The following is a 144179-nucleotide window of genomic DNA, read 5'->3' as shown; positions in this document are numbered from 1 at the left end:
TGTAGTCTTCAAAATGGGGTCACTTTTGGGGGGTTTCCACCGTTTTGCTCCCTCCAGGGCGTGGCAAACGCGACATGGCACTGAAAACCAATTCAGCAAAATCTGCGCTTCAAAATCCAAATGGCGCTCCTTCCCTTCTGAGCTCTGCCGTGGGTCCAAACAGTAGTTTAGTACCACATATGGGGTATTGCTGTAATCGGGAGAAGTAGCTTTACAAGTTTTGGGGTGCTTTTTATTCTTTATTCCTTGCAAATATTATTTTTTTTATATTTTTTCAGAAAAAAAGTAGATTTTCACTTTCACAGGCAAACTCCAATAAATATAGCAAAAAGACCTGTGGGGTCAAAATGCTAACTATACCCCTAGAAAAATTCCTTGAGGTGTGCAGTTTCCAAAACCGTGTCACTTTTGGGGGATTTCCACTGTTTTGGCACTACAAGACCTCTTCAAACCTGACATTGTGCCTAAAATATAATCTAAAGCAAGGAGGCCACAAAATCCTCTAGGTGCTCCTTTGCTTATGAGGCTTGAGAATAAACTGGTCAAAATCCTTTTTGCTACCTCTACAAAACTCTGCATATATATGCGAGGAAAAAATTAACATTTTATGATTGTTCGTAAGTTTTAAATATCTTGGTCTCTACATAAGTAGAGATATGAATGAATAATACTCCATAAACTGTGTACCCCTATTGGAGGATATAAAGCAAAACATTTTGGTACGGAAGAAACTTTAGTGGCGGATAGATTAGCTGTTATTAAGATGGTTCTTCTGCCAAAAATCTTGTTTATTATTTCTAATGCACCGATATGGATAAAAAAGAATTATTTTGAAACTATAAACTCCATATTCACAAATCTCATCTGGAAAGATAAGAAGCCCCATATCGCACTTAAAGAGGCTCTGTCACCACATTATAAGTGCCCTATCTCCTACATAAGGAGATGGGCGCTATAATGTAGGTGACAGTAATGCTTTTTATTTAATAAAACTATCTGTTTTCACCACTTTATTAGCGATTTTAGATTTATGCTAATGAGTGTCTTAATGCCCAAGTGGGCGTGTTTTTACTTTCAACCAAGTGGGCGTTGCACAGAGGAGTGTATGACACTGACCAATCAGCGTCATGCACTCCTCTCCATTAATTTAGGCAGCGCATAGGGATTGTTTTAGATCGCTATGTGCTGTCTTATACTAACACATTAACAATACTGAAGTGTTTAGACAGTGAATAGACATTCCGCGGCATGTCTATTCACAATCTCTGCACTTCGTTACTCTGTCTGTAGTAGTTACAGCAGAGGACGCGTAATCTCGTTGTAACCTGTCATTTACCGGGTAATCTCGCGAGATTACGCTTCCTCTGCTGTAACTACCACAGACAGAGTAACTAAGTGCAGAGATTGTGAATAGACATTTTTTTTTTATATCAAGTGAGACTTCAACTATTAGTCAATGAATTTAATTGTTGTTTATTCTTCCTCTGTTTGTATTTACCTGTCCAGTATATGGTGGTAAGAAGAAGTCATGTTACTGCAGTATTATTTATATTTAACAGTGTGCATTATGTACTTATCATGAGACAAATTGTTTGGGGATAGGGTTAAAGCACGACATATGCATATGGGAGAAAAATTGTGCATAATATTCCCCCACGACATGATTCTCCCGGACATCGACCCGCCTTTACCCATAAACCATAGCCCCAAAGTGCTCCTGGTGTTCTCAACGTCTATCAATGCCCCTGGGTGGATATATATATATATATATATATATATCATTAAAATATTTATTCATATTGTGCTTGAGCTGATCAAATACTATAATTATTCCACTGACGTTTTTAGTGCCTGCCAAATGTGTCAGACCACTAACACGGAAACTACAGTAAGCTGCCCAGATTGCATGCACCATTGTTAAGAGGGTGTTATATTAATAAAAGATATTTTATACTATATTATTATAATTTTTGTAGTAATAACGAGTATAGCAAATTGCTGATGTATCATTCACAGTGCTTAGAAAAGTAGTAGCTACAGCCATTAGAATGGAAACCTGCACAATGATCATGTAACTCCTAGTTCAGGACAATGAAAGATTAACTAAACATTCAACAAACTTTCGACATGTCAGAAGTTTGGATTGGTGGGGGTCTGAGCACTGAGACCCCCACCAATCGCTAAAACGAAGCAACAGAACTGCTCGTGTGAGCGCTGAGACTCTTTGTTTCTGTTAGCCTTTTTCTGGAAAGCCGATATAGCAGAGTACGGCCTCGTAGACTTTCTTTTAAGTCTGTACACAGAAACTGAGCGGCTGAGCGCTCACGCGAGCACTTCTGCTGCTTCGTTTTGGCGATTTGTCAGAAGTTTGTTGAACGTTCAGTTACCCTTTAAAGTATTTTGAGATGTTGTGCACATTCATCACTTGTTTTATAAGTTAAATAATTACATTTCTTTAGGCCATTCTACCACCATATAATCCAATCATCAATGTTCTTAATGCTAAGACTATTATGCCCTCTTGGCAACAGTTTCTGCAATTCGCAATATGACTTGAGACACTTAGGGCACATTCACACTTGGCAGAATTGCTGTTGAATTCCGCTGTGGACAGTCCGCAGTGGAATTCTGCAGCAGCCGTTTTTTACATTTGTTTCTATACATTTTTAGGAAAGTTAGTTCAGACATTGCAGAAATAACTGTGCGGAAATCAGGCTGCGGTACAGAATTTTCCCTCTGCAGCATGCTAATTACATTGCGGAGAAGAAGTGGAATTTCACTGCAGATTTCAGCCTTTGCATTGCAAAAACTGAAATCTGTAGCAAGTCCGCTGTGATTTCTGCAAAGTCTGAATTACCTGTCAGATATGCAAATGTTAGTGCCGATTCGTTGCTTAATTGCCCCAACTCTGCACCAACATTTGCAGCGGAAAAATTCCTACATACTAGCCATGTAATGCAATTATGTCATTAGCCAATCATGTGCCAGCAAGTAAATTCATAAAAGCATGCAGACATGGTCTAGATCAGGGGTCTCAAGCACACGGCCCGCATGCGGCCCCTGGGGCTGTCATCTGCGGCCCGCGGGACACAGAGCCGCTAGTATCGGCTCTGCTCCCAGACTCTGGAATTCCCTGACAACGCTGTCCACATATGAGCAGCGATGTCTGGGGCTTCTAGTATCAGCTCTGCTCCGGGACTCTGTGAAATTCCCTGACATCACTGTCCATACATCGACAATGATGTCAGGGGCTTCCCCAGAGCAGGAGTCCAAGTGATGTCAGGACCACAGCTGGAGTCCCAGGAAGAGCCGACTAGCGCTCTGCCAGGTACTCCAGCTCTGGGGAAGACCCTGACACACTGTCCATATATGGACAGTGATGTCAGGAGCAGAGCTGGAATCCCAGGCAGAGTGCTAGAAGCGGCTCTGCTCCGGGACTCCAGCTCTGGGCAAGCCCCTGACATCACTGTGGCAGCATATGTGGAGGGCACTGTGGCAGCATCTACGGAGGGCACTGTGGCAGCATCTATGGAGGGCACTGTGGCAGCATCTACAGAGGGCACTGTGGCAGCATCTACAGAGGGCACCGTGGCAGCATCTACAGAGGGAACTGTGGCAGCATCTACAGAGGACACTGTGGCAGCATCTACAGAGGGCACTGTGGCAGTATGTACAGAGGACACTGTGGCAATATCTAGGGGTGTGTTGCATTATCTACAGAGGGCACTGTGGCATTATCTAGGGGTGTGTTGCATTATCTACAGAGGGCACTGTGGCATTATCTACAGAGGGCACTGTGGCATTATCTACAGAGGGCACTGTGGCAGCATCTACAGAGGACTCTGTGGCAGCATCTACAGAAGACTCTGTGGCAGCATCTACAGAAGACTCTGTGGCAGCATCTACAGAAGACTTTGCGGCAGCATCTACAGAGGGCACTGCGGCAGCATCCACAGAGAGCACTGCGGCAGCATCTACAGAGGGCACTGTGGCAGCATCTACAGAAGGCACTGTGGCAGCATCTACAGAGGGCACTGTGGCAGCATCTACAGAGGGAACTGTGGCAGCATCTACAGAGGACACTGTGGCAGCATCTACAGAGGGCACTGTGGCAGCATCTAGAGGACACTGTGGCAGCATCTACAGAGGACACTGTGGCAGCATCTACAGAGGACACTGTGGCAGCATCTACAGAGGGCACTGTGGCAGTATGTACAGAGGACACTGTGGCAATATCTAGGGGTGTGTTGCATTATCTACAGAGGGCACTGTGGCATTATCTAGGGGTGTGTTGCATTATCTACAGAGGGCACTGTGACATTATCTACAGAGGGCACTGTGGCATTATCTACAGAGGGCACTGTGGCAGCATCTACAGAGGACTCTGTGGCAGCATCTACAGAAGACTCTGTGGCAGCATCTACAGAAGACTCTGCGGCAGCATCTACAGAGGGCACTGCGGCAGCATCCACAGAGAGCACTGCGGCAGCATCCACAGAGGGCACAGTGGCAGCATCCACAGAAGGCACTGCGGCAGCATCCACAGAGGGCATTGTGGCAGCATCTACAGAGGACACTGTGGCAATATCCACAGAGGGCACTGCGGCAGCGTCCAAAGAGGGCACTGCGGCAGCATCCACAGAGGGCACGATGGCAGCATCTACAGAGGGCACTGTGGCAGCATCTACAGAGGGCACTGTGGCAGCATCTACAGAGGGCACTGTGGCAGCATCTACAGAGGGCACTGTGGCACGATCTAAAAAGGGGCTGCCCAATCTTGACATGTGTGTCTGTCAAACGCTGCCAACTGAGCCGCCGGACTGCATTTAGCGACACTTAAACTGGAAAACTGGATTGTTGAAATAAGCACGTGGAGAAATATCTTAAATTTTAAACCTAGCGGTATTATTATAGTAATGTAGTACTAATTTTATAGTAATATAGTATTATTATTATTATTATAGTAATATAGTGTTATAGTAGTTCAAATAAGTAATTTATTAACAATAATTTTGTATTGTATCAAATTTGAAAGTAATGCGGCCCGTCAACTTCTCATTTTTTCTATATGCGGCCCACTTACCCTGCCAAGTTTGAGACCACTGGTCTAGATGGTCAAGACCAAAACACCAGAACAGAGAAAAATATAACTTCCATCATGGAATAATTGAATGGGTGCCAGATAAGGTGGTTTGAATGTGTCAGAAACTGCTGATCTTATGGGAGTTTAATGCTATGTAAAGTTTATATAAGAGAATAGTGTGCAAAGCAAAAACTGTCTATTAAGTAGTGTAGAACAGTAAGTAAAGTAAATTATGTGGATAAAAGTAATAAAGGTCGCATAAAAATGGTCAGTCCGCCCTTTAATGACAAGCCTATTTTAAACCAACCTATTTTTTACGTTTTTCCATCGTCGCATTCCAAGAGCTATAACTTTTTTATTTTTCCATCGACATAGATGTATAAGGTCTTATTTTTTGTGGGACAAGTTGTATTTTTTATTAGCACCATTTTGGGGTACATATAATAGAAAAAAACCAGAAATTTCTCCACACTTTTTTGTGTCCTAAATCTACGCCGTTTACCATGTGGCATGAATAAAACAATAATTTTATTCAGCGGGTTGTTACGATTGCAATGATACCAAATTTGTATAGATTTTTTATGTTTTATAACTTTTACACAGTAAAAACACTTTTTTTTTTTCAAAATTATTTGTTTTTGTGTCTCCATATTTGAAGAGCCATAACTTTTTTTATTTTTCCGCCGATGCAGTTGTTTGAGGGCTTTTTTTTTTCTGCGGGAAGACTTGTAGTTTTTATTTGTACCATTTTGGAGTAGATGCGACTTTTTGATCACTTTTTATCACTTTTTTTTAAGGCAGGATTCACAGAAAATAATTTTTGGATTGTTTTTTATTTAATTTTTTACGGCGTCCACCATGCGGGTTAAATAATGTAATAGCTTTATAGTCGGGGTCGTTACGGACGTGGCGATACCAAATATGTGTAACTTTTTTACTTTATGTAGTTTTTTTTAATAGTAAAGCAGTCTGTAAGGGGAAAAGTGGGTTTTTCATTTATTTTTTCACTTCTATTTTAATTTAATATATATGAGTATGTGCCAGATATATTGTGCAATTTCTGTTTTTTTGTCATTTCAAGACCATATGGTGTTTATACCAAAGGGCTAGAACTATTGTACTATTGTTTTAACATAAGGATGTGTGTGCGAAGCAGATGTAAACACAAAATAGTCAAATTACCAATAAACCTCTTGTAAGGTATATTTGTATACAACATATGGAATTCTGTCCACAAAGAAAGTTGCCGCACTTTTAATCACGTCTCAGGTCAGCTCATAACAAATGTAACGCTCGCACGTGATGCATTTATAATTATTTGCAGATTTCCTGTGTGACATTTTAACATATGGAGAGCTATTATGCTGGGTTGATTTATATAAAACAATTTTACAAGACCAGAAGAAATGAGTTCTGAGTTTTTCTAGAATGCTTGGATTATATACAGTGAGTTTCTATTTCATAGGTTTTTGCACTGTAAAAACCTGCCTTGATTTGTTTATTATAGGAATAGTACCTGGATGTGTATTTAACAGAGAACAGGAAATCATAATTACAATTCTTTGTAAAATGTATCCGATTCGTTTTTTCCCACAAAATGTATATAGTATATGTAATTTTAATATAAACTTTTATTATATATATATATATATATATATATATATATATATATATATATATATATATATATATATATATATATAAAACATGTGCATCAGTTTATAGTCAGAATGCATACAGTGTTGGACCCATTGTTTCACAAACAAAGTGATAAAAACAGTGTAGTATATCTAATAAATCGAATATCCAAATACAAACACATTCATAAGGCCTGATTCAGACGAACGTGGCATTTTTGCGCACGCAAAACACGCAGCGTTTTGCCTGCTCAAAAGCCACTTACCTGCTCCGTGAGGCAGCATCATATGATGCGCGGCTGCGTGCTTTTCGCGCAGCCGCCATCATTATGACACGCCATTTGGATGTTTGTAAACAGAAAAGCACGTGGTGCTTTTCTGTTTACATTCATCCTTTTGACAGCTGTTGCGCGAAACAGGCAGTTCGCACGGAAGCACTTCCGTGCGACCTGCGTGGTTTTCACGCACCCATTGACTTCAATGGGTGCGTGATGTGCGAAATACGCCGAGATATTGAACCTGTCGCGCTTTTTACGCAGCGGACAAACGCTGCGCAAAAAGCATGCACTGTCTGTACTGCCCCATAGACTTCTATTGGTCCATGCGAGCCACGTGAAAACCACGCGGCCTGCACCGACGCAATTCACGTTCGTGTGAATCCGCCCTAAGGAGGAGGAGTAGAGAGCCACTCACCAATCCCAGAACTGCGGACTCATATTACACTTGAATCATCTGTATATAATGCTTCGGCGTCTTCAACAACCAACAGCGCATGCGTTACTCTACATCACGCTAAGCAAAAGCCATAGGCCAATCAAAGGGCAGCGTCCCCCGTAACCATGATTACTATATAGAGGGCCAATCAGGAGAAGTTGTCGTGGTGTCTAGACTACAAGTCCGCTAATTGTAACAACGCCTGCACATTGAGCGTTACGTCGTAATGGCAGTCAACATAGACCTTGTGCCCAATGCACACCACTGTACGGATAACTTAAAATCATCAAGTTGGATAATGCAATGAAAATCTATATGTGTGACACCCATGGCCGCGGACTGTCGGGATTACTCACCACCCCGACGGCCGCAGCCATGGATCAGTGAGTGCTGGCCCACATCTCCTCCTCAGGAGACGCCAGCGCTCACTTCCGCTTCCCTCTACTGTGTCCCGTAGGTTGCGCGCGCACGCTCGTGCCCGGCCTTAAAGGGCCAGTGCACGCACCTGTAAAGTATGTCAAATTAGTCCATGATCACCCTGGACTATAAGGGCCCTGCCCCTTCCTTTATTGCCTGAGCATTGTTGTGTTTACCCGTGTTAGTCTTTGCAAATGGTCCCTTAGTGTTTTCCAGTTCCCAGTGTTCCCGTACCTGCTACCTGTACCTTGTTCCTGTGCCATAGAGAGTTGGAGTCGTGTTGTGCCGTATACTACATCTGCTGCCAAGGTCCCATCTGAGCCTAACCATTGCTACTGTCTGAATTACCACAGGTACCCTTATTCGAACTATAGACATATAGAACTATTGATTCCATCAAAATGACGGAACCCTTGCACAACGGAGACAAACGGAAACCATTGGCACTAGACCCGTCACCATTAAAATTAATGGTGATGAAAACGGAAACCTACGGAACGTCGGAACGGAGCCCTAGCGCAGATGTGAATGAAGCCTTAGTTTCTCCTGTATCTGACTGACTATTGTGCAAGGAAATTTCCAATAAATATGCAAACCTTACATACCAAAATCAATGTATACTTTTATGCATAAGATCTTAATGTCAGATGTACCTGTTTTCAAATGAACGTAATAAAAAATATGACACAACTACTGTGACGTCCAACACATCATATAATCATTGCATAACATTTCGTAGAGGCGATATTATAATTGTAAATTTATATGCGGTAGATTTGTTCCAGAAATTCCTGAACCATTCATCCAAAAGTGGGCTTGTAGAAATCCAGGCATATGCTGCCAAAAAAACAACCCCATTAAGGCTGAGTTCACACGAGCATGTTACGTATTTCGTATTACGTATTTCGGCCGTAAGTCCAGGACCTCGCTGTGAGACAACTGTCCCGTATTGTAATCATGTTTTCAGTATGGGACAGTAGTTCCACGGAGAGGCAGGGACTCCTAGCGTTGTACATAACTATGATGCTAGGAGCCCGACTCCCTGCAGTGTGTTCGGTACGGGACTTGCGGCCGAAATACGTTCCGTCCATTACGGACGTAACATGCTCGCGTGAACCCAGCTTTAGATGCATGGAACTGATTTTCAATTGCAGAACTTTCTGCAATAAATCTGCACATATCCTAAGGGCAAGTTCAGACATTTTTCCGCTGCAAATGTTGGTGCAGATTTAGGGCAATTACGGAACGAATCTGCACCAACATTTGCATATTTGACAGGTAATTCAGATGTTGCAGAAATCACAGCGGACTTGTCACAGATTTCAGTTTTTTCATTGCAAAGGCTGAAATACGCAGTGAAATTCCGCTTCTTCTCCGCAACGTCATGAGCATGCTGCGTAGGGAAAATTCTGCACCGCAGCCTGATTTCCGCAGTTATTTTCTGCAACGTCTGAACTAACTTTCCTAAAAATGCATAGAAACAAATGTAAAAAAACGGCTGCTGCAGAATTCCACTGCGGACTGTCCGCAGCGGAATTCAACAGCAATTCCGCCACGTGTGAATGTGCCAAAAGGGCATGTTCAGACGTGGCGGAATTCTGCAGACACTGTCCGCGGATTTGGCTAAAATGTTAAGTAAAATGCTGCGGATTTGTCGTTGGGTATTCAGGCGCAGATCACACCCTGCTCTCTTTCAAACATTCCATCCCAGTCTGGGTATAGACCTTGACACACATAGGTCCAGCCAGAATGATGAAATATCCTGTTCCTGAAAGCACGCAACGCAACACACATTACATCTGCGGATTTCATTGCGTAATTTTGAAACTCTATTTAAGTCAATGGAGAAATTCCGAAACAAGTACGCATCAAGTCCGCAACAGACAGTGTATGATAATTCCGCACCGCAGCCTATGTTCCGCAGCAGAGTTTTCCGCAACGTCTGCACGAAGATAACTAAAAAGGTGTGGAAACCATTGGACAAACGGTCTGCTGCCGATTTCCACTGCGGACTGTCCGCAACGGAATTCCACAGCAATTCGCCACGTCTGAACGTGCCCTAACACTCCTCAAAAAAGCAACAACTCTGAGCATATGCTTTACTGGGCTCAATGCAGGTTTAGACATATTTAGTTGACAAACTACAGATATACAGATATGAATCAAATGTAAGGCAGACACAGGGTTTTGTTGCCACTTTGCAATTAGTCAAAATAATTCTTCAATCTATCTAGCAGCATTACTCCACCAATACATCTAAAGTGACTTGTCATTTTCAAGGAGATGATGTGGTAAACAAGGGCTCTTTGCGTCACACAGAAGATTAAAGGGACTGATGTACAGGAAGAAGATACCTTTGTAATGCAGCGGCAGCTTATCACCACTTTTTCCCCTTTAAAAATGTAATTTATCCTTTGTTATTGTCAACCAAAAAGTCTGACTACTAAGAGAGGGAAAAGAAAGGAGTTAAAACACAGAACAATGGACAGAATAGCTTCATAATGTACTTACTAATAATTGTACTGCTTGTTTCAGGCACCTCCTCCCATACAATGGGAATGGCAGGGAAACAAGTTGTATTCCTGATAATGACCTTGACAATCTCCTTGAAATGGGACAAATATTAAATATACAGTGTAGCCCTTGGCTTAGGCTCTGCTACCAACTACATTTGTTTTCTAACATAATGATAAATTATTATTCTGTCCAATAAACATTACATTTCTATGTTTCGTTCAGTCTGGTTTTTTTTGGTTCAGTTTCCATAAAACTTGGCAAAACATTATTTTTGTGTCTTGATAGTATAAACCCTTGTTATATGTACCATCACAGTAATTGTAATGAGAGGTTCCACCTTTACAGTACACTAAAAGTTAAACTTACTGGAGGTAATGTATGTAACATAAAATACAGATTCTGTATAGGACTTTTATTTCGTCCTCGTGTTTTACCACATATGTTTCTAGTTTATGAGGTATTGCAGAAAGTAAACAGAAAGCTGATTCACTCCAGTCTTCAATCACTAAATGAAGATACACATTTCATGAATAATTCAACAATATTGTACCCAACTTGTAAACATGCTATGCATAGTGCTCAAGAAATATAGTCAAGATTGAAAAAGTTCTGCTGTCTCCAAAGTCAAATAGATTGCGAGGTGAAAAACTTCTTCAGGGCATCCACATTAAAAACAATGGGCATACATAAATTTCAACAGTCCATCATGGTGAGAGACGAGCTCTAGGATTTAGCTAGTAGAAAAGAATCTCTAATGAATCCTCTCTATCATCCTAGCATGCTCTGATTCTGAATGTGTATCGAACGGAGTTGTCTAAGGCTCTGTTCACACTGTATCCTCATGCTTTCCTTTCTTAAAGGAGTATTTCCTTCACAGACATTCATATCACTTATCGATATGCCATAAATGTCTGAGAAATGCAGGTCCCACCTCTGAGACCCACACATATGTTGAGAACGGGGTTCCCCGACCTCCGTTCTGCCTGGTGAGCTTCCAGTCAAAAAGTCAGTCCATCGCGTCCAGTCAAAAAATCAATGCAAAGGAGACTCTCTCCATTCTGTTCTATGAGAGTTAGAGCAAGAGAACTCAGCTGTTTCCATATCTTCCATAGGAGTGAATGGAGAGACTCATTATGTGCTGCCAGCTCCCCATTTATTTTCCCCCTGGATATGACGGACAGTGGCTACCTGACTTATAATGGGGTCTGTCAGGTTTCCATCAGGGCTCAACTTTTTTGAGAGCAAGAATAGTGTTACAGACCATGTTATTCTTGCCGTGACAAACACTGGAAACAAAGTTTCCAATGTGAGTAGAGCCCTAGTCACATCAATGAAACAGTCATTGAAATGTACGGTATGTGAAGGTAAATATTTAAATATCAAAAATAATACTATGGTAACACATTGGGATATAAATAGATAAACGAAACAATTTGCCAAGATTAATTTTTGTAGCAGATTTTGCCATTAGCACAATTTAGTAAATTGAAAATAACTTTCTATCCACAACCGGCAAATTGAAGAGAATAAAACTACCAGTGTGGAAAAAAGAACCACAGGGAATTTCATAGCATCCCAGCCACATAATAGATGGCATAGCCCGATACAGCGGACAAGCAGCGGATATTCAATTATTCACTCAACTCTTTTATATAGAAATTAGATATCGTCCAAGAAATTCCATTGAAGTCCTTAAAGGCCAAATCTTGTATGACAAATATGCATAACATTTGTAAAAAGCTTTTGTCAGCTGCAATTTGCGTTGTTGGTAAACAGTAGAATGACATTCACTACACTACAACACGGCAGCACTGAGAGCTCGGATCCAATTCCAACTGGGCAACATCTGCTTGAAGTTTGTAAGTTGTTCTTGTATTTGCATTCATTTTCCTCTCAAATTGGGAAGATTTACTGGCACTTGACTCCCTGTAAAATTAAAGTATGTATGTTGGAACCGAGTCTTGCTAGAGACAGGGACTAATGAGATGGAATGCAATATGTGTACAGCTCTGCTGAATATGTCAGCGCTATAGAAGCCATGAGAAATAAATACATTATTGCTGTATAATAAATCCTCTGTACACTGGTGACAAGTGTTGCTCCAAGGCGAAGCTACACAGGAAAATTCCTTAAAAAAAAAAAGGAACTGTTCTGCCCATATTACCATTTGTTCTGTCATGTCTTTGAATTGCTCAGCTTAGGGTTCACTGTACAGAGACGTAATAGTCCTTCCACAGAGGTGCCGGAGCCCTCTGCTATACCTCTGTATTACTCCAGTTTCACATGTAAGCATTGCTTCTAGGGGTCCCCCCTCTATGTGCCAGAACGGAAAATGGAAGATTAGACAAGGCTTCCCCCCAGGGATGACAGCTATAGTAAACCGACTCCAAAAAGAGGTTGACATTGGGAGACAACCCCTTTAATAATTATTATATATTATTTCGTAAAAAACACTTCTATTCAGGCCTCATGTACATGTCAGAGCCATGAGCAGGGAGCCTGTATGGAGATAAACAAAACCCCTGTAGCTCTTTACTATGGAGCTATAGGCACTCCATGTGCAGATATTTGGGGCCTATGTTTGGTGGCGTATAACAATTCTAGGGAATAATAGCTCTGCAATATGGTTTTGAAAGGAGTATGCCATGTCAATCTGATTCATAAGGAATACAACAGGAATCAAAATCTGTATGCCTCAGTATAAAAATGGAGTCATGAAAAGGTACCGTAGAACCCCTCAGACTTCTAGGTGCTGTATTATGGCTCCGTACAATGGCTCATTACTTCCACTTCTTTACTTTTTTTTGTCAAATACAGCAATGGGAGAATGCCAAATTGTCTTCAGTAGAGCCACAAATTACATGTTATTTTCTTTTCAAAGCCAAAAATATTTTTTCTCTGATTATATTTTAGTCTGCAAATATTATAATAGAGTCTAAAACTCATATTTCCATTGACCCTCTTTGTGTCTTGTATTTTGTATGAAGATAATTAGTAAATTGCATGCAGACGTTCCCGTGCTTAGAAAATGCAATATCAATATTTATTCATCCAAAGCTAGCCTGCGGCTATGAGAGGCCCAGTGCAGGCATTTGAAAATAGTCCACACACCTTTCTTGAGAAAAAGGTTTACCAAGAAAGTACCTGGTAAGCTTAAGATGTGTCCCGGGAAAACACCTGCTGCATAGGCTGTAGTGCACTAACCGCCAACTGCTGCACCCATATATTAGTTTTTAAAATTAATATATTGCTGCCAGTCCATCCTTGGTTGTTAATTGAAGAAAGTTTGTCTTATTATTTTGTCTTTGAAATATATTTCTATTTACTTTAATTTTCCATATACTGTATATTAAAGCGACCCTTCGGTCTAAGGGCAACATTATAAATATGATGGTGTATATGGAGTACTAATACCTGGTGCCCTCCTGTTGTGCCCCTCTGCCGTTTATCCACCATTTTAGGGTTCCCTCTGTGTTGTCTCAAAATGGCCACAGCGCTTCTCAGAGTCTAAGACACTCACCCGAGCAGCTCTGGACAATCTGAGAACAGTGGGAGTGTCTCACATTTATAGTCTAAGAAGCGTTGCAGCCATTTTGGGACAGCACAATCGAGACCCTAAAATAGTGGATCCACGGTAGTGGGACACAACTGGAGGGCACCAGTTATTATTACTCCATATACACCATCATATTTAAAATGTTGTCCCGGGACCGGAGGGTCGTTTTACGTCATAATGTGGAGGTTATAGTAAATAAATAACATTACATCATTCAAATTTTCTTGGGGTTGGGGTTCCTCAGGGATCAGTACTAGGTTCTCTCAAATTTTCTCCATACACATCCTTTATTGGACAAACTATGATCAGATTTGGCTTCCAGTACCATCTCTAAACTCATGATAGCCAATTATATACCCCTAAGCTTTGCCAACAATCTAAGATTAACATTTTCCATTATTTAAATCTCCTACTCTTATCTCATGGATGTTTCTTGTAATGCACTATACCTCTGGAATGTGACAGATCTATCACATTCCATAATTTGACTCCTCTTCTTTTAAACACCCCTCTACGAGAGCTGTAGCTAGACTTTTCCTTACATGCCGTGGTAGCCGCCCTAGCTACACTCCTGTTTCATGCAGCTTTATGTGTACTACCCTATTTTGTACAAAAGATGGCTGGAACAAAGTACAAATCAAGTATTTTTACATCTTGTGTCACCCCTTTTTCCTTGTAGATTGTAAGTTCTTGTGAGCAGGGCCCTCACTCCTCTTGTTTGAATTGTTAAATAATTTGTTATTCTGTTATGTCAGATTTTCTTTTTTCATGTACCCTCTGAATTGTAAAGTGCTGTGAAATATTTTGCCGCTATATTAATAAAGATTGTTATTATTATGTGGGGTTTAAAGGCAATAACGGAATACATTTTTTTGCGCATTCCACTTAAAAAAATAATATTATTATATACCGAAAAATTATACACCCAAAACGCAAAAAGAAGACCTCTCACAGCGAGGGCAGTGAAAAAATAAAAAAATAATGGCTTTTGGAATGCTGGGAGGCAAAAACACAAAAATATGCTGCATCCTGAAGACCATTATTAACGGTTAAAGGGGTATTCCCAGCTTATAAAGTGATTGCTTATCACTAAAATGTCATCACTATTTGATCGGTGGGGGTCCAAACCCTGGGACCTCCACTGATCCTGAAATCCTGATTTAGCGCTGCGACCCCTTCACTGTTTTTCCCTGCACAGTGGCACCTCGTACACCTCCTGTGCATGTAACTGCAATATGGCCGCTGTGCAGGGCAAACTTAAAAGTTGACGCAGCACTGGGCCAACGCTGCTGCCCCTTTGTTGTTAGGATTGGTGTGGGTCCAACAGGTCGGACTCCCACCGATCATAAAGTGATGGCATATCCAAGCAATATGCCATAATTTTATAAGATGGAATAACTTTAAAGTGTTTTTCTGTTAAAGAGTATAAACTAAGTGTAAATTAATCCACTGGGATTTTAGGTTGCTATAGAAAAGAGGGAATCATTTTTAAAGTCATTGTATATTCATTTTTACCATGGCCTATATATGCTTTGCAGTTAGTTAATAAAATGAGAGTTGAGAATTTCATCTGTGTGTTTATCGGATCCCATCTGGAAGGAGTTAGATTGCTGCTTAATATTTCAGATATAGACTATCTTATTTTAAACTTGGATTAATGTCCAAATTCTTCAAATTCTTGAAGTATCGGAGGAATTGAGATATCAGGTTGTACAGCACTTAGTTTGTTAGCAAATCTAAAATATTACAATTACTATATAAAACTATTAAATATGCTCATAATAATACCAACAATACTATTATATGTTCTCCCTGTGTTATATAGTCTCCAGGTTTTCTGGTTATCTCCCGCACTCCAAACACTTACCCATAGGTTAATTGGTTTCTGAGTGTGTCTGAGATGGGGAAATAAGATTGTAAGCACTATTGGGGAGAGAGGCTACATGATTACATTAATATATTGGCATTATACAGTATATAAGCAACAGGAAATAATTAACATATGAATGGTAAAGTTACACCAGGAAGATACTTTGAGGAACAAGGAATGTATTGTAAGGAATTGGTAAAACATAAACACCTTATATAAGGCCCCATGAACACGACCGTGCCCGTAAAACAATTCATCATTACTTTTCGATGTACAATAAGTAAAACAGTACCATACTTTCAGATTTAACACTGAAGGAATCTTCTTTGACGTATTTCACCGCCCTCAGATCAGTGTACGCCGCTACATTTCAGGGGTAACACCCCGCCAATAAGAGGATTCTCATTCAATACCATTCTATTTCAAAATGCTAGATTTTAAAGTTATAGTATCATCTCATATTCTAGAACAGGGGTCTCAAGCAGGAGGCCCGCGGGCCGCATGCGGCCCCTGGGGCTGTCATCTGCGGCCCGCGGGACACAGAGCCGCTAGTATCGGCTCTGCTCCGAGACTCTGGAATTCCCTGACATCGCTGTCCACATATGAACAGCGATGTCTGGGGCTTCCCCAGAGCCGGAGTCCCGAGCAGAGCGCTGGTGTCGGCTCTGCTCCGGGACTCTGTGGAATTCCCTGACATCGCTGTCCACATATGAACAGCGATGTCTGGGGCTTGCCCAGAGCGGAGCAGAGCGCTGGTGTCGGCTCTGCTCCTGGACTCTGTGGAATTCCCTGACATCGCTGTCCACATATGAACAGCGATGTCTGGGGCTTCCCCAGAGCCGGAGTCCCGAGCAGAGCGCTGGTGTCGGCTCTGCTCCCGGACTCTGTGGAATTCCCTGACATCGCTGCCCATATATGGACAGTGTGTCAGGGTTTTGCCCAGAGCGGAGCAGAGCGCTGGTGTCGGCTCTGCTCCTGGACTCTGTGGAATTCCCTGACATCGCTGTCCACATATGAACAGCGATGTCTGGGGCTTCCCCAGAGCCAGAGTCCCGAGCAGAGCGCTGGTGTCGGCTCTGCTCCGGGACTCTGTGGATGTAATGGCAGGAAGGAGGTGAAGGGAAAGTGAGCCCTAATCTACCCACCGCCCTGTCCCTGCCTACTTGCAACGACCCGCCCTAGGCGACGAGGTACAACTGGGCGGCGGTCCCTACGCTGTCTAAGTCCACAGGAAAACAAACAGGGAACATGCAAGGGAAGGGGCAGTAGCCACGGAACGCCACGAGGAAACGGAGCGGCGAACGGACAGTCAGAACCAGGACGAAGTGAGTACACCCAAGCGGGCAAGGAGACAGAAGCAAGCCAGGGGCAAAGCAAAGCAGGTCAAGCAGAACTGCAGCAAGGCAGAAGCACGGCAGAAGCAGGCTGGAGCAAGCAGCAGTGGGGCCAGGAATCCAAAAGAATTACAAGCACTGAGGGAGAGAACAGGGCAGGTAATAAAGGACAGGGGGCGGAGCTAACTCCGACAGACCAGGCCGCGATAGGCTCTCCCACTCCTGAGCCTGCCACCCTGGTTGGTGGGAGATGGTGTCAGTCGAACAGGTCTGGCCTCAGGTGTGGATTGATTAATCCCAGGAGTATACCTAGATTAAGTACCTGGCAGATCCCTAACAGTACTCCCCCTTTTATGAGGGGCCACCGGACCCTTACTAAGGGGACCCGGTTTAGTGGGGAAGAGAAGGTGGAACTTCCTGATCAATACCCCAGCGTGAACATCACGGGCAGGTACCCAAGTCCTCTCCTCCGGCCCGTATCCTCTCCAATGGACCAGGTACTGGAGGGAGCCCTGGACCATCCTACTGTCCATAATCTTGGCCACCTCGAATTCCACCCCCTCAGGGGTGAGAACGGGAACAGGAGGTATCCTCGAGGGGGACCAGGACGGGGAGCAGCGTTTAAGGAGGGAGGCATGGAAGACGTCATGTATGCGAAATGATGGGGGGAGCTCCAGACGGAAGGATACAGGGTTGAGGACTTCAATGATCTTATAAGGTCCAATAAATCGGGGAGCAAACTTCCTGGACGGGACCTTAAGGCGCAAGTTCCTGGACGACAACCAGACCAAATCCCCGACGACAAACCGGGGGTTAGCAGAACGTCTACTATCCGCCTGAATCTTTTGTGCGCTCTGGGACGCCTCTAGGTTCTTCTGAACCTGGGCCCAGACAGTGCACAGTTCCCGATGAACATCCTCTACCTCAGGATTATTGGAACAACCAGGGGAGACGGAGGAGAATCTTGGGTTAAACCCGAAATTACAGAAAAACGGGGAGACCCCTGACGAGTTACTGACCCGGTTATTCAAGGAAAATTCAGCAAGGGGAAGGAATGAGACCCAATCGAATTGACAGTCAGAGATGAAACACCTTAAATATTGTTCCAGGGATTGGTTGGTCCTTTCCGTTTGGCCATTAGTTTCGGGATGGAAGGAGGAGGAGAAGGACAGATCAATCTCCAACTTTTTACAAAAAGCTCTCCAAAATAAGGAAACAAATTGTACCCCTCTGTCAGAAACGATATTGACTGGGGCCCCATGGAGACGCAGGATGTGTTTCACAAACAAAGAAGCTAACGTCTTGGCGTTAGGTAGCTTCTTAAGGGGCACAAAGTGGCACATCTTGCTGAAGCGGTCGACTACCACCCACACCACCGACTTGCCCTGAGATGGAGGCAAATCGGTGATAAAATCCATGGAGATATGGGTCCAAGGTCTCTGGGGAATGGGCAAGGAACGTAGTAGGCCCGCAGGTCGGGACCTAGGGGTTTTGGACCTAGCGCAAACCTCACAAGCGGCGACGTAAGCCCTAACGTCTTTAGGCAACCCAGGCCACCAATAGTTTCTGGTAATGAGGTGTTTGGTGCCCAAGATGCCAGGATGACCAGATAGAGCGGAGTCATGGTTTTCCCTGAGTACCCTCAGCCGGTATTGCAGGGGAACAAACAGTTTGTCCCCAGGGACGTTCCCGGGAGCTGCACCCTGATCAGCCGCGATATCAGAAGCTAAATCAGAATCCGTGGCAGAGACGATTATACCAGGGGGTAAAATACAAACAGGATCCTTCTCAGAAGGAGGATTGGCCATGAAACTACGTGACAGAGCATCAGCCTTAATATTCTTGGACCCAGCCCTATAGGTAACCAAGAAATTAAATCTGGTAAAGAATAGTGCCCACCGAGCTTGTCTAGGATTAAGCCTCCGGGCCGATTCTAGGAAAACCAGATTCTTGTGATCCGTAAGGACCGTTACCTGGTGTCTGGCCCCCTCCAGGAAGTGCCGACACTCCTCAAAAGCCCATTTAATGGCTAGAAGTTTGCGGTTGCCAATATCATAGTTACTCTCCGTGGGCGAAAACTTCCTAGAGAAGTAAGCACAGGGGCGGAGATGGGTGAGGGAGCTGGTACCCTGGGACAAGACGGCCCCCACTCCCACCTCGGAAGCGTCAACCTCCACAATAAATGGCTCCTCTTGGTTGGGCTGAATCAGCACGGGGGCCGAGATAAAGCACTTCTTGAGGGTCTCAAAGGCCTGGACGGCCTCAGGGGGCCAATGGAGGACATCAGCACCCTTGCGGGTAAGGTCCGTAAGAGGCTTAGCGACGACCGAGAAGTTGGCAATAAATCTCCTGTAATAGTTGGCGAACCCTAAAAAACACTGTAACGCCTTAAGGGAGGCAGGTTGGACCCATTCCGCCACAGCCTGAACCTTGGCAGGGTCCATGCGGAATTCATGAGGAGTGAGGATTTGCCCTAAAAATGGTATCTCCTGTACCCCAAAGACACATTTTTCAGTCTTAGCAAACAGATTATTCTCCCGAAGGACCTGGAGCACCTTCCTGACATGCTCCACGTGGGAGGACCAGTCCTTGGAAAACACCAGTATGTCATCAAGGTACACAACAAGAAAATTACCCAGGTACTCTCTCAGGATTTCATTAATAAAATTCTGGAAGACAGCAGGGGCATTACACAACCCAAAGGGCATGACCAGGTATTCGAAATGACCCTCGGGTGTGTTGAACGCAGTTTTCCACTCATCCCCCTCTTTGATGCGGATAAGGTTATATGCCCCCCGTAGATCGAACTTAGAAAACCATTGGGCTCCCAGAACCTGATTAAAAAGATCCGGAATCAAAGGAAGTGGGTACTGGTTCCTTACGGTGACCTTATTCAGGTTACGATAATCAATGCACGGCCTAAGACCACCATCCTTCTTCCCCACGAAGAAGAAGCCAGCACCTACAGGAGAAGTCGAGGGGCGAATGAAACCCTTGGCCAGGCATTCTTGGATATACACCCTCATGGCTTCACGTTCAGGACATGAAAGATTAAATATCCTACCCTTAGGAAGCTTGGCACCAGGCACCAAATCGATAGCGCAATCGTAATCTCTATGGGGGGGGCAACACCTCGGAGGCCTCCTTAGAAAACACATCGGCGAAGTCCTGAACAAACTCAGGAAGCGTGTTTACCTCCTCCCGGGGAGAAATAGAGTTAACAGAAAGACATGACATAAGACATTCATTACCCCATTTGGTGAGATCCCCAGTATTCCAATCAAACGTGGGATTATGCAACTGCAACCAGGGAAGGCCTAAAACCAGATCAGACGATAATCCCTGCATCACCAGTACAGAGCACTGCTCCAAATGCATGGAGCCAACCAGGAGTTCAAAAACAGGAGTATGCTGAGTAAAATAACCATTAGCAAGGGGAGTAGAGTCGATTCCTACTACAGGGATAGGATAAGGTAAATCAATACAAGGCATCTTTAGAGACATAGCAAATTCCACAGACATGATATTAGCAGATGACCCTGAATCCACGAAAGCACTGCCCGTGGCAGCCCGGCCAGCAAACGAGACCTGAAAGGGAAGCAAAATTTTATTGCGTTTCACATTAACGGGAAATACCTGTGCGCCCAAGTGACCTCCCCGATGATCACTTAGGCGCGGAAGTTTTCCGGCTTCTTATTCTTGCGCCTGGGACAGGTGTTCAGTAGATGCTTGTCGTCCCCACAGTAGAAGCAGAGACCATTCATTCTGCGAAACTCCCTACGTTGTCGAGGGGACATGGAGGCCCCGAGTTGCATAGGTACCTCCGAGTCCTCCGTGGAGGGGCGAGGAGACGGGACCTCGGGGGGGATCGCAGAAAAGTCAGAGGGGAGCACACTGAAGCGTTCTAGCTGACGTTCCCTGAGACGTCGGTCAAGTCGTACTGCTAGGGCCATAACCTGGTCAAGGGAGTCAGACGAGGGGTAGCTAACCAGCAGATCCTTCAGGGCGTCAGATAATCCTAACCTAAACTGGCACCTTAGGGCCGGATCGTTCCACTGAGAAGCTACGCACCACTTCCTAAAATCAGAACAGTATTCCTCAACCGGTCTCCTACCCTGACGTAAGGTCACCAGCTGACTCTCGGCTAAAGCAGTCCTGTCAGTCTCGTCGTAAATGAGTCCGAGGGCAGAGAAAAAACGATCAACAGAGGAAAGTTCAGGGGCGTCAGGAGCCAAGGAGAAGGCCCACTCTTGGGGCCCTTCCTGGAGTCGGGATATGATGATACCCACCCGCTGGTTCTCGGAACCTGAGGAGTGGGGCTTTAGGCGGAAATACAGTCTGCAACTCTCCCGGAAGGAGAGAAACGTCTTACGGTCCCCTGAGAACCGGTCAGGTAACTTGAGGTCGGGTTCTAGAGGTGAGGTGAGGGGTACTACTAAAGCAGCGTCACCCTGATTGACCCTTTGGGCCAGGGCCTGGATCTGTAGGGAGAGGCCCTGCATCTGCTGGGTCAGGGTCTCAAGGGGGTCCATGATAGCGTCAGCGTAGGAGAAATGGTAGACTAGGTAAGGGCTTGTAATTATGTAATGGCAGGAAGGAGGTGAAGGGAAAGTGAGCCCTAATCTACCCACCGCCCTGTCCCTGCCTACTTGCAACGACCCGCCCTAGGCGACGAGGTACAACTGGGCGGCGGTCCCTACGCTGTCTAAGTCCACAGGAAAACAAACAGGGAACATGCAAGGGAAGGGGCAGTAGCCACGGAACGCCACGAGGAAACGGAGCGGCGAACGGACAGTCAGGACCAGGACGAAGTGAGTACACCCAAGCGGGCAAGGAGACAGAAGCAAGCCAGGGGCAAAGCAAAGCAGGTCAAGCAGAACTGCAGCAAGGCAGAAGCACGGCAGAAGCAGGCTGGAGCAAGCAGCAGTGGGGCCAGGAATCCAAAAGAATTACAAGCACTGAGGGAGAGAACAGGGCAGGTAATAAAGGACAGGGGGCGGAGCTAACTCCGACAGACCAGGCCGCGATAGGCTCTCCCACTCCTGAGCCTGCCACCCTGGTTGGTGGGAGATGGTGTCAGTCGAACAGGTCTGGCCTCAGGTGTGGATTGATTAATCCCAGGAGTATACCTAGATGAAGTACCTGGCAGATCCCTAACAGTGGAATTCCCTGACATCGCTGTCCACATATGAACAGCGATGTCTGGGGCTTCCCCAGAGCCGGAGTCCCGGGCAGAATGCTAGTACAGGCTCTGCTCTGGGACTCTGTGGAATTCCCTGACATCGCTGCCCATATGTGGACAGTGTGTCAGGGTCTTCCCCATAGCGGAGTCCCGAGCAGAGCGCTAGTATAGGCTCTGCTCTGGGACGCTGCGGAATTTGCTGACATATCTGGCCATATATCGACAGTGTGTCAGGGTCTTCCCCAGAGCGGAGTCCCGGGCAGAGCGCTAGTATCGGCTCTGCTCCGGGACTCTGTGGAATTCCCTGACATCGCTGCCCATATATGGACAGTGTGTCAGGGTCTTCCCCAGAGCAGAGTCCCGGGCAGAGCGCTATTATCGGCTCTGCTCCGGGACTCTGGGGAAGCCTCTGACATCGCTGTCCATACATCGACAATGATGTCAGGGGCTTCCCCAGAGCAGGAGTCCCAGTGATGTCAGCAGCACAGCTGCAGTCCCAGGAAGAGCCTACTAGCGCTCTGCCTGGGACTCCAGCTCTGGGCAAGCCCCTGACATCACTGGGGCAGCCTCTACAGAGGGCACTGGGGCAGTCTCTACAGAGGGCACTGGGGCAGCCTCTACAAAGGGCACTGGGGCAGCCTCTACAGAGGGCACTGGGGCAGCCTCATCTACAGAGGGCACTGTGGCCTTATCTACAGAGGGCACTGTGGCCTTATCTACAGAGGGCACTGTGGCCTTATCTACAGAGGGCACTGTGGCCTTATCTACAGAGGGCACTGTGGCCTTATCTACAGAGGGCACTGTGGCCTTATCTACAGAGGGCACTGTGGCCTTATCTACAGAGGGCACTGTGGCCTTATCTAGGGGTGTGTTGCATTATCCACAGAGGGCACTGCGGCAGCATCCACAGAGGGCACTGCGGCAGCATCCACAGAGGGCACTGCGGCATCATCCACAGAGGGCACTGCGGCAGCGTCCACAGAGGGCACTGCGGCAGCATCCACAGAGGGCACTGCGGCACTATCTAAAAAGGGGCTGCCCAATCTTGACATGTGTGCTAACTGAGCCGCTGGACTGCATTTAGCGACACTTAAACTGGAAAGCTGGATTGTTGAAATAAGCACTTGGAGAAATATCTCAAATTTTAAACCTAGCGGTATTATTATAGTAATGTAGTATTATAGTAGTTCAAATAACTAATTGATTAACAATCATTTTGTATTGTATCAAATTTGAAAGTAATGCGGCCCGTCAACTTCCAATTTTTTCTATATGCGGCCCACTTACCCGGCCGAGTTTGAGACCCCTGTTCTAGAACATACCTAACAAGCATAAATATCTGTATAGAGAATATATAGTTTCACAGTATAATATTATTTCAATTCTCAAGATTTCAGATATTAAACATTATTTCTATAGTTAGCCATTATCTAACACCTAACTTTAGTTAAATACCTCAAATAATTTTCATTTAATTAACCTATTACTTTGTTCTTAGGTCCTTAACAGGGGAAATAGTTAATAACATTAAAATGGCATTGCTCATTTAATCCATACAGATTTAGGGCTTAATAACACAAACGGGTGTCAAATCGGTCACGAAGTATCAGACCATGTAAAGTGACAGAGCAGGGTCGCCAAGTGCTGATACACATAGTACATAAAAGTTGCCAGCTCTGCTGACTCAATAACTGTAGAGTTCTAAACCTCCTCTGGCATTAAAGGAAGTAGTGCGCATGCTCGGACACTGCTCCATTCATTTCTATGGGGCTGCCGAAAATAGCACTCAGCAGCCCCATAGAAATAAATGGAACGGTGGCCGAGCATGAGCACTACGGCTCCATTCCTATGGGGCTCCCAGGAAGCCCGTTCTCGTGATCAGTACAGGACCCCCACTGATCAGAAATTTATCACCTAACCTGTGGATAGGTAATAAATGTTGATTATGAGAAAACCCCTTGAACATAGCACAAAAACTGTGTGCTGGGAGCTTCATGCCATGGGTTTCCATGGCAAAGCAGCTGCATGCAAGCCTTACATCACCAAGCACAATGCCAAGCGTCGGATGGAGTGGTGCAAAGACCACCGCCACTGGAGCAGTGGAAACGTGTTCTGTGGAGTGAAGAATCATGCTTCTCTATCTGACAGTCTGATGGAAGAGTATAGGTTTGGTGTATGCCAGGAAAATGTTATCTGCCCGACTGCATTGTGCAAACTGTAAAGTTTGGTGGAAGAGGGATAATTCTATAGGGTTGTTTTCAGGGGTTGGCTTCGGCCCCTTAGTTCCAGTAAAGGAAAGTCTTAATGCTTCAGCATACCAAGATATTGTGGATAATTGTATGCTTTTATCTTTGTGGGAACAGTTTGGGGAAGGCTCTTTTCTGTTCGAGCATTACTGTGCCCCAATGTACAAAGCACGGTCCATAAAGACATGGTTGGGTGAGTTTGGTGTGGAGGAACTTGACTGACCCACACAGAGCCCTGACCTCAACCCCTTCGAACACTTTTGGGATGAACTAGAATGGAGATTGCGAGCCATGCTCTCTCATCCAACATCAGTGTGTGACCACAAATGCTCTTCTAGAGGAATGAGCAAAAATTCCCACAGACACACATCGAAATCTTGCAGAAAGCCTTCACAGAAGAGTGGAAGTTGTTTTAGCTGCAAAGAGGGGACCAACTCTATATTAATGCCTATGGATTTAGAATGGGATGCCATAAAACAGGGGTCTCAAACTCTGGCAGGTAAGTGGGCCGCATAAAGAAAAAATGTGAAGTGGTCGGGCCGCATTACTTTCAAATTTGATACAATACAAAATTATTTTTAATCAATTAGTTATTTGAACTACTATAACACTATATTACTATAATAATAACAACACTACATTACTATAATAATACCGCTAGGTTTCAAATTTGAGATATTTCTCCACGTGCATATTTCAACTATCCAGTTTTCCAGTTTAAGTGTCGCTAAATGCAGTCCGGCGGCTCAGTTAGCAGAGTTTGGCAGACTGTCAAGATTGGGCAGCCCCTTTTTAGATAGTGCCACAGTGCCCTTTGTAGGTGCTGCCGCAGTGCCCTCTGTGGATGCTGCCACAGTGCCCTCTGTGGATGCTGCCACAGTGCCCTCTGTAGGTGCTGCCACAGTGCCCTCTGTAGATGCTGCTGCAGAGTCCTCTGTAGATGCTGCCACAGTGCCCTCTGTAGATGCTGCCACAGTGCCCTCTGTAGATGCTGCCACAGAGTCCTCTGTAGATGCTGCCACAGTGCCCTCTGTAGATAATGCCACAGTGCCCTCTGTAGATAATGCAACACACCCCTAGATAATGCCACAGTGCCCTCTGTAGATAATGCCACAGTGCCCTCTGTAGATAATGCAACACACCCCTAGATAATGCCACAGTGTCCTCTGTAGATAATGCCACAGTGTCCACTGTAGATAATGCAACACACCCCTAGATAATGCCACAGTGCCCTCTGTAGATAATGCAACACACCCCTAGATAATGCCACAGTGTCCTTTGTACATGCTGCCACAGTGCCGTCTGTAGATGCTGCCACAGTGCCCTCCGTGGATGCTGCCACAGTGCCCTCTGTAGATGCTGCCACAGTGCCCTCCGCAGATGCTGCCACAGTGCCCTCCGCAGATGCTGTCACAGTGCCCTACGCGGATGCTGTCACAGTGCCCTTCGCGAATGCTGCCACAGTGCCCTCCGCGGATGCTGCCACAGTACCCTCCGCGGATGCTGCCACCGTGCCCTCCGCGGATGCTGCCACCTTGCCCTCCGCGGATGCTGCCACAGTGCCCTCCGCAGATGCTGCCACAGTGCCCTCCATAGATGCTGCCACAGTGCCCTCCGTAGATGCTGCCACAGTGCCCTCCGTAGATGCTGCCACAGTGCCCTCTGTAGATGCTGCCACAGTGCCCTCTGTAGATGCTGCCACAGTGCCTTGTGTAGATGCTGCCACAGTGCCCTCCGTAGATGCTGCCACAGTGCCCTCGGCAGATGCTGCCACAGTGCCCTCGGCAGATGCTGCCACAGTGCCCTCGGCAGATGCTGCCACAGTGCCCTCAGCAGATGCTGCCCCAGAGATGTCAGGAGCTTGCCCAGAGCTGGAGTCCTGGAGCAGAGCCGCTTCTAGCACTCTGCCTGGGATTCCAGCTCTGCTCCTTACATCACTGTCCATATATGGACAGAGATGTCAGGGGCAACCCCAGAGCTGGAGTCCCGGGCAGAGCGCTAGTAGGCACTTCCTGGGACTCCAGCTGTGCTCCTGACATTACTGGAACTCCTGCTCTGGGGAAGCCCCTGACATCATTGTCGATGTGTGGACAGCGATGTCAGAGGCTTCCCCAGAGTCCCAGAGCAGAGCCTATACTAGCACTCTGCCCGGGACTCCGGCTCTGGGGAAGCCCCAGACATTGTGTGTCCAAACATGGACACCGATGTCAGGGAATTCCACAGAGTCCCGGAGCAGAGCCGATACTGGCGCTCTGCCCTTGACTCCTCTCTGGGGAAGACCCTGACACACTGTCCATATATGGACAGCGATGTCAGGGAATTCGACAGAGTCCCAGAGTAGAGTCTTTGCTAGCGCTCTGCACGGGACTCCGGCTCTGGGGAAGCCACAGACATCGCTGTTCATATGTGGACAGCGATGTCAGGGAATTCCAGAGTCTCAGAGCAGAGCCGATACTAGTGGCTCTGTGTCCCGCAGGCTGCAGATGACAGCCCCAGGGGCCGCATGCGGCCCGCGGGCCGCGTGCTTGAGACCCCTGCCATAAAAGCTCCTGTAGGTGTAAAGTGTAGGTGTCCCAATACTCCTGTCCAGATAGTGTATATGAAGACTGTTCTAACAAAATATGTCTGTGTTGCCTATAGCAACCAATTAGATCACTTCTTTCACTTTCAACCCTGCTCTCAAAATATAAATCTGGAATATTATTGGTTGCTATGGGCAATGGGCAACTATGGGCAATACCGGGATGTTTTCTTAGAACAGATTTTATGCATAAAAGTCATTCCATAAGAAATTCCACCAAAACGACAACATTGTACTTTCACAGTTGCGATATAACTACCCAATAACAATATCACCTCTGTAATCCCTGTTTGGTAATTATTTCTATATATTTTCCAGAAAATGTAACATTTGTTTGTGATTTCTGATTTTTGGCAGAGATTAACTTTTTAGTGTTCTGTGGAAAGGCCAGTTTTTTTTCAGGAAAGGCATGGTATGTTTTATTATAATAGCATTTATTTTTAAAAACTGTCTGACAGGCGTACATTTCACATACTTAACACCTACAATCAACTCATAGATTAAAGGATTGAGGCTCATGTATTCCCTCACCTTTATCAGTCTAGTGCAGTGAGATGTGTCATTTATTTATCTGATAGCGAGAGTCATAATGGTAATTTTGGCTTCCATTCAAGTCTTGACGTTGCTAGCAATAACTACAAATAAAGCCATAGTGACAGATTAGCAAAGGCATTTTTTTTATTTATTTTTTTAAAGCATAAAACATTACCCTGTTATATGACATATAGTAGAGCAAACTTCCAAGACAGATCATATAACCGAAACATTTGCTTTTTTAAATTCGTCCCTGTAGTCCAAAGATTGGGGAACCCCGAAGACAAAAGATATTTGCTCGTTTTTGATTCCAAGTACAAGATTATGTTATTTAATAGAAAGACGGCAGACTGATGTTTCTGGTTAGTGCAGCCACATTTGTTTAAACTATGATGCTCTCAAGATGTTGGTAAACTGTTAACTTTGAGATATAAAATAGTAATGTGTGATATAATTCATACATAAATGAGTATTTACATACCTGAATAAGTAAAAAGTAGCATTCATTTTTACTTTTAATTTCCAATAAAACTATTTTAAAGCAGAGCAATGCAAAAAAGGAAAAACCGCAGCTCCTATGTTTCAAGTATATTAAGTAATATTGTTAAGCCTTTTGACCACTATTGTCCCACTGGTAAAGGACATCTAAGGGTGAGTTCAGACAGAGTTTTTTGCAGGAGGAAAATCTGCCTCAAAATTCAGTTTGGAATATTGAGACAGATTTTCCTTTTCCCGCGGCCATTGAGCGCCACGGGCATAAAATGCCACGAAATACGCTTTCTCTGCCTCCCATTGATGTCAATGGGAGGTCAGAGGCGTAAACGCCCGAAGTTAGGGCATGTCCCGCTCGCGTGAAAAAACCGCCTCCATTTTCGGCCGTTTTTGGCGCGTTTTGCGGCGCGGTTTCCGCGTCAAAAAACTCATCAAAAAACTCAGTGTGAACTCCCCCTAAACGTTTTGAGCATACACTACACTGTGTTTTTGTCCAGCTTTAAAATAGGTTCATACGTCCCTTAAATAAGTATTTAGGGAGCACCTTGCCTTTGATCAAACACCCATGACATCCAATTTTGCTCAGTCCCTGAACTAAAGGGTCTTTTCTGGCTTAGACAATTCCAATCCATATGAACTATCAGTGTATATGGATGTAATAGATGACAGATCCCCTGCTCAGCACTACCTTGTATTAGCCAGAGTGGAGAGCCACTACAAAGATCTTCTCTCCCTTTGGAGGACCTTGCTCGTTCATACGTGTAAGGCCTCACCCGCAGTTTACCCTGCAAAAATGATTCAAAACAGGAGTGATAAATATCTGTTATTATTTAGGGCACAATACATGCACAAACACATGATGGCCTACAATCTAGCTATATGGTCGAGGTTACATAAAACTCATCTTTGTAAAGGAAAATATTTCTAAGATTTCACGGTAAGTCATATTAGCTTGTAAACATGTTTAATTGTCTTATGTAAAATTAATAAGGTTACAATATTGATCCCACCATCTAGCTAATGTGTGTTAAGTGTGTGCCTGGACTGCCCCTTCTCCTGACTTCTTTTACCTAATGTTATTCATCTTTAATGGCTGTCATAATCTGAAGACATTCCCTTTTCAACAATATTGTGTATTTGCTTCCAAATGTTCCCTATTATTTCTTATTTGTAACACTGAATGGTTACTTACCTTTAAACAAAATGTAATAATAGACAAACCTGATTATTTACATAACAAAGTTGTTGGATAATTACTGAAAACGTATCAAGCACGCATTTCACCCATGTGAAACACCAGCCACATACAGATACAGGTGTTTCCCTACAATAGTGTTTTATGACATGTCAGTCTCAACAGGACAAGTCATAAAACATTGGTCGATGGGCCTCTGACAGCTGGAACCCCTTTCTGATGAGAATAGACAGCTTTTCTTATCACCCATTGGTGAAGAGTAGCTAGACCATGGACTGCCACTCTCAATAGAAATGATTTACAGTTACAAAAACTGCTGAATACTATCACTCCATAATATGCAATATTTTCAATGGCTTGGGATCATTAAGAAATAATAGTATTTTTTTTTTTTGTGCTTTGCAAATGTTAGGCCTCTTGCACATCACTTTCAGGAGTCCCATTCTACCGTATGTCTTGTATATCAAAACTAGGATTGGACCTTGGCACAAAAGAGAGGGAATATTGCCTAAGCAAAAGAGAGGGAATATTGCCTAAGCAAAAGAGAGGGAATATTGCCTAAGCAAAAGAAAGGGAATATTTCCGAATATCGACTTCTTTTGATACAAGGAAATATTTTCAGTGATAAAAAAAATTATATTGATTAAAGCAAAAAAAAAAATGTACGAGTGATCGGATCTCCAGAACAAGATGTGAAAGGGACCTCATATGTATACTGATGTTACTCCTGAAAGCAGGTTCTTGTTATTTAACTATTTTTTTTAAATATAAGGAAAAGTTTAATGTGAAAAATATGTAATTAAAGGGAATACATAAAGGAGGCAAATACTTCCCCACAGCAAAAATAATAGTAATATGAGATATATATCAATAGTATGTGAGTGTAATAATTAGATATGATATTTCACTGTTTCTTTATAGTTGAACAGGCAAAATAGAAAAAAAGGGGGGAGAGGAAAAAAGGAAGAGAGGAGAAAATAAATAACAACCTTTTTTTTTATAGGCTACTAAGACATGAGAATGAGCATCAAAGCTTCTTGCAACCTTAATAGGTGTGTGAAGAGGAGGGGGCAAATAAGGGAGCACCAAAACACAGATGAGAAGCACTATTCGTGCAAACTTGAAGAAGCAATCATAACATCTGAGAATGTTGTAATCCTTTAAAGAAGTTTAAAACTTTTTATTATTAAGAATGACACATTTGCTCAGATGTTTTAAGTACACAAGCTCTTTAAATATCACTCATTACATTGGCAATGCACACATTACTAGACATTACACCTGCACGTTTATGGGTACACCAAACTCTCTGTCAGGGTCGCAAAACCCTGACCTTTTATGTTTGTCTGTCATTTCCTCTATATATATTACCGTGTGATATATATATTTTTTTCTTGTAAACATGGCATGCTCAATATCACATAGACAGTTAAAATTTTACAAAATAAAAATATGACTTACACTTCAATAACAGCAATACATTTTGTAACAGGCCATATATGATCTCTGCAAGAACAGGTGGATCCTACATGGACTGTTAGGCTATGTTCACACAGGGTATTTTGCAGAGTTTTTTGATGCGGAAACCGCGTCGCAAAACTCGACAAAAACGGCCCGAAAAAGAAGCGACATTCCCTATCTTCGGGCGCTTCCGTCTCTGACCTCCCATTGACTTCAATGGGAGGTAGAGAAAGCGTATTTCGCGCTGTTTTATGCCCGCGGCGCTTAATGGCCGCGGGCGAAAAACGGCGCGAAAGACTCCGCGAAAATCGGCGTGCAGGGAGAGGAATATCTGCCTCAAACTTCCAAACTGAATTTTGAGGCAGATATTCCTCCTGCAAAATACCCCATGTGAACATAGCCTTACAAAACATATTGCTGTTACAGAAGTGTAAGTCCTATTTAAAAAATACTAGCACTTTCAAAAATACAGCATGATAAAGGCCCTAGTGTCCAAAATATTGCTGCTTTTTCATGTATTTGTTTCATTTTCTTTGATTTTGATGGTCTAATACAGTATGGTGTCGCAAAACACTTTGAGGCCTCAAATAGCTTTATCTGTAGATCATTTGGTGTAAAGTACAAGGGGGTTGTCCTACTGTGCCTGAGTAGAATGGACCTTTATGAAATCCATAATGCATCCATACACCACCGTATGAAGACTTCTTGTGGGTGATTGGTACAAATGAGCGGGGTCGTATGCCTCCCCTGTATCAGAAGACAAAAAAAAAAAATGTGTTTATTTTGCATTATTTCTGAGTACAGCCTTTTTATTGTAAGTACAGAACGTTCTACATTTTTATTAATTCCCATGCCAGATTTTAACAGTCAGTAAATCTTTGTTTCATGCAGCAAACCTAACAGCGATTGGGTCGGCATGGATTTCTTCACTGCGGCCTATAAACTGTTCCTTTCATGTCAGGAAATGGTCACTTTTTATGGAAGCTGCCCTGAACAGTTAGTCGTTCAGTGAGTGCGTCGTTTTATTTAATGTACACATCTGGATTGAGGTTCTCACTGTACCTGTCTTATACTTAAACAAACACAGTAATTCATGAAACTTAAGATCAAACATATTTGTCTCAGCCTGGTCCTGCCCTTTATCCTACTCCTCTGGCCATCAGTTGTTTAGAACTAATCCTGTTCCCTATATGGGAGAAGGGAGAGGCTGTCAGGACTTGGGAGTATGAACAAAGTGCCGGAGAAAGATAGCTGGAGTGAGGAAATGGTTAAGAAGCTCAGTCCTTCCTATGCCCCCAAGGCGGAGTCTTTTTGATGTATGTGCTTGAGGTTGGCAGTAGATCAGCTTGCTGTGTGTGTTATGTTTCTCTGTTCTGCCTCTTTTGTCTTCAGCAGGAGGTGGAGATTATCCATCCCAGCCAACCATGATCGGTGACAGGATAGCACAGATGAAGTTGTGATCTCAGAGACTCAGACTGAAAGTTCAGTGCTTGGAAGTGCTGTAGGGAAGTTTGGCTGCTGCAGTCACCAAGCATATACTTCATGATCTGGGATCTGTGAACAGGAAACATCTCAGACCTCCATCAACCGCTACACCTGGTAATGACGATTTATTATATTTCTTACTGGATATATCGTATGCGTTTTATACTATCTGTACACCTCCTCCGTTCCGTGCGGTTGAGGTTAATATTGAGCAATAGAATAGTTTTACCTTCTTTGCTCCTTTTGAATATTATGTTGTCTGGAGTTTAATCTGCGGAAGTCATTATTATCAGATGATTAATCTTTTATTTTTGGTTAAGTAAAAAAGAAGACTAATCTCATAATTGCTGTAATTAAGTCGTCATTGGAAAAATATATGTGGTTTTGGATAATGTACGTATGTTCTGAGTATGTGAATTTAATAGGGATGGGATGCAAAATTGTACATTCATTAAGCTCCAACTGTAAACCCTGTACACTCTTTGTTTCTGTATCTTTTGCAAGTTCCGTAAAATAATTCTTATGAATGAGCCTGGAGTCATCATCACACAAGTTGATGTTCACACATGCCTGTAGGGAATATCACCACTATCATATAAAGAAAAGAGAACCAAGAACTTCATGCTTCTATTTTGCTGTTATTATAGGGGTATTTATTATTTAAAGAAAATAGTTTTCCCAGAAATGATTTTTTTCTTATGTTTATATTGAAAAGATCACGTGAAAGATTTTGCATCATTTGCAATTTTCATATTGAAATCAATGAGAAAATAGGTAACCATAGCATTTTATACACATTTCCATTCTCTGACAGAAAACATTTGACCGCTTTCCTAACATTAAAATGATGGGGGGGGACGGGACCAGAACAACATTCCCTGTAGGGTCTGGTTATCTTGGGAATAGCTTTGTGCAGTTTGCATTAATGTATTGGATGTGAGCAATGCCCTGCTCCTTTCTTTTACCTTTCCCATTGAATCATACAAAGCCATTAAAAGTGGTATATTACATTGTTTGTAGTTAACTGGCCTCGTTGGGGTTGAGAAGCATCAGGATAATTGCTGTAGCATCATTTTGATGTTTTATAACCTTGTTTAACTCCTGCCTGAGGGTTCTGGTACTGGCATCCCACTACTTACAATAGTACAAGTATTCCCTTGTTCTTTTAGATTGTTGGCTCCCGTGAACAGTGGTTTCACCTCCAATACATGTGTTCGAAATGTAACCTGCTGTGTTGTTGTCCATCGGTGCGAAATGCAAATACAGCAGATCTTAGTCTGTCATATATAGCACTGATAAATGTATCATTTGCCACAATTCTTGATGATATCACAATCTGTTCTTTTACATAGGACTGCAGGTAAACCCATTACGTTATGTTAACTCCGCTTAATCACTGTGAACTTACAGTGCAGCTCCAAAGAGTTAAATGACAGATCCAGATCTGTATATTGGTATAGTAGGACAGCACATTCTAACTATAGTATAAACATTACATATATCATGTAAAGTATCGGCATGTTTGGTATACTCTACATAAGCTTTACAAGCATAACTTAAATTATTTACCTAGGATCATTATTTTAAAGCTATTCATTGCTTGACCAACTTGTAGTATAGTGCATGGTATATATTGTTTGTCCTATAGTGTGGTGTGAACTGTAATGTAGTGGATTATGTTACACGTATATACAAAGAGTACTACATAGTAACAGATATAGCATCAGTACAGATCCCGCTATAATAGTAGCACATAGTAACACATTAGGAGCTTTGTAAATAGTGTTTTGTGTGAATAATACATTTCATGGTAGTATAATGTGTAAGGGAAGAGTGTGCGAGTACCTGACTGTACCACATTCCATTTGTGTTCCAGACCTACTCATCCCATGGGGAGCTGCTTTCTCATACTACTTTGCTCTGGAGTGCTTTATATAAATAGCCATGTGAATACGGTTTACCCGAAATGAACGTGTTTCCCAGAGTCACTATCCAAATATTTAGTTTGTGCTTTACAATGCAGTCTTCAGGAGAGGCCAAAGGAGAGCAATAAAATAGCCTTAACGTGTTTTTTGTGAGATTCTGGATGCTAGATCACCCTTGGGTTTTCCTCTTGAGGGCTTTGGTTTAACTGTGACACGTATATAGCACAACACAGGCTGTATGTAGAAATGTGTGATTTACAAGGGGATTCTATAAGGAATATAAATATTTACATCCATTTTAAATAGCATTGCATATAAACAGAAGTATGTTGTAACAGAAATATTAACAAATAACTAGTGCTAGCAATATGGTTCCCATCAATTTGTAACAAACACGTAGACACCCATGCAACAAGTTTAAGGAAATTAAATTGTTAAGGTTTTCTTAGCTATTATGTATTATAAATGAGTATATAGTGATGATATATTCCAGTTTGGTACACAGGACACATTTACTCACATCGGCCACTGTCTACAGTGAAGCTCAAAATCTAATTTTCCTATTTCAGATAATTCATAGCATTAAAAAATCAACTGGGGTAGTGTGAGTGCTGTTAAGTTTGCAACATGCTGATTTTAGCTCAACAGGGGGTCTGGAGAATGAATCAATGTGTCTAGTAAAGTAATAGAAATCAACAATGAATAAATGAGGATATTATAAAGACTAGAATTTCAATACCAGGCTAGCCTATAAACTGTTATGTACATAGCGGAGCTATATATTCACTGCATGGACGCTCATGGACGTTCATAGGATTCATACACCATTGTCCTCAAGATTGTGACTTGGGAACAGAATTGAAATGGGATGTATATTATACAATTTCAACATACACTGGTTTCAGCAATTCCTTTGAATATATTGGGTTATGTACCTAAACCAATACATTTTACTTACCCCCACGGTTATAGAGTTTCAGAAGCCAAATTAGTCAAAATAAGAACGACGATACAGTGTTGTCAATGCATTAGAGCTGATCACTTCACTAATTTGTGTAATATACAGCAAATATTGCGGTGATTCATTATAACCTCATAAATGGTGAACTTTACAATGGAGGCGTTGTGCTAAAATATACAACATTTCAGGTTTTTCCCCATCATTCTGCACTTAAATCCCCATAATGACAAAGTGAAAACAGAATGTTATTAATCTTTGATAATTTATTGAAAAGAAAAAAATAAAATATTGCATTGACATAAGAATTCAGACCCTTTACTCAGTACTTAGTTGAAGCACCTTTGGCAGCGATAACAGCCGCCAGTCTTCTTGGGTATGATGCCACAAGGTTTGAACACCTGGATTTGGGGATTTTCTGCCATTCTTCTCTGCAGATCCTCTCAAGCTCTGCAGGGTTTGATGGGACCGTCGGTCGACAGACATTTTCAGGTCTCTCCAGAGATGTTCGAATGGGTTCAAGTCAGGGCTCTGGCTGGGCCACTCAAGGACATTCACAGAGTTGTCCCTATGCCACTCCTGTGTTGTCTTGGCTGTGTGCTTAACGTCATTGTCTTGTTCGAAGATGAACCCTTGGCCCAATCTGAGGTACAGAGCACTCTGGATCAGGTTTTCATTAAGAATATCTCTGTACTTTGCTCCATTCATCTTTCCCTCAACCCTGACCAGTCTCCCTATCCCAGCCGATGAAAAACATCCCCGCTGCATGATGCTGCCACCACCATGCTTCACTGTAGGGATGGTATTGGGCAGGTAATGAGCAGTGCCTGGTTTGCTTCAGACATGACCATTAGAATGGAGGCCAAAAAGTTAAATCTTGGTTTCATCAGACCACAGAATTTTGTTTCTCACAGTCTGAGAGTCCTTTAGGTGCTTTTTTCAAAATCCAGGTGGGATTTCATGTGTCTTTTGCAGAAGAGACGCTTCTTTCTGGCCACACTGCCATAAAGCCCAGATTGCTGGAGTGCTGCAGTGATGGTTGACGTTCTGGAAGTATCCCCTATCTGAACACAGGATCTTTGATGCTCAGAAAGAGTACCCATTGGGTTCTCAGTCATCTGGTCCTGGTTCTTCCAAACTTCTTGCATTCAAGAGTTATGGAGGCCACTGTGCTCTTGGGAACTTTCAGTGCAGCTGTAATGACGGGGGTAGGGAAACGGACAAGTGAGCCCTAATCTACCCGCCACTCTGTCCCTGCCTACTTGCAACGACCCGCCCTAGGCGACGGGGTACAACTGGGCGGCGGTCCCTACGCTCAGTAAGTGCACGAGACAAACAGACAAGGGAACACAAAGCAGAGGGAAAGGGGCAGTTGCCCACGGCAACACCGTGAGCAACAAGAGTAGTGAACGAGCCGAGTCAAACCAGGAGTGCACGAGGTACCAAATGCAGAGCAGGAGAGTAGTCAGTAAGCCAGGGTCAGTATGGAGCAGGATCAAATAGTTAGTAGCTGTAGCTGGGCCAGGAAACCACACGAGAAGAATCACAAGCAAAGGAGGAATAGGAAAGGCAGGTATAAATAGACCGAGGGCGGGAGCTAGCTCCGTCTGGCCAGGCTGCGATAGGCTCTCCCACTCCTAAGCCTGCGATCCTGAGTGGTGGAAGATGGAGTCAGTCTCAGAGACATAGACTCAGGTGCAGACTGATTACCTATGGGAGTATACACAGAAGTTGTGCCTGGCAGATCCTTTACAGCAGCAGACATTATTTTGTACCCTTCTGCAGATCTGTGCCTCCACACAATTCTGTCCCTGAGCTCTACAGGCAGTTCTTTCCTCCTCATTACTTGATTTTTGCTCTTATATGCATTGTCAGCTGTGAGACCTCATATAGACAGGGGTGTGTCTTTACAAATCATGTCCAATCAAATGAATTTACCGCAGGTGGACTCCAATCAAGGTGTAGAAACATTTCCAAGATGATCTAGAGAAACGAGAGGCCACCAGAGCTAAATTTCAAGTGTCATAGCAAACGGTTTGAATACTTATCCATGCGAAATTTGAATTTTTCCTTTTTAATACATTTTCAAAAATGTCTAAAATTCTGTTTTCACTTTATCATTATGGGGTGTTGAGTGCTGAAAGATGGGGAACATTTTTTTATTTTAGCACAAGGCCTCAACATAACAAAATGTGAAAAAAGTGAAAGGGTCTGAAGACTTTCTGATTGCACTGTATCTCCCTTTAGACCGGCTTATACTATTTGTACTCCACAGTCAGATCTGAATTTACAAAGAGTTTCATGTCCTGTTCAAGTACCTTATATGCCCCATCAATAGTGATATCTAAGCGCTCTCTGTCTGGGATATACCTAATGCTGCTATTAAAATGTTTTAGACTTGTATTTATTATATACAACAATCATCTGTTCCCAAAAGCAAATATATGACATTGAGATAATATGCTTACTTGGGCTATTATTTAATCTCTCTACAGTTTCAGGTAGTGAAATGAAATTTCAGAGCTATTTCTAGACAAACATGTCTGACATAAGACAGTGATAATGGAGATGAAGGCTAAAGGCTTTCATACTACGGGCAATAATCAATCAGTATGACATAGACTTTTTCCCACTACTTGTTCCATAAAAGCTTCCTCTAAACACTTTCCAGTGTCAAGGTGAAATTGAAAAGCGTTAAATGTTTGTAAGATTTATTTAGACAAAACGTAGACAATTTTTTTTAAGTCATTGTCTATTAGACTAATACAATGTCTATTATAATATAATGAGCACAGAAATTCTATCAGAGCAATAAACTGTAAACCGATGTAAAAAAAAAGTGATATGTCATAGATTGGGGTTAATCCGGTATCTTCATTTGGCTTAGCAGGGCACATAAACGTCATAGAGTGGGGTGTAATGTAACATTACATTTCCCCTGCAGCGACTTGTTGAGATGAAACAGCCTCTTTAATGGAAATACATAACTGGCAAAAGTTTGTGGAATAATTATTTTTGCACTAAATGAGTTTGCAACAAGGCCTCATGCTTTGGCACACTGAGTCGCCATGGTTCCGTATTAAGGAGCTGTTGGCACTTTATGTGATGCCAGATGGTGCCTCTGTGCTATACCGTATTCTCTCCTAGAAGCATTATAGAATACCCAACCAATACGGCATGTAAACATTCCGCAATTGTTTTTCAAATCCATAAGAAAAAACTCGATGTGCAAACATATAAAATTGGAGCCACATGGGGATACAGGGGACATTTGCAAGAGCCGCATAGGGCATGGTAAAAGCATCCATATAATTAACATACAGTACTCTTGTTCCAGAGCACTGATTCTGAGGACAGCAGTGGTAACAGTGGGATGGGTTGTTTCTTTACATACGCTCGTCTGCATAGTTGCGATACGTTCATAGGAATCTATGTAAATAACCTGTGAATGTGACAGAATGTGCATATATTGGCATATGTTTCATCCATGTAGGTAGAATATGTACATAGATCTGTATGGACAAATCCGACATTTGTGGACTAGCATATACAACACACAACTCTGTTCTCACTGCAGGTTCAAGATCGGTGTTTGGACAAAATCAGAGTAAAATTTACATTGCCACATGTGTATTATTTTATCAATATGAATAGAAATTTATAGAAAGTTAGCTAGTATATATATATATAAAATTTTGCTATACTTTGATTTATAATCATGTATGTAACGCAACTCTATTTACTATTCCAGGTAAGCAGTAAGAGGTTCCCTACAAGCAATTCTCTGTCGGATTGTGGACCATAAACGGACATGGGCTCTGTTATCCTGAGAGTTATTGTGCTGCTGGCATTTACCGGCCTTGCTATCAGTAAAAATGGTGGAGATTACTTCCATAATCGGACTGATACTATTCCTGATTTTAACAGGACCTTTCCTCAGCGTTCAATGAGACCAAACAGCACCATTATCTGGTGCCCTGAGAGGACTAAAATCAGTCATGTCTTCAAGTACATAAACACTACATTATCTTGTGCTATTTTCATCATTGGGATGGTGGGGAATGCAACTCTTCTCAGAATAATCTACCAAAACAAGTGCATGAGGAACGGACCAAATGCCCTGATAGCCAGCCTGGCACTTGGAGACCTTATCTACATTGTGATTGACATTCCCATTATTGTGTTTAAGGTAAGACAATTCTTAAGAGATTTTTGTACTTCTGTCAGGCGTGGTTTCCAGTGGGAGTCTCCTTGCCTGCTCATACAGTGTCACAAACAGGTTTGAAAAATTTGCTAAGTGAGCTGTCCCTAAGAAGATAATTGAAAAGCGATATATATTTTTAATAACTGTGCCCTTCTGAGATATCCATTGGTGATGTCACACACAGAGACTGTTCCTATAGTTTTTATTACTAAAATTCTCTGTACAATGCTTCACTAACGCCTGGTGGTCAGCTGGTATCTCCAGGAGAAGCCACGTCTGGTAAGACATACAATGTAGTATTACATGACAGCCCTTCAAATTAATGGCTGTCCATGTAATGCATGGATGGCCTGGGTCCGCCAGTGAAGTAGCTGCTCTTACAGGGTAGTTCCCCTTTCGGGCTCATTGAGGGAGTCTTGAACGGGGAATCCCCTCTATGGCGTTTCTATGCTTTAATAGGGCATATAAACAGGGGTTATCTTCATGATACATCCCCTTAGAAATACAGTGATTCATCTAATGTTTTCACGGATTAAGTGCACTATGGAGCTTAGAATCAAATATCTCAAGTATAGCCAAACACATACAAACATACCTATTTTCCCCTACCAGTTTGAATTAGGGCAAAACAGGATAAACCTGTTAGGGATCTGCCAGGTACTTCATCTAGCTACACTCCTGGGATTAATCAATCCACACCTGAGGCCAGACCTGTTCGACTGACACCTTCTCCCACCAACCAGGGTGGCAGGCTCAGGAGTGGGAGAGCCTATCGCGGCCTGGTCTCTCGGAGTTAGCTCCGCCCCCTGCCCTTTATTACCTGCCCTGTGCTCTCCCTCAGTGCTTGTAATTCTTTTGGATTCCTGGCCCCACTGCTGCTTGCTCCAGCCTGCTTCTGCCGTGCTTCTGCCTTGCTGCAGTTCTGCTTGACCTGCTTTGCTTGCCCTGGCTTGCTTCTGTCTCCGTGTCCGCTCGGGTGTACTCACTTCGTCCTGGTCCTGACTGTTCGTTCGCCGCCCCGTTTCCCGTGGCGTTCCGTGGCTACTGCCCCTTCCCTTGCGTGTTCCCTGTTTGTCTTCCTGTGCACTTAGCCAGCGTAGGGACCGCCGCCCAGTTGTACCTCGTCGCCTAGGGCGGGTCGTTGCAAGTAGGCAGGGACAGGGCGGTGGGTAGATTAGGGCTCACTTTCCCTTCACCTCCTTCCTGCCATTACATAATTACAAGCCCTTACCTAGTCTACCATTTCTCCTACGCTGACGCTATCATGGACCCCCTTGAGACCCTGACCCAGCAGATGCAGGGCCTCTCCCTACAGGTCCAGGCCCTGGCCCAAAGGGTCAATCAGGGTGACGCTGCTTTAGTAGTACCCCTCACCTCACCTCTAGAACCCGACCTCAAGTTACCTGACCGGTTTTCAGGGGACCGTAAGACGTTTCTCTCCTTCCGGGAGAGTTGCAGACTGTATTTCCGCCTAAAGCCCCACTCCTCAGGTTCCGAGAACCAGCGGGTGGGTATCATCATATCCCGACTTCAGGAAGGGCCCCAAGAGTGGGCCTTCTCCTTGGCTCCTGACGCCCCTGAACTTTCCTCTGTTGATCGTTTTTTCTCTGCCCTCGGACTCATTTACGACGAGACTGACAGGACTGCTTTAGCCGAGAGTCAGCTGGTGACCTTACGTCAGGGTAGAAGACCGGTTGAGGAATACTGTTCTGATTTTAGGAAGTGGTGCGTAGCTTCTCAGTGGAACGATCCGGCCCTAAGGTGCCAGTTTAGGTTAGGATTATCTGACGCCCTGAAGGATCTGCTGGTTAGCTACCCCTCGCCTGACTCCCTTGACCAGGTTATGGCCCTAGCAGTACGACTTGACCGACGTCTCAGGGAACGTCAGCTAGAACGCTTCAGTGTGCTCCCCTCTGACTTTTCTGCGATTCCCCCCGAGGTCCCGCCTCCTCGCCCCTCCACGGAGGACTCGGAGGTACCTATGCAACTCGGGGCCTCCATGTCCCCTCGACAACGTAGGGAGTTTCGCAGAATGAATGGTCTCTGCTTCTACTGTGGGGACGACAAGCATCTACTGAACACCTGTCCCAGGCGCAAGAATAAGAAGCCGGAAAACTTCCGCGCCTAAGTGATCATCGGGGAGGTCACTTGGGCGCACAGGTATTTCCCGTTAATGTGAAACGCAATAAAATTTTGCTTCCCTTTCAGGTCTCGTTTGCTGGCCGGTCTGCCACGGGCAGTGCTTTCGTGGATTCTGGCTCATCTGCTAATATCATGTCTGTGGAATTTGCTATGTCTCTAAAGATGCCTTGTATTGATTTACCTTATCCTATCCCTGTAGTAGGAATCGACTCAACACCCCTTGCTAATGGTTATTTTACTCAGCATACTCCTGTTTTTGAACTCCTGGTTGGCTCCATGCATTTGGAGCAGTGCTCTGTACTGGTGATGCAGGGATTATCGTCTGATCTGGTTTTAGGCCTTCCCTGGTTGCAGTTGCATAATCCCACATTTGATTGGAATACTGGGGATCTCACCAAATGGGGTAATGAATGTCTGATGTCATGTCTTTCTGTTAACTCTATTTCTCCCCGGGAGGAGGTAAACACACTTCCTGAGTTTGTTCAGGACTTCGCCGATGTGTTTTCTAAGGAGGCCTCCGAGGTGTTGCCCCCCCATAGAGATTACGATTGCGCTATCGATTTGGTGCCTGGTGCCAAGCTTCCTAAGGGTAGGATATTTAATCTTTCATGTCCTGAACGTGAAGCCATGAGGGTGTATATCCAAGAATGCCTGGCCAAGGGTTTCATTCGCCCCTCGACTTCTCCTGTAGGTGCTGGCTTCTTCTTCGTGGGGAAGAAGGATGGTGGTCTTAGGCCGTGCATTGATTATCGTAACCTGAATAAGGTCACCGTAAGGAACCAGTACCCACTTCCTTTGATTCCGGATCTTTTTAATCAGGTTCAGGGAGCCCAATGGTTTTCTAAGTTCGATCTACGGGGGGCATATAACCTTATCCGCATCAAAGAGGGGGATGAGTGGAAAACTGCGTTCAACACACCCGAGGGTCATTTCGAATACCTGGTCATGCCCTTTGGGTTGTGTAATGCCCCTGCTGTCTTCCAGAATTTTATTAATGAAATCCTGAGAGAATACCTGGGTAATTTTCTTGTTGTGTACCTTGATGACATACTGGTGTTTTCCAAGGACTGGTCCTCCCACGTGGAGCATGTCAGGAAGGTGCTCCAGGTCCTTCGGGAGAATAATCTGTTTGCTAAGACTGAAAAATGTGTCTTTGGGGTACAGGAGATACCATTTTTAGGGCAAATCCTCACTCCTCATGAATTCCGCATGGACCCTGCCAAGGTTCAAGCTGTGGCGGAATGGGTCCAACCTGCCTCCCTTAAGGCGTTACAGTGTTTTTTAGGGTTCGCCAACTATTACAGGAGATTTATTGCCAACTTCTCGGTCGTCGCTAAGCCTCTTACGGACCTTACCCGCAAGGGTGCCGATGTCCTCCATTGGCCCCCTGAGGCCGTCCAGGCCTTTGAGACTCTCAAGAAGTGCTTTATCTCGGCCCCCGTGCTGATTCAGCCCAACCAAGAGGAGCCATTTATTGTGGAGGTTGACGCTTCCGAGGTGGGAGTGGGGGCCGTCTTGTCCCAGGGTACCAGCTCCCTCACCCATCTCCGCCCCTGTGCTTACTTCTCTAGGAAGTTTTCGCCCACGGAGAGTAACTATGATATTGGCAACCGCGAACTTCTAGCCATTAAATGGGCTTTTGAGGAGTGGCGGCACTTCCTGGAGGGGGCCACACACCAGGTAACGGTCCTTACGGATCACAAGAATCTGGTTTTCCTAGAATCGGCCCGGAGGCTTAATCCTAGACAAGCTCGGTGGGCACTATTCTTTACCAGATTTAATTTCTTGGTTACCTATAGGGCTGGGTCCAAGAATATTAAGGCTGACGCTCTGTCACGTAGTTTCATGGCCAATCCTCCTTCCGAGAAGGATCCCGCTTGTATTTTACCCCCTGGTATAATCGTCTCTGCCACGGATTCTGATTTAGCTTCTGATATCGCGGCTGATCAGGGTGCAGCTCCCGGGAACGTCCCTGGGGACAAACTGTTTGTTCCCCTGCAATACCGGCTGAGGGTACTCAGGGAAAACCATGACTCCGCTCTATCCGGTCATCCTGGCTTCTTGGGCACCAAACACCTCATTACCAGAAACTATTGGTGGCCTGGGTTGCCTAAAGATGTTAGGGCTTACGTCGCCGCTTGTGAGGTTTGTGCTAGGTCCAAAACCCCTAGGTCCCGACCTGCGGGCCTACTACGTTCCTTGCCCATTCCCCAGAGACCTTGGACCCATATCTCCATGGATTTTATCACCGATTTGCCTCCATCTCAGGGCAAGTCGGTGGTGTGGGTGGTAGTCGACCGCTTCAGCAAGATGTGCCACTTTGTGCCCCTTAAGAAGCTACCTAACGCCAAGACGTTAGCTTCTTTGTTTGTGAAACACATCCTGCGTCTCCATGGGGCCCCAGTCAATATCGTTTCTGACAGAGGGGTACAATTTGTTTCCTTATTTTGGAGAGCTTTTTGTAAAAAGTTGGAGATTGATCTGTCCTTCTCTTCCGCCTTCCATCCCGAAACCAATGGCCAAACGGAAAGGACCAACCAATCCCTGGAACAATATTTAAGGTGTTTCATCTCTGACTGTCAATTCGATTGGGTCTCATTCCTTCCCCTTGCTGAATTTTCCCTGAATAACCGGGTCAGTAACTCGTCAGGGGTCTCCCCGTTTTTCTGTAATTTCGGGTTTAACCCTAGGTTCTCCTCCGTCTCCCCTGGTTGTTCCAATAATCCTGAGGTAGAGGAGGTTCATCGGGAACTGTGCACTGTCTGGGCCCAGGTTCAGAAGAACCTAGAGGCGTCCCAGAGCGCACAAAAGATTCAGGCGGATAGTAGACGTTCTGCTAACCCCCGGTTTGTCGTCGGGGATTTGGTCTGGTTGTCGTCCAGGAACTTGCGCCTTAAGGTCCCGTCCAGGAAGTTTGCTCCCCGATTTATTGGACCTTATAAGATCATTGAAGTCCTCAACCCTGTATCCTTCCGTCTGGAGCTCCCCCCATCCTTTCGCATACATGACGTCTTCCATGCCTCCCTCCTTAAACGCTGCTCCCCGTCCTGGTCCCCCTCGAGGATACCTCCTGTTCCCGTTCTCACCCCTGAGGGGGTGGAATTCGAGGTGGCCAAGGTTATGGACAGTAGGATGGTCCAGGGCTCCCTCCAGTACCTGGTCCATTGGAGAGGATACGGGCCGGAGGAGAGGACTTGGGTACCTGCCCGTGATGTTCACGCTGGGGTATTTATCAGGAGGTTCCACCTCCTCTTCCCCACTAAACCGGGTCCCCTTAGTAAGGGTCCGGTGGCCCCTCATAAAAGGGGGAGTACTGTTAGGGATCTGCCAGGTACTTCATCTAGCTACACTCCTGGGATTAATCAATCCACACCTGAGGCCAGACCTGTTCGACTGACACCTTCTCCCACCAACGAGGGTGGCAGGCTCAGGAGTGGGAGAGCCTATCGCGGCCTGGTCTCTCGGAGTTAGCTCCGCCCCCTGCCCTTTATTACCTGCCCTGTGCTCTCCCTCAGTGCTTGTAATTCTTTTGGATTCCTGGCCCCACTGCTGCTTGCTCCAGCCTGCTTCTGCCGTGCTTCTGCCTTGCTGCAGTTCTGCTTGACCTGCTTTGCTTGCCCTGGCTTGCTTCTGTCTCCGTGTCCGCTCGGGTGTACTCACTTCGTCCTGGTCCTGACTGTTCGTTCGCCGCCCCGTTTCCCGTGGCGTTCCGTGGCTACTGCCCCTTCCCTTGCGTGTTCCCTGTTTGTCTTCCTGTGCACTTAGCCAGCGTAGGGACCGCCGCCCAGTTGTACCTCGTCGCCTAGGGCGGGTCGTTGCAAGTAGGCAGGGACAGGGCGGTGGGTAGATTAGGGCTCACTTTCCCTTCACCTCCTTCCTGCCATTACAAAACCCTTTGATGATCTTCAAGACCCCTCTGCTGAAAAGTATTAATACTAATTATAATGCCATCTTTAGAATACGTTGACATGCCAATTTTTCAGTTATGTAAACTTGCAGTTAAAATATAATAATTCAATGTTGAAATGTCATCCGTTTAAATGTAAGTAGGCATTGTAATATTGTAATATTGTGGTAGAACATTTTTCCGTTTTTTATAAAAAAGTTGTGGCGAAACGCTCTCTATGTCTCTGATGAGGGAAGATTGTGGTGCAGATACAATCTACTATGACTGTTGAAAACAAACCATATCTGTGGATAGCATAGAAATAAAAGTGCTATATTTGTTTTGTCATATAAAGTTGAGAGATCTTTAAGATTGTCTGAAGATGAGGTGAGGGGTCAGCCATCTGGTAAAATAACAACTTGCACAGGAATAGAGAGTCTGTAAGCCTACATCTTTTTGGGAGGAATATAATAATCGTGATGGCCTCCATTGATTTCTATGGACACCGCCATTCCTTCGGAGCAGAGAAATGTGTTTGATGTGGATCCGAGCGCATTAGAGGAGGGGCCATATTGAGGGAAATCCTATATTAACCCCTCAAACCCTAATGAGCATTCCGAAACAGGTTGTTTGAAACAGACAACACCTTAAAGTGATACTGTATCCTAAGTCGTCTCAACAACCTTGTCATGCGCTGCTGATGTGTTTGTTTTTAGTTTGTTTCTTAGTTTATTTTATTAGGCAGAGCTCCTCATAGTAAAAATAATACCTCATTCACATCTGCAACAGTATTTCCATTGTTCTGCTTCATCAGAGGCGCAGAACAACAAAAATGTCGGAATCGCCTGTTCCGTTGTATGACGGACACCATCGGCACCTGATGGAACCCATTGACTTTAATAGGTTCCGTCAGGTTGCCGTCGGGGCGTCTGTGTATTTTCCGGTATTTTTAGGCGGATCTGCGATGGAGGCCACTAACAGAGCCACCAACGCAGATGTGAACCAGGCCTAAAGCTCACATCTATACAGCGCTGCACTATATTATAATAATAATAATAATAATAATAATAAAAGTAACATGAACTAAAAGTGGAAGAGAACATACATTAAGTTAATATTGTTGACTAGAGTAAAATGGAAGTATTAATACTGTAGAACACGTCATTCATTTTTTCTTGCAAGCTTCTACAGTATGATCTCTGTTTCTGTAAGTGCAATCAGAATGTTTATAGTAACCATGATTTTGGCCATAGCAGTATCAGTTCACATCTGAGTAGATGACAAAACATCATGTCAGTGTAAGAGGTCGTGGAGGCCACATCTGTAATAGGTTAACATTTACCTAACATATGGAGATCATTTTCACAGGGCATCAGCTGACATGTCAGACTCAGATTTATTACAACCCCTCATGTTTAGCAATGTTCTCTTTTTTCTTTTTATTTAGCAGCACATATATAATATTTATGATCATTTGTAAAATGTTCACAAAAAGTCATTGAAAGGAATGTCTTGTTTACCAAAAAGTTAGCTTTTTTTATTATCCAGATAGATGTTATTCAGTTACAATTGTATTTCGAGATCACAAATAGAACGGGGCAGATGTACTACTGTGTCTAATAAGTCTAAAAATTTGCCAAATTTTGGCGCAATTTGGTGCAATTTTGATGTTTGCTTCTCACTAGACACTTTTGAAAAGTGTCACAAAAAGGGCGCTTAGTGTTGCTGGGAAGGGACGTGACTTATCAGAAAGTGTGTGACTTAAAATGCCCCAAAGTGCGCCAAAAACTAGCACAAAATTTTGGCCCAAAAAAAAGCCAAATCAAAGGTGGTATAAGGAAGAGAAAAGTGTCTAACAGGTCATGCAAGACGTGCCAAAATAATCACACAGCGGGCACCACTGTGATATATTTGGCACATTTTGTGACTGCCTGGTCTAAGTTTATGCTGTCAAACTATTTGACAGCAATAGTAAATGTGGGCCAATATGTTTATCACAAGCAAGGGCAAGAAAAAATATTTTACTATATTAGAGCAATATCTTTGATAAAAGTTGCATTAGGGTATTACAGGCAAATTGACCAAAGATGTCTGAATATGAGCAGCCGTTGAATCATTTCTTTCATTAGTTGTCCATTTTCAGGGAAATACAACATCCAAACCATAAGGTAGCTCCAAGCTTATATAATATATTGCATATACATGCATCGAATTTGTATACCTAAGTACTGTACACCCACATATTCATGCTTAATAATGCATTACGCTATACCGAGTGGATAATGAGCTTTTTAGAATAATCTGAGACCAACACAAACTGCTGTAAAGTTACTAGACGTGAAATACTTAACTAAATGCTTTCAATGTATCAGGCGTTCCAAAATAGGGAATGTCCAAAGCATTCTGAGGCTGGTCGTGTTTTGAACACAGTTGAAAAACACATCTGAATGACCGGAGCCACTGTGCATTTAATCAGATCAGTACCAAATCGAAATAAATACTTGCAACGTTAATGAAAAATAGTTGAAATGTTAAAACTTTAATTCATCCTTCTTCATAAAGTACAAAGTAATCTTGGACTGAGAGAATTCATAGAAAGATCTGAGATACATTGAGAATTTCACATAGGTTCACATTGTTACTTTGTAATTGTTTTCATTAGTTCCCAGCTCTAGTTATTGACAGAGGGATCATTGACTGAGGAAGTTCTCTTGAACTTTTTACAAGTGGTAGGTCAGATATCATTACTAGCATGCTTGGAGATCACATTCTATTAAGGCAAGTTGCATACAATGCAGGACCTGTTTAATTTTAAGTCTACAAGTTACCTCATTTTCACTTTAGTTCTAAAAATTAAAAGGGAAGATAATGTTGTCCATGTAGAAAAAGATTATGTAAATGTGCAATAGTTGTATACTTAAAATTAAAAATACGTTTTTAATTTAACCAAAGTATCAGACGTCTAGTAAAACGGTTTACCAAATTGTTCCATGTATGCTAGTTTAAGCGCACTGAGAGTACTTGTCGGTTTCTATCATCTCCATTTATTTTAATAGTAAGGTGATCACCTCTCTACTTAAAATGGGGACATGGACTTGTTTGTTGTTGACGTGGGGGGCCCTAACTGTTGGATCGCAAAAGATGTCATTTTTATTACACCTGAAGGGTCATTTTAAAAACAACAGAGAAAGAAAAATTTGGGAATTCATGATGATGATAAAATTCCAGGTCATTGACACAAGGCCTCAATCTAACACCAGGATTTATGAGCCACTACATGGCCACACGTCACGTCCCCCATCAGACTGACTCCAGATGCCTTAACTCCTAAGTCATCACCCCTATAACCTCAGTTTTATTGCCCCGGCTTATCTTAATGATGTATCACTTCATGTACTAATTGTCTTTGTGTAACATCTAAATGTTGTGCTTTTTTCTAAGTCATTCATTTGTAAATAGCCTGAAGGAGCCTCTGCGCTCTGAAAGCTGCATATAGAACTTTTATGGCATACCTATTATACTTTTGTCTTTTTTGACACAAAAGTATTTAACATTTCATATTGTCTCTGGCTAACACGGTACTACACTATTTTTTATTACACCTGAAAAATGTATCACAAAAGTCACCTTTTGCAAATCCCACTGAAAAGTATCACTATCCAAAAATGTATAGGCATAGGGTAGAATATACAGTAGAATATTAGCAAATACCGCATTAGTCTAAATCTAATCTTTTTTTAGGGCTTTAATAGCAGAGGTGTAACTTTAGGCTCCTGGGCCCCAGAAACACCTAAGCAAGAAAATCAAACTTTTTCAACTCTTGCTCCAAATGTCCACATGTTTTGACCCTGACCCCCAGCTTTTTTTCATACATTAAAATATCATGCTGCTATTTTTATTTATTTTTTAACGAATCATCGAACAACATAACATGAAATCTTTATGCCTGGGTAATACAGCTGCAGGCAGCCCATCTTTGTTTATGATGATGTGTGTGTGTGTGTGTGTGTGTGTGTGTGTGTGTGTGTGTGTGTGTGTGTGTGTGTGTGTGTGTGTGTGTGTGTGTGTGTGTGTGTGTGTGTGTGTGTGTGTGTGTGTGTTGTTCTTTAGGTATCAGTTTGGCAACAAAGCTGAGGGGGATTTCAAAGTTTATGCATTCTACATTCCGAGTTCATACAGGGCAAGCTATCAATCAGTGCTTTAGGGGGGGGGCGAATTCAGACTCAAAGGATACAGTAACCTAGACTAGATAACATTGTAGCATAATTTCAGCTATGAGAAGTATTAGGTCTGTACAGATTTGTTTAGCCTCTGGATGTAAATGAGAATTACAAATTGAAATTATATTAGAAAGTAGCTTAAAATGTATCTAACTTTTCAAAATAAGCTGTCATATGTGTGTAAATGAGGAATAACACAATTGTGGCCATTGTATGATTTGTACTGTGCATGTTTTACCAGTATTACCCTCTGCAGGCTCTCGCTCTAATTCTTAGTTGTCTCTGAGCTAATGGGTTGAGCCTAACTGCTATCATGTCTTCTATATACAGCACACATAGAAAAGGAGAATCCTGCTCTCCTATCTCTATCTATCATATATAGAAGCAGCAGCAGCATGGAGGAGACTATACAGCAGTAATGAGCAGTGTATCTGAGAATCCAGCACTGGGGTGAGACAGTAACACTTACCAGGTAGCTGCTGCAGCATCTGTCTGTATCTTTCTCCCTCTGTTCCTTCCTCCCCTCTCCATAAACTTGTATTGGTAGGCAGTGAAGAGACACATCCCCACCTTCTACAGTCCATCTGTAACTAGGGATGGATTTTGCTTGACAACAGGGGGTGGACAGCAGATTACAGGAAGGAAAACACTTAGGCTTCATTCACATCTGTGTTGGGTACCCGTTCTGATGTTCACCGGATCCGTTACCATTGAAATCAATGGTGATGGAAACAGAAACCTCTGGTTTCCGTTCGTGTCAGTTTGTGTCTGTTCAGGGTCCCGTTCTGATGGAAACCTCCGACGGAACATCAGAACGGACCCCAACGCAGATGTGAACGAAGCCTTAGTGGCAGTAACTTCACACATAATTTGCATGGATAAAACAACTAAATGTTAACAGTAAGTAAAATACAAAGTTAATTTGTATCAGGTATACTATTAGAGTAGCATAAGTTGTTTGAGAAGTTAGGCCCTGTTCATACTGAGTTTTTTGCAGGCAGAAAAATTTGCCTCAAAATTCCGGACCTGCCTGCACCGCGTTTGCCGCGTTTTTCCGCGTGGTTTTTCAGCCGCGGCCATTGAGCGCCACGGGCAAAAAATGCAGCGAAAAACACTTTCTCTGCCTCCCATTAATGTCAATGGGAGGACAGAGACGGAAATGCCCGAAGAAAGGGCATGTTGCTTCTTTTTCCGGCGAGCATTTTTTTCCACTCGTGGGAAAAAACGCCTCCGCCTCCCATTGAAATTAATGGAAGGTCGTTTTTGGCTGTTTTTTTGCTGCGGTTTCCTACACCGTTTTCACGTAAAACAAAAACTCTGTGTGAACAGGGCCTTAGTGTTTATTTAAAAGGGTTGTCCAGTTTGAACAACCCCTGTTCACATACATAGTTCTCTGATAAGATCAGATACTATTGCTGAGAGAAGCACAGAAGCTTATAGGAAGCATTACAGAGCACCCATTGAAATCAATGAGACGTCAGTGCGACGCATGGAGCAGGTGAACCCTCCAGAGAGAGAGTGAGAAATTTTTTGTAGTGCGTCTTCACTCTCCGAACAGGGGACCCACCTCTATTACATTCAGATGAACGAATAAGGCATAAGAAATACGTTGTCTGAGGTAGATAACCCTTTAACTCTACAATATATAAAAGTTTAAGGCCATGTTCACACAGAGTATTTTTGGCGCTGATGTTTACACGGAAACCGCGGTAGAGGCCTTTTTTGCCTGCTCACAGAAAAAAAAAGTGTAAATAAACGTTAATAAATTGACCGGTGATGCGGGATTTAAATCCGCAACATGTCAATTTAGGCTGCGTTTTCGTTGATTTTCCATTGCGGGTTTTCCCCATTGAATACTATGGGGATGCAAAACCCGCAACAAAAAGCTATGTGTTTTGCGACATTGCGGCGGAATCGCAGCGATTCCTGCGCAAAAATAGCAACTTCGGGGAAAACAAAATCATACTACCCAGAACTCTCTGTTTTATCCCATGTGACTGCTGCAGCCAATCACAGACGGCAGTGTCACATAGCCTGCAACGTCACCATAGGAGGCCGGACTACGCGCAGAGATATCGACTTTTTTTTTTCTCCCAGTGCTGCATTTCGCAGCGGAAATTCTGTTTAAAAAACAATGTAGTGCGGTTTTTCAGACAAAAAGCACTGCAGGCTCCAGGTCGCATACGCTGTACAGTTTTTACGCAGCATATCCAACCCGTGGGAACCCAGCCTAAAAGTGCAAACACATGTAGCGGCTGCAGTGCGGCCAAATGCTGGGTCGACATGCAGTTTTACCACAAATTGGCATGGTTTTTAAGTGATTGTCAATGTCCACGTGTTTTTGCAGGTAAATTTAACCTGCAAAAAATGCGCGGACATTAACAACTATTTAAAACCTTTTCTGTTTGGTGTTCGGCCGCATAGTGGGTGCTAAATATATGTCTGTACCCTTATTGTTCACAGAATAATGAATGTTAGTTATTTCATAATAAACACGAGATACATTTCGATAAGCCACAAAGGCCAATTGCATCTGCTGTTGTGAACACCAATGTAAACTTACATATATTATCTATATTTGATTGTCCAAGGGTCAAATTTTGATAAATATTATTTGAATATATAGAAATAAAAAAACAAAGTTTTGAGTGTGATGCAAATGTGATGCAAAAATTCTGGGATTGATCAATACAATTTAATTTGTGATTTGAGAATTAAAGGGGTTTTTCCATCAGAGACATTTCAAGCCTGAGAAAGGCCCTTCACTTGTCGCGGGTCGAAACGTTGCCATTTTTTACTGGATGTTTGACCAATAAAAGAACATATTGATTGAAATTTGGGAGACGTGTGCTGCTGTTAAACCATGCTATTTCTGAGAATTACATTACGTCAGACTGGGTTTGTCTGATTTTACAGCGTGACACCGCTCCTGATATCAGGATTTGTGCTGCTTCAAATACTTTATTTTTTGGATTACATCCACAGAATATGTCATAAATGTCAGATAGATTCTGGTCCCACCTCTGGGACAAGCACCTATCTCTAAGCCCTCTTCTGCCGCTCTATCTTGCGGCTGAAGCAGGAGATTTCTGACCATAAAGAAGAAATCAGCGTAGCTCACTGAGCTACGCTGTTTTCGGAAGTCCCATAGAACTGAATGGTAGTTACAGAAACAGCGTTGCTTGCATGCTACACTGCTTCCATAACTGCCATTCACTACTATGGGACTTACGGAAACAGTGTAGCTAAGTGAGAATTACTGGTTTTACTACGCTGTTTTCGTAACTCCCGACCATATAGTCGGGAAGTGGCCAGGAGGCAGCGGGAGCAGAAAAAGCTAGAACGGGGTTTAGGGGGCCCCGTTCTAGAGATAAGTGTGGGTTCCAGAGGTGGGACCCGCATCTATCTATCCTGTGGATATGTCATAAATGTCCCTAATGGGAAAACCCCTTTAAACTGCACTCATTTGTATAACAAAAATGATCTTTCACATATGAAAGAACTAGTGTCCGGAGTAAAAGTGAGTGGGCATAACTTACATTGTGTAGAGATAAAACAATTTTACTGAAGTCACTCATGTATAATATGTGTCTATTACATAGTTGACATGTTCTGCTAAAGTTTATCTTCATGACCCACCAATATGTGTTCTCATATTTGATCTGTGAAAGCTTCTATTGTATCATTTAGTGATTCAAAATAAAACACCAGGACCCGTGAGATTGGGATACTTCTATCACTGAAGACTTTTGTTCTAACTATATTAACCCTACTTCCCCTACAATAGCAGCAGTGAATAATACATACAGTATCCACAATGTCTCCAGGGAAAAAAGGAGTCGTACAAGTGTCCAAGTCACACACCTCAGGCTGACCATTATGCATGATGATGACTTTGATTTGATAATTTCATTATGGTAGTAATAATAATAATAGTGTAATGATGGGGTAGGGAGACAGACAGGTGAGCCCTAATCTACCCGCCACTCAGTCCCTGACTACTTGCAACGACCCGCCCTAGGCGACGGGGTACAACTGGGCGACGGTCCCTACACTCAATAGGTGCACGACAGACAAACAGACAAGGGTACAAAGAAGCCGGGGAAATGGGGAAGTTGCCCACGGGAACACCGTGAGCAACAAGCGAGGAAAACGAGCCGAGTCAAACCAGGAGATGAGCGAGGTACAAAACGCAGAGCAGAAGAGTGGTCAGTAAAGCCAAGGTCAATAACAAGCAGAGGGTCAGTAGTTCAAGAAGCTGCAGCAGGGACAGGAAACCAGCAGAGAAGAATCACAAGCAAAGGAGGAACAGGAAAGGCAGGTATAAAATAGACAGAGGGCGGGAGCTAGCTCTGTCTGGCCAGGCTGTGATAGGCTCTCCCACTTCTAAGCCTGCCATCCTGAGTGGTGGAAGATGGAGTCAGTCTCACAGACATAGAAGCAGGTGCAGACTGATTACCTATGGGCGTTGACACAGAAGCTGTGTCTGGCAGATCCTTTACAGTACCCCCCCTTTTATGAGGGGCCACCGGACCCTTTCTAGGTGGACCTGGTTTATTGGGGAAACGAAGGTGGAACCTCCTGACCAATACCCCAGCGTGAACATCCCGGGCGGGTACCCAAGTCCTCTCCTCCGGCCCGCATCCTCTCCAATAGACCAGGTACTGGAGGGAGCCTTGGACCATCCTGCTGTCCACAATCTTGGCCACCTCGAATTCTACCCCCTCAGGGGTGAGAACAGGGACCTGAGGTTTCCTCGAGGGAGCCAAGGACGGGGAGCAGAATTTAAGGAGGGAGGCATGAAACACGTCGTGTACTCGAAAAGACGGGGGCAACTCCAGTCGGAAGGAGACAGGGTTGTGGACTTCAATGACCTTGTACGGCCCTATAAACCGGGGAGCAAACTTCTTGGACGGGACTTTAAGGCGCAAATTCTTTGACGATAGCCACACCAGATCCCCGACCACAAACAAGGGGTTAGCAGAACGTCTTCTATCTGCCTGAGTCTTTTGTATGCTCTGGGATGCCTCTAGGTTCTTCTGAACCTGGGCCCAGACTGCACAGTTCCCGATGAACGACCTCTACCTCGGGATTGTTGGAACTACCAGGTGAAACGGAGGAGAACCGTGGATTAAGCCCAAAATTACAGAAAAAGGGGGAGACCCCTGACGAGTTACTAACCCGGTTATTAAGGGAAAATTCGGCGAGTGGAATGACCCAATCATATTGACAGTCAGAGATAAAATACCTTAAATATTGTTCTAGAGACTGATTAGTCCTCTCAGTTTGGTCATTAGTTTCAGGATGGAAGGCAGAGGAGAAGGACAGATCAATCTCCAACTTTTTACCGAAGGCTCTCCAAAACAATGAAACAAATTGTACCCCTCTGTCAGAAACAATATTGACAGGGACCCCATGGAGACGCAGGATGTGTTTGACAAACAAGGTAGCTAGCGTCTTAGCATTGGGTAGTTTCTTGAGGGGCACAAAGTGGCACATCTTACTGAAGTGGTCTACTACAACCCACACCACCGACTTGCCTTGAGATGGAGGCAAATCGGTGATAAAATCCATGGAGATATGGGTCCAAGGTCTCTGGGGAATGGGCAAAGAACATAGTAAGCCCGCTGGTCTGGACCTGGGAGTCTTGGACCTAGCACAAACTTCACAAGCGGCGACGTAGGCCTTAACGTCTTTAGGCAACCCAGGCCACCAATAGTTTCTGGCAATGAGGTGCTTGGGTACCCAGGATGCCTGGATGACCAGATAGTGCGGAGTTATGATTTTCCCTAAGTACCCTTAGCCGGAATTGCAGGAGAACAAACAACTTGTTCTCAGGAAGGTTCCCGGGAGCTGAACCTTGATCAGCCGCAATTTCAGAGACTAAATCAGAATCAATAGAGGAAATGATTATACCTGGAGGCAAAACACAAGCAGGATCTTCCTCCAAAGGAGGTATGATGGCAGGAAGGAGGTGAAGGGAAAGTGAGCCCTAATCTACCCACCGCCCTGTCCCTGCCTACTTGCAACGACCCGCCCTAGGCGACGAGGTACAACTGGGCGGCGGTCCCTACGCTGTCTAAGTGCACAGGAAAACAAACAGGGAACACGCAAGGGAAGGGGCAGTAGCCACGGAACGCCACGGGAAACGGGGCGGCGAACGAACAGTCAGGACCAGGACGAAGTGAGTACACCCGAGCGGGCACGGAGACAGAAGCAAGCCAGGGGCAAAGCAAAGCAAAGCAAGTCAAGTCAAGGAGAACTGCAGCAAGGCAGAAGCACGGCAGAAGCAGGCTGGAGCAAGCAGCAGTGGGGCCAGGAATCCAAAAGAATAACAAGCAATGAGGAAGAGAAAACTGCAGGTATAAATGGACAGGGGGCGGAGCTAACTCTGACTGACCAGGCCGCGATAGGCTCTCCCACTCCTGAGCCTGCCACCCTGATTGGTGGGAGCCGGTGTCAGTCTAAGAGGTCTGGCCTCAGGTGTCGACTGATTAACCCTGGGAGTCTCCACAGACGTAGTGCCTGGCAGATCCTTTACAGTACTCCCCCTTTTATGAGGGGCCACCGGACCCTTACTAAGAGGACCCGGTTTAGTGGGGAAGAGAAGGTGGAACCTCCTGACCAATACCCCAGCGTGAACATCTCGAGCAGGTACCCAAGTCCTCTCCTCCGGCCCGTATCCTCTCCAATGGACCAGGTACTGGAGGGAGCCCTGGATCATCCTACTGTCCACAATCTTGGCCACCTCGAATTCCACCCCCTCAGGGGTGAGAACGGGAACAGGAGGTTTCCTAGAGGGGGACCAGGACGGGGAGCAGCGTTTAAGGAGGGAAGCATGAAAGACGTCGTGTATGCGGAAGGATGGGGGCAGCTCCAGACGGAAGGATACAGGGTTGAGGACTTCAATGACCTTATAAGGCCCAATAAATCGGGGAGCAAACTTCCTGGACGGGACCTTAAGGCGCAAGTTCCTGGACGACAACCAGACCAAATCCCCGACGACAAACCGGGGGTTAGCAGAACGTCTACTATCCGCCTGAATCTTTTGTGCGCTCTGGGACGCCTCTAGGTTCTTCTGAACCTGGGCCCAGACAGTGCACAGTTCCCGATGAACATCCTCTACCTCAGGATTATTGGAACAACCAGGGGAGACGGAGGAGAACCTTGGGTTAAACCCGAAATTACAGAAAAACGGGGAGACCCCTGACGAGTTACTGACCCGGTTATTCAGGGAAAATTCAGCAAGGGGAAGGAATGAGACCCAATCGAATTGACAGTCAGAGATGAAACACCTTAAATATTGTTCCAGGGATTGGTTGGTCCTTTCCGTTTGGCCGTTAGTTTCGGGATGGAAGGCGGAGGAGAAGGACAGATCAATCTCCAACTTTTTACAAAAGGCTCTCCAAAATAAGGAAACAAATTGTACCCCTCTGTCCGAAACGATATTGACTGGGGCCCCATGGAGACGCAGGATGTGTTTCACAAACAAAGAAGCTAACGTCTTGGCGTTAGGTAGCTTCTTAAGGGGCACAAAGTGGCACATCTTGCTGAAGCGGTCGACTACCACCCACACCACCGACTTGCCCTGAGATGGAGGCAAATCGGTGATAAAATCCATGGAGATATGGGTCCAAGGTCTCTGGGGAATGGGCAAGGGACGTAGTAGGCCCGCAGGTCGGGACCTAGGGGTTTTGGACCTAGCGCAAACCTCACAAGCGGCGACGTAAGCCCTAACATCTTTAGGCAACCCAGGCCACCAATAGTTTCTGGTAATGAGGTGTTTGGTGCCCAAGATGCCAGGATGACCAGATAGAGCGGAGTCATGGTTTTCCCTGAGTACCCTCAGCCGGTATTGCAGGGGAACAAACAGTTTGTCCCCAGGGACGTTCCCGGGAGCTGCACCCTGATCAGCCGCGATATCAGAAGCTAAATCAGAATCCGTGGCAGAGACGATTATACCAGGGGGTAAAATACAAGCGGGATCCTTCTCGGAAGGAGGATTGGCCATGAAACTACGTGACAGAGCATCAGCCTTAATATTCTTGGACCCAGCCCTATAGGTAACCAAGAAATTAAATCTGGTAAAGAATAGTGCCCACCGAGCTTGTCTAGGATTAAGCCTCCGGGCCGATTCTAGGAAAACCAGATTCTTGTGATCCGTAAGGACCGTTACCTGGTGTCTGGCCCCCTCCAGGAAGTGCCGCCACTCCTCAAAAGCCCATTTAATGGCTAGAAGTTCGCGGTTGCCAATATCATAGTTACTCTCCGTGGGCGAAAACTTCCTAGAGAAGTAAGCACAGGGGCGGAGATGGGTGAGGGAGCTGGTACCCTGGGACAAGACGGCCCCCACTCCCACCTCGGAAGCGTCAACCTCCACAATAAATGGCTCCTCTTGGTTGGGCTGAATCAGCACGGGGGCCGAGATAAAGCACTTCTTGAGAGTCTCAAAGGCCTGGACGGCCTCAGGGGGCCAATGGAGGACATCAGCACCCTTGCGGGTAAGGTCCGTAAGAGGCTTAGCGACGACCGAGAAGTTGGCAATAAATCTCCTGTAATAGTTGGCGAACCCTAAAAAACACTGTAACGCCTTAAGGGAGGCAGGTTGGACCCATTCCGCCACAGCTTGAACCTTGGCAGGGTCCATGCGGAATTCATGAGGAGTGAGGATTTGCCCTAAAAATGGTATCTCCTGTACCCCAAAGACACATTTTTCAGTCTTAGCAAACAGATTATTCTCCCGAAGGACCTGGAGCACCTTCCTGACATGCTCCACGTGAGAGGACCAGTCCTTGGAAAACACCAGTATGTCATCAAGGTACACAACAAGAAAATTACCCAGGTACTCTCTCAGGATTTCATTAATAAAATTCTGGAAGACAGCAGGGGCGTTACACAACCCAAAGGGCATGACCAGGTATTCGAAATGACCCTCGGGTGTGTTGAACGCAGTTTTCCACTCATCCCCCTCTTTGATGCGGATAAGGTTATATGCCCCCCGTAGATCGAACTTAGAAAACCATTGGGCTCCCTGAACCTGATTAAAAAGATCCGGAATCAAAGGAAGTGGGTGCTGGTTCCTTACAGTGACCTTATTCAGGTTACGATAATCAATGCACGGCCTAAGACCACCATCCTTCTTCCCCACGAAGAAGAAGCCAGCACCTACAGGAGAAGTCGAGGGGCGAATGAAACCCTTGGCCAGGCATTCCTGGATATACACCCTCATGGCTTCACGTTCAGGACATGAAAGATTAAATATCCGACCTTTAGGAAGCTTGGCACCAGGCACCAAATCGATAGCGCAATCGTAATCTCTATGGGGGGGCAACACCTCGGAGGCCTCCTTAGAAAACACATCGGCGAAGTCCTGAACGAACTCAGGAAGCGTGTTTACCTCCTCCCGGGGAGAAATAGAGTTAACAGAAAGACATGACATAAGACATTCATTACCCCATTTGGTGAGATCCCCAGTATTCCAATCACGTGGGATTATGCAACTGCAACCAGGGAAGGCCTAAAACCAGATCAGACGATAATCCCTGCATTACCAGTACAGAGCACTGCTCCAAATGCATGGAGCCAACCAGGAGTTCAAAAACAGGAGTATGCTGAGTAAAATAACCATTAGCAAGGGGAGTAGAGTCGATTCCTACTACAGGGATAGGATAAGGTAAATCAATACAAGGCATCTTTAGAGACATAGCAAATTCCACAGACATGATATTAGCAGATGAGCCAGAATCCACGAAAGCACTGCCCGTGGCAGACCGGCCAGCAAACGAGACCTGAAAGGGAAGCAAAATTTTATTGCGTTTCACATTAACGGGAAATACCTGTGCGCCCAAGTGACCTCCCCGATGATCACTTAGGCGCGGAAGTTTTCCGGCTTCTTATTCTTGCGCCTGGGACAGGTGTTCAGTAGATGCTTGTCGTCCCCACAGTAGAAGCAGAGACCGTTCATTCTGCGAAACTCCCTACGTTGTCGAGGGGACATGGAGGCCCCGAGTTGCATAGGTACCTCCGAGTCCTCCGTGGAGGGGCGAGGAGGCGGGACCTCGGGGGGGATCGCAGAAAAGTCAGAGGGGAGCACACTGAAGCGTTCTAGCTGACGTTCCCTGAGACGTCGGTCAAGTCGTACTGCTAGGGCCATAACCTGGTCAAGAGAGTCAGACGAGGGGTAGCTAACCAGCAGATCCTTCAGGGCGTCAGATAATCCTAACCTAAACTGGCACCTTAGGGCCGGATCGTTCCACTGAGAAGCTACGCACCACTTCCTAAAATCAGAACAGTATTCCTCAACCGGTCTCCTACCCTGACGTAAGGTCACCAACTGACTCTCGGCTAAAGCAGTCCTGTCAGTCTCGTCGTAAATGAGTCCGAGGGCAGAGAAAAAACGATCAACAGAGGAAAGTTCAGGGGCGTCAGGAGCCAAGGAGAAGGCCCACTCTTGGGGCCCTTCCTGGAGTCGGGATATGATGATACCCACCCGCTGGTTCTCGGAACCTGAGGAGTGGGGCTTAAGGCGGAAATATAGTCTGCAACTCTCCCGGAAGGAGAGAAACGTCTTACGGTCCCCTGAAAACCGGTCAGGTAACTTGAGGTCGGGTTCTAGAGGTGAGGTGGTGCGCCCAACCCTTTGGGCCAGGGCCTGGACCTGTAGGGAGAGGCCCTGCATCTGCTGGGTCAGGGTCTCAAGGGGGTCCATGATAGCGACAGCGTAGGAGAAATGGTAGACTAGGTAAGGGCTTGTTATTCTATGATGGCAGGAAGGAGGTGAAGGGAAAGTGAGCCCTAATCTACCCACCGCCCTGTCCCTGCCTACTTGCAACGACCCGCCCTAGGCGACGAGGTACAACTGGGCGGCGGTCCCTACGCTGTCTAAGTGCACAGGAAAACAAACAGGGAACACGCAAGGGAAGGGGCAGTAGCCACGGAACGCCACGAGGAAACGGAGCGGCGAACGAACAGTCAGGACCAGGACGAAGTGAGTAACCCGAGCGGGCACGGAGACAGAAGCAAGCCAGGGGCAAAGCAAAGCAAAGCAAGTCAAGTCAAGGAGAACTGCAGCAAGGCAGAAGCACGGCAGAAGCAGGCTGGAGCAAGCAGCAGTGGGGCCAGGAATCCAAAAGAATAACAAGCAATGAGGAAGAGAAAACTGCAGGTATAAATGGACAGGGGGCGGAGCTAACTCTGACTGACCAGGCCGCGATAGGCTCTCCCACTCCTGAGCCTGCCACCCTGATTGGTGGGAGCCGGTGTCAGTCTAAGAGGTCTGGCCTCAGGTGTCGACTGATTAACCCTGGGAGTCTCCACAGACGTAGTGCCTGGCAGATCCTTTACAGGAGGGCTGGCAATCAAGCTACGCGACAGTGCATCAGCCTTAATATTTTTAGACCCAGCCCTACCCTTAGGGAGCTTAGCTCCTGGTACCAAATCAATTGCGCAATCGTATTCTCTATGAGGAGGTAACACTTCGGAGGCCTCTTTAGAGAAAACATCAGCGAAGTCCTGAACAAACTCAGGTAGAGTGTTCACCTCGTAAGGGGGAGAAATAGAATTAACAGAAAAACATGACATCATGCATTCATTACCCCATTTGGTAAGATCCCCAGTATTCCAGTCAAACGTGGGATTATGCAACTGCAACCAGGGAAGGCCTAAAACCAAATCGGACGATAATCCCTGCCTCACCAGTACAGAGAACTGCTCCAAATGCATGGAGCCAACAAGGAGTTCAAAAACAGGGGTATGCTGTGTAAAATAACCATTAGCAAGAGGAGTGGAGTCAATACCCACTACCGGGACAGGTTTAGGCAAATCAATCAATGGCATAGCTAGAGACATAGCAAATTCTACAGACATAATATTAGCAGAAGACCCTGAATCCACGAAGGCACTGCCGGTAGCAGACCTACCACCAAAAGAGACCTGAAAGGGAAGCAAGATTTTATTACGTTTCATATTTACGGGAAATACCTGTGCACCCAAGTGACTTCCCAGAAGGTTACTTAGGCGCAGAAGTTCCTCCAACTGGTTATTCTTACGCCTAGGACATTTGTTCACTTGATGCTTGTCATCCCCACAGTAGAAGCAGAGACCATTCTTCCTGCGGAACTCTCTATGTTGTTGGGGGGACACGGAGGCCCCGAGTTGTATAGGTACCTCCGAGTCTTCCGTGGAAGAACGAAGCAACGGAACCTCGGGAGGCATCATGGGGGAGTCAGAGGAGAAAACACAAAAACTTTCAAGTAGTCGTTCCCTGAGACGTCGGTCAAGTCGTACCGCAAAGCCATAACCTGATCTAGGGAGTCAGAAGAGGGATAGTTAACTAGCAGGTCTTTCAGGGCGTTCGACAGACCCAATCTAAACTGGCACCTTAAGGCAGGGTCATTCCACCGAGAAGCTACACACCACTTCCTAAAGTCAGAACAATACTCCTCAACAGGTCTCTCACCCTGACATAAGGTCACCAGCTGACTCTCGGCAAAGGCAGTCTTGTCAGTCTCGTCATAAATGAGCCAGAGAGCAGAAAAGAAAAGATCAACGGAGGAAAGTTCAGGGGCGTCAGGAGCCAAGGAGAAGGCCCATTCTTTGGGCCCGTCCTGGAGCCGGGACATAATTATACCCACCCGCTGGCTCTCAGAACCAGAGGAGTGGGGCTTTAAGCGAAAATAGAGCCTACAACTCTCCCGAAAGGAGAAAAAAGTCTTCCGGTCCCCTGAGAACCGGTCAGGCAACTTGAGGTGGGGTTCAAGAGGTGAGGTGAGGGGCACTATCAGGGTAGCATCAGGCTGGTTGTCCCTCTGAGCCAGGGCCTGGACCTGTAGGGAGAGGCCCTGCATTTGCTGAGCCAGGGTCTCAAGGGGGTCCATAGAGTGTCAGGGACCAGGGTAGACTAGGTATATGGGCTTGTGATTATGTAATGATGGGGTAGGGAGACAGACAGGTGAGCCCTAATCTACCCGCCACTCAGTCCCTGCCTACTTGCAACGACCCAACCTAGGCGACGGGGTACAACTGGGCAACGGTCCCTACACTCAATAGGTGCACAACAAACAAACAGACAAGGGTACAAAGAAGCCGGGGAAATGGGGAAGTTGCCCACGGGAACACCGTGAGCAACAAGCGAGGAAAACGAGCCGAGTCAAACCAGGAGATGAGCGAGGTACAAAACGCAGCGCAGAAGAGTGGTCAGCAAAGCCAAGGTCAATAACAAGCAGAGGGTCAGTAGTTCAAGAAGCTGCAGCAGGGACAGGAAACCAGCAGAGAAGAATCACAAGCAAAGGAGGAACAGGAAAGGCAGGTATAAATAGACAGAGGGCGGGAGCTAGCTCCGTCTGGCCAGGCTGTGATAGGCTCTCCCACTCCTAAGCCTGCCAGCCTGAGTGGTGGAAGATGGAGTCAGTCTCACAGACATAGAAGCAGGTGCAGACTGATTACCTATGGGCGTTGACACAGAAGCTGTGTCTGGCAGATCCTTTACAAATAGTCTGTACTACTTTGGCTATGTTAGGACATTCCTCATGTGTACTATATAGTGATAATGTACTCAGATACATTCCTACCCTGAAAGTTTAGCTTGGAAAATCTGTGGTCACCCCTAATGGTCTGCTGCAATAGTGCATTTAGCTTTCTTTTAACCAAACCATTATGTATGTTCTCTTTAGAATCGGATTGGCTTCTTCCTAGGCATAAACTTCCTTCCATTACCCAAAAATTCATACTGGCTAATTGGTTTTCCATTCCATTGGTCATTCATATGTAAGGTGTATGTGTTGAAGGTAGTCGGTATATTACATTTGGGGAAGGCCTGAAGAAAATGGATAAGTTATTCATAAACCACCACATTGGAGATAGATAGATAGATAGATAGATAGATAGATAGATAGATAGATAGATAGATAGATAGATAGATAGATAGATAGATAGATAGATAGATAGATAGATAGATAGATAGATAGATAGATAGATAGATTATACTATGTTTATATGCTTTCAATATTTTCAAATTGCAACCTAGCAAATCTACTTAATTCTCTCTTAGCAGTCAAACCCAAATTTCCCAATACAACTTGCGTACTCAGACCAACAATTACCCATCACCAATGGGCAAGTTCCAATGTAGCTTCCTGTGAAAAAGTGCCTAGTCCTTGATTTTCAATAGACTTACACCCTATATATCATGGTCAGAGCATACTTCTCCTTTATTATTCTTCATATTCATTATTCCTTCTCTCAAATAATTGTTATTTTTCCGTGACTACCCCAAAGCTAAAACCAGTAATTCTCAAGTATGCTCAATCATTCTTTATATAGTTCATTGGTAATTATTACTGTTTTTGATACAATGTTTATTTTCTATTATGAGAAACTAAAAATGTATATTAGTATCTGTAAATAACATTATTTATTTACATTGATATATTACCGGACACAGAAGAAACATGAAAAGTTGGAGCTCATATTTTACTGGAATGTTCAACCATACAACTAGGAAGGAGAAGAATCTTTTTTACTCACTAATTATAAATAGAAAATTCTTCCGAAGGCTTCTTGCGTAGATTATGTTCTAGCGAAAGTCTTTACATGAGCTGCCTTTCATCTTGCTTGAAACTTCTTGTGTACATTTACTGTAGTGCCTTAAACTGTCTACTCTTTCCCTTTCTTCTTTTATCATTCTAAAGTCCAAGGATATTATGACTTCAGATTTCCTTTATGAAGCTATGACATGACTCTTGCACGAAACCTACAATTTTTCAGCAGAAAAACAGTGGAAACGTTTTTTGTTTTTTTAATAGTTGGTATAGGCTATGCAGACTTTTTTTTATACTATACAGTACACAAATATTATAACAACTTCTTTCTTTATGTGGCTGTACAATAAAAAAATAGCTATTCTGAGTGATTTCAAAATGTGTATATATGTGTGTGTGTGTGTGTGTGTGTGTGTGTGTGTGTGTGTGTGTGTGTGTGTGTGTGTGTGTATATATATATATATATATATATATACACATACATACATACAGCTGATGAACAGTTTCATCCTGATTGTCATTGACTGAGCTTTCTTAGAGTATTTACTTAACAAAATGATAGCCCCAGACATAAGCTCGGGGAACTCTGCAGTTCTGTGTTGCAATAACAGGATCATTTAATAAGTCACCTTACAACAACAAGTATTATTCTTGTGTGATATAGCCTAGCTGACAATATTGTATAAAATACAAAAACAATTACCTTTAAGGGTGAAGACATATTTGGCAGAACAAATTGCCTCATGTCTACTGCTCGGAAACAAATAGTTGTGATATGCAGACAAGAGTTCATGTCATAAATTCCTAGCAGGGATATTTGTTGAAATTGAACTTTGACGAATCCCAGCCACTGCCTTTCAATAATGGCTTACAACATATTCTCATAGTAACATCATATTATCATCCGTAGCATCACCCTGCACTGTACACTTTGGAGAATGGGGCACTTTTTCCCCCAACCCTAAAATGGAAATTTATTAGACTGAGTAAGGAATGCATTTTTGTTGTGTAGATATAATGTTAATAGGTCTAAGGTGCCAGAGTTAGAAATGTGTAATAATATAAATCACATACCCTCTACTCTACAATATCAGGACACTGTTCTGTAACAATATGAAGGCAAAATGCTGCTATACAGGCCATAAAATACTAACTTAGATCTGGGTGTTTTCTACCATAACTATAGTTGCCCATAGACATAAAATGTGTATAAATGTCTGCTGCTGGCATCATCATGCATGTTCAACTCAGTCAAATGTGCATGTTCATTGTATGTAGACAGGGGAGATGAGCAGCTGCCAGACAATTGTGATGCCACTTACCCAATATCATTCATTTAGGTTAAACAATGGTGTTGGAAGAATAAAATCTATTGTGCTTCATCTATTATTCCATAAAAATCTACATTCAAAAAGCCACCATTGACAGTAGATTGGTGATGAAATCACAAACAAAAGTCTAATAACTAGCCAACCCTGCAGATATCAACAGGATCAGCCTAGGATCTCATGTGCATGGGGCCCTGCCTTCTGTCCCCCACAAACATTTTCCTGACCGCTTACTTATGTTCATGACCAGCTTAAAGAGGCTCTGTCACCAGATTCTCAAATCCCTATCTCCTATTGCATGTGATCGGCGCTGCAATGTAGATAACAGTAACGTTTTTGTTTTGTTTTTAAAACGTTCATTTTTGGCCAAGTTATGAGCTATTTTATATATATGCAAATGAGCTTTGAAATGGACAACTGGGCGTTTTTTTTTTTCGTTATGTCCAACTGGGCGTGTATTGTGTTTTTAACTGGGCGTGTTTACGTGTATGACGCTGACCAATCAATGACCAGTCAGCGTCATACACTCATCTCCATTGATTTACACAGCAGCGATGTGCAGCCACATAAACAGAGATTAACGTTACTGCAGTTACTGACACTTCTGACTCTTTTCTTTGAGATTTCCAGCAAGGGAAACGAAATCTCGTTTACCTCCGTAATCTCGCGAGATTACGCGTGGCTTGCGGGAATCTCACAGAAAAGAGTCAGAAGTGTCAGGATTCTGAATACACATGACGCCCAGGCTGGATTTCATGTGCATTCATTATCAGGACACTTGATTAACGTTAATCTCTGTGTATGTGGCTGCACATCGCTGCTGTGTAAATGAATGGAGAGGAGTGTATGACGCTGACTGGTCATTGATTGGTCAGCGTCATACACGTAAACATGCCCAGTTGGACATAACGAAAAAAAAACGCCCAATTGTCCATTTCAAAGCTCATTTGCATATATATAAAATAGCTCATAACTTGGCCAAAAATGAACGTTTTAGAAAAAAAAAAAAACGTTACTGTTATCTACATTGCCGCGCCGATCACATGCAATAGGAGATAGGGATTTGAGAATCTGGTGACAGAGCCTCTTTAATGGTCAAGCTACACCGATATTCTGACTTGCAGGGATCAAGGCTTTGAATACTGAACCATCAGTCCTCTTTCACAATTAATTGGATACATTATGAAAACGGTTTATGTTGTATTCACTTTGCACTTACACTCTAACATGACTAGAACCTGGTACCTATAATATTTTATCAGGTTCTTCTGATAAGACTTCTTAAAAAAATCCAGACATTATTCATGAATAAACATTAGTGATAAAAGTAGAATGCACAGTCCCATTGACTGCAATCCTAAAGTAACACAATGAGAAATTGCTCAACTGCTGTCGGGGTAATTTCTGTTGTGGCAAGGCCAATCCAAACTCCTTATTTTCTGTAGAATTATTATATACGCATATAGAGTCAAGTGTCTAAGCAAGAACTGATTTGAGATCACAGCTCTGGCATAACTCATATAACACAATGTAAAAATACAAGAGCCAATAGTGAAATCACATAGCACGCAACAGTATAATTGTATCCAATGATTATTTACCTAGTGAAGTGCCTATACCCTACATACACAATGAATGACCGGAATTCCCTTCTGTGTTGGTGTCCTTAAGGCTTGAACGAGATTTTATGATCTTCTGAGTATTTCAAAACATTACTTACATGTTGGATAGGTAAAGCATTGTTACCATTAGTAGCTCAAAGTAACTCATGCAGGGTCGGCATTAAGTCGTTCGCACAGGGAGCATCACCTGTCCTACTGCGGACCCAAATTCCCTAGTTTTTGGATTGAACAGTGTTACTTGAGTACTTTACAACAGTTCTACTTGGGCACTGTGTGATTCTATTCTTTGGGCACTATTTAGGACATTATAAGGGGGCCGTCGATAGAAGGTACTGCACAGGTCACCAAACAATCTAAGGCCGACCCTGAACACGTTAACCATTTTCCCTTGATAATAGTTTTTTAGAATCCATGAAGCTCAGTGATAACACATTGACCTTGCAGCAACTTATTTGTATCTTATCCTGTGTTCTAAATTGAAAACAGATAAAAATGAATGATGAGAATGTCTTCTTAATTCATAACCTTTACACGTACATCAGATACTTCAAGTCAAGAAAGACGTAGTTTCTCACATTTTCACAATTTTAGTCTGACTAAAATAACAAGATTTCAAGTAGCTTCCAAGTATTTGAGTTTCCCTGAAATGATGACACGGTCTGGTTTTAGTGAATAGCAAACCACTAAGAAAACGACATCTCTTATTAAAACTATATTCGCACGATTTTATGTTAAAGGCACAGGCTTGATTGTTCAGATGATCATATTGTTCATTGTGTAGTTTAGCAGGCAACACAGTGATGGTGACCCTATTGTCATGGTTCAGAAAGGTCACTGGAACAGTCTCAATAATGCCAACATTGTATACATTAACGATGACGCTAGAGTTTCCATTTATAAGCTTGTTAAAGAAATTCTCTTAATACTACTTATCATTCTACATCAATACAGTAATAAACTAAACAAATGGTAAAAAAGTGATTGTTATAGTAAAAAGTAGATAAAACTTCACTTCCAAATAGTGTATAACTTTAATATAAAATAAGTTTCCCATAAGAACATTCTTGAATCTATACAAGTTTTTTTTTAAGCATGGTAAGTACAGTTCCCAGAGGCTGCCCCTTCTTAAGCTTTATTCACATGTAGTTTTTTTAAGGTACATTGGATAATACGTTAGGCGTGTTCCCTAAAGGATGCCTTTGATTTATGCTTCCGACGTATAAAAAAGGTATACCAACGCATATCGGCCCACCGTGTGCCAAAAGGATACACTTTTGGCATATCCTGGGTTGCTCATGGGCGTATACGTTTCCGATAATAACTGACCATGGTGGCTTTCGGGTATAAGAACTTTTGTGATTAGCTGTTGACAGAGGGACTTGAAATAAGGGTAAAGTAGTCCAAATTGGACAATGTCTTTTCATAAAAGGGTAGCAAGGTAGCTCAGTGCTTACACTGTTGAATTTCTATACTTCCCTTGGTGGGAATTTAACTAAGAACAACATCTACATGGAGCTTATATGTTCTCCCCATTTTTGTGTGGGTTTCCTCCGGGTTTTTTGGTTTTCTTCCACACTCCAAAAACATACGGACTGGTCAATTGGCTTCCTATTAAATCGGTCTTAGTGTATGTGTCTGAGATAGGAAAAATAGATTGTGAGCAACAATAAGTACAGGAAATCATGTAAGTGATGACAATCTCTGTACAGCACTGCAGAATATGTTGGCACCATGTAACCAACAGGAAAAAAATGTAAACAACTAATAAAAGGAACATATTCTTACAGTGAGTCCATGGAAGCGCCCCATATGCAGAATGTAATGCTCACTGCTCATATACTCACTATATGGACATGCATGTGTAAACAAATGAATAACTCCATACAGAGTTATCCTTAACCCTTTAGTGACCACCAATACGCCTTTTCACAGCGGTCAGTAAGGGGCCTTAGGCTAGGACGTCGCCTTTGCACGGCGGCCCAGTCTAAGTCCTGCATGGGTGTCCCGTGCAGGCTGGAGCCAGGGCTAAGCTGTCTGATGATCGCGGCCGATTAACTTGTTAAATGCCGCGGTCAATAGCGACCGCAGCATTTAAATTGTTTACTGTGAGCTCCCTCTCTCCCCCATCGGCGGCCCGCAAATGCAATCTCGGGCCCCCGATGTGGTGTCATGGCAGCCAGGGACCTGATAAAAGACCCCAGGTCTGCCCTGGGCATACGCCTATTAGGACACTTCCTAATAGATTGCCTGTCAGATTTACACTGACAGGCAATAATGCTCTCGTATACTAAGTATACCAAAGCATTATAGCAGTGATCTAAAGATCACATTGTAAAGTCCTCTAGTGAGACTAAAAAAATAAGTAAGTAATGTGAAATAAAAAACGATTAATAAAAATGACAGTAAAAAGTTTTATTTAGTAAAAGTGTATAAAATAAATAAAAGTACACATATATAGTATCGCCGCGACCATAATGACCTAAACAATAAATGTAATATGTAATCTAAAACGCATGGGGAACACACTAAAAAAAATACACAAAAAACAAAAATTTGCTATTTTTTCCATTTCCCCCCAAAAAAGTGATAAAAAATTATCAATAATCAATAAGTCCCATGTACCCAAAACAGTACCAATCAAAACTACGTCTTGTCCCGCAAAAAACAAGCCCTCATATCGCTACATTGACGGAAAAATAAAAAAAATGACGGCTCTTGGAAATCGACGATGCAAAACAATTAATTTTAGTTCAAAAGTGTTTTTATTGTGCAAAACTCGTAAAACATAAAAAACCTCTATATATGTGGTATCGTCATAATCGTACCGACCCATAGAATAAAGGTAGCATGTTGTTTACGCCACACAATGAACAGCGTGAATTTAAAACGCATAGAACAATGGTGGAATTTCAGGGGGTTTTTCTATTCCCCTCAAAAAAGTTAATAAAAGTTCATCAAAAAATAATATGAACCCCAAAATGGTGCAATTAAAAAGTACAACTAATCCCACAAAAAAAGTACTCACACAGCTATGTCGACGGAAAAATCTAAAAGTTATAGCTCTTTGAATGCAACTATAACAAAAGTGAAAAAAATAGCTTGTCATTTAGGGCCTAAAATAGGCTGGTAACTAAGGGGTTACGATCTCAGCTTTATCAGCATATTGACATCCAAATAAAATTACAATGCTTTAGCCCACTCCAAGATTAAGCAGATTCTTTAATTATTATTGTCAAAAATACATAATGGACTTTCCTTACATGAAAAGGATGGAAAAAGTCAAAGTTGACCAAAATATTGCAAAATGCAATTTCCCGCATAAGAAGTTGTATACTTATACAAATGCTATATCTGATGTTGTGACATCTTTAACAAAAATATTTATTAGCATTAAATGTTTGTACAGTGTGGATAGAATACATTTTTATTATTCCTAGACTGATATATGATTCCAATGGAATATACAAAGTAGTCTTTGTGTACTCTACATGAGTGGAAGGATTTGTTGATGAAGTGAACGCTTCAGGGCATTGGTGAAGACCTTCAGTTAAGTAGGTTAAAAGGTTGATGGGTGAGACCTCTATATCATGGCCTCACTAAGCATCTTTCAAAGTTACAGGAATCATGTCTACAATGTGCTTGTGACTAGAAAGAAAACCAGAAAATGTTAGAAACCAGGCTATGAATGGGTCGATGAAGGATGTTATTGTAATTTGTATTAGAATAAATATTAATACGTTATTTTCCATGTATTTTGAAAGTCTTTTCCCAAGAATAATAATTTTATGAATTTGTAAACTTTCATTGAAATGTTTACTAAAGAAGCCGCTTGTGTATGTGGCTCTGATCATGTCTTCAAATGTCACTGAACTGGCATAGTGGTTCCTTGTAATAGGGTTTCTGCTTTGTTGATTTCTACAAACAAGTCTTATTTATACTTGAAAAATAATTCTAAGGACACACGTCTCCCCTGCTGCGTCTCTGCGCCGTATCATAGATGTCTGTCTACCTTGAAGCATTTCATGGGGCCAGAGCTGCTGCCCAGATGTCTTTACTTTGTCTACACAGAGCAACCAAGCTTTCTTATTTGTGATGAAAGGAAAAAGAAACAACATTTTAACCCCTTCCCGCCGGATCACGTATATATACGTCATTAAAATCGGTGGCTTACCGCCTTTTCACGTAAATATACGTCATGGAGATGAAGCTGGCTCAGGAGCTGAGCCAGCGACATCACCACCGGGTGACAGCTGTATGTTACAGCTGGCACCCTAAGGTATCGGCCAGGACCGGAGCTAGCATCCGATCCGACCGATTAACCCCTCACATGCTGCGTTCAATAGAGATCGCAGCATGTGAGGAGTTTATAGCCACCGGCACCCCAGCAACGTGATCACTGGGTTGCCGGTGGCTGCAAAGGCGATCGGAGGGCTAATGCTTACCTCCCGATCAGCCTGTAACGGAATCCTCCTATGCCCCGTCGTCGGCGGGGCCCAGGAGGCTTCCGGTAACATCGGCAAGATGGCGCCGGCTCAGCTTCCGGCTCAGAAGCTGAGCCGGCGTCATCAGCAGTGGGTGTCCGCTGTATGTTACAGCGGACACCCCGATCTATCGCCAGGAACCGGAGCTAGCTCTGATTCCTGGCATTAACCCCTTCGATGCAGCGATCCATTGTGATCGCTGCATCCTAGAGGTTTGTAGAAAATCGGCAGCCTTGCCATGCGATGGCAAGGCTGGCGACTGCTACCATGGCAACAGGAGCCCTAACAATGGACTCCTGTCTGCCATTACGTAAGCTGATTAGGCCCCGCCCAGAGGCGGAGCCTAATCGGCTTGCTGTCAGTGAACAACTGACAGTTCCAATACATTGCACTACATAGGTAGTGCAATGTATTAGAACATCAAACAAATAGTTGGACATTCAAGTCCCCTAGTGGGACTAAAGAAAAGTGTAAAAAAAAGTGTAAAAAAAGTAAAAATAAAAGTTGGAAAACATACAATAAAAGTTTCAAATAATAACACAAAACACAATCGCCCTTTTTCCCTTATAAGTCATTTATTATTGAAAAAAATAATAAAGCCATACATATTTGGTATCGCAGCGATCGTAACGACCTGAACTATAAAAATATTATGTTATTTATTCCGCACAGTGAACGCCGTAAAAAAAAAACTCAAAAACACTGCCATAATTACTGTTTTTTTGGTCACTGTCTTCCAAAAATTGAAATAAAAAGTGATCAAAAAGTCGCATGTATCCAAAAATGGTACCGATAAAATCTATACCTCGTCTCGCAAAAAAAACAAGCCCTCACACAGCTCCATCGACGAAAAAATGTAAAAGTTATGGCTCTCACAACTTGGCGACAGAAAAAATACATTCTCTTTCCAAAAGTAATTTTATTGTGCAAAAAGTTATAAAAAAGTTCTATAAATTTGGTATCGCCGGAATCGTACTGACCCGCAGAATAAAGGTAACATGTAGTTTATAACGTACGGTGAACGGTGTATATATAAAAAAAAGTGGCACAAGCTGGGCATGACATTTGACACTGAATTGGCATATCTAGGGAAACTATTTAATTTGTACCTTCCGCAGCGCAATCATTTATGGAAAAGACACGTGGGGTGAAAATGCTCACTACACCTCTTAATAAATGCCTTGAGGGGTGCAGTTTCCAAAATGGGGTCACTTCTCAGGGGTTTCTTTTATTATTTCACATCAAAGCCTCTGCAATTGTGAACCAATACTTTATAAGTCGCCAAATTAGGCCTCAATTTTACATGGTACTCTTTCACTCCTGAGCCCTGTCGAATGTCCAGGCAAAAGATTAGGGCCACATGTAGGGTGATTCTAAAACAGGGAAACACCGCATAATAATTGAGAGCTGTCTTGTTATGGTGGCACAAGCTGGGCACCACATATTGGCATATCTAAGGAAAAATTCCCATTTTAATTCTCCCACATCGTGTGCACACGAATTTCTGCAAAACACCTGTGGGGTTAACATGCTCACTACACCCCTAGGTGAATACCTTGAGGGTGTTGTTTCCAAAATGGCGTCACTTCTGGGGGGGATCCACTGTTTTGGTCCCACATGGACTTTGCAAATGCAACATAGCGACCAGAAACCAAATGCAGCAAAATCTGTACACCAAAAGCAAATGGCGCTCCTTCCCTTCTGAGCCCTGCCGTGTGCCCAAACAGCATTTTACGACCACGTGTGGGGTATTGCCGTACTCCAGAGAAGTTGCTTTACAAGCGTTGGGGTTCTTTTTTTCCTTTATTTGTTGAGAAAATTAAAAATTTGGAGCTAAAGCTACGTCTTATTGAAGAAAAAGGATTTTTTTTATTTTCACTGCCCAATTCTAATAAAATCTATGAAACACCTGTGGGGGCAAAATGCTCACTACACCCCTAGATGGATTCCTCAAGGGGTGTAGTTTTCTCAATGGAGTCACTTTTTTGGCGTTTTCACTGTTTTGGTACCTCAGGGGCTTTGCAAATGCGACATGGCCTCCACAAACCATTCCTGCTAAATTTGAGCTCCAAAAGCCAAATGGCGCTCTTTCCCTTCTAAGCTCCGCCGTGTGTCCAAACATCCGTTTATAACCACATGTGGGGTATTGTTTTACTCGGGAGAAATTGCTTTACAAATGTTGTGGTGCTTTTTCTCCTTTAGTCCTCGTGGAAATTAGAAAAAATTAGCTAAACCTACATAATCTTTGAAAGAATGACGATTTTTATTTTCACGGCCTACTTCCAATAATTTCTGCAAAAAACCTGCGGGGTCAAAATGCTCACTATACCCCTAGATAATTTCCTCAAGGGGTGTAGTTTCCAAAATGGGGTCACTTTTGGTGGATTTCCACTGTTTTGGCACCGAAAGAGCCCTTGAAACCTGACATGGAGCCTAAAATATTTTCTAATAAAAAGGAGGCCCAAAATCCACTAGGTGCTCCTTTGCTTCTGAGGCCGGTGCTTCAGTCCATTACCACACTAGGGCCACATGTGGGATATTTCTAAAAACTGCAGAATCTGGGCAATAAATATTGAGTTGCATTTCTCTGGTAAAAACTTCTGTGTTACAAAAAAAATAGAATAAAAATGAATTTCTGCAAAAAAAAAATGAAATTTGAAAATTTCACCTCTACGTTGCTTTAATTCCTGTGAAACGTTTAAAGGGTTAAGAAACTTTCTAAATGCTGTTTTGAATACTTTGAGGGGTGAAGATTTTAAAATGGGGTGACTTTTTGGCGGTTTCTAATATATAAGGCCCTAAAAGCCGCTTCACAACTGAACTGGCCCCTGTAAAAATAGCCTTTTGAAATTTTCTTGAAAATGTGAGAAATTGCTGCTAAAGTTCTAAGCCTTGTAACGTCCTAGAAAAATAAAAGGATGTTCAAAAAACGATGCCAATCTAAAGTAGACATATGGGGGATGTTAATTAGCAACAATTTTGTGTGGTATAACTGCCTGTCTTACAAGCAGATACATTTACATTTAGAAAAATGCAAATTTTTGCAATTTTTCACCAAATTTTGGTGTTTTTCACTGGTAAATATTGAATTTATCGACCACATTTTTCCACTATCATAAAGTCCAATGTGTCACGAGAAAACAATCTCAGAATCACTTTGATAGGTAAAAGCGTTCCGGAGTTATTACCACATAAAGTGAAATATGTCAGATTTGAAAAAATGGGTCTGGTCCTGAAGGCCAAAATGAGCTTGGTCCTGAAGGGGTTAAAAGACCATCCATACACAAGAAACAACAATCAGAGCAGTTGAGGCCAATTTATATATAAAATGTTTTGACTTTTATTAAACATATATCACAAACAATATTAAAATGCAGCAAGATAAGACTCTAGTAAGAATGGCGGAACTAGTAATAAATATTCTTGCTGATACATTTACATGGGAAAACAAATTAGTATACAGTTACTTATATCAGAATAGTATATACCTCCCCTCACAAGGGGAAATTTTCAAGCCTAGTGAGTATATTATAAGTATATTGAGTATATGTAAACAAAGGAGGATAGAATAAAGTGACAGTGCTTTATAAAGTAATCTGTATGGCAACAGCCTTACCCATGGTCAGCAAAAACGATGATAATGTCCGCTCCTCCACATGAACCCCTGTAATTTTAAAAGACCATGTAAAAATAAATACATTATACAGACCAGTACTTTTTTTTTTTACATATAGATAAACGGTTGTACAGTTATTCTTACAAATTCTTGGTTAAAAGAAGACTTTTGAAGCATTGGGGGACTTCTGTGCCAACATATTCCGCAGCACTTTACAATTCAGAGGGAACATGTGCAGACCATATCAGACATTACATAGTGACAATAAATTACCAAATCCAAACAAGAGGAGTGAGGACCCTGCTTGCAAAAGCTTACAATCAATGACGTAGTCCTGTAATATCATTTATTTCCCTTTTTCTTAATAGAGAAGAATACATTTTCAGTATAGTACATGGATTGCACCCACACCAGTCTCTGTCCCCAAAAGGACTCATAATCAATTTTCCCAAATGGGAGAATATAACAAAAACCAATGCAGATGTATTGCTCTGTATAGATTCAGGTCAAAAGCCCAAGAGCTACAAGGCAGCAGTGTTAACCAATGGGCTGCAATGATATGACAGGAAGCAAAAAAACAAATGACAATGATAGCAGAGGGCCCTGTGCAAGTGTGTTTCCCTTCAATACCAACAAAATCACAAGATATATATATATATATATATATATATATTTATTTATTTATTATACACGCAGTATATATGGTGTGTATATATATATATATATATATATATATATATATATATATATATACACACTGCACTGTGCAAAAGTTTTAGGCAGCTGTAGAAAAATGCTGCAGAGTAAGAATACTTTCAAAAATAGAAGTGTTAATAGTTTTTTTTATTGTTTAACAAAATACAAAGTGAATGAACAGAGGAGAAATCTTAATCAAATCAATATTTGGTGTGACGACCCTTTGCCTTCAAAGTAGCATCAATTCTTCTAGGTACACTTGCACAAAGTCATGGATTTTGTAGCATTATAGTCAGGTGTATGATTAACCAATTATACCAAACAGGTGATAATGATCATCATTTTCATATGTAGGTTGAAACAGTCATTAACTTAACAGAAACAGCTGTGTTGGGGACTTAAAACTGGATGAGGAACAGACAAACTCTGCTACAAAGGTGAGGTTGTGAAAAATAGTTTTATGTCACATGTTCACCATGGCAAGACTGAGCACAGCAATAAGACACAAGGTAGTTATTCTGCATCAGCAAGATCTCTCCCAGGCAAAGATTTCAAATCAGACTGGGGCTTCAAGATATGCTCCTCCACCTCTTTTGAAGAAGCACAAAGAAACCAGCTACGTTGAGAACCATAAACGCAGTGGTCGGCCAGCAGATCAAAGACACATCATGTTTACTTCCCTTTGAAATTGGAAGATGTCCAGCAGTGCCATGAGCTCAGAACTGGCAGAAAATAGTGGGATCCAGATACACCCATCTACTGTTCGGAGAAGTCTAACCAGAAGTGGTCTTCATGGAAGAATTGCAGCCAAAAAGCCATACCTTCGATGTGGAAACAAGGCCAAACGACTCAACTATGCACAAAAATAAAGGAACTGGGGTGCAGAAAAAGGGCAGCAGGTGCTCTGGACTGATGAGTCTAAATTTGAAATATTTGGCTGTAACAGAAGGCAGTTTGCTCTCCGAAGAGCTGGGGAGCGGTACAATAATGAGTGTCAAGGGCAACAGTGAGGCATGTTGGAGGTTCCTTGCAAGTTTGGAGCTGCATTTCAGCAAATGGAGTTGGGAATTTGGTCAGGATTAATGGTGTTCTCAATGCATCACCGTAAAGAAGAAGAAGGAACCCTGGAAGTGATGATGTGGCCCCCACAAAGCCATGATCTCAACATCATTGAGTGTCTGGGATTACATGAAGAGAAAAAAGGATTAGAGACATCCTACATCCACATAAGATATGTGGTTAATTCTCCCAGATGTTTGGAACAATCTCCCTGCCGAGTTCCTTCAAAAACTGTGTGCAAGTTTACATAGAAAAATTGATGCTCCTTTGAAAGCAAAGGGTGGTCACACCAAATATTGATTTGATTTAGACTTCTCTTCTGTTCATTCACTTTGCATTTTGATAATTGATAAAAAAAACAAAAACTATTAATATTTCTATTTTTGAAAGCATTGTTACTTTGCAACATTTTTACACAACTGCCAAACTTTTGTACAGCACTGGGTGTATATATAATTATATACATATATACTAGTCCTGCTCAATTCATTAGAATATCATCAAAAAGTTAATTTATTTCAGTAATTCAATTCAAAAAGTGAAACTCATATTATATAGATTCATTACGCACAGAGTGATCTATTTCCAGCATTTTTTTCTTTTAATGTTGATGATTTTGGCAAACAGTTAATGAAAACACTAAATTTAGTCTCTCCGAAAAATTTTATATTGGGTAAAAGTTGAAGATTATAGACCAATGGTGTCACACTCTAATCAGCGAATCAACACAAAACACCTGCAAAGGTTTCCTAAGCCTTTAAAAGGACTGGTCTGCTGCTCAGTGGTCCAAAGTCCTGTTTTCAGAGGAAAGTAAATTTTGCATTTCATTTGGAAATCAAGGTCCCAGAGTCTGGAGGAAGAGTGGAGAGGCGTCAATCCAAGTAGCTTGCGGTCCAGTGTGAAGTTTCCACAGTCAGTGATGGTTTGGGGAGCCATGTCATATGCTGGTGTTGGTCCACTGTGTTATATCAAGTCCACAGTCAACATAGCCGTCTAGCAGGAAATTTTCGAGCACTTCATGCTTCCCACTGCTGACAAGCTTTATGAAGATGCTGATTTAATTTTCCAGCAGGACTTGGCACCTGCCCACACTGCCAAATGTACCAATACCTGGTTTAATAACCGCAGTATCACGGTGCTTGATTGGCCAGCAAACTCGCCTGACCTGGACCCCATAGAGAATCTAGGGTCAAGAGGAAGATGAGAGACACCAGACCCAACAATGCAGACGAGCTGAAGGCCGATATCAAAGCAACCTGGACTTCCATAACACCTCAGCAGTGCCACAGGCTGATCGCCTCCATGCCACGCTGCAATGATGCAGTAATTCATGCAAAAGGAGCCCCGACCAAGTATTGAGGGCATACACTGTACATACTTTTCAGTAGGCCAACATTTCGGTATTAACCCCTTCCCTCTTTGGCCACTTTTGACCTTCCTGACAGAGCCTCATTTTTCAAATCTGACATGTTTCAATATGTGGTAATAACTCCGGAATGCTTGTACGTATCAAAGCAGTTCTGAGATTATTTTCTCGTGACACATTGGACTTTATGATACTGGCAAAATTTGCTCGATACAGTTAGTATTTAATTGTGAAAAACACCAAAATTCAGCAAAAAAATTGCAAAAATTAACATTTTTCTCAATTTGAATGTATCTGCTTGTAAGACAGGCAGTTATACCACACAAAATTGTTGCTAATTAACATCCCCCATATGTCTACTTTAGTTTGGCATCATTTTTTGAACATTCTTTTATTTTTCTGGGACGTTACAAGGCTTAGAACTTTAGCAGCAATTTCTCACATTTTCAAGAAAATGTCAAAAGGCTATTTTTACAGGGGCCAGTTCAGTTCCGAAGTGGATTTGAGGTCCTTAGATATTAGAAACCCCCAATAAGTCACCCTATTTTAAAAACTGCACCCCTCAATGTATTCAAAACAGCATTTAGAAAGTTTCTTAACGCTTTAGACATTTCGCAGGAATTAAAGCAAAGTAGAGGTGAAATTTACAAAGTTCCTTTTTTTTTCCAGAAATTCATTTTGAATCCATTCGTTTTGTACCACAGAAGGTTTTACCAGAGAAATGCAACTCAATATTTATTGCCCAGGTTCTGCAGTTTTAGGAAATAACCCACATGTGGCCCTAGTATGCTACTGGACTGAAGCACAGGACTCCGAAGCAAAGGAGCACCTAGTGAATTTTGGGCCTCCATTTTATTAGAATATATTTCAGGCACCATGTCAGCTTTGAAGAGATCTTGCGGTGCCAAAACAGTGGAAAGCCCCCAAAAGTGACCCCATTTGGGAAACTACACCCCTCGAGGAATTTATTTAGGGGTGTAGCAAGCATTTTGACCCGCTAGTTTTATTGCAAAAATATTTGGTACTAGGCCATAAAAATGAAAATCTACATTTTTTCTAATAAAATGTAGGTTTAGCTAATTTTTTTTCATTTCCAAAAGGACTAAAGTAAAAAAAAGCACCACAACATTTGTAGAGCAATTTCTCCCGAGTAAAACAGTACCCCACATGTGGTCATGAATGGCTGTTTGGACACACAGCAGGGCTTAGGAAAAGAGCACTATTTGGCTCTTGGAGCTCAAATTTAGCAGGAATGGTTTGCGGTGGCCATGTCACATTTGCAAAGCCCCTGAGGGGACAAGACAGTGGAAACCCCCAACAAGTGACCCCATTTTGGAAACTATACCCCTTGTGGAAATTATCTAGGGTTATAGTGAGCATTTTGACCCCACAGGTGTTTTACAGAACTTATTGGGAGTAGGCCGTAAAAATGAAAATCTACATTTTTTCAAAGAAAATGTAGGTTTAGCTAATTTTTTTTCATTTCCACAAGGACTAAAGGAGAAAAAGAACTGCAACATTTGTAAAGCAATTTCTGCCGAGTAAAACAATACCACATGTGGTCATAAACGGCTCTTTGGACACACGGCAGGGCTCAGAACGGAAGGAGCACCATTTGGATTTTGGAATGGTTTGTGGGCGACATGTCACATTTGCTTAGCGCCTGTATTACTAGTACTGTGGAAACACCCCAAAAGGGACTCCACTTGGGAAACTGCACCCCCTGAGGAATCATCTAGGGGTACAGTGAAAATTTTGATGCCAAAGGTTTTTTTGCTGAATTAATTAGAATTAAGCCATGAAAATGAAAAATTTAATTTTTTTTCCAATAAGATGTAGTTTTAGATCAACATTTTTCATTTTTTACAAGGAATAGAGAAAAAAAAGCACCCCAACATTTGTAAAGCAATTTCTCCCGAGTACAGTAACACCCCATATGTGGTTATAATCAGCTGTTTACATATATGGGAGCATTCAGATGTAAAGGAGCGGTATTTAACTTTTGGAGCGTGGATTTTGCTGGAATGGTTTGCAGACAGCATGTTGCATTTGCAAAACCCTGATGTACCAAACAAAAGTGACCCCGTTTTAGAAACTACATCCCGAAAGGCATTTATCAAGGGGTGTAGTGAGAATTTAGACTCCACAGGTGTTTTTCAGAAATTAATACGCAGTGGATGGTGCAAAGTGAAAATTTAAATTTTTCCACTGATCTGCCTATTCACCGAACGATATGTTGTGCCCCTAGAGAATCTTACCCCATAAATTGTTAAGCGGGTTCTCCCGGGTATGGTAATGCCTTACTTGTGGACATAAATTGCTGTTTGGGCACACTGTAGGGCTAAGAAGGGAAAGACCGCCATTTTGAGCATGGATTTTGCTTGGTAGTTTTGTTTTAGTTTTGCTGGTATTTCAGTTTATAATGTCGGGGCATATGTAATCTGTGCGGAGTACATCAGGGCATAATAAGAGGGAATAATAATGGGGTAAATAATACAATTATCCATAGATGTGTGTTACTTTGTGAAGCAATCTGTTATGCGCAGGCCAGTGTCGCACTGATAAACGGTTTTCTTTCTTATCCCCCTTTTGTAACTCTGCACCTTTTGGGGACTTTTTCTCCTTTGTAGTTTGGGAAATTTTGCTTGGAAAGTTTTGTGCGGGTATAATACGGGTGCCCTCGCTTCCAGCGGATGTGCTTCCTAGTTCCTAAATACTAGGGCCCTGAAACTGAAGGAATGTTCCCCTCCGACCTGCGCATTGAGATGTTTTTTCATCACCACATTACTAGTGCCATAACTTTTTTATTTTTCAGTTGATTGAGCGGTTTGCGGGCTTGTTTTTTGTGAGACCTGCTGTAGATTTTATTGGTACCATTTTGGAACACATACGACTTTTTGATCACTTTTTATTTCATTTTTTGGTAAAGGAAATTATCAAAAAACAAGCAATTCTCAAATAGTTTTTTATTGGTGGGGTTTTTCGGCATCCACAGTGCGCCATAAATTACATGTTAACTTTATTCTGCGGATCGATACGATTACGGCGATACCAAATTTATAGAGTTTTTTTATGTATTGCAGCTTTTGCACAATAAAAATTATTGGTACTATTTTGGAGTAAATGTGACTTTTTGATCACTTTTTATAGCATTTTTTGTGAGGAGATGTGACCTAAAAACAAAGATTCTGGCTTTGTTTTTCATGGGTTTTTTTTTTTACGGCGTTCACCGTGCGGGATAAATTACATAATAGTTTTGTAGTTCGGGTCGTTACGGACGCGGCGATACCAATTATGTATAGTTTTTAAAAAATGTTACGTTTTTTCCCATAATAAAAGACTTACTATGGGAAAAAAGGCAGTTTAGCTTTTTTTTTTACTTGAAACTTGTGTGTTTTTATTGTTTTACGACATTTTTATTAACTTTTTTTTACTTTTTGGACTTGTCTCACTAGGGCACTTGAGGGCCTGATGCCTCGATCGCTACTCTAATACACTGCATTACATACGTAGTGCAGTGTATTAGTGCTGTCAGTTATTCACTGACTGCAAGCCTATGAGGACACACCGCCGGCGGGTCCTTATCGGCTCCCGTACAAGGCAGACTCGGATGCCATTATTTGTCCTCCGATTGCCATAGCAACCCAGCGATTGCGTCTCTGGGTTGCCGGTCGGGTTAAAACCCATCAGATGCTGCGCTCTATTGAGCGCAGCATCTGAGCGGTTAATCAGCCGGATCGGTGAATAGCTACGGTCCTGGCAGTTACAGGAGGGTGCCAGCTGTATAATACAGCTGGTATCCTGCGGTGATGGTGCCGGCTCTGCTTCTGAGCCCGCACCATCATTGTGACGTAACTGTACTGCGTATTGCAGGAACACCTTCCCGACAGTGCCGTATATATACGGCGGATGTCAGGAAGGGGTTAAAAATCAATTTTGAAATTGGGCTTATTTAATATTCTAATTTTCTGAGACACTAAATTTTGGGTTTTCATTAACTGTTAGCCATAATCATCAACATTAAAAGAAAAAAATGCTAGAAATAGATCACTGTGTGTAATGCATCTATATAATATATGAGTTTCACTTTTTGAATTGAATAACTGAAATAAATTTACTTTTTGATGATATTCTAATTCATTGAGAAGGGCTAGTATAAAATAAAAGAAAAAAAGCTTTGCTCACATGCTGGACACATGCCCACTTACACACTGTATGCATGCTACACAAGTGCAACTCATACTGAGGACAAGTGCCACACACAGACGTCTCATGCACCCAACCCATACATGCTCTATTCACACATAGGACACGTGCCACACATGCGCCATTTACATCTCTTGGTGTCATCAAGCCACACCCACGTCATTACAAAACAAGGATGCCACAACGCTGTCCGATGCCGTAGCAGTACTCTTGGTGACAGTTCCGACAAGCCCATTGAGGCCTCTAGGCCCCTGTGCAGCTGCACCGGCTGCACAAGTAGTTTGTCCTTCCCTGAGTAGATGTGGGATTTCTATGCAAGAGAACAGCTACGTTTAAAAAAAAAAAAAAAAAAAGACTAAAATAGTCTACAAATATTTTTTTTATCCTACAAGACCTTTAAATAAATGCGTTGCTTAGAAAATATGCTACTTAAATATCCTGACTTATGAAGGTTTATGATAGGATCATTCAGTACTTTAATAAACAGGTAACTCAGGTCTAGCGGGAAAATGTTAAAGGGTCCAGTTTTGTAACATGCTGAATAGGCTCTTAAGAGGAACGGTATGTGCATAATAAATTACAGAAGTACCTTGAGGAAGCATTAGATACATTTGCATCTCCATTATAAAGATTCTTTACTTCCTGAGACATTAGCTATTCTGAGTACCTGATGTAAAGATACAAATGAGATCACGTAAATCATGCACAGTCATGCACTCTACTATCAATGATGGTATTTGACATATATATTATACTGTACTATGTGCTTTAAGTATTAATTTATTATGGAAGTGTAGTTTAAGACAATGCTTAAGATGGGTATATTATGTGTATATTAGTAATGGATATATTGTAAGACTAGCAGACTGTAGTGAAGAAAATATCACAGAAAAGATGTTCCTTAATAAAACATCGCATAACATGTAGTCTATAGTTGCTCTACAAATATAAATATAGAGTATTTCTGTATGTTGAATATAAATCCCTGATGTTTGTATTCTGTTTTCCAGCTTCTTGCAGAACGATGGCCCTTTGATCAGTCACCGATTGGAGCATGTCTTTGCAAGCTGGTCCCATTCATACAGAAGGCTTCTGTTGGAATCACAGTGCTCAACTTGTGCGCTCTAAGTGTAGACAGGTATGTTCACCACTTTCCATTTATAACCCGGAAATGTCGTCCATCAATCAGATTTTTCGTTAGTATAAAGATTCCATTATAAAATCTACTAAGGGTAATGGGAAAGTTTCATCTGAAAGACTCTAGAGAAGAGGTGAACAAGCTTCATGGTCTAAGAGCCAGATTTTTGGTACAATTTTGGAGCACAAGTAGAACCCAGTTAAATTAGCTTTATTTACGTAAAACTTTATCATTCCTTGTGTCTGAGCAAGGCTAAAACTAGATGATGCAATAGACTGTGATGTCATCACGAAGGAATAGTACACCATTCATAGCCAAAGCAGGTAATGGGCAACATGGCTACTTAAAGGGGTGTAGAGGTTCTGTCGCCACATTATAAGTGGCCTATCTCCTACATAATGAGATTGGCGCTGTAATGTAGATTACAGCAGTGTTTTTTATTTAGAAAAACAATCATTTTTGACGGAGTTACGACCTATTTTAGCTTTATGCTAATGCATTTCTTAATGGACAACTGGGCATGTTCTACTTTTTGACCAAGTGGGCGTTGTGGAGAGAAGTGTATGACGCTGACCAATCAGTTAGACAGAATAGACTAGGAGACAGCACTTCCAACATATGTCAGCTTTTTAATCACCCGTGCAACGTTTCAGTCCAGCAGGACCTTTCTCAGGCATGCTTGAGAAAGGTCCTGCTGGACTGAAACGTTGCACGGGTGATTAAAAAGCTGACATATGTTGGAAGTGCTGTCTCCTCGTCTATTCTGTCTATCTGATATTGGAGACCACGGATCCGGTCCTATTGAGGCGTGCACCCACTTGTGGTCCAGTGCTGTGGTAATTTTCTGCTTTTGCTGACCAATCAGTGACCAATCAGCGCCATACACTTCTCTCCATTAATTTACGCTGCAATAGTGTTTTTACTAGAACACTATGCTCAGCGACATACACACACATTAACGCTACTCAAGTGTCCTGACAGTGAATATACATTACCTCCAGCCAGAACGGGATGTGTATTCAGAATCCTGATACTTCTGTAGCGTTTGTGGCTGATTTACAGTAGAGCAGGCGTAGTCTCGCGAGATTGCGCTATAAATTGTCATTTACATAGAGACTACGCCTGCTGTGCTGTAAATCAACCACAAACGCTACAGATGTATCGGGATTCTGAATACACATCTCTTCCTGGCTGAAGGTAATATATATTCACTGTCAGGACACTTGAGTAGCATTAGTGTGTGTGTATGTGGCTGCACATAGTGATGTAGTAAGATTACTATGTGCTGTGTAAATTAATGGGGAGAAGTGTATGACGCTGATTGGTCACTGATTGGTCAGCATCATACACTTCTCTAAACAACGCCCACTTGGTCAAAAAGTAAAACACGCCCAGTTGTCCATTAAGAAACTCATTAGCATAAAGCTAAAATAGGTCATAACTCCGTCAAAAATGATCGTTTTTCTAAATAAAAAAACACTGCTGTAATCTACATTACAGCGGCGATCAAATTATGTACAAGATAGGCCACTTATAATTTTGTGACAGAGCCTCTTTAAGTGCTCCACAATATCACAGATAAGGTAAGTGAGCATCTCACACTGCCTATGCAGGTACGGGGTACAGTCCCTCAATCTCTGGTTCTGGGAGATGTAAAGAGGAAGCTCTTAGCACCCGCTAGTTTAACCCCGTGTTTAAAGGGCATGTGTCTTATGACACTGGTGCTTTAAATGGGTTTTCTCATGATTAAATGTTACATTTCTCTGTTACATTACACAAAACATAAAAATTTTCTATCTGTTTCTAGGTATTGCTGTTACATACAGTACTTGTTATGGCACCCCATGGTGTTCATATAATTCCCTCTCAGAACATACACCTAATGTGTCCAGAGCCGGTGTTCACACATGCTTAGTAGCTCAGTCTCACTGCCTGGATGCTCTTGTACCCAGTTGGTGGAGTGAATCCTGTTATTATGCGGACTAGTCAGTAAGAATCGCGGCACTAGTAGCGGCTTCTCATATTCCAGTTGAAAAATGCAATATTTAATCATGGGACAACCCCATTGAGATACTTTCTCACAGCCTAGAAGTATGATTTCCAGTCACATTTAGACGTGGCAGGATCTTTAAAGAGTAGATTCCCCTTTAGCACGGCACCGGCAGAACATTGGCTGGGATGTCCCAATTTATTTTTATTGGCTTAACGAATTCTGGGTGATTCTCTACAAACTCTTGACAGATGTCTATTTACTCCAGATGCAAGATGATAACAGCATGATGCTTTACTTAACCATAATGTATTATTCTTTATTACTTTTTCTGAAGAGGATTCATGATGGGTTTTCACAGGGGTTTCAATAGAACAAGATTTTACCAGAACATTTCCGACCATCTGTTAGCACTCAGACAACAACTTTTAACATGACTTTCAAGAGTGAACAAACATGAGTAGAGATGATTTGGCAGTGAGACATGCATAATGGCAATGAGTTGAAATAACCGGTGCCAATGTTTTAGAGATTTGTGTCGGTTGGATTTAACTTAATTAAATTACATCTATACTAATCAATCAAATAATTGTAAATGTAAAAAGAAAATATAATTATTTTCCTAAAATCTATGCACCCTTTAAACTATACCCATGGCTTTCATTTTTTTTTTTCTAATAGTGTATTACTCAACATATTGGTTCATAGTACATGAACAACCACAGCACCTGTACAAACAAATAAACTGATACAAATCAGACTTAAAGGGGATCTGTCACCAGATTTCACAATACAAACGGCATACATTATTAAATAGATGTCTTAAACCTGATGAGACTGATCTACTTACTTTGAAAACCCATGCCATAATGGCTGTATAATCCTTTCTCACCGTTTTCCTGCCTGATATTAAAAAGAGAATTTTTTTAGACATGTATATGCATGAGACTAAGTATATACATGATGTCATCTAACTCTCCACCCACCTAGAGCTGGCAAGCTCCTATAATTGTCCCTCCTCCCTCGCACCATGCTGAAATCTCGCACCTGCTCAGTACAAGCTGCAGTTTCTCTGGCTCTGACGTGAGAGAGCATGTCTTCCAGCAGCAGTCTTTTTGTGGAATTACAGCGTTTAACTCCATCTGCTGCTTTCTTTTACTGCATAGCCAGGGAGACTGCAGCTTGTACTAAGCATGTGTGAGATTTCAGCATGGTGCAGGGGAGAAGGGACACTGCTAGGACCTTGTCAGCTCTTGGTGGGCAGACATTGAGATTACATCTTGAATATACACTGTATGGCCACGCTATTAGAGACACCTGCCATTTCACGATTGGAGATGCTTTGTATGAAAATAAGACATGTGACCCTGTAGTTCTGCATAAAATCAAGTGAACAAGTTTTCTGTAGCTCAATTTTAGTGTGAATCCTCATTAGAATGGGAAAATCAAGCAATTAGAGCGACTTGGAACGAGGCATGGTCATTGGTGGAAGACTAGACAGGGGGCGAGCATTTCAAAAACTGACAACTTTGTGGGGTTTCCTTGTCAAGAGCACACTGAGAAAAACATACAGCGAAAGGGGATCCTGTGGATGTCAACAACTCCTCAACAAAAGGGGTCAGAGGAGAATGTTAAAAATCATTCTGCCAAATAGGCGGTGCACAGTCAATTGCAGCCGAATACAATGCTGGTACTTCAACTAATATGTCCGAACACAAAACTCGTCGTTCCTTAGCACAGATGACCCGTGTAAGGGAAACAGTAAAGCAAGGCTTTAGTGGGCCTCAGAATGCACAAATTGGATCACTGAGCATTGAAAAAATCATCGCCTGGTCAGATGAATCCAGATTTCTGTTGCACCATGCTGATGGGAGGGTCAGAATTTGACACAAGCAGAATGAATCGATGAGCCCTTTTTGTCAGTTGCAAACAGTTCAGGCTGGTTGAGGTGGAATAATGATGTGGGGAATGTTTTCTTGGCACACCCTGTGTCCTCTAATACCTGCAGATGGACGTTTAGACATTAGGGCTTACCCAAGCGTTGTGGGCGACCAAATTCATCCCTGCATAGAAGCTGTTTACCTTATGGCAGAAGGACACTTTATCGGCAACTGTTATAAGCCAGCTTGTCCGCAATGGGCAGTATTCCTGCAAACAATTTTAACACCTAGTGGAATCTATGTCAATAAGAATTGCTGCGGTTCTAAAGGTCGAAGGAGGTCTAACGCGCTAGAGGAGTGACTAATAAAGTGGTCATTCAGTGTACTTGCTTTCATAAAATGCACATTTTAATATCAGGCAGGAAAACTTTGAGAATGGCTGTATAATCCTTTCTTACACAAATTTTCAATATAAGTATGCCAGCTTCATCAGGTCTCAAAGATTTATTCAATAATGTATTGTGATATCTGGTGACAGATTGTCTTTAAACTCTAAATTTATATATATAGCAAAAGAGAAGGCAGCAGCACTCACACAGAAATCAATGACCAGGTGCCCAGCAAAACGTCCCGATCCTCGGACGGAATGTAAGGTATAGCAAAAGAAAAATTTGCAGCACTCCAGTATGAAAAAAATAGTGGTTTATTCACTCCAGATACAACAGCCAAGAAATATATATATATATATATATATATATATATATATATATATATATATAAAATGCTAAAATGTTATAGTAGCCTCTGGAACTTACCTGTAGAATGAATGATTTAAATGATGTTGGCTTGTCGTGCACATGGACGTCAAGTTTTATTGGAATTTTGTGTAACAAATATACTATAGTCTGATTAGCTGGCATCAGGCAGAGCCCACTGATGCTGGATTATAAAAATGTGGCACCGAATATAGGCAACAGGTCCCCAGTGCTGCATACCAACAATGCTAGCCACTAAGCCCTTCTGCTAAAATGAGAACAAAAAATGCATTATGAACAACATGCCTTAAGTAACAAAAGTATGGGGTTTAATTGTCTTAAAGGGAAGGTCCACCTTTGCATCCATTTATTGTTTTGAAATAATCCTGCAGTCATATTGCCATCCATCACTCCCCTAACCGACCAAATGTATGTTCGTAAGTAGCAGGGGGAGAACATGACTGTAGGATCAGACTACACAGGATTTGTTTGTAGTCTGTTAGCATGGAGTACATAGGTCTTCATATGAAGTGTAGATACAAATGATAGGAGACATTTAATTAATATGCAATACACAGATGCTTCATTTTTCATCTTTGGTTGTAAATGTGAACCTTCCATCAGGCAATATAAAGGAGGATTTTCCCTGATCTGACTAGCATTCTGATTTTATTAGGAGATTTTATTATCAGGAAACAAATAAACATCATACAAAATCTTTGACCACTTCTGTTCCGATATGCACCCCTTCGAGAGCTATCATAAAATAACACCAACAGAAAAAATTGGACATAGATAAACTTCAAAAACACAGAAAAGGCCATACTTACTAAGTGGGTGGGTGACAAACCGGTTCCCAGCGGGACGCTGACAGGTCAAAAATGCTTCAGGAGAGTGCATTAAATAGTGATAGCCACTCCCACTAGTCTTGAGGGGAGTGGCAACTAAGTGCTATCATTGCACACAAGTGTGCTTTAAATGGGTGTCAGTATAAGGGTATGTGCACACACACTAATTACGTCCGTAATTGACGGACGTATTTCGGCCGCAAGTACCGGACCGACCACAGTGCAGGGAGCCGGGCTCCTAGCATCATACTTATGTACGATACTAGGAGTCCCTGCTACTCCGTGGAACTGCTGTCCCGTACTGAAAACATGATCACAGTACGGGACAGTTGTCCTGCAGAGAGACTCGTACATAACTAGGTGATGCTAGGAGCCCGGCTCCCTGCACTGTGTTCGGTCCGGGACTTGCGGCCGAAATACGTCCGTCAATTACGGACGTAATTAGTGTGTGTGCACATACCCTTAGTGTAGTGCAAGGGTGTGAATGTGTGGTATAAAAGAACTGTGAGTGGTACATAAGTGTCAAACTGTGTGTGATAAAGTAATTAAAAATAAATGTGATGATTGGGGGTCAGTGCTGTGAATAGTAAATGGGGTGTCAGTACTAAGTGTAATACATGGGGGAATGTATGTCTTATTTTTTCTGTTGGTGTTTTTAAATTAGGAATGAAAAGTTCTAGTTAGGGACTCGCAAGGCATTGGGGACACTTGACGTTGGGTTGTGAGCTTTGCGTATTTTGGCCAAAATAACAACTAATACCCCATGTTTCATGGATATTTTTACTATATATACTTTTTTCAGGACGCAGCCAGGTCTTATATGCTGGGAGGGCATGATGTGCTAGTGTTTGGTTTGGCATGCAGAGCAGCCCGCCTTAGCTGACAGTATGGGCGTTACAAATAGGCTGTGATTCTGCGAGATATGCTATGCCTGACGACCAGCACATTATTCCTCCATGTATTACACATAGTACTGACACCCCATGTACTATTCACAGCACTGACCCCCATTCATCACATGTATTTATTTTTTATTTCATTATCACACACAGTTTTGACACTTCTATACCACACACATTTCTTTTATACCATACATTCACACCCTAGCACTACACTAATACTGACACCCATTTATCGCACACTTGTGAGCACTTAGTTGCCACTCCCCTCAAGACTAGTGGGAGTGGCTATCACTATTTAATGCACTCTCCTTCTGAAGCATTTTTGACCTGTCTGCATCCTGCTGGGAACGGGTGTTTACCTACCCACTTAGTAAGTATGGCCTTTTCTGTGCTCTATCATAAAATAATGCTTATAAACATGCTTTAGCGGCAGCCTCTAATTTCTATACACTGTAAATATACCTGTGAATTCAGAATACACCAAACTTTCCCTAAAATGTTTTACTTCAGAAACCCTCAGGAATATACATGCCTTCCTTAATTCAAAGGAATTACACCCTTGCTATTAACCCCTTAATGACCAACTATATTTGTTTTTTGCCTTTCTGCAGTCATAACTTTTTTTATAATTTTTCATTGAGGTGGCTATATGAGGCCTTGTTTTATGCAGGAAAAATAGTGGGGGGTTTTTCCTGCCCAGTTTGGTGGGTAGAAAAAAATTGACTGTGCGAGTTCCGAAATTTATTTTTTGCAATGTAAATATAGAAAAAAGTGATTTTTGGAATTTTTTTTTGTTTCGTTTTTTTATCCTCTTCATGTTTAATGCTAAATAACCTGTTAAATTAATTCCGCTGGTTATTATGGTTGTGTAGATACCTAATATGTGTAGGTTTTTAGTTTTTATGTAAAGTGTGGGCAATAAAATATATTTTATGCTAAATAATGATCATTTTTGACTTTTTTTATTATGTTTTTTGTTCCATTTTTTTTAATCTCACGAAGAGCACTTTTTAACAAATTTATTTTTTACTTATAATGTATTGGCATACTCTTGTAAGTTAACATTTTATATTGTGTCACTATGACACAGGCTGTTGTTAGGGCATACTGAACAGGCATACTGAAAAGGTAGCCCTGGGGTCCTTTCTAGGTCCCCAGCGCTGACTGCAGAGAGGTTCCCCAGTCTCTGATCGCTTTACCAGATTTACGGTGAAGTGATCAACGGCGGCCACGGACCACTGCGATCAGAGGGTTAAACATCTGGGGTCTGAGTTTTCTCAGATTCCAGTTGTATTCAGGAGTCTTCTCTAAGAACATGAGCTGTTAGCAACCGCTCCTACTTAGAGAAGAAGCGCTCACTGGAGCGCCCATAATTCATAAGCCTTTCCTGCAGTGACGCCAAAAGACATCTGGACCTGCATGGCGTCAAGACAGTGGGCAGTCATTAAGGGGTTAATAGTTTCAGTGAGAAAAAGGATTTGGCATGTTATTATATTACAATGGGAAACATATATGAATGAACACATAATATATCAACTTCTACGTATACAGTGAATGTGTGTACGTACATTATGAGAATATCTACAAATATAACGATGACTTACAGAAAAATTTAACACTTAGATAAAAATTTGTTTTATATTTCACATACATACTACACGTTTCGCGTAATAAAATATGTCCAAGTTTTATATTAAAATATAGCCATATACTGACTGATGGCTGCAGCCTGCAATACTGTCAACAGCCCAAACACATTGGGCACTGCTAAGAAAATACCACAGCTAAACAATTATTAGTTTACATTTCTGAAATAGTCATTAATGAATAATTACAATTTATTATTCCCTGAACTTTACCTTTAAAAATAGAAATATAATGTATACTTGTGGTGATCATAGTCATGTATATTAGGCACTCATGAGGACACTGCCTGTATGAGGAAGTATAATGTCTTTAATAACACAATGTGAAAAGCTAAATATTTACTTACATTTTATATAATTCCTTTAATCTGTGATCTCTGAGCCATGTTTTATAAATAGGTGATGTGGTATATCCTCAGCTAAATCTAATTACCAAATTTAAGGCTGCGGAGCACTTCAACCCAAATTCCCAAACATATTCTGGATTTTTTTTTTTTAAATGTTTTCCTGCTCACACAGAAATCAACATAATGTTTTACAATTCTGTTGTCTCACACAGTTTATGAGTAAAGTAGCCATCACTTATTTTGACTGTATTTATTTAAGACTCAATGCACATTAGTATAATTGGCAATGAATTCACTATTCTATAATGTCCAAGTAAAGCATATTATTGTATGGTAAATGTATATAATGTAAATGTTCCCATCTGATACATTTGTTAAGAATTTCACTAGTTTAAGGTCCTTAATGAAACCGGTAACCACAGTTCTTGGACACTAATTAAAACCAGGCAGCAAGAGACATGAATCCAGCAATAGTTCTGTGATCTTCCTCTGCTTACACTGCAACGCAGACAACATGTGCATGGAGAATGTGTATGACTGCTCTGGTAATAAAAACTGCCAGATGTGGATCAGCACCAGACAGAACATCCTACACAGCTACCAGTGACCTCACTTCTCAGAAAAATCAAATGGTACATTTCCATCAAAGCCAATGGTAGAACCTTCAGTAATCTCCAGTAATGCGAAGCAGCAGGTACACCGCTACTAAATGTGGACCTAAGAGTTAACTAAAGATAAATGTATGGTTCTACGTCTAAGTATTTGGTAGTGTTTCATCAAACAATATTTAACCTTAACCATTCTTAACTCCTTAAAAAATGAATCATCTGAGGTTCATGAAGATTTTGCAATAATTTACGCCAGTTTTTGGCATAAATTCTAGTAAGTGTGTTGGGCAGCGGGAGCGATGAAAACAGCACAAAAGGAAAAAAAATTCCCGCAGATTGTGACTCTTGTGGTGTTTGCATCTTTTCTACTTCAGAAAAAAAAGTTTATAAATTCCCCCGATTAGGTCCATGTTCTTTGCTGTTAAACGATATATTTCTTTGTATACATATTTTTTTATTTAGGTACAGAGCAGTTGCATCATGGAGCCGTGTTCAAGGCAATGGAATCCCTCTTATCACGGCCATTGAAATTATCTCCATCTGGGTTCTTTCATTTGTCCTTGCAATCCCTGAGGCTATTGGATTTGTCATGATACCATTTGACTACCGGGGAGAACAGTATCGAACTTGCATGTTCAATGCTACATCACCATTTATGGAGGTATGTGTATATAAAATATATGTTGTTTTTGTTTACATGCATTGTTATTGATCATGTTTTACATGATTCACTATGTCTAAATGTTGCATATAGTATTCACCATCCTTGTGGCAATTGCTGTGTGTACAAGTCCCTGTACAGCAACCCATGGAGTGGCTCAGTATGGCTCACTTCGTATGGTGTTACTATGAGGCACCATATTCTCCTCTAGAAGCAATGCATACCTTACCTCTGCAATATGGCAAGCCACAATTTTATTTTTCTCACAAAAAACTGTGCCGCCATGGAGATTATCGCTAGCAGTGGAACTTTCGAGATGATATATACAGAAGGCATTGTTGTGTAGTGCACGGCTCTCATTATAGCTGTCGCATGACAACTCTGACACTTCTTGCCCAGTGGGGGTGGGGGTTTCCTTCCTGTTGGCTTTGTGGATTGTACTGATGGGAATGTCCATCAGATACTTGGTAATCACGTTTTAAACCACCAATGGTTCTTTGGTGGTTTAAAAATTCTTTCCATGTTAATGGTTCTTTATTGATTTATACAATTACATGATATATGAGCGTTTGGATCTAGCTGAACTGAGAAGGTCAGAGATCTAGCTGACCATAGATCCTGACTACAGTCAGTTTAGCTCAGATTACCAGTAAAATAACAGTCTTTCTCATCATAAAAATATTTCTGATTGTTGTAGCTTAAAGGCTTTGTAAACCTTTGAGGGGCATTTTATTTAATTTTCATATGAACAGGTCAGTCAGTGTGTTTGGTGTAATTTTGTAATTAGACTTTATTAAAAATTATTTTTACTTTTTGAGATACAGCTGATCTGTATTCTCTATACAGAGCAGCTGTATTATTCGCCAAGACCTGAATTTGTCAGTCCCGCAGACCTGACGAGTTCAGTGACAGTGGGTCATGCAGGATCCACCTGTAATCTATCACATCTAAGTTGTGAACTTAGATGTGATGGATAACAGGTGGATCCTGCGTGACCCGCTGTCACTGAACCCGTTACTCTCGCGGACCTGACGGGAACAGGATTTAGCGCTACATACAGCTGCTCTGTATGCAAAATACAGAACAGTTGTATCTCAAAGTAAAATTATTTTTTAATAAAAACTAATTAAAAAGTTACACCAAACACACTGACTGACCTGTTTATTAAAAAAAAAAAAAAAAGGTTTAGATAGCCTTTAAAGTGTAACTAAACTTTTAAAAAACTTTTTTCATGTCACAGTGACATGTCAGAAGTTTTGATTTGTGGGGGTCTGAGCGCAGTTCAACTGTGGATAGAAAAACAGGAATAAAAAAATGAATCGAGGGTACAAATCATGAAAGTCAAGGATACTCACTCGCCAATGAATATCACACAGCTTCTGATATGTACTCCTATATTTCAAAATAATTTATAGCGCTAGGGTTAATGTACATATTGTCCAGCATGCGAGGGCAGCTTGTACGTAGCTCACTGTCAGTCATCCCATAATATCAATGTAACAAACAATTAAGATGTGATCTGAGGTTGTGTCGTGGGAACATGAAACGAGAAATTCTCAGATTTTTTTTTTTTGTTTTTTTTATAATACTGCATGTTATATATACAAACAGAACGACATATCAATATAATACAGATTCATGTACTGTATACTGATAAATGTGAGGCACTTCCTTGGAAGTATCCAGCAATGTTTCACTGCAGCTAATGATATCCCTAGCACAATGGACTTTTAAGATTCACATTAAAAAAAAAAATTAGGAGAGCGCCCTTCACACAATGTGGATGACAATAGTACTAATTTATAATAATTTATTAGGAAGATGAAAGGCAGTTTATGCTCCTTTGTAATGTTTAATTGCATGAAGGAACAAAGATGTAACTCAACAAAGTTTACTTTGAAATTTTAATAAGCCTCATTCTAATGTTTACACTGCAACACCCAATGTAAATGATGACTAATCTTGTATTATGTGTAGTGTAAACCTCTCAGAAGAGATCCCACACTAACTAAATGTATCTAAGGGCCCTTTTACACTGGCTGATAAGCGGCCGGTGCAGTGAGCGCCATCAACGAGACATCGTTGATCGGAGCTCACTTGTTCCTGTCACACGGGGCTCTGTATGTGGACGAGCGTTTGCGACTCCGATCGCTCATCCCCATACGTTATTATCATCATGTCGGCAGCGCGTCTCTGTTTATACAGGGAGATGTGCTACCCACAACCATAATATTTGACTTTTTTCAAACTATGCAATCAGCAGATGATGGAGCGTTTACTTGTTCATCTGCTGATCGCTGCCTTGTTTATACAGGGCAATTATCGGCAATGAGCGTTCTATGAATGCTTGTCTGCCCGATAATCGCCCGGTGTAAAACCCCCTTAACACATAATGACATCAGACAGATAGCTTATTAGGGTTCTGCTACCTCATCATCAACAAAAATGTATCCTGAGCATACACTGTACAATCAGATATAGCTATCAATTAACAAACTCCCAAAAATATACCTGATACAAAAATTACATCAATTCACAATTGAGTAAAAAATGAAAATCTTTATTGTCCCATTAGGGAAAAATTACCCACTGAATACATACAATTAAAACAACAAATAATTTAAAAACACCCTGGATTGGAGTGTCCGCAATAATCCATAGTAATAACCATGTAATTGCATGCAGAGTATTGCACAGAGATCAGGAATCTAGAATCTGATCTCCTTCATATGGCATGAATATACTGCATAACACATGTGTGTGTATATATATATATATATATATATATATATATACTAAGGTTTACAAATAATATGAGTATCAGCAATAGTTTTATTTACCTGTGGTGGACATGATGACAAATTTCCTATCCGAGGAACACCGCAACGTGCATTTCGCTTACTTCGTCAGGCGGTGCTTCAGAAGAACTACCCCAAATGGCCGCCGTAAAAAAGGCTATACGGTGGTCGTTAAGGGGTTAAATCTGAATCCAAATATTCACAAATATATTTACTAATCAATGACAGAAATCATAAAATAGAAGAAACTTATGTAAGACATGGCTAATTCATGTCCTAAAATACACTACGGCTGTCTGCAACCATCTATATTCATGTTTATGTAAACTTGTGAAATTCAGTGAAGGAAGATAGTTATATATGAAGATTATTAATAAAGTGCATTGACCTTCCCGGCTGCACTGCTTTAGGCTGAAATCTTAGACAGGTGGCAGTAGATGGCTGTGAGAGTCTTTAAATCCTTCTATCTCTGGTGCAATTTAAAAAAATTGTTTGCGTAATTGGCATGTACTACTAAAAGTTATGGGGTAAAACATGACGTAAATGTCTTAGATACCAGTGTTCGCATTGCATGTTTTTGTAATGTAAAAGTTTTAGAGACAGTGATCATTGAGTTGTGTTAGGAAGGATTATAAATACAACTTGTGTATATGTATCATTCCCGATTATGCATTTCACTAGCTTAGCCTCAGATGCTTAGAAGGTCATATTGTTAGTTGATCATGTTTAGTGAATTCTGCTTTAACAAGAGCTGTTGTTGAACAGCCCTTATCTTCCTTTGAAATCGGCATGCTAAGCCTCCAGGAGTATCGTGGTATACAAGGAAGCCTGCTTTAAATGCACTCTTCCTGTTGAAAATTGTTAACATCTGGACCTGCGGTAAAACAAAAGCACTTTTATTCTTCTCAGTCGAGCCCTGATGTAACATGAGTGGGACGCCCTGTTCAGTACCCATATATAATCAGTCACAGGCCCTCCACAGAATTGAATTTCTTCAGTTATGAGGGCAAAAAAATAAAACACATTACATTTCTACATTTCAAATCATATTCGCGTTACTGTTCTTTTTCACATTTTTTATGTGCGTATAACTATGAATGTTTGTTATGAAGTAATTAAATTAATAAGTGAGTAGTGAAGTCGACAAAGATTGATGATAGAATAGGAAGCACTTGATGCCTTCCTGTAGTATTTACACAGATCATCCTTCTGCCAATATAAATATACTATCACTGCATTTTTGCATTGGCCAACATTCGTCAATTATTACGCTATGATTCAGATAAAATGGACATTGAGAGGTTTTTAATTATGTCCTAATTTTCCAACTAGTGAAACAAATTTTCATTAATTATAAACCATAAGATCACCACTATCTATGGCCACCCCAACATAAGCACCTTCCCCATACATGGAATCATTCTTGGCCCAATTGTTGTATCTAACTTAAAAATCAAGCTATGTGTGGCCAACTTCAGAGGGCTGACCAATAATGGCACAGAATGGACAAAAGTTCTCATATTAAAAAAACAAATTGTGAGATATAATCACAGCTTTTCATTGTCTGCATCCACCACATTTGTGGTCCACGTTCGTCATATATGTTGGGAGCATTTCCCAGGCCTAAAGTGTCCATAAACTATCTTGGGCCAACATTTGGCAAAAAAGTGTCCTTGTGACATCGGTTTGGGTGGTATGTGTCAGCATAACGTTTTTTCACTTTATTTAAAAGTTGACTACACTTTTTAATACTATGGGATCCAGCAAAAAATTTATACTGCGTGGTATATTTGTTTTACAGTGGGAGTCCATGTACAATGTATGCAACCATTACTACACTGCGTGAAATAATTTACTTTGCTATAGCTAGATCTTTACATTTGGAAGTGAATATTTGGCTTATCAGTGAAGCATTTGCCTAGCTTATGAGGTTGGCTGATACAGTAAATGAGTGTGAGCATGGGTGTTTTTTTTTTGAGAAGCTTACATAAAACACTGCATAGTAATTCATTTGTTTCCTTCCAGTTTTACAAGCATGCAAAGGATTGGTGGCTGTTTGGATTTTACTTCTGTGTACCCCTGGCATGTACTGGGGTATTTTATACACTAATGACATGTGAGATGCTGCATCAAAGAAAAGGAAGTCTGAGGATAGCCCTGAGTGAGCACCTTAAGCAGGTAAAATGATATAACATTATTCACATGTTATCTGAATGTACGGGAGGGCATTAATATGTAGGAAGAGAGCAAAAAAAAAAAAAATGCACAATCTATAATCAAGGCCATATGTTAGCCCCTTAGGGACTGGCTTATTTTCAGCCTTGGAGGTTGTGTAGCGCCTCTTTCTTACACCCGATCTGACATTAAGTGGGGAAAGATGATGCTCTATGCCGAGTGGGACTGTTGCTGATGCCACCGTCCAAAGCCCAGCATGTAATGTGCACATGTCCTATTAATTAGAATAGGTCACATGCCTGATACCTGTTTTGCATTGGACGGTTGACTCTGCAACTGTCCCGCCCGGCATGGAGCATCATCTCTCCCAATTTCAGATTGGACAGAAGAGAGAGGCACTGCACAACCCCTTTAAGGATGTATGAGGGCTTGGTTTTTATAGGACATTTTTCAATGGCACCATTTTTGGGGAACATATAATGGGAATATATAATTTCATAATTATATTTTTTTATGGGGAGGAATACAATAAAAATCCAGCAATTACACCATTTATTTTTTTTTGCTGTTTACTGTGTGGTAAAAATTACAAGTTAACTTTATTGTATGGGTTGGCTCGGACATGACGATACCAAACAACGATAGTTTTTAGATTTTTAAATAATGTAGTATACATATATGAACAGTGATGTCAGGGGCTCTTCCAGTCCCAGAGTGCCCGGCCAGAGCACTTCCGATGCTCTGGCCGGGGAATCCGTAGTTGAAAACTCCTGACATCACTGTTCATATATGGACAGTAATGTCAGGGGCTTCTTCAGTTCCAAAGTCCCGGGCCAGGGCGCTACCAATGCTCTGGCTGGTGACCCCTTAGTTGGAAGCCCCTGACATCACTGTCCATACATGTCTATGTATGGACAGTGATGTCTGTGGCTCCTTCATGAGCAGAATCCCCAGCCAGAGCATTGGCAACGCCCTGGCCTGGGATTCTGGCATCTCAAAGCCCATAATGTCACTGTCCATATATGCAGACAGTGATGTTAGGGACTTCCTCTTCCTGCACAGTGGCGTATGTCAGTGCCTTCCGTCGGTGGCATATGTTGGGAATCTTTCTGACAAACATGTATACCTCCGACCGAAGTAAAAAATGTGATGTAAACAGGCCCTAAAATACCAGGGCATCAGGATGTACATAATGTGAACACTGCCTGCATTATTAAAATAAAAAAAGAAAACCATAGAAAATGATAAGTGTATATTCTGTATTTGATATATTGTATATGCTATATAGTGCATTAATCAATATTCTTCGCTCTGTATCCTGAAAAATAGGGCTAGATATCACAATATATATTGTTATCATGATATTAAGCTCAATATCGCTAAGATTTCTCACATCATCCAATCATAACAGAGACCACCTTTAAATAATAGATAAGAAATATAGCACAATAAAATCTGTAGTGGCATGCTCAAAACTATAGGATAGAATATAAGATTGATAACATGATACAAAGTCAGTAACTAATCTGTATAAAGCTATTGTTCTACTATTTCATATCATCTTCACACAGCGGCGTGAGGTTGCAAAGACTGTTTTCTGCTTGGTAGTAATATTTGCCCTGTGCTGGTTCCCCATGCATCTGAGTAGAATAATTAAGAAAACCGTATACAATGAACGGGATTCCGGACGATGTGAGCTTCTCAGGTAATATACACATATTCAAATGCTGTTTTTCCTCATTATATTGATTACATACTTATGAACAGGAACTTGTTATCACTTGTAATCAACCACTTGCCATTTTTGTTGTGGTGGTGCTGATTTTTTGTGATTTATTTTTAGTTTTTTTCAAAAATGCATAAACAATTGCGACAAAAAAAACGCAGCATATCTAGCATGCGTTAATACAGCCAGTGGCAACATTTTACTGATGGTAGAGATAGAAATACAACTAAATTTTGCCATTTTACCTTGGTACTTAAAGAGGCTCTGTCACCACATTATAAGTGGCCTATATTGTACATGATGTGATCGGCGCTGTAATGTAGATTACAGCAGTGTTTTTTATTTAGAAAGACTATCAATTTTGATGGAGTTATGACCTATATTAGCTTTATACTAATGAGTTTCTCAATGGACAACTGGGCGTGTTTTACTATATGACCAAGTGGGCATTGTACAGAGGAGTGTATGACGCTGACCAATCAGTGACCAATCAGCGTCATACACTTCTCTCCATTCATTTACACTGCAAATAGCGATATAGCTATATCGTTATGTGCAGTCACATAAACACACTAACGCTACTCATGTGTCATGAAAATGAATATACATTACCTCCAGCCAGGACGGGATGTGTATTCAGAATCCTGACCACTTCTGTAGCGTCTCTGTGAGACTACAGCACAGCGAGATCTCGCTGTGAATGACAGCTTACAGCGTAATCTCGCGAGACTACGCCTGCTATGCTGTAATTCACAGAGACGCTACAGAAGTGGTCAGGAGAATGAATACACATCACGTCCTGGCTGGAGGTGATGCATATTCATTGTCCTGACACATGAGTAGCGTTATAGTGTGTTTATTAATTCCCTATCTCCTAACTAATCTAATAGGCGCTAAAATGCTAATAATTACAGTGATTTTTTTTCAAAAATGTTTATTTGCAAAATTATGAGCATTTTTCTAAATATGCTAATGTGGCCATACTTGCCAAATAGGAGATGACTCTTTCGTTTCACTCTGAGCGGTGTAATGTTTTCTGTATGACGCTTTCCAATCATCATACAGTTTCTCAGCGTGATCATATATTAATCAGGTTCCATTCCTGACTGTGTTTTCAACTGGTGAGACCTCCGGTTGTTTCATAGCTAGAACTGCGATCCTGGAATCTCCACTTTCATATGCCACCAGAACCACTGTTATAGGTGGTCCACAGACAGAGATATGTGAGTTTTAAGTGATCCAGCTTTGTGAAGCAGCTTCATGCTGATAGGGCTGCATCAGAGGCTGGAAGGTAGCTCCACCTCAGGAGAATCGCTGGTGTTAACATCCACTTGTCTAGTATAGCCTCATTTACACATTTAGAAAAAAGCTTAACTTTTAAAATAATAAATTTTTTAGGACATCATTTTCACTAGCGTTATCAGTGTGACAGCGCCTATTAGATTAGTTAGGAGATTGGGCATTACTAAACTAGTGACAGATCCTCTTTAAGGTTAAACGGAATGTATCACTTATGAAATATAAGTCTCTAGGAGAGAAATAATGGCGCAGATTTAGCAAGCTGTGTGAGTTTTAGACAGTGTAAACTTAGACCAGTTTGTCAGAAGATGCACCAAATTTATCACAGTGGTGCATGCTGTATGATAAATTTAACTAGACACCTAACTAGACTTGCTAGACAATTTTTTCTTTCTTATACCATGCCCCTTTTCAACTAGGCCCCGCCCCATTTCAGGACTGGTTTTTTTAAGTGTCTAGAGAGATGTAAACATCTGTCCTAAAATGAAATGCGCCAAATTGCATAAACATTTGCCAAATTGTGGCACATTTTCCACGCATTCTAGGCACAGACACATTAGTAAATCTGCCCAAATGTGTTTAATGCTTTTATAAATGTTGTAGATACGTATTTTTTTATTTTTGAAAACTTTTCTGGGGTGGCTATATTGGAGAAACATACTTTCTTCCTATATTTGTATAGACAGGAGTTTACAGAAATGTCATAGACTATTACAGTCTCCAGGAAGTGATAAAGTACAGCCACTCACCCACAGACCAGGGAGGGACAGGGAAGATGCCTACAGAGGATTTTCTGTATATGTAGTGTAGTGTTTCTATCCTGCTTTATCTAGGCTTCCAGCAGTACAATAGAGTTGACATCTGTAATTAAATCTCCAACCCTCTATTGATAATGAGATGACTCTGCTGACCCTATCCCAGTCTGCAAAGCAAAGTTTGCTACAGAAAACAGGAACTGTTATCCTATTGTGTGTGCTCCTGTGGCTAGCTACATCAAAACTAAAAACATATATATTTTTTTAAAATCAGCCCATCAGCAGACTACAGACTGACAGCCCAGCATGTGTTTTATGATATCCTTTTAGAACAATATATCAGAAAATTGTCATTAATATTGTTTCCTAATATATTCTGTAAAACTTGCTCCAAGTTGAAGTTTCACTTTAATTAATTGGCCTTCTGGAACCTTGACATTTTCTTGTCTCTAGCTGGAGAAGTCAGGGAGAGATAGGATGTGTCAGAGGATGATGTAGCTTATTCCTGTCTCAGAATGACCTATATCTGCACTGCTGTGAATGGTTTTCATCAAAGTCTGTCTCAGTTCATAATAAGATATGGAGGTCCAGATAATAGTTTTGTAGGTCTTTTATATATATATAAATGTTAATGTGTTCATGTTCTTTTGATGTCTAGTTTTCTGTTGGTCATGGATTTCATCAGTATTAACTTGGCGGCCCTCAACTCATGTATAAATCCAATAGCGCTCTACTTTGTCAGCAAGAAGTTTAAAAACTGTTTTCAGGTAAGAACATCTGTTCTTGAAAATTGTTTCACATCTTTGAAAAAATTGCACATTGTTTTTATCTAAAGATTGTATAGCGGAAAGAAAGAATTCTGATATGTCGCTCCATTATCAATATATTGGTCCTTATACCAGTTTATTAGACGTTTAAGGAACTGTACTGTAAATGAATTGTCATCATTGAGTACTTGCAAAAGAATATTCAATATAGAGTATATTATTTGACTTCATCAGCAGGAGTTATACATTGCTAGGATTAAAATAACTGCTAAATATCTGTTTCCAAGAGTTAATTGCAGTTTTACTTATGTTCTACAAAGGCCCCACCACAATGAATTGTGACTTTTTTTAAAATAAATCAGGAACCATCTCAACCATACAATCTGAAATTCTTCTAGTGAAGGTGGTAGAGATGTAAATGCTGTATCCAGATCCACAACTGTATTATTTTACTGTAGATTTTCTATCAGACTTAGAAACTGTTGTCACTTAGGCCCCATGCACACGAACGTGCTTTTGCGGCCGCAATTCCCCCGAAAATCCACGGGAGAATTGCCGCCCCATTCATTCCTATGGGGCCATGCACACGAGCGTGGTTTCCACGGTCCGTGCATGGCCCCGGAGTCCGGACCACAGAAAGGCCTGGCTCATTGAAAATAATGGCTGCAGCCATGTACACAGCCCGCAAATTGCGGGCGGCTCGCGGCTAACACTCCGTGGTCGGCCAGCCGATCCGAAAATCACAGCCGTTCACATGGCTACGGTCGTGTGCATGAGGCCTTAAGGTCTTGAAGCATTAGAAAATTAAGTAGTCTTCCTTCTCTACAGACACTAAGGAACCTTCATCATCATCACCATTATAGCTAGTCATTCAGAGCAGAGTTTCAGTGATGATATGCAGAATAGAAAAAAAAATTATTACTAATGTGCAACATTATTTACTAACATGCATATACATTTTTTTATTATAGTCATGCCTGTGTTGCTGTTGTCAGTCAAAGACTCTCACAAGTACATCTCCAATGAATGTTACCAGTATTCAGTGGAAAAATCATGACCAAAATTACTACATTGCTGACAGAAGCATCCACAAGGACAGCATCAACTAACCACATCCTCCAACTTCAAAAACATCAGGAAATGTAATTGAAGAAAGCCATTCATTTTAAAGCTAGGCCCCTTTTTTTTTATTTTATTTACGAAAAGGGAAGAATTATATGAACAGACATTGATGAACCTGCCATTCGGTTTCAAAGACTAACTGGATCACTTTTGATTCAGAGCTACAAGCTCATGGTTTATTATTGACTGTAATACAGTCTTCAGGTTTTTTTCTTGGTGATGTTTGCAGGTGGGGCCAATATTGTCCTACATGTGGCCCAGAGAAACATCAGCTATAAGCATGGCTGTATTAAGAGGGGCATGATGGAAATCAAAAAAATTGTATCGGCAGCAGTTGTTACAGTAACTTCTGTTATGTTCTACTTATGAAAATCCAAAATTCTGTTGAATGTTATATAAGCCCTTTTATGTGTAAGGCCTCATGCATATGGCACGGAAGTTGTGGGGTGGCACCCAGAGTCCAGCACGGCACTGTACTAAAGAGTCATACGGGACTGTGCCACTGTACAATGCTCTGTCACGTGTTGCATGTTTGGAGCTATTCTCCCCTAGAAGCAATTGTTTAATTTCTTTGAGTGGAGTAAAGTTCTGTACAAACGGCAATCAAAGGTTGTGCAACAGGGTTTTTTTTCATACAGAATCTGAAAAAAACAATTCCGCATGCCTCTGTATGAAATTGGAGACATTCGAAGGAACAGTAAAGGCGACATGCACTTTGATGGGTACCCTATTGTGGCTCCATACAAAATGAAGCCGTAATATGGCCGTCTGCATGAGGCCTAATGACTCAACCAACAGTATTTCCATTGTTATGATATATAAATATAACTATAATTACTTTGTATATAGCAATTTTTATTTAACGTTGTATCTCAAAAATATATATTTTTTAATCTGAAAGCATAGAGGATTGTGAGATATTGTATTATAGCATGAGTTGTAGTTGCAATTGTTCAGGGACGTAACATAATAGGTAGAAGACACGCATTTCGTAGCACTTCATTGTACAAAGCCTTACTAAATAAATAGTGGCATTTTTGAGTGCATGACAATAAGACACACTCAAGTGTTTTAATGAACAAAATTATTTTATCTGAAGATATTGTATTCATAATTTAACATCATATAGACACTAGTTCTCATGAAATGTAATTCAAGGACATCTACTAAAATCTGAACTTCCCAAAGAAAGAGTTATTTACAGCACTTTTTTGAGAAACTGACTTTATTGGCATCACAAAAAAGCAAAGCAATGTGTTTTCCCGGGCCAGCCTTAGATTGGATTGTGCCCTGTACAGTAGCTGACATTGATGCCTAAATAATACATCAATATAGTGCAGGGGCGCAGCTAAAGGCTCATGGGCCCGGGTGTAAGAATTCAGCTTGGGCCCCCCTACCCCTCCCCAACACCACCATCATCAGACCACTGCGCGCGCCTATGCCCAGACACCTTGCCCAACAGCCCCCATAGTATAATGCCTCCACACAGTATAATGCTCCCATAGTTGCCCCCACACAGTATAATGCCCCCAATAACCGCTCCATACCATATAATGCTCCCCATATCAGCCCCCACAGTATAATGCCCCACATAGCTGACCCAATACAGTAAAATTCTCCCCATATGAGCTTCCCATACAATATAATGCCCCCCATATGAGCTCCCCATACAGTATAATGCCCCCCATATGAGCTCCCCATACAGTATAATTCCCCTCCATATCCGCTCCCCATACAGTATAATGCCCCCATACAGTATAACTCCCCCATATCCCCCCCATGCAGTATAATGCCCCCCATCTTATCAGCCCCCATGCCATATCAGCCCCCCCCATGCAGTATAATGCCCCCCATATCAGCCTCCCATACGGTATAATGCCCCCATATGTGCATAATAGAAAAATAGCATAATTACTTACCTATCCCGGCTCCTTCGCCTCCTCCGGTGTGCGCTATGAGTGACTCGGCGCAGACAGGCGCGATGATGTCGCTACATCCCGCCTGCCTGCGTCGAGCCGCTCAGCTCCTTGCGCCAGCATTGAATGGAACCAGGACCTCGGTGAGTGACTTGCGACCCCCCGGAGGTCTTCACACGACCCCCCCAGGCCCCAGGGGGACGCAACCCACAGTTTGTAATGTATTGTGTTGTATTGTGCAGTTTGCAGTGGAGAGAGGAGGGGGGGCTGTAATTTAACGGGGCCCCCCTCTCCACCGCAAAAAGCACAACACAACACATTACAAGATAACACAACACAATACATTACAAGGCAACACAATACATTACATTACATTACAATACAACATAATACATTACAATACAGACTCTGCAGCTCACCTCGAGTCCTCCGCACCGACTCCACTGCACTGGCTGTAAGACATGTCACGTGACAACATGGTCATTTGGTACACTAAGTGTACCATGTGACCGTAACCAGGAAGTGCCGGCTTCACAGCACAGAAAATGTATTTAACAAGCATGCTGTATGGCAACGGGGGCCCGCGGGCCCCCCAGACTTGGGGGCCCGATCGCAGCTGCGACCCCTATAGCTACGCCACTGATATAGTGTACTGCCACACTGTTGCCTAAATCACACATTCAATTCAATCACCTAGGGAATAAAGTTGCATTCGGGGATGGGGACCATATATGGGGGAGTGTGAACTCTAGGTGTCAATTACCATACCCTACAGTAATGACAGGAGATGCACACTGGGCGCATGCCCTGGTGTTGCTTACGCCAACTAATAAAAATCCAGTTGCCGCTTTTGTATCACAAGTTTGAGAATGACATGTGCAGTCTTATTGGTTGCTCTGAGCACCTCTGCTACATTTTATCTACACCATTTCCATATATGGGGACTATGTTGTTAAGTACATCAGTTAAGTAGATGTACAACTTTCATAGTATAAAGACTTTACTGTAATGTACTGGTAAGGCCATGTTATCCTTAATTCTATCTTGGAAGATCTAAATACACAGTAAAGCACTAGCAAGTGGGCCTTGTGAAAACCCCTTTTTATAGAGCTCTAATGGTAAGGGTCTGATAAAAAATGGAATTGGTTAATAGTTTTATGTAAAAGAGGAAGAACCAGTGTAATGTAAGATGCCCTACACTGGCCATTAGTATTAAAGGAACACTAAATATAGAAAATACCCCCCAAAAAAATAAAAATTCCAGCAATTCCTCCTTTAATCCACTCCTCTCCCTTGATCATATAAAAAAGGAAAACATATAAATTATTTTATATGGGTCCCAGGAGACAAGCCATTTCCCCTCCTCCTCCCCCTCCTCACAATCCTGTCTAGCGCTAAGATAACTGGCTGCAGATGGAGCCTCCCCCCACCGGTCTGTCTACAATACGAGACCAGGAGTGCCCACCCCGCTTGTTATGCCCCTCCCCTAATCCATTTGTCAGCTGAACATGGCAGAAAATAGGAAGAAATTAACACTTGTGCTCTCTGCAAGATTTCTATCAGACCATTTAATTTAGGAGCTTGCAGAGAATCCTTCAGACTCGCAAACCATGTGGGCAAGGATTTCTCCCATTTACTTTTATCATTCATTTCTAGGTTGAATGTTCATTTAAGCAGGACAATCTTAACAAATATTACATCTTGGATACCTAAAAATGTCTCCTGCACTTTTGGTCAATTAGAAACATATATATTGTGAGATTAAGGCCTCATTTACACGAGTTTGGCGCATCTCGGACGTGAAAAACTGCAGTTTTTCACGTTCGAGGTGCATCCATGCTCTGCGCTGCGGGACGCAATGTCTCGCATCCCCCATAGATGAGTCTATGGAGGGATGCATGACGCGTGAAAAAATTGGACATGTCCTATTTTCTCACGGACCCTTCACACGGTCCGTTGAAACAATGGCTGTGTTTACAGCCACATTGAATTACAAAGGTCTGTGGGACTGCCGATGTTTCAACGGCCGTCCCACGGACATTGAACACGCTCGTGTAAATAAGGCCTAACATTGTGTTTTATTTGTTTACCTTTTTTTCAGCTTTCTTGTAAGATATTTATTATAATGAACACATTTGTCATGTTCTGGAATATGACTCATATGGGATCTGGGGTATGAGATAGGGGATTCCACACTAAATTATGTCATTCAATACATTGCTAAAAAGAGCAAAATGTGTCTCACAAATGCTTTCTTTTAGCTAACACATACAAGTTGATACTTTAATATGTTTGTCATTTAAAAGCACCTATTTACCTAAAATGTGATTAGGAAGATTGAGTATAAACACGGGGGTGACTCTCCATACACACAACACAACTAATGTCACGTCCAAAAGAATATAGTTTACTCAGAGCCTTCTGATTTCAGTAAAGGTGATAAGTATTATATAGTCATTATCAACCACGATGGCCAAGAGCAGATATATATATATATATATATATATATATATATATAATGTGTGTCTGTGTGTGTGTGTATATATATATATATATAATGCCATATGAACATCCTAACAATGATTTAGTAGATTAAATTTTGTAGTTGTTCCATCAAGAAGAAGCATTCTCTAAAAGTAGTCCCCAAACCTTACTTCAAAGTAACCCCCTCCCCCATAACAGGTCTACCCCTTGGCTTACCAGCTAGCAGGCACATAACATTTTAAACATACTTTGAATATTGAATTATGACTGTTTACAATGTCGGTACATTTAGCCATGTAACACATCCTTTATAGTACCGGTGAGATTGTTTCCGTACACAACCACTTAGCTGAAGGAAATGCCAACAATATTTTATGTCCCTTTCTAAACTGTTTTGAATTAAAAGGTACTGGGATAACATTTCCATGTATTGAATTTCCAGAATAAAGCTTCTTGGTGTCTAATTGACTTAAATGATTTATGTACTTTATACATTGTAAAAGAGCATGTCATGTCATTAGCATGGTATTATATCCGGGGCCGTATTTGCCACGAGGCACTGGGGGTGCAGTGCCTAAGGCGTCAAGCAGGGGGGGGCTGTAGGATTGTATTTTTTTTTTTTTTTTTTTTTTAAATTACGTTTGTGACCTGATTGACAAGCAGTCAGGTCACTCACAGGGCAGTAGTAGGGGCTACCTGTAAGACACGCCCTCTGTTCATGAATTGGACAGAACTGCTCACATGACCAGCTGTAGCCAATCCAAGAACAGTTGGAGTGTCTCAGACTCAGGGCCCTCACGGAGACACAGCAGAAGAAGCAACTAGAGGAGGAAACTCCGCCCACAGCCCGCCCTGCAAGAAGCCTGTGAGGAAGGAGATGTGAGTGCTCAGTCTTTCTGTTTGTGCCTCTATTTGTCTGTGTGTCTCTGTGTTTGCGTGTGTATAAGTTCCAGTATGTGTGTCTCTGTGTATGTATTTGTGTGTCTAAGTGCCTATAAATGTATCTGTATGTGTATATATTTGTGTGTGCATCTAACTACATTATCTATACTCAGAGAGTTATCACTGTGTTACATAGAACTGCAGTTAACCATACTACTTATCTGTAATCAGAGAGTTTTTACTATGTGTTATCTGTTCTGTTACATAGGACTGCAGGTAACCTCTACTGCATTATCTATAATCAGTGAGTTACCACTGTGTTATCTGTGGTGTTACATAGGACTGCAGGTAACATCTACATTATCTGTACTCAGAGAGTTATCACTGTGTAGGGTTGGGCGATTTTGCAAAAACATAAAATCTAGATTTTTGTCAACCCTATGGACGATTTTTTATTTGAATCACGATTTTCTTATTTTTAGGAGGAATTAAGGAATTACTATGCAGGCTATTCTTTTCAGACACAACTTTTTTACATGAGAGAATTGCAGGCAGAGCTATTCCATGGTATATACTGGTTATCAGGATTGTCTCTTAGGTGCTATGTTTGATCACGCTCACAAGGAACAATCATGATAATCAGTGTATATACATTATGGAATAACTGTGCCTGCAATGTAAAACAGTTATGTCTTGGTATTTTTTTTTTTAGATAAGGGAATTCTGGGCGAAAAACTGTACCAAGCTGTGGAATGTCCTCTTCGGAAGACTGTAGCACTTAGCTGTCCTGCCTCCTGGTATGACGTTTCATCCCATGTGACCGCCGCTACAGCCTGTGATTGGCTGCAGCTGTCACATGGGATAAAACGTCATCCCAGGAGGCCGACCTGGAGGTAGAAACACAGACTCCTGGGTAAGTATAATTATTTTTTTGCGGTGGAATTGCTGTGAACCCACCTCAAAAAATGCAACAACTGCAATGGGGAAAACCCGCAACAAATAAGCAGTGTTTACGCAAATACAATTGACATGCTGCGGAATAAAATTCCGCACCACAGGCCAATTTCTGAGCGTTTTTCTCTGCTCAGTATTAACGCAGCGTGTGTTTAAGATTTGTTTTATCTCATCTACTTTACTGCTACTGTATTTGCTGCTGATTTTCTGCAACAAATTCCGTTGCAGAAAATTTGCAGTATTTACGCAATGTGTGACCTGACCCTTACCTGGCTGTAGTGTCTCCTCCTCCTCCATTTTCCTCCTCCCTGGGTGTCTCTTTTTCCCTTGAGAGCCCGCAGGATCCAGTGTGTGTCCTCGGGTTCCTTATTCTCCCGTCTTCCCCTCAGTACATGGATGCAGGGCCAGGCAGCAACAGTTGTGCTGTGTGGTGAGGCGGCCTGGCAGGTATGCGGAGGAAGGTGAAGACGTCAGGGGAAACTGATACTAAACAGTTCTGAGGTCAGGAGGCTTTAAGTTCGGAGAGCCTGCTGGTGCTGGAGTCGCTGCTGCTCTAGCGCCTTCTCCTTCCTGCAATAATGAGAAGCCGCTGCCATAGAGTTGGGGCTAATATTGATTTGACGATTCTGATTAGATTTAGAAGCATGCTTCAATCAAAGGTCAAATTAATCAAATTCACTCGATTAATCATACAAAAAAGATGTGGTTATTACCAAACCATACCTAACAAACCCAAAATTGCAATATAATATAGCACGGTGCCATTCCTGATAAAGATTATAGAAAAAAGAAAAATGATCCAGAAATATAACTAGGCACTCTTGGGTTGAATAAAATTTAACATAGTATTTTATTTTTGAATCAAGATAATACCGGCAAAATTTAATTTATACAAAAATGACAATTTAAAAAGAGAATTCTCCTGGCCAGGAAAGAAAACATACAATAGAACCTTCAAAACATAGGTGATATTGCCTGATGGATATATAGCATACTATATATGTGTAAAACAATTTTGAAAAGATTTCAAAAATGAAAAAACCGCTGGGTTGTGTTCACACTTGCGGTTTTCAAACATATATGTTATTTATATCACAAAATGGCCAGAGTTCCTATTTGGAGTAGCTGGCAATGATATTTTTAAAGAAATTCTCTTTATATGCAAAAAATATGACTTAACTCTCAAGATAGAAAAATAGCCTCATGAATTAAAGGAATGAGGTTAACAGCGTGCTTTTTTCCTCTCACCAATGAATCCTCAGTTCCAAATCAAATCTTATGGTGATAGGAAGTCTTTTCACAGACCCTTGGGTCAATGTGTAGCTCTCATGATATTGAGCTTTAAAGCAGAACATCAACTTTTATAGGTTTTTTACCTTTGCCTTCGACATCCAGCAAGTGCCGGGAAACCATACGGGGAGGCAGTCAGCTCCGGGGTGGAAAATAGCAAATCTCCACGAAAGGAAAGTTCACTTGTGTGGCCACACATTAATTTCAAAGCCTCCAAGTCTCCACCTTTATATCCCCTGACGCTCTCCTCCCCCGATCCATGCGGGCAACGACCACTGCACTCAAGGAGATACGAACCCGACAATGCAGGATCGCACGCCGGTATTTCAGGTGAATAAGGGCACTCCGAGAGGAACGGACCCAACGAGACAGGATCGCAACCAGGTAAGTAAAAATTCCAGAGTATGTCTCCTTCCACGTGTGATCTTCAACACTGGACAGGTATTCTCAGGGCAGGGTTTGGACGTCACTACCCACCCCGTTAATTAGAACAGCTGACGCGTTTCATCCCTGAACGGGATTTCTTCAGAGCTCTGAAGAAATCCCGTTCAGGGATGAAACGATGAAACGCGTCAGCTGTTCTAATTAACGGTGCGGGTAGTGACGTCCAAACCCTGCCCTGAGAATACCTGTCCAGTGTTGAAGATCACACGTGGAAGGAGACATACTCTGGAATTTTTACTTACCTGGTTGCCGGCGTGCGATCCTGTCTCGTTGGGTCCGTTCCTCTCGGGGATATAAAGGTGGAGACTTGGAGGCTTTGAAATTAATGTGTGGCCACACAAGTGAACTTTCCTTCCGTGGAGATTTGCTATTTTCCACCCCGGAGCTGACTGCCTCCCCGTATGGTTTCCCGGCACTTGCTGGATGTCGAAGGCAAAGGTAAAAAACCTATAAAAGTTGATGTTCTGCTTTAAAGCTCAATATCATGAGAGCTACACATTGACCCAAGGGTCTGTGAAAAGACTTCCTATCACCATAAGATTTGATTTGGAACTGAGGATTCATTGGTGAGAGGAAAAAAGCACGCTGTTAACCTTATTCCTTTAATTCATGAGGCTATTTTTCTATCTTGAGAGTTAAGTCATATTTTTTGCATATAAAGAGAATTTCTTTAAAAATATCATTACCAGCTACTCCAAATAGGAACTCTGGCCATTTTGTGATATAAATAACATATATGTTTGAAAACCGCAAGTGTGAACACAACCCAGCGGTTTTTTCATTTTTTAAATCTTTTCAAAATTGTTTTACACATATATAGTATGCTATATATCCATCAGGCAATATCACCTATGTTTTGAAGGTTCTATTGTATGTTTTCTTTCCTGGCCAGGAGAATTCTCTTTTTAAATTGTCATTTTTGTATTTATGTATAAATAAAATTTTGCCGGTATTATCTGGATTCAAAAATAAAATACTATGTTAAATTTTATTCAACCCAAGAGTGCCTAGTTATATTTCTGGATCATTTTTCTTTTTTCTTTCACTCGATTAATCACCTAGCCCCTACGGTGTGTTATCTGTGGTGTTACATAGGATTGCAGGTAACACTACCACATTATCTAAACTCATAGAGTTATTACTGTGTGTAAGGCCTCATGCACACGCCAATTTCGGTCCGTGATACATGGATTTCCTGGACCAAACGCAGTTCAGGGAGCCGGGCTCCTAGCATCATAGTTATGTATGACGCTGTGGGTCACTGCCTCCCCGCAGGAATACTGTCCCGTACTGAAAACATGACACAGCAGCAGGCTAGAATTACCAGGTGGCAAGGGCCACTGTTTTGGGGGCTTTCCCAGTCTAATAATGCCAGCCTCACTTCTGAATCGTACCCGGGTCTTCCTGGTACCCCTACTGGCGGTGGGTATGGGGTAATAATGGGGGATTATTGCTAGCCTTTTCACCGGCTAACACTAAGCCTCGTCTTAGTAATGGACGCTGTCAATCAACCAGTGGCCTTTACTAAGGCGATAGAAATAAAATTAAAAAGAAACACACACAGAAAAATATTTTACTGAAATAAAAAACCTACACATCCCTCGTTAACGATTTTATTTAATGCCGTAATCGAATTAGTCCTCGAATCCGAAATAGGCCAACAACCAAACCTGTAAAAAAAACACAATCCAACACACAAAAAAAAACACATTAGTAAAGCAAAACAATTATTACTTACCTTTCATGGGTCGAGCGCTGGAGCAGCAATGTCAGAGAGCTATGCTGTTTCCATAACTACGGGAGTTATGGGGGTGTCAGCACTAAAAGTGCCAAGGGCAGCACCAACTCTAAATTTGGCCCTGATTATATCTATATAACACAAAACTGATCTCTTTATTATATCAGGGAGGCTGCATTACAGACTTCTTTCCCTATTTTTCTCCTATTAGCCAGTCACAAATAGGGGAAATGTGTCAGGATTATTTTCTTTATAGAGATTACCAGGTACAGTTAGGGTTAGATTCCTCAGCAATGGTGCACTTTTCAGGGTGCTCTCCATGCTGCATTTGAAGGCCTATACTATTATTACTATATAAAAGGATGCACCCAGAATTTTTTTTTTTATTGGGTCCCTAAACTGCATGCGGCTGCCACCTTCCTCCATCGCATAGTAGATTCCAGTCCCTTACTATCCAACTCTGCGCGGCATACGCTGGTAGGCATGGTCCATCCTCCTCTTCCTTTTATGTAATAAGTTGAAGAGGATGAGAAGGATAAACACTGGTGAACAGCGCTGAAGCCAGCCATATTCACTCTTGAAGGCTATTTCTCTCTGTGTGCCGTGGTCCGTACTGCATGCCCTTCTCTTCAGAATCTGCTGACTGGCTGCCTCTCTACTGTGACGTGTTGCTCCCAGAATTAAAATCTAGGGTAGTGGTGGAAATTACACAACTCATGGTGCTACACACGTGAATCCACAAAAGTAGTAAAAGTAGGATGGGGCAGTTGAGGCATCAAACTCCAGATCAGATCCCAAAATAAATTGAGGCCTCAGACCAGACCCCAAAATTAAATCAGACCTCTAACCAGACTCTAAAATGATTTCAGACCTCAGATCAGACCCTTATAGGCTATGTAAACTTTTAAACTTTTTTTTTTATTAAAGAATTTTTTTTCTTTTTTTGCAATACAGCTTCTATGTATCCTGGATACATAGATGCTGTATCTTGTGCTGAAACCCGAATTCATCAGGTCACCCGGACTGACGGCTTCGTTGACAGCGAGTCCAGAGACATGCAGGACCTGCTGTCACCGAAGCTGTTAGTCCCGTTGACCTGACTGGTTCGGGCTTCAGTGCAAGATACAGCTTCTATGTATCCAGAATACAATAGAAGCTGTATTTCAAAACGTAAACATTTAGTTTTATGAAAACCAATTCAATTTGCATTAAAAACCATAATACATTGTTTTATTTAAAATAAATAAATGTGTTCAAAAGTTTACATAGCCTTTAAAGGGGTTCCTCCAGCAGTGGAATTCCTGGCCAGATCGTCGGCAAAGCTCTGGCCGGGGATTCCGGTCGAGGAGGGAGCCCCAATGGAGCTACTTACATGGAGGGTGTGTGTAGCAATGTCAAAAGGGTGGTGTGTGTGGGGCGCTAACTACAGCAAAGGAATCCCAGGCCAGTGCGTCTGCAATGGTCTGGCTGGGGATTCCACTCCTATAGGGGGAATGTGGTACCATCTCCAAAGGGTAGTGTGTGGCAATATCTACAAAGGGGTTGTGTGGCAGCATCTACAGAGGGCACTGTGGCAACATCTACAGATGGCTCTGTGTCAGTATCTACAGAGTGCACTGTGGCAGTATCTACAGAGGGCACTGTGGCAGTATCTACAAAGGGCACTCTGGCACTATCTACAGAGTGCACTGTGGCAGTATCTACAGAGTGCACTGTGGCAGTATCTACAGGGGGCACTGTGGCACTACCTACAGAGGATACTGCGGCACTATCTACAGAGGGCACTGTGGCACTATCTACAGAGGGCACTGTGGCACTATCTACAGAGGGCACTGTGGCATTATCTACAGAGGGCACTGTGGAATTATCTACATAGTTGATTGGAAAAAAGAGTAGAAAAAATGACCAAACTGGCGCTGCTGTTAATGTAGATTGAAATTAACAATGTTCAAGGTTTAATGTAAAAATAAATCGATAGACAAGCTACGCGTTTCAACGTCGAACCGGCCTCTTCATCAGGCTAATAAAAAATAAGCTAATTACAGGGGTATATATACACAGCATGATACAACTACATTTTTTCTAAAATGAGGAAAACAACCGCCAGCATTAAATACAGTAGTGTAAATGCATGAAAAGTATATATGCTGATGTGATATAATCATTCAAAAACTCACCACATAGGTGGGGGTCGAAAACACGCTGATCTATGGACAGCACTCAAAAGTGCGTTTTTGAATGATTATATCACATCAGCATATATACTACTGTATTTAATGCTTTTAAGAATTGTGATCGCTGTTCAATTGTTACGGAAAAAAATCTATTAATAATCTTGTTTTAAATTGATACTTTAAATTATATATAGTTTCATTATTGATGTCATTTATTTAGAACAATTTTTTCACTTATCCCCCCTTTTTTTTTTGCCCCCAGTGTAATCCTATTGTCTTTTGGCAGTGGTTGTGTGTCACTAAACCTTTGATCTTTGACCCGCCATTTTGGCGGTTGTTTTCCTCGTTTTAGAAAAAATGTAGTTGTGTCATGCTGTATATATATACCCCTGTCATTAGCTTGTTTTTTTATTAGCCTGATGAAGACGCCGGTCCGGCGTTGAAACGCGTAGCTTGTCTATCTATCTATTTTTACATTAAGCCTTGAACATTGTTCATTTCAATCTACATTAACAGCAGCGCCAGTGTGGTCCTTTTTTCTACTCTTTTTTTTTCCAATCAATTATCTACCGGCAACATTACTTTGTTGTTGCACACAGGACCTTGGCAGCAGCTGTTTGTGCTACAGTCCACCTTTTATCACAAGTGTTGTACCTGCCAGTATTGAACACTTACAAGGTGAGCACTAACTTTGTTTATCTTGCTCTCTCTGTGTACTATGTTAATCTGCACTATGTGGTGCCGTGTCTCTTTTTCTCTGTTTTAGTTCATTATCTATGGCACTATCTACAGAGGGCACTGTGGCACTATCTACAGAGGGCACTGTGGCACTATCTATAGAGGGCACTGTGGAATTATCTACAGAGGGCACTGTGGCACTATCTACAGAGGACTATGTGGCAGTATCTACAGAGGGCACTGTGGCATTATCTACAGAGCGCACTGTGGTACTATCTACAGCTGGCACTGTGGCACTATCAACAGAGGGCACTGTGGCACTATCTACAGAGGGCACTGTGGCAGTATCTACAGATGGCACTGTGGCATTATCTACAGAGGGAACTGCGGCAGTATTTACAGAGGGCACTGTGGCATTATCGTAAAAAGGGGCTACCCAATATTGACATTCTTGTGTCTGCCAAACCCTGCCAACTGAGCAGCCAGACTGCATTTAGCAACACTTAAACTGGAAAGCTGGATTGTTAAAATAAGCACGTGGAGTAAACTCAAAAATTTCCGGTAACTTAATCTACACTGCGTTCCAAATTATTATGCAAATGTTATTTTTCGCTGATTTTCCTAAATAGTCGATGCAAATGACAGTCAGTATAATCTTCAAGCCATCAACCGTTGGAGTATAATGCGAAATTTATTGAAGAAATCTCCTTATGATAACAGATTTTTTTTTTAGAAGTAAAAAAACTCCAAATGCACTGTTTCAAATTATTATGCACAACAGAGATCAAAACATTTTAAAGATTGTAAAGAGAACTAAAATGGTAATTTGTGGAATTTGCAGCTTCAGGAGGACATATTTACAGAAATCAAAAGCTCTTTCAATGAAAAAAAAACTTAACAGGCCAAGTTACATGTTAACATAGGACCCCTTCTTTGATATCACCTTCACAATTCTTGCATCCATTGAATTTGTGAGTATTTGGACAGTTTCTGCTTGAATATCTTTGCAGGATGTCAGAATAGCCTCCCAGAGCTTCTGTTTTGATGTGAACTGCCTCCCACCCTCATAGATATTTTGCTTGTGGATGCTCCAAAGGTTCTCAATAGGGTTGAGGTCAGGGGAACATGGGGGCCACACCATGAGTTTCTCTCCTTTTATGCCCATAGCAGCCAATGACACAGAGGTATTCTTTGCAGCATGAGATGGTGCATTGTCATGCATGAAGATAATTTTGCTACGGAATGCACGGTTCTTTTTGTACCACAGAAGAAAGTGGTCAGCCATAAACTCTACGTACTTTGCAGAGGTGATTTTCACACTGTCAGGGACTCTAAAGGGGCCTACCAGCTCTCTCCCCATGATTCCAGCCCAAAACATGACTCCGCCACCTCCTTGCTGACGTCGCAGCCTTGTTGGGACATGGTGGCCATTCACCAACCATCCACTACTCCAGCCATCTGGACCATCCAGGGTTTACTCATCAGTAAACAATACGGTTTGAAAATTAGTCTTCATGTATTTCTGAGCCCACTGCAACCGTTTCTGCTTGTGAGCATTGTTTAGGGGTGGCCGAATAATAGCTTTATGCACACTTGCAAACCTCTGGAGGATCCTACACCTTGAGGTTCGCGGGACTCCAGAGGCACCAGCGGCTTCAAATACCTGTTTGCTGCTTTGCAATGGCATTTTAGCAGCTGCTCTCCTAATCCTATTAATTTGTCTGGCAGAAACCTTCCTCATTATGCCTTTATCTGAACGAACCCGTCTATGCTCTTAATCAGCCACAAATCTTTTCACAGTACCATGATCACGCCTACGTTTTCTTGAAATATCCAATGTTTTCATACCTTGTCCAAGGTATTGCACTATTTCACGCTTTTCGGCAGCAGAGAGATCCTTTTTCTTTCCCATATTGCTTGAAACCTGTGGCCTACTTAATAATGTGGAACGTCCTTCTTAAGTAGTTTTCCTTTGATTGGGCACACCTGGCAAACTAATTATCAAAGGTGTCTGAGATTGATTACAATGACCCAAAGAGCCATAAGACACAATACCATCCATGAGTTTAATTGAAAAGCTAATAATTAAATGTTTATGACACTGAAATCCAATGTGTATAATAATTTGGAACACGGTGTAGAGCTATTATTATAGTAATGTAGTATTATTATAGTAATGTATTATTATTATTATATTAATGTAGTATTGTTATAGTAGTTCAAATAACTAATTCATTAATAGTAATTTTGTATTGTATCAAATCTGAAAGTAATGCGGCCCGACAACTTTTCAAATTCTTTCTATGTGCGGCCCATTTACCCAGCCGAGTTTGAGACCCTTGCTTTAAACCAATAGTCTGCAATAGAAATTTTTTTCTAAACCATTATGTTAGGGTAAATTGATGTTTAACTGCAGCACAGACCGGCCATGGTCCATGCTACGGGCTGCACACTAAACAGTAGGAGACAAAGCGTCCTGCTCTGCCTCCTAGGCTACCGTCTTCAGTGTGTGCATCACTGACTATATATTACTAATATACCATTTTCTGTGCTTACAAAATATCAGACATAAAATCTGGTGATTTAAAACTCACACCTAATAAGGTTCTAATACATATAGGCAACCTGACAGGAATGGATTCATTTTGTACAAGACATATACCAAAATATCTTTTGTAATTCACTCCCTTGGTATGTTCTTCAATGTATTGATGTATATACGATGATGTACTCAATCAATTCCTAATAACCCTCAGACAATGATCTGTGATGTAGTACTTTTATTAGTGTATTTCTGAGCCATTTCTACCATGTATGTAAATATAATAACTAAAGCCCTAGGTTTAATGGAACATTACACATACTTACTACAGTGTTCCTCATATGTGGACACTATGTACAAACAAAAGTGCTGAAATTCTTATAAACATTGCCACAAACAAGTTTGAAACAGCTAAGAAAACTTCATACGTATAGTTGTTCGTATATACAACCACTGCACCCTATTAGATATATCTGGCAACTGTTAGGCTTCAAGCACACAAACTTATTACAGCTCTGTACAACCTCTGAGTGTTACTATGTGTTAAATGCCTCCCATGGGCGTAACTAGGAAAGACTGGGCCCCATAGCAAACTTTTGACTGGGCCCCCCCCCCTAGGTGGCACACACAGCCCCCCTTATAGATAGTGCCCCCTGTAGATTGTGCCATACAGCCCCCTGTAGACAGTGCTATACAGCCCTCTGTAGACAGTGTCACACCCACTTGTAGATAGGGCCCCCTCACCTCCCCCTTGTAGATATTGCCATGCAGCCCCCTGTAGATATCGCCAGAAAGCCCCCCTATAGCGCCATACAGCTCCCCCTGTATATAGTGCCACACAGTCGCCCTCCCTTGTATATAGTGCCACATAGCCCCCCATTAGTAGATAGTGCCACACAGCACCTCCCAAGTAGATAGTGCCACACACAGACCCCTGTAGATTGCGCCACACACAGCCCCCTGTAGATAGCGCCACAGCCCTCCCCCTTGTAAATAGTTCCATACAGCTGAACTAGTAAATAGTGCCACACAGCCCCCCTTAGTAGTGCCACACAGCCCCCCCCCTTAGTAGTGCCACACAGCCACTTGTATATAGTGCCACGCAGCTCCCTATTGTGTATAATGCCACAAAGTCCCCCCTTGTATATAGTGTCACACAGCCCCCCTAGTATATAGTGGCACCCTGCTCCCCCCTTGTATATAGTGCCACACTGCTCCCCCCTTGTATATAGTGCCACCCCGCTTCCCCTCTTATATATAGTGCCAACCTGCTCCCTGTGGAATATAGGGCCACATCGCCCCCACCCAAAAAAACAAAACACATATTGTATTTCCCTTGCCCCGTTCTTGCGACAGGCTCCAGTCGGGACACATGCGTAGACCAGCATGATGCAGTGATGCCAGCCGTCTTCCCAGCACCTTATAGGCTGCAGGCCTAAAGTGGCCTGCAGACTCAGGGCCGATTCTAGCTTTTCTGCTGCCTGAGGTGAAAATGTAAATGGGGCCCCCCAGATTTTGATTGACATCCCCCTGGCTGTTCTACCTCACTACCAGCCTCTTCAAATTCTTGCTGATGCGCCATTGTCTTGTACTCCCCTGGCATGCGCGGTGCAGCGATGAAGCCAGGCAGTGTACACCTGACTGCATTGTGCGTGCCCAAGTAGTGCAAGGCAATGGCGCATCCGAGAAAACTGTATCAGCCATGGGGATGTCAATGAAACATGGAAAGGTGGGTTTGGAGACTATGTGACTCTTCAGGATAGCGGCATAGCCCCATGACCCTTTAATGAGTAATTAGCATATAGTGTGCGCCCAGGGGCGGGATCTGGCCGGTTTGCCACGGTTCTCCCGAACCGGTTGTTAAAATGACAGCTGGTTCGCAGAATCGGGTGAAGCGGGAAGCCGGAACTGGTCCTCTGCACTCAATTGTATCCACGTTCTTAGGATGCAGATACAATTGAGTTGACTAGCACTGCCCTGGCGAGGCACATGATGCCTCGCCATTCTGCACTTTAGTGATGATGCAGTCGGCGCGATGGCGATGACATCATCGCGCCACTGCATCGTTCCGATGGAGGAGGACTGACGTCGATGGAGGATGGCGCGGCAACGGGACAGGTAAGAAAATGTGTTTTTTTTCCTTCTACTGTGGGCACTATAGGGCACTACATAGGGGACTATACAGTGAACAAGAACTACAGAAGACTATGGGGAACTAACTACAGGGGACTATATAGGGGGCATACTAAAGAGAATGAAGAAAAAGAATGAACATTATTAGAAAATATAAAAAAGGGCATAATTAATTTTTTATGTTTTGGTAGACATGGCATGAACCGATTTTCTTTGTAGTTAATGAGGAAATAAACACAAATTCCATATAAACAGACGCCTTAGGAAATTCGTGTGCTTGGTAGACCTGGAATGAACAGGATATTTGTGTAATTTAAAAGGGAATGAATATTCCATAGAAACAGATGCGTAATTATTTTCCTGTGCTTTATAGACCTGGAATGAACATGATATATGTGTAGTTTATAAGGGAATGTATTCAAATTATTATGCACAACAGAGATCAAAACATTTTAAAGGTTGTAAAGAGAACTAAAATGGTAATTTGTTGGATTTGCAGCATCAGGAGGTAATATTTACAGAAATCAAAAGCTCTTTCAATAAAAAAAAAACTCAACAGGCCAAGTTAACATAGGACCCCTTCTTTGATATCACCTTCACAATTCTTGCATCCATTGAATTTGTGAGTAGTTGGATAGTTTCTGCTTGAATATCTTTGCAGGATGTCAGAATAGCCTCCCAGAGCTTCTGTTTTGATGTGAACTGCCTCCCACCCTCATAGATATTTTGCTTTAGGATGCTCCAATGGTTCTCAATAGGGTTGAGGTCAGGGGAACATGGGGGCCACACCATGAGTTTCTCTCCTTTTATGCCCATAGCAGCCAATGACACAGAGGTATTCTTTGCAGCATGAGATGGTGCATTGTCATGCATGAAGATAATTTTGCTGCGGAAGGCACGGTTTTTCTTTTTGTACCACGGAAGAAAGTGGTCAGTCATAAACTCTACGTACTTTGCAGAGGTGATTTTCACACCGTCAGGGACCCTAAAGGGGCCTATCAGCTCTCTCCCCATGATTCCAGCACAAAACATGACTCCGCCACCTCCTTGCTGACAGCGCAGCCTTGTTGGGACATGGTGGCCATTCACCAACCATCCACTACTCCATCCATCTGGACCATCCAGGGTTGCACGGCACTCATCAGTAAACAACACGGTTTGAAAATTAGTCTTCATGTATTTCTGAGCCCAATGCAACCGTTTCTGCTTGTGAGCATTGAGCCAAATAATAGCTTTATGCACACTTGCAAACATCTGGAGGATCCTACACCTTGAGGTTCGCGGGACTCCAGAGGTATCAGCGGCTTCAAATACCTGTTTGCTGCTATGCAATGGCATTTTATAAGCTGCTCTCCTAATCCTATTAATTTGTCTGGCAGAAACCTTCCTCATTATGCCTTTATCTGAACGAACCCGTCTATGCTCTTAATCAGCCACAAATCTTTTCACAGTACCATGATCACGCCTACGTTTTCTTGAAATATCCAATGTTTTCATACCTTGTCCAAGGTATTGCACTATTTCACGCTTTTCGGCAGCAGAGAGATCCTTTTTCTTTCCCATATTGCTTGAAACCTGTGGCCTGCTTAATAATGTGGAACATCCTTCTTAAGTAGTTTTCCTTTGATTGGGCACACCTGGCAAACTAATTATCACAGGTGTCTGAGATTGATTACAATGATCCAAAGAGCCCTAAGACACAATACCATCCATGAGTTTAATTGAAAAACTAATAATTAAATGTTTATGACACTGACATCCAATGTGCATAATAATTTGGAACACGGTATATATACAGCACCAAAGAGCAGCTCAAAACATATATACAACTCCAGAACTAAGCTCTGCATATAAATACAGCACCAGGACCAAGCTCAGTACATATATACAGCACCACAACAAAGCTCAGTACATATATACAATACCAGAACCAAGCTCAGAACATATATACAACTCCAGAACTAAACTCTGCATATAAATACAGCACCAAAACCAAGCTCAGTACATATGTAAAGCCCCAGAACCAAGCTCCGTACATATATACATCACCAGAACAAAGTTCAGCACATATATACAGCACCAGAACAAAGCTCAGTACATATATATTAGAACAACCACGCTCAAAACATATACAGTAAAGGAAATAAGTATTTGATCCCTTGCTGATTTTGTAACTTTGCCCACTGTCAAAGTCATGAACAGTCTAGAATTTTAGACTCAATTAATCAGTCTGACTCTAACCTCTACAACATGGGCAAGACCAAAGAGCTTTATAAGGATGTCAGGGACAAGATCATAGACCTGCACAAGGCTGGAATGGGCTACAAAACCATAAGTAAGACGCTGGGTGAGAAGGAGACAACTGTTGGTGCAATAGTAAGAAAATGGAAGACATACAAAATGACTGTCAATCTACATCGATCTGGGGCTCCATGCAAAATCTCACCTCGTGGGGTATCCTTGATCCTGAGGAAGGTGAGAGCTCAGCCGAAAACTACACGGGGGGAACTTGTTAATGATCTCAAGGCAGCTGGGACCACAGTCACCAAGAAAACCATTGGTAACACATTACGCCATAATGGATTTAAATCCTGCAGTGCCCGCAAGGTCCCCCTGCTCAAGAAGGCACATGTACAGGCCCGTCTGAAGTTTGCAAATGAACATCTGGATGATTCTGAGAGTGATTGGGAGAAGGTGCTGTGGTCAGATGAGACTAAAATTGAGCTCTTTGGTATTAACTCAACTCGCCGTGTTTGGAGGAAGAGAAATGCTGCCTATGACCCAAAGAACACCGTCCCCGCTGTCAAGCATGGAGGTGGAAACATTATGTTTTGGGGGTGTTTCTCTGCTAAGGGCACAGGACTACTTCACCGCATCAATGGGAGAATGGATGGAGCCATGTACTGTCAAATCCTGAGTGACAACCTCCTTCCCTCCACCAGGACATTAAAAATGGCTCGTGGCTGGGTCTTCCAGCACAACAATGACCCGAAACATACAGCCAAGGCAACAAAGGAGTGCCTCAAAAAGAAGCACATTAACCCCTTCAGGACTGAGCCTGTTTTGGCCTTCAGGACGAAGCCGATTTTTCAAATCTGAGATGTGTCACTTTATGTGGTAATAACTCCGGAATGCTTTTATCTATCCAAGCGATTCTGAGATTGTTTTCTCGTGACATGTTGTACTTTATGTTAGTGAAAAAATTTGGTCGATAAATTCAATATTTATTTGTGAAAAACATCAAAATTTAGAGAAAATTTGCAAAAATTACCATTTTTCGAAATTTAAATCTATCTGCTTGGAAGACAGATAGTATTACCACACAAAATACTTACTAGTTTATATTTCCCATATGTGTACTTTATACTTGCATCATTTTTTGAACATTCTTTTATTTTTCTAGGACGTTACAAGGCTTAGAACTTTAGCAGCAATTTCTCATATTTTCAAGAAAATTTCAAAAGGCCATTTTTTCAGGGACCAGGTCAGTTCTGAAGTTAGTTTGTGGGCCTTATATATTAGAAAGTCCCAATAAATCAAGCCATTTTGAAAACTGCACCCCTCAGAGTATTCAAAACAGCATTCAGAAAGTGTTTTAACCCTTTAGGCATTTCAGAGGAATTAAAGCAAACTACAGGTGAAATTTACAAATTTCATTTTTTTTGCCAAAATTCATATGTAATCCATTTTTTTCAGTAACACAGAAAGGTTTTTTCAAGAAATGCAACTGAATATTTATTGCCCAGATTCTGCACTTTTTAGAAATATCCCACATGTGGCCGTAGTGTGCTAACGGACTGAAGCACATGCCTCAGAAGCAAAGGAACACCTAGGGGATTTTGGGGCCTCCTTTTTTTAGAATATATTTTAGGCACCATGTCAGGTTTGAAGAGTTCTTGTGCTGCCGATACAGTAAAAACAGAGAAAAAGTGACCCCATTTTAGAATCTACACGCCTCAAGGAATCTTTCTAGGGGTATAGTTAGCATTTTGACCCCACAGTTGTTTTGCGAAATCTATTTGAATTTGTGTGTGAAGATGAAAATCTACTTTTTTTCTGAAAAAACATAGAAATTTTTCATTTTTACAAGGAATAAAGGAAAAAAAGCACCACTACATTTGTAAAGCAATTTCTCCCGATTACGGCAATACCACATATATGGTAATACACTGCTGTTTGGACCCACAGCAGGGCTCAGAAGAGAAGGAGCGTCATTTGGATTTTGGAGAACAGATTTTGCTGGAATAGTTTTCAGTGCCATGTCGCGTTTGCAATGCCCTGGAAGGACCAAAACAGTGGAAAACCCCCAAAAGTGACCCCATTTTGGAAACTGGACCCCTCAAGGAATCTTTCTAGGGGTATGTTTAGCATTTTGACCCCACAGTTGTTTTGCAAAATCTATTTGAATTTGTGTGTGAAGATGAAAATCTACTTTTTTTCTGAAAAAACATAGAAATTTTACATTTTTACAAGCAATAAAGGAGAAAAAGCACCACTACATTTGTAAAGCAATTTCTCCCGATTACAGCAATACCACATATGTGGTAATACACTGCTGTTTGGACCCACAGCAGGGCTCAGAAGAGAAGGAGCGTCATTTGGATTTTGGAGAACAGATTTTGCTGGAATAGTTTTCAGTGCCATGTCGCGTTTGCAATGCCCTGGAAGGACCAAAACAGTGGAAAACCCCCAAAAGTGACCCCATTTTGGAAACTGGACCCCTCAAGGAATCTTTCTAGGGGTATGTTTAGCATTTTGACCCCACAGTTGTTTTGCAAAATCTATTTGAATTTGTGTGTGAAGATGAAAATCTACTTTTTTTCTGAAAAAACATAGAAATTTTACATTTTTACAAGCAATAAAGGAGAAAAAGCACCACTACATTTGTAAAGCAATTTCTCCCGATTACGGCAATACCACATATGTGGTAATACACTGCTGTTTGGACCCACAGCAGGGCTCAGAAGAGAAGGAGCGTCATTTGGATTTTGGAGAACAGATTTTGCTGGAATAGTTTTCAGTGCCATGTCGCGTTTGCAATGCCCTGGAAGGACCAAAACAGTGGAAAACCCCCAAAAGTGACCCCATTTTGGAAACTGGACCCCTCAAGGAATCTTTCTAGGGGTATGTTTAGCATTTTGACCCCACAGTTGTTTTGCAAAATCTATTTGAATTTGTGTGTGAAGATGAAAATCTACTTTTTTTCTGAAAAAACATAGAAATTTTACATTTTTACAAGCAATAAAGGAGAAAAAGCACCACTACATTTGTAAAGCAATTTCTCCCGATTACGGCAATACCACATATGTGGTAATACACTGCTGTTTGGACCCACAGCAGGGCTCAGAAGAGAAGGAGCGTCATTTGGATTTTGGAGAACAGATTTTGCTGGAATAGTTTTCAGTGCCATGTCGCGTTTGCAATGCCCTGGAAGGACCAAAACAGTGGAAAACCCCCAAAAGTGACCCCATTTTGGAAACTGGACCCCTCAAGGAATCTTTCTAGGGGTATGTTTAGCATTTTGACCCCACAGTTGTTTTGCAAAATCTATTTGAATTTGTGTGTGAAGATGAAAATCTACTTTTTTTCTGAAAAAACATAGAAATTTTACATTTTTACAAGCAATAAAGGAGAAAAAGCACCACTACATTTGTAAAGCAATTTCTCCCGATTACGGCAATACCACATATGTGGTAATACACTGCTGTTTGGACCCACAGCAGGGCTCAGAAGAGAAGGAGCGTCATTTGGATTTTGGAGAACAGATTTTGCTGGAATAGTTTTCAGTGCCATGTCGCGTTTGCAATGCCCTGGAAGGACCAAAACAGTGGAAAACCCCCAAAAGTGACCCCATTTTGGAAACTGGACCCCTCAAGGAATCTTTCTAGGGGTATGTTTAGCATTTTGACCCCACAGTTGTTTTGCAAAATCTATTTGAATTTGTGTGTGAAGATGAAAATCTACTTTTTTTCTGAAAAAACATAGAAATTTTACATTTTTACAAGCAATAAAGGAGAAAAAGCACCACTACATTTGTAAAGCAATTTCTCCCGATTACGGCAATACCACATATGTGGTAATACACTGCTGTTTGGAACCATAGCAGGGCTCAGAAGAGAAGGAGCGTCATTTAGATTTTGGAGAAAGGATTTTGCTGGAATAGTTTTCATTGCCATGTCACGTTTGCAATGCCCTGGAGGGACCAAAACAGTGAGAAAACCCCCAAAAGTGACCCCATTTTGGAAACTGGACCACTCAAGGAATTTTTTTCTAGGGGTGTGATCAATTTTTTTAACCACATATTTTTTTTACAGAATCTTGTGGATATCTGGCGTGAAAAAGAACATGTAAAATTTTTTCACAAGTGCTTCATTCATAGGACAGATTTTTCAGACACAGAGCATGCAAGTGAAGAAAAGCATTATTGGCCCATTTGTACCGAGTTCAGAGATACCCCCAAAGTGGTCCAAATTTGTTGTGTGGACACATGGCAGTGCATGGAAGTGAAGGAGAAGCCTTAGGTTTTCGGGACTCAAGTTTTGCATGAGACTCTGAGCCCCCATAATGATGAGAAACCCTCAGAAATGGCCCCATTTTGATAACTACACCCCTCTAAGAATTTTTCTCAGTGTGCGATCACATTTTTGACCACACATTTTTTTTGCAGAATCTTGTCGAAATCTGGCGTGAAAAAAGCTATTTTCAATTTTTTCACCAAAGTTTCATTTATAAGACAGATTGTTCCGAGCATGCAAGTGAAAAAAAGCACCTCAATACTTATTGGCCCATTTGTACCGAGTTCAAAGATACCCCCAAATCGATCCAAATATGTTGTGTGGACACATGGCAGTGCCTGGAAGTGAAGGAGCAGCCTTAGATTTTCAGGGCCCAAGTTTTGCATGATTGGTTCAACAGCCCCATTTGATCTTTGAGGAGACTCTGAGCCCCCATAACAATGGAAAACACCCAGAAATGACCCCATTTTGAATACTACACCACTCAAGGAATTTATCTAGGGGTGTCATCACTTTTTTGACGGCACAGTTTCTTTGCAGAATCTTTTGGAAATGTGGAGTGAAAAAGGACATTTTCAAATTTTTTCACAAATGCTTCATTTATAGGACAGATTTTTCAGACACTGATTATGCAAGTGAAAAAAAGCACCTCAACACTTATTGGCCCATTTCTTCTGAGTTTAGAAATACCCTCAAATTGGCTCTAATCTGCTGTTGCTGGACGTATGGCAGGGCCAGAAAGTATTGGAACACCACAAGGATTTTGAGGCCTTATTTTACTTGGATGATTTTTGGGCACATGTCATGTTTGCAAAGGCCTAAAAAATTGTGCAGATACTACACAGTATTACAAATCCTAGGTATTCATCTAGGGGTATAATGGGAATTTTTAGTTTTGTTATGGGGGATCTTCAATTTTTAAATGGTGAAATGGTTATGGTAAATCAAAGGGACGGTAATTGTAAATGGAAGGGACTATAATTATAAATGAAAGGGACGGGTGAAAATAAAATTTAGAACTCCAGAGAGGTGTGATATATTTGGAAGCACTCCTTGATACACAGTCCAGGGTGGGTGGGACAGGTGTTACACTGATATATCGTGTCTTTTCTTTTGCCTCTTCTGGCACAGACACGACACTTTTTCTGGGGACGCCTTTTTTTTTCTGTGGGCGGCACTTCACCAGGAAAGTGCTGGCCTGGAACTATTCTGGGGACATCCGTGCTTGCTGAGGCAGAACTTTCCCCTACCTCTGCCACATTCCCAAAGAGAAGGGATTTAATCACCTTCTCCTGGTACTCCAGGTATGTCCCCTCCTGACCAGTGCTCCTGTAGATGACAAAGGAGTTGTACAATGCCATTTGGATAAAGTGCACCGCAAGTTTTTTATACCAAATTTTTGATTTCCGCATGGCATTGTACGGCTTGAGCATCTGGTCAGAAAGGTCCACTCCCCCCATGAACTTATTATAGGCCTGGATGCAGACAGGCCGTGACGTGGTGGTGGGTGTTGCACCACGCACAGGGACAAGAGAGCAGGTGGCATCATGGATTGATGTCAGCATTAGGACATCCTTCTTGTCCCTGAACTTCAAAAAGAGGACCCCTTCGCTAAGGAGTGCCCTGCTCTCCCCACGCTGCAGGGGTTGGCCGAGAAGGGTTTTTGGGAGCTGTCTCTGGTTTTTGCGGACCGTCCCACACGCCACTGTTTTTTGCTCCTCCAGGCATTTGAACAGGGGTACACTTGTATACCAGTTGTCTATATACAAGTGGTACCCCTTATTAAACAGTGGGTGCAGGAGGTCCCAGACAATCTTCCCAGTTGTGGTCAGGACGGGTGGACAGTTTGGGGGCTCAATTTGACTGTCCCTCCCCTCGTAAATTTTAAACGTGTGAGTGTAGCCCGACTCCGACTCACACAACTTGTAAATTTTTATGCCATACCTGGCACGTTTGTTGGGCAAATACTGCCTGAACTTCACCCTTCCTTTGAAATGCACCAGGGACTCGTCAATGGCAATTTCTCTGCCAGGGGTATAAGATGCTGAAAATTTTTGGGCCAAATGGGAAATAAGGGGTCTAATTTTGTAGAGTCTATCAAAATTGGGGTCATCCTGGGGGGGGCACTGGGAATTGTCATTGAAATGTAAAAATTTATGTATTGACTCAAAACGAGCCCTGGGCATTGTGGTGCGGTACAAGGGGCAGTGGTACAAAATATCGGTGGACCAATAAGACCTCACTGATGGCTTTTTCGTTAGGCCCATATTTAGTACCAATCCCCAGTACTGCAGCATTTCTGCTTTGTCAGTGGGATGCCACCTGTACGGCCTGGCATAAAAACTTTCGGGGTTGACAGCAATAAATTGTTGAGCACATAGATTAGTTTGCTCAACAATATTTTCCACAAGGCTGTCCGAAAAAAAGAGCTGGAAAAACTCAATCTCGGACAGCCCTGCTGTCTGGACTTGGACCCCTGCAGCAGCAGTAAAGTCCGGTACTTGGGGGGTGTAGGAGGTTGGGGGCAACCAATTGGGTTCAGGTGCAGGTGTTACTTGAACACTAACCCTCCTGCGACTGCGAGGGGGTTCCTCTGTGTCGCTTGAGGAGGACAGAGCAAATGCGGACCCAGCATCACTCGCAGTATCGGTGTCCGATGCGAGCATCTCATATGCCTCCTCTGCAGTGAAGATTTTGCGGGCCATTTTTATTGAATGTATATGTATACAAAAAATATTTTTTTTGGTCTTTTTTTTTTTTTTACGTAAAATACTAAATACTAACGTACACTAATGTTTTTTTATTTTTTATTTTATGACACTAACACTGACTAAACTATACTGACAAAAAAAACAATAACTAACTGACAATCACACACTGATTGACGCTAACTGACGGTCTGACGCTGACTGACACTAAACAAATTGACGCAGACTAAGTTGACGCTGACTAAACTACACTGACAAAAAGACGATGACGAACTGACGCTGACTAAACTACACTGACAAAAAGACGATGACTAACTGACGCTGACTGATTTTATAAACAGACGGTCTGACACTGACTAACAGACGGACTGACCTAAAACTAACGTACACAATTTTTTTTATTACTTTTTTTTATTTTATGACACTAAAACTAACACTGACTAAACTACACTGACAAAAAGACGATGACGGACGCTGACTGATTGACAAATGGAACGATCTGACGCTAACAGATGGTCTGAAACTAAGTGACGCTGACACTGATTGACACTGAATAAATTGACGCTAACGCTGACTAAATGGACACGGACGCTAACACTGACTGACGCTCACTAACACTGACGCTCACTAACACTGACGGTCACTAACACTGACGCTCACTAACACTGACGCTCACTAACACTGACTAACGCTGACTAACACTGACTAACGCTGACTAACGCTGACTAACACTGACTAACGCTGACTAACGATGAACTAACACTGACTAACGCTGATGCTGACGCTGACTAACACGGACGCTGTCTAAATGGACTTTTTTTTAGAGTTTTATTATTTATTTTTTTTAAAAAGCACACAAAAAAAAAGCTCCCTTATAGACTGGGAGAGGAGGGGGGGGGATCACAGTTACACACTGTGATCAAGGGGTTAATCGGGATATTATAGTGTTTTCTTTGCTCTTCACACGACGACGACGCTACAGGCTCTGATCTCCTCGACTTCCTAACTCCAACAGAGGAAATCAGAGCCTGTGACGTATTTCCTTCTCAGAAGTGAGCTCCGATTGGTAAGTCTGCACAGACTTACCAATCAGAGCGATCTACAACAAGGGACAGCTTCAATTGGTCCCTTGTTGTGTGCCCGGACATCAGGGCAGACTGCCTGAGAAGTTAACCGCCGCTGCGGTGTAGCGCCGCGCGGCGGTTAACTTTTAAAGCACGGACGTAACTGTACGCCCGGGTGCGCGAAGTTACTGCTCACCTGGACGTACAGTTACGCCAAGGTGCGGGAAGGGGTTAAGGTCATGGAGTGGCCTAGCCAGTCTCCAGACCTTAATCCCATCGAAAACTTATGGAGGGAGCTGAAGTTCCGAGTTGCCAAGCGACAGCCTCGAAATCTTAATGATTTACAGATGATCTGCAAAGAGGAGTGGGACAAAATTCCATCTAACATGTGTGCAAACCTCATCATCAACTACAAAAAATGTCTGACTGCTGTGCTTGCCAACAAGGGTTTTGCCACCAAGTATTAAGTCTTGTTTGCCAAAGGGATCAAATACTTATTTCTCTGTGCATAATGCAAATAAATATATATAATTTTGACAATGTGATTTTCAGTTTTTTTTTAAATATAATCTATCTCTCACTGGTAAAATTAACCTAGCCTAAAAATTCTAGACTGTTCATGTCTTTGACAGTGGTCAAACTTACAAAATCAGCAAGGGATCAAATACTTATTTCCTTCACTGTATATATATATATATATATATATATATATATATATATATATATATACATATATATATACCGTATATATCGGCGTACAAGACGACTTTTTACACCCTTAAAAAATGTCAAAAGTGTGGGGTCGTCTTATATGCCGGATATTGTCTACATTAGGGATGCACGGTGCATCGACACTTCGATACTGTTTCGATACTGTGCATCCCTAAACGGTTCGATACCGCTATTTCCTGTATTTCGATACTGAGCTGCGCAGCCGCACAGCTCAGTATAGTAACACATGAATGTATGGGAGCGCAGCTGCGGCTGTGTAATTCAGCCACAGCCCCGCTCCTGAGTCATGATAAGTTCGCGGGGTCAGGATGATGCAATGCGGCCAGCGCTGCACTAATGAGCGGCGGCACTGGAGACAGAACATGGCGGGCGCGCTACAAAACACCCCCATGTTCTGTCTTCAGTGCCTGAACTGCCGCTCATTAGTGCAGCGCCGGCCGCATCACCTCATGCTGACCGCACGCGCACTTCCTGTCAGGAGCGGGGCAATGGCTGTATTACACAGCCGCAGCCCCGCTCTATAACGGCGGAGATCAGAGAAACCGCTCATCTCCGCCGTTATTCCCCTGAATGCTGCGATCACAGCTGACTGCAGCATTCAGGGGAAAGTGAGAAGGGGGGATGCCCCTGGATCGCGTCACAGGGAATTCCTGTGACGCGATCGAGGGCCATACCATATATGGGCAGACAGCCCAGGGTCTATTGACGGACCCCAGGGCTGTCTTACCATATTTCATGTTGTTAGGACATACCCAAGTATGTCCTAACAACTGCCTGTGTATTATCCGTCCACAGGTTAATGTACTGGCACATATCTGATATATGTCAGTACATTAAAGTTTAAAAATAAAGTAAAAACAAAGTATTGTTAAATTTTAAAATAAATACACCTTCACCTTTTTTACAATAAACATTAAAATAAGTCTCAATACATAAAATACACACATTCAGTAATGGCGCGGACAACAATGTTTTTGCATCATTTATGATGTGTACGCTGTAAAAAAATGAAATAAACGCGGCTTTCATTCACTTATTAATGTGAGGCGCGAGGTGCGATGAATTTACCCTCCATGTTCCTCACATTAATAGTAATTAACCCCATCATGTACCTCGCACATTAACCCAATATGACTGAGAAACATGATGGGATTAATTACTATTAATATGAGGCGCGTTCAAAATTCATCACACGTCGCGCCTCACATCAGAAAACGGAAGAATTTTTTTTTATTACTGTTGGCAAAAGTATCGAAATTGGTATCGAAATCGCAATACTAAACGAAGTATCGGTATCGAAGTCCAAATTCTGGTATTGTGACATCCCTAGTCTACATATTGTCTACACACTGGTTGTGTGTTACCTTGTGAGCCTGCAGTCCGGTACACAGGCTCCCGGGATGCACGGAATCCGCCACGGATCTGAGGGAAGCCGGTATTAGCCGCCAGGGAACATCTCTGTAAGATCCTCTGGCCCGCCCTTTCCTCTCATTCCCTGCCTCTCAGATCTCGCGCGATGAAGCAGCCTATCTGCGCATGCGCGAGTTCAAAGAGACAGAGAGTCCTGGGTCCTGCCGCCGATGGCCATAGTGAAGCGCTCCTGCACGAAATGGTGAGTATATCTTAAATTCTATATTTTAAGGGTAAAAGTTGGGGGTCGTCTTATACGCCCAGTCGTCTTATACGCCGACATATACGGTATATATATATGTATATATATATATATATATATATATATATATATAAATATATGTACTGAGCTTTGTTCTGGTGTTGCATTTATGTACTGAGCTTTGTTCTGGTGCTGTATATATGTACTGAGCTTTGTTCTGGTGCTGTATATATGTACTGAGCTTGCTCCTGGCGCCGTATCTGTGCATTAGCATGAGAGTTGTCGTGGCTTATTGCGCGTGCCGCACTGTCCTCCACCCTTCTCATGTGCACAGCCTAACTAAATGGGCTGAGCACGCTTAGGATATTGAATGTGCGCATATAGGTCCATACGTAATGGATGAGTTTAATATAATGTGTGGGTAGGTCTGTATGCTTATGTAATTATATAAATAGTGTGGCAATCCACACAAACATTCTTGACAGGGAATTTCTTTATTTAGAGTCCACTTCAATGTAGGGGGTATTTGCAATATCATAATTGTTTTATTTTATTATTAGAATCATTTTCAATGGCGCGATACACCGCAAAACACCATGAACCCATCCCGCCCCTGCATGTCTTCGTTCGAAAAACAGCGAACCTGTTGTTCAAAATTTTAATCCCACCCCTGTGTGCGCCATTTTAGAAGTTGATTTTATAGATTTTGCTGCATCTGAAAAAAACATACATTTGGAAATATTGTCAGGTCATGTATTACCGCATGGTGGCGGTTCAAGGGGTTAAAACTACCATAGAGGTTCCCATTAAATATACAATGAATTGAAAACAATTCAATCTGCCCTGTAATTTTGTTATTATAAATATATCCTATATAATTACAGCTCCAGAACCAAGCTCATGCATATATTCCGGTACAGTACCAGAACCAAGCTTAATACATATATACAGCTCCAGAACAAAGCTCAGTACATGAATACAACACCAAAACCAAGCTCATACATATATACATTACCAGAACCAAGCACAATACATATATACAATACCAGAACCAAGCTCAGTACATAAATACAGCACCAGACCCAAGGTCAGTACATAAATACACCAGAACCAAGCTCAGTAAATAAATACAGCACCAGAACCAATCTCAGTACATATATACAGCACCAGAACAAAGCTCAGTACATATATACAGCACCAGAACAAAGCACAGTACATATATACAGCCCCAGAACCAAGCTCAGTACATATATACAGCACCAGAACAAATACAGCTCAATTTAGTGCAACCCCTGCCGTATAGGTTTGTACAGCGTAAAACTACAGCTCCCAGCATGGTCCGAACAATGGTAAGGATATGCTGGGACATGCTGTTTCACAAAAATATCATATCATAATCAATCCACCCATGATCTCGCTCTAGATTATAGAGTGACTACATTACTGATTAGAGGCAGAATAAACATTTGCATTAACCCCTTAACGATCGGCGTATAGAGTTTTTACGTCGGTCGTTTAGGGTAGTTCTTCTGAAGTGTCGGCTTTTCACGTCGGCACTTCAGAAGAACTTTTCTGTCATTGTGCGGGGATCTAGTTAAGACCGGGCTGTTAGTAACAGCCTCGGGCTTCAGGACAACTTTTAGTGGTCTCCAATCGTATTTAACCCCTCAGATGCGGCACTCAATAGCAAGTGCCGGCCGCATCTGAGTGGCTTGCGAGGAAGGGGGTCGCATCGGAGCGGTTTTCTCTGGGATCTCCTGAAGTTTGGGCTGCTGGTAACAGCCTCGGGCTTCAGGGCAACGATCGGAGACCACTAGCAGTGATCTCCGATCAGTTTTAACCCCTCAGTTATTGCCGCAATTGCCGCAATTGCCGCATCTGAGTGGTTTGGGAGGGAGCCGCATTGGAGCGGTTTTCCCGGTCATCGGGTAATCTGCTTCTGAAGCCAAGGCTGTTAGCAACAGCCTTGGCTTCAGAGTGATGATCGGAGACCAATAACAGTGGTCTCCGTTCATGTGATCTCTGTGAGAACCATTCACAGTGATCACAAAATGAAAAACGAAGTGTTTCTCCTACCAGTCTCTGTCTCTCCTCACACTCTCTGTATGAGAAGAGACAGAGAGAGAATTTTACTGTGACACCAAAGACACAAAATTACAAAAAAATCTAATATATAAACTTTATATAAACTTCAATTGTATACCTAGGCTAGGGTTATCCATAGGGCACGTTCACACGTGGCAGAGTTTTTCCGCTGCAAATGTTGGTGCAGATTTGGGGCAATTACGCAACGAATCTGCACCATCATTTGCATATTTGACAGGTAATTCAGACGTTGAAGAAAACACAGCGGACTTGCCACAGATTTCAGTTTTTGCATTGCAAAGGCTGAAATCCGCAGTGAAATTCCGCTTCTTCTCCGCCACAGACAGTGCATGCTGCGGAGGAAAAATTCTGCACCGCAGCCTATGGTCCGCAGCGGAGTTATCCGCAACGTCTGAACTAACTTGCCTAAAATGTATTGAAACAAATGTAAAAAACGGCCGCTGGAGAATTCCACTGCGGACTGTCCACAGCGGAATTCCACAGCAACTCCGCCACGTGTGAACGTGCCCTTAGGGTTAGTCTAGGGTTATTCTAGGTTCTATTCTAGAGTTAGTCTAGGGTTAGCCTAGGTTTAGTCTAGGTTTAGCCTAGGGTTTTTGTGTAGCCTACGTGTGTGACGTCTGTGTATTTTATTTGTGCAAAAAAAAAAAGTTACAAAAAAATATATGTAAAAAAAAAAGTTTTATATTCTACGTGTTTGTTCGACATCAGTTTTTTGTGAAGCGTGCTTTTGTGACTTCCGTGTATTTTTGTCTGTGAAAAAAAAAAAGTAAAGAAAAAAGAATAAAATTTGTCTGCGTGTGCGTCGGGTTACAGTCTTTGTCGTACGTGTGTGTAATTACAATGGCCCATAGAGGGTTCACGGTGGAAGAGGCATACGCCATGTTAATTTCTGACTCTGATGAAAGCGATACAGAAATCGCGTTGGAGGTAGAAATGTTGTCTACCAGTGATAGCGACGACAGTGATACGCTTTCTGCAATTCAAGTGTCGCTGCAGAGTCCACAAGCACAGGGCATGTCGCAGAAGTACCACAAAACACGGCCCGCTCTATTCCCCCAGAATATATTGAGTGGGTACCCACAGAGTCATTTTCCCCTAATATCCCAGAATTTATTGCCACACCAGGGATAAATATTAATGGGGAAAATTTTACAGCCCTCGATTTAAAAAAAATATTCATTACAGATGAACTATTGGAGCTGGTTGTTAACCTAAACCAATCTGTATGCTCGCCAATTCCTTGCTGAAAAGCCAACGTCCTCCTATGCAAAGGAGTGGCACCCCACAAATACTGGCAAACATAAAAAAAAATTGGGGGTCATCCTCAACATGGGGTTAGTGAAAAAGCCCTCAATCCGGTCATATTGGGCAACAAGCCCTACCCATGCCACACCTGTTTTTCCAGCCGTTATGACCAGAAGCAGATATGAGGTGCTAATGCGCTTCCTTCATTTTAACGACAATCACCAGGCCCCCCTGTAGCGATCCAGGCCATGACCGCCTGTATAAAATAAGGCCCCTGATAAAAATTTTGGAGGAGTCATTTATGCCGGTGTACAACCCAGAAAAAAAAACTAGCAGTGGATGAATCGCTGATGAGTTACAAAGGCAGGCTCTCATTCCGCCAGTACATCCCCTCAAAGAGAGCAAAATATGGGGTTAAAATCTACAAGCTCTGTGAGAGCCGTACAGGCTACACATCCGCCTTTAGAATTTATGAAGGCAAAGACCGTGATATTACCCACATTATTAACTTATTTACTTTCACACTGTTTTTGTAGGGAGAACCAAATGGGAGGGTTGCTTAATGGATAATGTTTCACTGTAAAAATGCAGCAATACTGTATTTTCTGGAAAAACCTATTTTTTATTACTTTCCACCTATTAAAAATACTCACTATACCCCTAGATGAATATTAGCAGGACATTTATATTTGTCAAAATGACCTGCAGCACCACGGCAAATATAGCGTGGTTCCCTAAAATCAGCTCTGGCGTTAAAAGGCCTCCAAAAGCCAAAATGGACTCCTTCTATGATATGCCCTATAACGGGTCCATATAATAGATTAGAACACATATTAGGTATCGCCGTACACAGGAGAAGTAGCAGAATGTGGAAAGGTGTCACTTTTACCAGTATGTCATATGGTGTTTCGAAATGGCTTAAGAAAAGTGACACTTTTGTAAAAAAAAAAATGCAATTTACATTTTTTTGGCCCAAGTTTGGACAAATTCTGTAAAAAGTGTGAAGGATTAAAACGGAAATTGAACCACTAGAAATAGACTTTATAGTGTCTAGTTTGTAGAACATAATGTTTTTTTACCATTATTTATTGGACTTCAAGTCCATTACCCATACATTACTACCATGGTGTAAAAAAATAAATTAAGACATTTTAGTGCGCAATTGAAAAAAGGGGCACTTGTGTTTTATACTATATTTTTGGTCAAAAAAAATAAACTACACCTCCAAGTCAGGTGTCCTTATGATCAGGATAAATGAAAAAATATATTTCAATACATTTCTATGATACAATGACTTTTATTTTCAAACTGTTACATTTTAAATGATGAAAAATCAAAATGTTTCTTTTTTTTCTGTCTTTCCATCTCACCTTGCGGTCGGCTCTGGAGAACACCTTAGGGTCGCCTTAGACTCTGTCGATCAGAGTTGTGACGGATTTGAGGATGAGGTTTTATGTGCACACTCTCTCCCAACACTCTCCAGCAACCTTTGGGGAATCGCTCAAATTGCAATTCCATAACACTGAGGTTTTTCCTGTAGGACTTTTTATGAATCTGAAAAAAATCACTGCTTGCTCTATAGGATGCCATATTACAGAGCCATTCTCCCCCAATTTCGTTGCTTCTAGAGTAGAATATTTCCATAATACAGCACCATACAGAGCAATATACGCGGCACATGGAGTGCAGAGATGCAGCTCCAAAGCAATTCAGTATTAAATACTTGTTGTTGTGGGTTGTTATCCCATAAATATAGTTCTGCAAATATCCAGTGGATTAGTTAAAAGTATACAAGATCTAGGCTTCAAATAAAAAACAGTGCATTTTTCACATGAGCAGTTTGATAAATGATTGTGTATGTTTCCATGGATCTGTGGTCTTTTAGAGAGTATTTTGCTTCAATATTAAAATGAAACTATAGCCTGTGGTATGTTATTTTTCAGTTCTATGTGTAATACTAATGTGATTGTTTTTAAAACAGAATTCCAGGGTCTGCTTTGTATTAAAAAATTATGTTTAGGTCTGCTTAGCAATGCATAGTCTGCAATTCAATTACTCCTTAAAGATTCACATTCTTTAGGGAATATTGCACTTCTCAAGACAGAACATATTTATGGAAATCAGCGCCTAAAAATGTAGTATTCTTGCATTTTGACTTAAAAGGGTATACCCATCTTGGACACTTATGACATATTCACCGAAAATGCCATAAATGTCAGATAGATATGGGTCCCACCTCTGGGACCTGCATCTATCCCTAAGACAGGGCCCCTAACCCCCCCCCCCCCCCAGGGTTATAAGGACTGGTTTCCCGGAAGCAGCCAAGCGTGTTTTGCTGAGCTGCTTCGGGAACTCTCATAGAAGTGAATGTAAGTTATGGAAACAGCGTAGAACAGTGACAGCATAGCTAGCTGTGCTAAACTGCTTCCGTAACTTCCATTTACTTCTATGGGAGTTTTGGAAACAGCTTTGCAACATGCACTTTGCCGTTTCTGGACAACCTGGCCACTCAGTGGCCAAAGCCCAGCGACAGCAGGGGAAGGTAAGACGAGTTCATGGGGAACCGTTCTAGAAATAGGTGCAGGTCCCAGAGTGGGACTTGCATCTATCGGACATTTGTGGCATTTATTGTGAATAGGCCATAAATGTTAAAAATGGGAATTCTCCTTTAAGATTAGTATTTTATATTAACTGACAGCTAACATGCTGTAATGGCACCAATGAATTTTAGAAAGTACACACAGGTCTTACAAGATTAGCTCAATGGTGCAGCTTGAGAAGACACCTTGTATACCAGGCATCTCTACTTATAGGTCACAAACGTTTTCTGTTTAATGATAATGCATCTATGCCCAAACTATAGACCGGACAGAGGCTGCAATGTTTACTGCACAGGTAATGTACATTTGCACATGAATTTATTTACATTAATCTGCAGTGCTTTAGTCGTCAAAACTTGGTAATCCTGCCACCTGAATAAAAGACCCTGGTCTGTTGAATCCTTTTCTTTTGATTCATACTGATGGATGGTAAGAATATGAATAAAACGTGTGATCTATCTTGTGTGACATCAACATTTAAAGCTGTAGGTAGTTATGGTATAAAATGGGATCCCTAATACCAATTGAGTCACCTCTGAACTGCAAAGGAGATCTAATCATTGTTATTGGTCGATCCCTTTATGGCTAGTGCTTATTCAAGTTTTGAGTGGCAATGCACAAGTTTAAGTGTGTATTCTGAAAAACTCAACCCCTCAAGGGTCTTACCAATTAGGTTCCTGTGCCACTATAAGACCGAATGCAAACGTTGCATATTTTTCTGTGGAAAATACGCCGCAAAACTGCAGGAAACCGCAAGCAATTCGCCGGAAAAAACACACCTGAAGGTGCCGTTTTTTAATGCGTTTTTCGGGGTGAGTTTTACGTTTTGTTTGCGTAAATAGCTGCATTTTCATGCTGCAGGTTTTGCTGTGTATTTCTTTAGAACTACAGGGATAGAATTTGCAAGCGGAATCGCAAGATAAGTTGACATGCTGCGGTTTCGAAAATACGAACCGTGGGTCAATTTACATCCCGAAAAATACCGCAGAGTGGACTTGAAATTACCTGGAATCTCATAGACTTTGTTTTAACTGTATTACGCTGCGATTCTTCCGCACGCGAATACACGCGGCAAAACCGCATGTAATACGCAACGTGTTGTCGTGGAAATCCATCGCTCAAAATATATTAGACTGAAATTTATACGAGTCCAAACAGACTCTCAAGGCCAGACCCCATTAGTCAGTATCCTAATTAGGATATTTCACCGATATATATCGAGAGAGGAGTGGAAAACACACAGACGCTGCTTATATGTTCAAAAATACTCCTCTGAAGGATTTATTACCAAACTCAAACTGTTAAACTGAAATTCAGAAGGGGTGTAGGCTTGAGGTTAACCAATCAGAGACAATGTGACAATATTTGTTATTCAGTAAAAAGCATACAATAAAATACATCCCAGATACATCATTATAATTCTTCACACATTAGGTTTGCAGGTGGCCTTATCTCTTTTGGACAGAATGTTCTCGTGGAGATGGGGGGGGGGAGACCTTCCTTCACGCATACTTGCCACCCTCCCTTCTTACTCCCTGTCCATTCTCTACCAACTTCGCATGGGAACCAAGGTCAAAGATAAAACATTCTAAATCAACATTACTTGTATTAAAGGAACAATGACTTTTCTATTCACTACAAAAGAACCAAGATGGGAACTCCAGACAAGATGGCTGCTGCACGAAACTAAATCATTTAAACATTATTATAATCACTTTCACGTAATACATATTGTCACGGGCACTGGGTTTGTGGACCCACTAGGCCGCTCCGCCGTAGCGGGGAGGCAGCTGACCAGGTCACAGTCTATGTGAAAGTAGATAGCAGACAGTAATGTTTAAGTACCTGTAATAGTCCGGGCGGTGACTGTGGCCTCAGCACGGATGGAGACAGGTGCGGAAAGTGGCGCCAGACGTGGCGGGCAGTATCCGATGAGCCGATGGTACTTGACGTGGCAGACGGCACTTGACGTGGCAGACGACACTTGACGTGGCGGACGACACTTGACGTGGCGGACGGCACTTGACGTGGCGGACGGCACTTGACGTGGCGGACGACACTTGACGTGGCGGACGGCACTTGACGTGGCGGATGACACTTGACGTGGTGGATGACACTTGACGTGGCGGATGGCACTTGACATGGCAGATGACACTTGAACACGGGTAGGCACAGGAACAATGCGGAATACAGGAACGGTAACAGGGCACGGGTAACAGCAGGAACGGGAGACACTAAGGGACCATTTGCGAGACAGACAGGGAAAGACTAACAACGCTCAGGCAAGGATCAGAAGGGCTGGGGCATTCTTATAGAGCAGGGAATCACGTGGGTTAATGATAATTGATTCCATGTGCGCGCGCTGGCCCTTTAAGAGCGGGCGCGAGCGTGCGTGCGCGCGCACCCTACGGGACCCGGCGGACGGAGCGGAAGCGAGCGCTGGCATCTCCTAGGAGGGAGACGGAGGCCAGCGCTCACAGATCCATGGCTGCGGGCGTCGGGAGGTGAGTGAACCCGACGGCCCGCGGTCATGGGCGCTACAGTATCCCCCCTCTTACGCCCCCTCTACTTGGGGCCAGAGAGAGAGAGGAACTTTTTAATAAGAGCAGGAGCACTGAGGTTCTCTTCTGGCTCCCAGGACCTCTCCTCAGGACCAAACCCTCTCCAGTCCACCAGATAGAAAGTCCTTCCTCCTACCCTCTTGCGGTCCAGGATCTCCTTTACCTCGAATACATCAGAAGGACCGCTGGAAGCAACTGTGGAACCAGAGGTCTTGCTGTAGCGGTTCAGGACCACTGGTTTCAGCAGGGACACATGGAAGGAGTTAGGGATTCTGAGGGTAGGGGGCAGCCGCAGCTTATAGGAAACAGGGTTAATTTGTTGCAGGATCTCGAAGGGACCAAGGAACCTGGGAGCAAACTTGTATGAAGGCACCCTCAAGCGAATGTTTCGAGAGGACAGCCAGACTTTAGTCCCAGGAAGATACTGAGGCGGCTCTCTTCTTTTGGTATCTGCCTTACGCTTCATGCATTCGACCGCCTGCAAAAGAGAGGACCGGGTCTGTTGCCAGATTTCCAGGAAGTCCCCATATGCAGAGTCAACAGCGGGTACCTGAGATGAAGTCGACACTGGAAGAGGAACTCTGGGATGTTGACTGTACACGATGTGAAACGGAGTGGAGGTGGTGGACTCACTTGTGTGGTTGTTATATGAAAACTCCGCCCATGGAAGAAGCTGTACCCAGTTATCGTGCTGTGAAGAAATGAAGTGGCGGAGGTAATTTTCCATGATCTGGTTGATCCTCTCAACTTGCCCATTGGACTGGGGGTGATAGGCAGAGGAAAAGTCCACACTCACATCCAGGAGTTTACAGAGGGCTCTCCAGAACTTGGAGGTAAACTGAACCCCCCGGTCGGACACAATGTGAAGAGGCAAGCCATGCAAGCGGAAGATGTGCTGAATGAAGAAGCTTGCTAGTCGAGGAGCAGAGGGTAGGCCGGTAAGCGGGATAAAATGTGCCATCTTAGAGAACCGGTCCACCACCACCCAGATGGTGTTGCATCCTGCTGAGAGAGGAAGGTCCGTGACGAAGTCCATAGCGATGTGCTGCCAGGGGGCACTGGGTACAGGCAGGGGTTGAAGCAGGCCGGCCGGGTTGCTGTGAGCCACCTTGTTAGAGGCACACACCGTGCAAGCAGAGACAAAGTCCAGAACATCTTTAGGTAGCGTGGGCCACCAGAAGTGACGAGCGACCAGGTCTTGGGTTTTACAGACACCAGCGTGCCCAGCAAGTTTAGAACTGTGTCCCCAGCGGAGAATTCTTTTTCTGTCAGCCAACCGAACAAAAGTTCTCCCTGGAGGAATATCTCTAAGCTGCAGAGGATTGGCGGTGACAACGCAGGATGGGTCTATGATCGTCTGAAGGGACTCCACCGTGTCTTCCGTTTCGAATGATCTGGACAGGGCATCGGCCCTCACGTTCTTGTCCGCGGGACGGTAGTGGAGCAGAAATTGGAAACGGGTGAAGAACAGTGACCACCTGGCTTGACGAGGGTTCAGACTTTGAGCGGACTGAAGGTACGTGAGATTCTTGTGGTCGGTGAAGATCAGGATGGGGTGAGCAGCGCCCTCCAGAAGATGTCTCCACTCCTCCAGGGCCAATTTGATAGCCAGTAGCTCCCGATCTCCAATGGAATAATTGCGCTCAGCAGAGGAAAACAGTCTTGAGTAGTAGCCACACACTACTGCCTTTCCTTTGGAGCTCCTCTGGAACAGAAGTGCGCCTGCACCAACAGAGGAAGCGTCCACCTCCAGTGAGAACTGCCGAGATATGTAAGGGTGATGGAGGATCGAAGCTGAAGTGAAGGCTTTCTTGAGGTTAATGTATGCGGA

General features: G+C 42.4%; 1 protein-coding gene across 1 annotated transcript; it reads left to right on the top strand.

The window, feature by feature from the left end:
• The first annotated feature begins 32214 nt into the window (after nucleotides 1–32214).
• Nucleotides 32215–108835, top strand: EDNRA (endothelin receptor type A). The gene is made up of 8 exons (XM_075860376.1): nucleotides 32215–32418; nucleotides 38939–39376; nucleotides 83561–83688; nucleotides 93127–93325; nucleotides 98149–98301; nucleotides 99870–100003; nucleotides 102737–102845; nucleotides 103817–108835. Exons 2-8 carry the CDS (start codon nucleotides 38999–39001, stop codon nucleotides 103952–103954), a joined length of 1239 nt encoding a protein of 412 aa, XP_075716491.1. The 5' UTR covers nucleotides 32215–32418; nucleotides 38939–38998; the 3' UTR covers nucleotides 103955–108835.
• Nucleotides 108836–144179: the final 35344 nt, after the last annotated feature.

The sequence above is a fragment of the Rhinoderma darwinii genome, chromosome 1 (genome assembly GCF_050947455.1).
Source record: "Rhinoderma darwinii isolate aRhiDar2 chromosome 1, aRhiDar2.hap1, whole genome shotgun sequence".
In the NCBI taxonomy this organism is placed as follows: Eukaryota; Metazoa; Chordata; class Amphibia; order Anura; family Rhinodermatidae; genus Rhinoderma; species Rhinoderma darwinii.
The sequence above is the reverse complement of the archived record's forward strand: the minus strand, read 5'-3'. Positions and strand labels throughout refer to the sequence as shown.

Coding starts and splice junctions, on each gene's coding strand:
- EDNRA (XM_075860376.1), top strand. CDS start 38,999: ATGGGCTCTGTTATCCTGAGAGTTATTGTGCTGCTGGCATTTACCGGC. Junction 93,326..98,148: donor CTACATCACCATTTATGGAG/GTATGTGTATAT, acceptor GTTTCCTTCCAG/TTTTACAAGCATGCAAAGGA. Junction 102,846..103,816: donor AGTTTAAAAACTGTTTTCAG/GTAAGAACATCT, acceptor TTTTTATTATAG/TCATGCCTGTGTTGCTGTTG.